The following is a 140,850-nucleotide window of genomic DNA, read 5'->3' as shown; positions in this document are numbered from 1 at the left end:
TCCTCCTTCACGAGTCCTGGAACAAGACCACATACCTTTGACCATCTTATCTATAGGGTATTTTCTCATTCATAGTTATAGGGAAAGAGAGTTGACAGAACCTCTGAGCCATCGTTCAAGCTGCTCCCTCTTCTTGGCATGCTCTTCTCTGCTCAACTCCTGCCAAACGACTCATCCTTCAAGATCCAGTTTAGGTTTATGAAGTTGGAGAGGCCTCTCTGGGGAGACTGACTCTGAATTACTTGTTACCTCCTTCATTTGTAATTGAAGTCATGACTTGGCCTTAAAGGAAAAAACCCGAGTGCCCAAAGAACAACCTATGGGGGCCCTGACCCAGCCTGGGTGGTCAGAGAAGGCCTCCTGAGGAGCTGACATTTGACGTGAGCCCTGAAGGAAAGTGTTTCAGGGAAGAGCCTCCCCGGCTCCAGGAACAGGAAGCGCAAGGGCCCTGAGGCAGCAAGGCTTTCAGCGCCGGCGTATCTGGAGAAGTGATCTGGATAGTGATGGTTTGGGAGCCACAGCTTGTGCAGGGACTTTTGAAAGAAATGGGGTGTGGAACGTCGAGGGAAGAAGACTGGGGGAGGGCGCAGGGGTCCGGATGAGGGAGCCCTGTCCCCGCACCGCAGTCTGCACGGTCTCAAAGCCAACACCCGGCAGAAAGCCTAGCTCCTTTCCGCAGCTCACACCCTCCATCCCTGAGCGGCCCTGGGGTCCAGTAGGGGGCGCACCCACACTATCTGGGTGAATGTGGTTTACAAAGACCAATGGGGAGGAAGTGACCGGGGACCGCTCAGCCGGGCGGGAGTGAGTAGAAAGAAGAGAAGAGGGACCAGGCCTTTCTCTCAGGGAGGCGAGGGCACAACAGGCCTGCTGTGTACGGGTCTTGGTCCTATTCATTGGCACCCTCTGGACCCTTTTCAATCTCCTCATTCTCCATTCCAGGGGAGATTCTCATCCATGGATGGGCTTCAATGCGGGCAGAACCTGGTCCGTGTAGACACCCATCTTTGAATCCTTGCTGGCAGGAGGGGCCCCTAACAGATCGCTGTTCCTCATCCTGGGATGAGCCCCTACCCAGGGGTCCTCTTAAAGTTCGTCTCTCCCACTCACTGTTCTCCCCCCAGCAAGTCCCTGAGCATGGAGGCTGGGAAAGGAGGGCATGTCATGTCCTGGGCCCTACAAGGGCGTGGCCTGCCTGCCTGTCCCCACAGCTGGTGTGGCAAAGGGACTCTCTGCACACATCCCCAACCCATGCCCCACAACCTCACCCCACACGGAGTAGGAAGCCCCTGTCTTTAAAGGACAAGGGCTTGGCCTGGCACGGTGGCTCATGCCTGTAATCCCAGCACTTTGGGAGGCCAAGGTGGGGGAATCACCTGAGGTCAGGAGTTCGAGACCAGCCTGGCCAACACGGTGAAACCCCGTCTCTTTTAAAAATACAAAAATTAGCCGGGTGTGGTAGTGCACGACTGTAATCCCAGCTACTTGGGAGGCTGAGGCAGGAGAACTGCTTGAACCCAGGAGGCAGAGGTTGTAGTGAGACAAGATTGTGCTACTGCCCTCCGGGTTGGGGGACGGAGTGAGACTCTGTCTCAAAAAATAATAATGATAATAATAAAGGATAAGGGCTTGCTCCAGGAGTGGCCCAGTTTCTTTCTTTCTTTCTTTCTTTTTTTTCTGAGACGGAGTTTCGCTCTGTCACCCAGGCTGGAGTGCAATGGCGCAATCTCGGCTCACTGCAAGCTCCGCCTCTCAGGTTCGCCATTCTCCTGCCTCAGCCTCCCAAGTAGCTGGGACTACAGGCACCCAGGAGTGGCCCAGTTTCTACTGAGTTGCTCATGCTTAGGAGGAAAGTGCAGCTGCCTATTTTTGTCTTATGTTTTGGGGTCCCTAAAGGAGACCCCAAATAAAGATATATTTTCTGGTTGATACGGTTTGGCTGTGTCCCCACCCAAATCTTATCTTGAATTGTAGCTCCCATAATTCCCACGTGTTGTAGGAGGGCCCCGGTTGGAGATTATTGAATCATGGGGGTGGTTCTCCCCGTACTGTTCTCGTGGTAGTGAATATGTCTCCTGAGAGCTGATGGTTTTATAAGGGGAAACCCCTTTCACTTGGTTCTTATTCTCTCTCTTGCCTGTTGCCATGTAAAACGTGCCTTTCACCTTCTGCCATGATTGTGAGGTCTCCCCAGCCACGTGGAACTGTGAGTTCATTAAACCTCTTTTTCTTTATACATTATCCAGTTTTGGGTATGTCTTTATCAGCAGCGTGAAAATGGACTAATACACTGTTGAACCTTCCGTGCTCTCCCTTATTGGTAGTTAGGGTCACAGAATCTAGAGTCAAATCTTGCCACTCTCTTGCTTTCTGAGGGAACATGTGCAAGAGATTTCACCTCTCAGAACCTTGGTTTCTTCATCTATGCGATGAGCAGCACACCTACCTTGCAAGGTGGCTGCGAGGTGGCAGACGTGTCACAGTGCCCAGCTCATGGGCACACGGTGGGCACTTGTATGAGACTCTGTTGTTCCCCCTCTCATAGCTTCCCAATTCAGGCAATCACTTGGGATGTCTTTTCCCTGGGACTTGTCATAGCCTGGGACTCTCCCCAGCATCCTCCTCTGCAGGTTCCAGAACAAGACCACATACTTTTGACATTTTAAAGATTCCATCATTAATATCTATGGGGAAATAGGGTGGGCAGTGCCTTAAGCCATTGTTCAAGCTGTTCCCTCTTCTTACCATGCCCTTCCCTACTCAACTCCTGCGGAACTAGTCATCCTTCAGGATCCAGCTGCAATTGCACCTCCTCTCTGGGGCTTTTCCTGCTGCCCCCTCCCCAGGCAGATAGAATCCTCCTCCTCTTTCTCTCCTGTCTCCTCCTTGTAGCCATGACCTATGAGGGGAGGGGCACTGAAGAGACAACTCCTGGCTCAAGTTGGTCTGAAGTGCACAGACGGTAACCACAGGGGGTGCACTTTTGTCTTCTGCTTCCCTGTGGCCTCCTCCAGAGGCCGGACTTTACTCCCTCCAGGGACCCCTGGGAGGGAATAGGATCCACAGACTCTCAAGGCTGGAGTTCATACCTTTAGACTCCCATGAGCCATTTTAACAATAAATCTGCAAGTGATTGATGATACCCAGGGCAGGCCACACTGCAGAGAGTTCCAGAAGAAATTGTCAGTGACCCCCCCCAACCCCCGTTCTCCCTCCATTACCAGCTCTGCCCTACTCCTCTGTGCCTGAACTCTGAGAAGGGGAGGGACTAACTTAGAAGCTTTGAGTCTGGGGGATGTTTGAAGCAGGGGGGCTGGGCCCTGGGGCTAGGAACAAGTGGATGGGACAGGAAGACATGGCTTAGTCAAGCAGGTAACCAAAATCCTAAGGTTCATAATTATCGTAATATCATCATCACCACCAACAACCATAATAGTAGCTAACCCTTGTGCTAAGCACCCCACATGCTTGATCTCCTGTAACCTTCAAAACAACCCTGCAAAAGAGGTGCTGTGAGGTCACCCCCACTTTGCAGATGAGAAAAATGAGGCTCAGAGGGAAGTTAGGTAATGTCCAAGACCATGCAGTCGTGCAGCCAGTCCACGGGTCCCCATGTGCTTTTTTATGAGGCAGAGTTTCACTTTTATTCCCCAGGCTGGAGTGCAATGGCACAATCTCGGCTCACTGTAACCTCCACCTCCCGTTTTCAAGCAATTCTCTTGCCTCAGCCTCCCAAGTAGCTGGGATTACAAGCATACGCCACTATGCCCAGCTAATTTTTTGTACTTAGTAGAGACGGTTTTTCACCATGTTGGTCCAGCTGTTCTTGAACTCCTGACCTCAGGTGATTCATCCACCTTGGCCTCCCAAAATGCTGGGATTATAGGTGTGAGCCACTGTGCCTGGCCCCATGTGCTTTAACAATGAACACTTTTTTCATGACCGGGCGTGGTGGCTCACGCCTGTAATCCCAGCACTTTGGGAGGCCGAGGTGGGCAGATCACCTGAGGTCAGGAGTTTGAGACCAGCCTGACCAACATAGAGAAACTCTGTCTCTACTAAAAATGCAAAATCATTCGGGCCTGGTGGCGCATGCCTGTAATTGCAGCTAATCGGGAGGCTGAGGCAGGAGAATCACTTGAACCTAGGTGGCGGAGGTTGTGGTGAGCTGAGATCATGCCGCTGCACTCCAGCCTGGGCTTGAAATTCCATCTCAAAAAAAAAACCCAAAAAACAAGAAAACACGTTTTTCAAATAAAATTAAAATTATAGGTAATCCCAATATATAAAACAGAAAAGAGCAAGATGTTATTAATGCACATGTCTTTTTGGTTAAATTTTATAAACTTATTTATTCTAAAGTCAGTCATGGAGAATAATGAGGCTGAGCGCTTTTTTGTTTTTATTTGAAGTTGGAGGTCACAGAGGTTACTTCAATGTTACTGCCACTTCAAGCATCCATTTGATGCCTGTGTTTTGTATAAATGGCTGGTATCAAGCAAATCCTCATTCTCACAGAAAAGCATCTACTAAGGTTATTTGTGAACAGTTTGCTTGCTATTTGAGGATATTCTCTATTTTTTCTGATTCAGAAATTTAAAAGAAGTTGTCTAAGTCTGTTTTGTATTGCTATAACAAAACATCACAGACTAGATAATTTATAAAGAAAAGAGGCTGGGCATGGTGGCTCACACCTGTAGTCCTAGCACTTCGGGAGGCAGAAGCCAAAGGATGTCTTGAAGCCAGGAGTTCGAGACCAGCTTAGGTAACATAGATGCAGCCTATTAAAAAAAGAAAAAGAAAAATAACCAGGCATAGTAGCACATGCTGTAATCCCAGCTACTCTGGAGGCTGAGGTGGAAGGATCACTCAAGCCCAGGCGTTCGAGGCTGCAGTGAGCCCCGTGATTGCACCACTGCACTCCAGCCTGGATGACAGAGCAAGACCCCATATCTTAAAAAAAAAAGAAAAGAAAAGAAGCAGCAGCAGCTTAACAGCTATCATTATCAAAGGAGATAGCCTCAGTCTCATGTGAAGCTTCCATATATCATGTGAGTGAGTCTCATTGGCAAGAACTACATCTCTTCCAGACCCTAGCAGCAAGGGAGTCCAGAAAGGGTAGTTGATAGTCATTTAGCCTCTGCAATAGAGGTCAGACCATAGGAGGGGTCAGAATGAAGGTCAGGTGCCAATGGACAGTATCTAGCCCATTAGTGCTAGAAACATACCTTAAAATGTAATGGCCAACACTTGCTTGGTGTTTAATTAAGCATATGTAATATATACTTGCTTGTATAGTTTTGAAAAACAGATTTTTTTTTTTTTTTTTTTTTTTGAGACGGAAGTTGCTCTGTCACCCAGGCTGGAATACAGTGGTGCAATTTCGGCTTACTGCAACCTCTGCCTCTCAGGTTCAAGCAATTCTCCTGTCTCAGCCTCCCGAGTAGCTGGGATTACAGGCGCACACCACCACACCCAGCTAATTTTGTATTTTTAGTAGAGACGGGGTTTCACCATGTTGGCCAGGCTGGTCGTGACCTCCTTACCTCAAATGATCTACCTGCCTCAGCCTCCCAAAGTGCTGGGATTATAGGCGTGAGTCACTGCGCCCGGCCAGAAGCAGAAATTTGAGGTCCTGGATTCCAGACAAAAAAAGAGAGAGTGCTTCTCAATAGCATATTTAAAATAAGATAAGAGGCACCAGGCTTGCTCCAGGATATAAGGCCCTTGCTGTGGCTGTCCCTTCTGCTGGGAGCACCCTTCCCTAGATATCTGCTCGGCTCACCCCCTCACCTGCTTCAAGTGTTTTCTTCTCAATGAGGCCCACACTGACTACTTGACTGAATACCGTGATCTGCTCCTCTCCCACAGCATTATCTGTCCCCCAACCCTGCCTACTTATCCCTTTTTTCCATGGAACTTATCACCTCCTTACACACTCTATAACGTACGTATTTATTATGTTCATTTTTATGACCTTTCTCCCCTGTTAGAAAGTAAGCTTGGCTGGGTGCAGTAGCTCACGCCTGTAATCCCAGCACTTTGGGAGGCCGAGGCAGGTGGATCACTCGAGGTCAGGAGTTCAAGACCAGCCTGGCCAACATGCTGAAACCCCATCTCTACAAAAATACAAAAATTAGCCAGGTGTAGTGGCATGTGCCTGTAATCCCAGTTACTTGGGAGGCTGAGGCAGGAGAATAGCTTGAACCCAGGAGGTGGAGGCTGCAGTGAGCTAAGATCTCGATACTACACTCCAGGCTAGGTGACAGAGTGAGACTCCTTCTCAAAAATTAAAAAAAAAAAAAAAAAGATGGTAAGCTTGATGGCAGGAATGTTTGCCTGCTTTGATCACCGATGCATCCTAAAAGCATACAACAGTGTTTGGCACAGAGTAGTTACTCAATAAATATGTGTTGAATTGTTGAATGTATACACAGAAAAGGCAGTAGAAATTTGATTCCAAGGTCTTTGGAAAAGTAACTGAACCATGCCCCATTAAATAAGCATTGGCTTTCCAGTTTGCTAATATCCTTACATGATACCTATGGATATATGTTGTTCTTCAGCACACTTTTATTTATTTATTTACTTATTTTTTGAGACAAAGTCTCACTCTGTCACCCAGGCTGGAGTGCAGTGACACAATCAAGGCTCACTGCAGCCTCGGCCTCTCAGGTTCAAGTGATCCTCCTGCCTCAGCCTCCTGAGTAGCTGGGACTTCAGGTGCACACCACCACACCAGCTAGTTTTTAAATTTTTTGTAGAGACAGGGTCTCCCTGTGTTGCCCAGGCCAGTCTTGAACTCTTGCACTCAAGTGATTCTCCTGCCTTGGCCTCCCAGAGTGCTAGGATTATAGGCACGAGCCACCATGCCTGAACAGCACAATTTTTTAAAGAGGTAAAAATGTGAGTTAGGAATGATACACTTCCAGTTCTTGACAATATCACAACCAGCAAGGTTGCTGCCTCCCTCCCTCTCTCCCTCCCTCCTCAGCCCTTTCCCTGGGAGGACCACAGAAAACCTATTTGGTAGTAGAGTGGCAGTGGCCAGAGGAAGTGAGAATATGCTAAGGTGCTGTCTTGTTGAGAAGGAAATTATGTATGTCGATAAACTTCAGAAATTGACAGGGGAAATTAACATAAATACAAACAATAATTATGGCTAACCATTAAAGAAAGAAAAAGAAAAGGAATAATTTTCAAATGAGTAGAAGGAAAAGTGTCAATGTAATAAAAGGCAGAAAAAGAGGGGGTGAGGGAGAAACAAAAATAAAATATAGTGATTGGTCAGGGTTCCACTGCAGACAACAGTGTCCACCCAGCTGGCCTAACCAGAATGGGTTGACGAGGGTGGTCGGGTTGGTTTCAGACACGTTGGAAGGGTTGAGAGGCCAACTCTAGGCTGAACTTCCAGGAATAACCCCTGAATCTCACTGTAAAATGAGCCTAGCTGGAGAGCTTCTGCCACTGCTGCTGACTCAAGACCCTCGCTACCCATGTTGCAGTACAGGAGGCTCCAAGTCACGAAGCTGCTGACACCTGCTTAGCACCCGGAAGCCAGGAGTTGATCTGGAACTAGGGCCTCTGCTGCAGCCGCCTCAGAAGAACCGAAATGCTTCCACCACGATGCAACCAGAAGAGCTGTGTGGCCACTTCCTCTCAGTGCCTTCCCTTTCTGGTTTGTTTGCATTTTCCTGGCAGAAGCCAGGTGACATGTGGAAATCCCAGCTGCATGAGAGTCTGGAAATGTCCTCTCTAACCATCCAGGCTCTAAAGTTCAAGAAGTCATGATGGAAAGAAAGAGGTTTGGAGAGGGGCTGAGTGGGGTCATCTTCGGACCTTGCCACAGTCCATTCACTCTTGGTTACTCAACTTCCATTTCCAACCTGCATTCCCTTCTTAAACTTCCATGAGACAACCACAACATGTTACCACCCACAGTAATGCAAACGCACCTCAATCAAACAAGAAACACTCGTATTCTTTGCTCAGACAGGGACATCCAAAGCCCCAGCAGTTACTGCTTCCATCTCCCACTGCCGGGAACTTGGGTGATGTTCACTTCTTCTCTGGTTTAGTCACAATCCCATCTTGTTATCCTATAATCTATACATTAAATTGTAAACTTTACTACCAACAAATCACATTATTCAAAATGGTAGAGGAAGAAAGGGAATAATTATAACCGTCAATAAATATATGCATGACAGGCCAGGCATGATGACTCATGCCTATAATCCCAGCAATTTGGGAGGCCGAGGCAGGTGGACCACTTGAGGCCAGGAGTTCAAGACCAGCCTGGCCAACATGGCGAAACCTCATCTCTACTAAAAATGCAAAAATTACGCGGGCGTGGTGGCAAATCCCTGTAATCCCAGCTACTCAGGAGGCTGAGGCACAAGAATCACTTGAATGAGGGAGGCAGAGGTTGCAGTGGGCCAAGATCACACCAGTGCACTACAGGCTGGGCAACAAAGCAAGACTCTGTCTCAAAAAATAAAAAAATTTTAAAAAATAAGTACATGCAATATAATATCACAAATATTTTAACTATTCTGATAGCTATTTCAATACAATTGTTTTGCCTTATAATTATGTGCATTTAAAACTGTTATTTTGGCCGGGTGCGGTGGCTCATGCCTGTAATCCTAGTACCTTGGGAGGTGAGGCAGGCAGATCACAAGGTCAGGAGTTCGAGAACAGCTTGATCAATATGGTGAAACACTGTCTCTACTAAAAATACAAAAATTAGCCGGGCACGGTGTCAGGCGCCTGTAATCTCAGCTACTTGGGAGGCTGAGGCAGGAGAATCACTTGAACTCAGGAGGCAGAGGTTGCAGTGAGCCGAGATTACACCATTGCACTCCAGCCTGGGCAAAAGAGTGAGACTCCGTCTTAAAAAAAAAAAAAAAAAAAAAAAAAAAAAGACGGCCGCCGCCCCCGAGCCGCCTCTGGGCCTGCAGCAGCTGTCGGTGCTGCACCCCAAACCAGGCGCGGTCCCGCTGCACTCGCCCTGGACCTTCTGGCTCGACAGATCCCTCCCTGGTGCCACAGCAGCTGAGTGCGCATGAAATCTGAAGAAAATCTACACAGTACAGACAGTACAGATATTCTGGAGTGTATACAATAATATCCCTCCTGTGACTAGCCTGCCTTTGAGATGCAGTTATCATTTAATGAGAGGAGAGAGGCGACCACTTTGGAAAGAGGAGAGTAACGCAAAGGGCTGCGTATGGAAGATGAAAGTCCCCAAGGACAGCACGTCCACAGTTTGGAAAGAGTTGCCGTTAGCAACCATCGAGAAACAGTTCACAGACTGTGCTGCAGCAGATGACGAAGTAATAGGAGTTAGTGTCAGTGTTCGGGACCGAGAAGACGTCGTCCAAGTCTGGAATGTAAATGCCTCTTTAGTGGGTGAAGCGACTGTTTTAGAAAAGATCTATGAACTTCTGCCCCACATAACTTTTTTTTTTTTTTTTTTTTTTTTTTTTTTTTTTTTTGAGATGGAATCTCGCTCTGTCGCCCAGGCTGGAGTGCAGTGGCCGGATCTCAGCTCACTGCAAGCTCCGCCTCCCGGGTTTACGCCATTCTCCTGCCTCAGCCTCCCAAGTAGTTGGGACTACAGGCGCCCGCCACCTCGCCCGGCTAGTTTTTGTATTTTTTAGTAGAGACAGGGTTTCATCGTGTTAGCCAGGATGGTCTTGATCTCCTGACCTCGTGATCCGCCCGTCTCGGCCTCCGAAAGTGCTGGGCCCACATAACTTTTAAAGCAGTATTTTATAAACCCCATGAAGAGCATCATGCTTTTGAAGGTGGACGTGGAAAACACTAATTGCACTCTGTAAAGAATTCTTTGTCCTTTGCTGATGGGTTTTGGAATCGGTCTTACAAGGAGGGGGAGTGAAGAGAAGACTTGCAGAAGCCGATGCTGGTCAATTTAGAGTGGGTTTCTGTCCTTGCAGATGGGCAATTAGGACTCAAAGTGGCAGGTGGGGTTGGGGGAGATTGTGTAGGTTTCTACTGTCACATTACTTGCTTTTTTAAAAACAAAAAAATAAAAAATAAAAACCTTTTTTTTTTTTGGCTTTCTAAATTCTCTGTTCTTTTCACTCTGAATTTTTTTTGTGTGTGCCCTTTAAAATTCCTTATTCAGCCTAATTATTGTTTTCTACACTCCCCTTTCATTGAGGCATGAGAAATCGGTTTCCCTTTAAGTAGTTCTGCTGTACCTAGTTAATGAGAAAATGCATAATCGTGACAATACTGCTTTTGAATACCACACTGTACAAGGAGGAATACTAGCTTGGAGAAACCTGTCTTCTGATTATTTGTTGTGACATATTCCTATATACTGTGAGCTGGGCATTGTTTTTTTCTGTCCCAGGGAAAAGAAAAACCATACTTAATCTGATTTTACACTGATTGCACTCAAATCTTTAATTTTCCTTTTTAAAACTTTTTTTTAGCGATAAAAGGAAAATAATAGTTGGATAAAAGGGAAATAATAGTTGGATTGCCTAACATGAAAACTATAATCACAATTTAGTATCAGGATATTAATCAAGCTCTAAGTCTTTGGACCCTTTGTAAAAACATTTCTAATCAGAATTTTAATTTGGCCTTTTCAACCAAAGGCTTAGAGTAGTAGCAAGGGATTTCTCCCAATAGGAAACCTGATGTTTATGATTTAAAGAGAAGGTGATATTTTAATTGTTTGGATTAAGCTCCTTGCAAAGTTCGGGTGTGTTTATCCACTCAGGGCTTTCCCAGTCAACGCTAACACATTTTGTTAAATGATCGCTTTCCCTGCTCACGTTGTGTGTCATTTCTCATCATCAGTAGTCCTCCAGCCTGGGCAGCTGTCCCCACCCTTTTTCATGTAGGTGCAGGAAGTTACGTCTCATTTCCAGGATGCATGTGAACATTTACAAAGTTGAACTTTGAGTGCATTCTGCTCATATTAGTTATTGGGATTGTTGATATACATTGTATTATGCTACCAAAGAAATAATTGGTTTTATTAGAAGGAAATGGTCATCCTCTGGACCATGGAGACTTGCTCAGAATACGCCGATTTCCCTCTCCTGACTTTGCCAAGCCTTTTGCTGCTTTTGCCTGATAAAGGGCAAGGCCATTCGGAGACACTTCCCCTAGTTGGCTTGTTTTTGGAGTCACGGGAGCTAGTGTCTGCTCACACATTTTTCAAAAGGGCGGTGCGCTCAGAACTTCACTGTACCTGGGATTTTTAATTCCTCTTGCAGTGTTGACCAGCAGAGAGACTCAAGGCTACTTTAAGCCTTCACTATGTGCTTGTAGATAAAAATCTCCATTCAAACATTTTAAAGGACTTTGAACATTATCTGTTTATAGACGTCATGCCCTTCACTTGGTTAGTAACCACCTCAGCCAGAATACTTATCGTCATAGGTTTTTTAAAATGCTTTTTTTTCCCCCTAAACTTGAGTTTCCTTAGTGATTTCAAAATGAAGTATGAGAATATCAGATCCCATTAGCAAAATCCTGGGACTTGTTTCTCCAAACATTGTGCTAACGTTCAACTTGTTTTAAAATTATGACTCAAGAATTTTAAAAAATTATTCTGGACACGAATTAAAACTCTTTTTTATAATATAAATATTTTTCTGATAGATTAGAAAAAAGGATATCATTGACTTCACTATAATTGTCATATATATGTCCATAAATAAATGGATTTTGAAGTATTTTTATTTTTTGAACTTTATTTAAAGCATGTGTGATGACATGTTCAACTTTTGCATGTATGTAGCCTTTGAAGTAAAAATAAAATAAATAGGAATGTTAAAAAAATAAAATAAAAGACAAAAACAAACAAAAAAACTGTTATTTTGGCTAGGCGCGATGGCTCACACCTGTAATTCCAACACTTTGGGAGGCCAAGGCTGGTGGATCACCTGAGGTCAGGAGTTTGAGACCAGCCTGGCCAACATAGTGAAACCCTGTCTCTACTAAAAATGCAAAAATTACCCGGGCGTGGTGGCATGTGCCTATAATTCCAGCTACTCAGTAGGCTGAGGCAGGAGAATCACCTGAACCCAGGAGGTGGAGGTTACGGTGAGCAGAGATCATGCCTCTGCACTCCAGCCTGGGTGACAGAGTGAGACTCCATCTCAAAAAAGTGAAATAAAATAAAATAAAACCATTATTTTAAAAATAGACTCATAGAGTCAGGTGCTGTGGCTCACTCCTCCCAAAGTGCTGTAATTCCAGCACTTTGAGAGGCCAAGGTGGGCAGATCACAAGATCAGGAGGTCGAGACCAGCCTGGCCAACGTGGTGAAATCCCGGTCTCTACTAAAAATACAAAAATTGGCCAGGCATGGTGTCACGCGCCTGTGGTCCCAGCTATTCAGAAGGCTGAGGCAGGAGAATCACATGAACCAGGCAGGCAGAGGTTGCAGTGAGCCAAGATCATGCCACTGCACTCCATCCAACCTGAGCAACAGAGCAAAAGTCTGTCTCAAAAAAAACCAAAAACAAACAAAAAAACGGGACTCTTAGGCCTCACCAGGTTGCCAACACAGTCTATAGCAAAATATAGGTTAAGAACTCTTAAAGGGATTCCTAAACTATTAACATTAACATCAGAAAGAAAAGGATATAAGATTTTAGTAAAAAGCATGAGAAATAGAGAGGGACATTATATACAAATAAAAGAGACAATCAAGAAGATATAATGTTAACAAATACATATATATATATATGTACCTAACAATATAGCTTCAAAAGATATAAAGCAACAACTGATAGGAATACATGGAAAATATATATAAATGAACAGTTGTAGTTGCAGATTTTAACAAACCTCTTCCAGAAACTGATAGATCAGTTAGATGGAAATAAGGGAGATAATCGTTTTTTGAAGAGCATGGTTAATAAGTTCTAAGGCCTCAAGGGATCCTCCCACCTCCCACCTCAGCCTCCCAAAAAGCTGAGATTACGGGTGTGAGTCATTGCACCCAGCCAATAGTTTAGCTTTTTTTTCTTAAACGAAAACACCAGACTCAGATGGTTTTACAGAAATATACCAAAATGTCAAGGAATGAACTATTCCAGCAAACTCCTCCAGAGGCAAGATAAGATCGTTTTCAAAGGAAATTGAAAAATCGATTCCAAAATTTATATAGAAGAGCAAAAGCCCAACGGGGAGATAAATCTCCAGAAATTAAGACTTATTGTTAAACTGTAATAATAAAGATAGGTATGGTATACGTGTAGGAATGAACAAATTCACCAGTGGAACAGAATGGAGAGTCCAAAATCATTCTCACTCAAATAGAATTTCAAATAGAAATTTGAAACTTAACACAGCTGGCATTGTAGATCTCTGGGGAAAGGAGGGAGTATTCAATTAATAGTGCTGAGATAATTGGATATCCATATGGAAAAAATTAAATTGGATCCCTGCCTTATACCAGAATTAATAAAAATTAATTCCAGATGAATGAAAGACTTAAAAGTGAAAAGTAAAACTTTAAAACTTTTGATAACGGTGGCTCATGCCTCTAATCCCAGCACTTTGGGAGGCCGAGGTGGGTGGATCACCTGAAGTCAGGAGTTTGACACCAGCTTGGCCAATACGGCAAAACCCTGTCTCTACCAAAAATGCAAAAAATCAGCCGGGCATGGTGGCACGTGCCTGTAGTCCCAGCTACTTGGGAGGCTGAGGCAGGAGAATCACCTGAGCCGGAGAGGCAGAGGTTGCAGTGAATTGAGACTGCACCACAGCACTCCAGCCTGGACAACAGAGTAAGTGAGACTTTGTCTCAAAAATAATAATAATAATAGTAATAAATAAATAAAACTTTTCAAAATATATCTTCATTCAGATCTTCTTATGGATACAGGTAAGAGTGTCTCTATTGACCTAGGGCTGGAATCACTGAATCTCAAGGTAAGTGCATACCTAATTTTACTGAGCCCTGCTAAGTTACTCTCCAGAAGGTTGCGCCAGTTGAAAATCCCAGCAGCAGTGCAGGAGGACTCAAGTCTCTCCTCGTCTTTGCCAACCCTTATCATTATCCAACTTTTTTTTTTTTTTTTTTGCCATTCTGATGAGTGTAAAGTGACATCTCACTGTCTTAATTTCATCTCTGTGAATACTTTAAAATGTTGTACAAATACTTCCCTTTCTGTAAATTGCCCATCCATATCTTTTGCCCATCTCCCTATAGAGTTCCTTGTCTTTTTCTTGTTGGTTTGTCATGCGTCCCTTACATAGTCACTATATTAATTACTCACAATCATTTCAGCCATCGAAAAGAGTTTTTGTTTTTTTGTTTTGTTTTGTTTTGTTTGACGGAGTCTCAACTCTGTCACCCAGGTTAGAGTGCGGTGGCTCAGTCATGGCTCACTGCAACCTCAACCTCCCTGGGCTCAAACCATCCTCTCATCTCAGCTTCCTGAGTAGCTGGGACTACTACTCAGTAGAGGTGGGGTTTCGGCATGTTGCCCAGGCTGGTCTGGAACTCCTGGCCTCTAGTGATCCTCCCACCTCGGACTCCCAAAGTGCTGGGATTACAGGTGTAAGCCCCTGAGTCCAGCCGAAAAGATCTTTGTTTCCTGTTTTTTTCAACTTTCTACTGACTTTGTCCATGAAGTCCTTCATCGAATAAAACTCCTTAATTTTTATGTAGCCAAGTTTGAAGCCTTGAAAGTTTGTGGAGAAGTTTTTTCCATCACCATTTCTTCTGTAAAATATCTGTTCAAGTCTTTTGCTTACTTTTCTATTGGGATGTTTGTCTTTTTCTTACTGGTTTTAAGAATTCTTGATATATTGCCAGGGGCGGTAGCTCATGCCTGTAATCCCAGCACTTTGGGAGGCCGAGGTGGGTGGATCATGAGGTCAGGAGATCAAGACCACCCTGGCTAACATGGTGAAACCCCGTCTCTACTAAAAATACAAAAAAATTAGCTGGGCATGGTGGTGGGCACCTGTAGTCCCAGCTACTTGGGAGGCTGAGGCAGGAGACTGGTGAGAATCCAGAAGGTGGAGCTTTCAGGAAGCGGAGATCACGCCACTGCATTCCAGCCTGGGCGACAGAGCAAGACTCTGTCTCAAAAAAAAAAAAAAAAAAAAAAAAAAAAAGGATTTATTGATATATTATGGATCATAATCCTTCCAGGGAGTGTTAACTCCCTGGTATTTCTGGCCTACCCTATGCATGGGCTGAGCAGACTCATATGCCCAGGGAATGTTTAAGGTAAGAAGCAATGGGTATGTTTAGGAACTATCCATTAAAGCTGGAGGTGACATCTGGGATGGCTAAGGGGGTGTGGGTGAGGCTCTGACAGTATTTGCTATACCCACATTGTCCAATATGAACAGCCACCCATCATTTAACATTCCTTTTGGGCTGGGTGCAATGGCTCACAACTGTAATCCCAGCACTTTGGGAGGCTGAGGCGGGGGGCGGATCACAAGGTTAGGAGATTGAGACCATCCTGGTAACATGGTGAAACCTCGCCTCTGCTAAAAAAAAATACAAAAAATTAGCAAGGCGTGGTGGCACCCACCTGTAATCCCAGCTGTTTGGGAGGCTGAGGCAGGAGAATTGCTTGAACCCAGGAGGCGGTGGTTGCAGTGAGCCAAGATCGTGCCACTGCACTCTAGCCTGGGTGACAGAGCAAGACTCCATCTCAAAAAAAAATAAAAATAAATAAAATAAAAAAGACTCCTTTTATCCTCTTGTTACCTGGGAAGCTTTCCCTAACCTACCTACCCCACCGCTCCTTCCAAACAATAGTTTTTCTGTATTGCTCTGAGACCCAGTACCTAATCTTGTTTTATAGTGTTTTATACCTGTCTGTTGGCTTATCTGTCTCCTTCACTACTGTGAGATCCTCAAGACAGGCACCAAGTCTCATCCACCTCTGATTCTCTAGTACTGAACACAGGGCCTGGCACACAGTATTTGCTATAACATGTGTTAACACTTTTTGAGCACTTACCACATGCCATTCGCCATGCTAAAATCTTTATGCATATTATCTCATTTGATTTTTACAAACATCCTAGGAAGTAATATGTTCCTCTAGATGTCACAGGATTGACAGAAACAAAACTCAAACAAGTTTAAGATAGAAGTGAATTGCATTGGCTCAATTAAAGGAAAATCTAGAAGCATGCCTTCAGGCATGGCTGGATCCAGACACTCAGCAAGCAATTGGGGTTCTTTTCCTCCATCTCTCAGGTCTGTTTCTCTCCATCAGGCTTCATTCTGCAAGCAAGCTCTCTCTACCAAGAGGGGGAAGCTAGCTGCCAGCAACCGTTGTATCTTCCTAGCTTAGCAGCCACAATGGGAAAAACCAACATTCCCAATGACTCAGCAGAAAAGCGAGGTCTCTGATTGGTGCATCCTGTATCAACTGCTTGTACCTGCTCATGGAGTGCAAGCACAATGATTGGCAGCCCACCAAGAGGTCTCACCTAAAAGAATCAAAATAAAACGAAAGAGATGGGAAGCCTTCCTGAGCAGGATAAAACCATGATCCACCAGAGATGGGTCCTTGTGTTGTCCCATTGTATAAATGAGGAAAGAGGCACAGATCACTTGCCTGGGGATACCACTGGTGACATTTAAATGGATGGGTCTGATGCCAAGTCCTGCACCCCTTCTCCATCCATTATACTGGCTCCTCCCATGGATTCTGGGATGGATGAGAGCCCAGGATTCAGAAGACAGACAAACTCAGGTTTAAGATCTATTATTATTATTATTATTATTATTATTATTATTATATTAGGATCTTGCTCTGTCACCCACGAATGAATGGCAACATCATAGTTCACTGTAGCCTCAAACTCCTGGGTTCAAGCCACCCTCCCACCTCAGCCTCATGAGTAGCTGAGACTAAAGGCATGTGCCACTATACCTGGCTAATTTTTTTTTTTTGTAGAGATGGGGTCTTAGTATGTTGCACAGGGTGGTCTCAAACTCTGGCCTCAAGTGATCCTCCTCCAGCCTCAGCCTCCCAAAGCACTGGGATTACAGGAGTGAGCCACCACACCTAGCCTGAGATCCATTTTTGAGACTGTGATCTCTATGAGTTCAAGTGTCCTCATCAATCGAAGATGGGCAATAATAGTATCTTTATCTTGTGGTGAGGATTAAACGAAATCATTCAAATAATGTATTTAGCATAGGGCCTGGCACATAAAAAGAGCTAAATTAATGTTTGCTCCTATTATCAATAACTGCTCATTGAACGAGTAAGTGAATGCATGGTACCTAGACTCTAACATGAAGACTCTGGTGGTTCATCTCACAGTGTGAAGGCCTGGGAGCAGGGTTTAGGGAGGGCTTTGGACCCTTGAAAATCTCCACTACGACTCAAAACACTCTCCATGGATTTTCTATTCTTTGAGCTGGGCAATTAACTTTTCTTCATTTTTCTTTCTTTTTTTTTTTTTTTTTTGAGACAGGGTCTCATAACATAATGTTACTCAAGCTAGGGTACAGTGATGCAATCATAGCTCGCTGCAGCCTCAAACACCTAGGCTCAGGTGATCCTCCTGCCTCTGTTTCCTGAGTAGTTAGGATGACAGGTGCACACCAGCATGCCCAGCGGATTTTTGTTGTTGTTAAGATAGGGTCTTTCTATGTTGTCCAGGCTGGTCTCAAACGCCTGACCTCAAGTGATCCTCCCACCCTGGCATCCCAAAGCACTGGGATTACATGTGTGAGCCACTGCAACCAGCCAACTTTTCTTAATTTTACATAAAGTGAAAAGAAAAGCGTGTTAGAAAGTACTGTTCATATTATTGATCTGTGACTTAGCTCTAAGCAAGTTTCCAAGCCCACTTTCTCCCTCCAACCGGATGACCACCCCAAGCCCCTTCCATTAGGAATTCTAGGCCAGGAGCAGTGGCTCATGCCTGTTATCCCAGGACTTTGGAAGGCTGAAGTGGGCAGATCACATAAGGCCAGGAGTTTGAGCCCAGCCTGGCCAACACAGCAAAACCCCATCTCTAGTAAAACTACAAAAAATTACCTGGGCGTGGTGGCACACACCTGTAATCCCAGCTACTTGGGAGGCTGAGGCACAAGAATTGCTTGAACCCAGGAGGTGGAGGTTGAAGTGAGCTGAGATCGTCCCACTGCACTCCAGCCTAGGCAACAGAGTGAGACTCTGTCTCAATAAAGAAAAAGGAATTCTAGAGCCACCACTGGCACCCACGCTCCATACAGCTGGGTTTGGAATGAGCGCTGTCCTCACGTACGACCACGTGCAGGTAAAGAGCTTTGAAGGTGCCAAGGGCTATAATTAGCTCGGGAGGTCATCTAGGTTCTCCTAGCACTGTGGAGTCAAGGAGTCCTGAAGTCCGGTCCCAGGCCTGGGCAGGGCTGGGTGGGGTAAACTGAGACAGGGCAGGGTACAGAAACGGGACGACTTATTGAGGTCTCTGACAGGTCTGTCAGGCCAGCAGGGCACTACAACTCTTTTCCCAGTTGTAATTATACTTAGCCCCAAAGAGCATTAGAATTATTCCCACGTCGAGTGGGCACACAGTGTCCTGAGACATCCGTGGCCATCTGAGATCCAGGAAACTGCTCTAGATGCCAAAGGTATAGAGACAGGAGAAAAGTGCATGGGTGGAGGGGCCCTCAGCCCCAGCAGGAGGGACTAGGCTGCCTCTCTGAGGGCTGGATGCAGTGGGAGGGGAGGGGATCTGCAGGGAGGGGAGGTGAGGAGGAAAGGAAGCAAACTTTACCCAACTCTTCAGCGGCCCACCTGGGCGAGTGCAGTGTCCACATACGGCTGAGAGCTCCAAGTCTGGGACACAGATATGCCAGCATGCAGGACACGAGATGCTGCCTTGTTTTCTCCTCCTTTCCTTGCCTTTCCCCCTGCCCCTTCCCCATTCCCCATCCAAGCTCTCCTGCTAGGCAGGGGTGTGGAAACAGTTGGATGTCTTTGGCCACTCCAGCTGGAGTTCTGCCCCATGTGATCCTGGCTGTGTCACTCAATGACAATAGCCCAGTTTGTGCAGAGTCATAAAGGGTGTTCACATCATGATGTCACCAGACTCTCCAGCCACACCCATTGTACACGCATTATCTCATTCAATCCTCATGACAACTCTGGAAGTGAAATCATGTTAGTGTGCCCATTTTGCAGATGAGGACACCGAGGCTTAGGGAGATTGTGTGTGACCCTCCCAACGTCATATGGCTAATAAATGGCAGGAATGGAATTCAAATCATGGTTTACTAAACTCCAAAGCTGGAGCTCTTCTATAGTCTCAGGATCTAGAACAGGGATTATTACTATCCCTGCTGTTGACATGAGGAAACTGTGGCTCAGGGAGGTCAAGTGACCTGCCAAAGCTTGTACACATGGAAAGTAGTAGAACCAGGATGCAAACACATTTGTTTACCACCAACACCAATATCTATTTTGCAACAAAACAATGAGGGGGCCCAAGTAAATAATCTCAATGGTTCCCTCCATTCTCCAATGTTTTTTTTTAATTTTTTTAATTTTTTTTTTTTTTTTTTTTTTTTTGAGACAGGATCTGGCTCTCTGTCACCCAGGCTGAAATGCAGTGGTGCAATCTGAGCTCACTGCAGCCTTTGCCTCCTAGGTTCAAGCCATCCTCCCACCTCAGCTTCCCAAGCAGCTAGGACTACAGGCACATGCCACCATGCCCAGTTAATTTTTGTATTTTTTGTAGAGACAGGGTTTTGCCATATTGCCAAGACTGTTCTCAAACTCCTGGGCTCAAGCGATCCTCCTGCCTCCGCCTCCCAAAGTGAGCCACTGCACCCAGAAGCTGAGATACTTTTTAATTCTGGGCTGGGGCAAAGAGAGTCGGAAGGAAAATGGGTGAAAATAAAGAAGCTCTCAGTCGTACTGCAGCTTGTTCATGCCTCCTGTCTCAGGGATGCCACACTGGCTGCCCCAGCCGTGCCCTTTCAGCCTCAGTCCTTCCCTCAGTAGAGGAGAGAAAAAGTGATTTAACAAACTGAGGGCTGTCGGCCCTTGGAGCTTGGACCTCTGAGATCCCACACTGACCCACCCAGTAGCTTCCCCTTCTAGTAGCGTGGCACCACCTTCTGACCCACCCCTCAGTGTGTCCGATAGTGCGAGTGGTTCCCAAGGGAGAGTGTGAAGCACATGTAGGCACCTTCTTACACCACACCTGCTGAGTCCAAACCGTGGGAGGCTCCTCTCCTAGACTCTGCATCCTGAAAGCCGTGTACCTAACAGCCTGCCATCTGGTTGCAGGGACACACCCCCGGGGGAGGAGCTGCAATCGTGTCTGGGGCCCCAGCCCAGGCTGGCCGGAGCTCCTGTTTCCACAGCTCTGCTGCCTGCCTGGGGTACCAACATGGCCCAGAAGCCTCCCGCCGGCACCCTGCAGCCCGAGTGTGTCCAGCAGCTGCTGGTTTGCTCCCAGGAGGCCAAGAAGTCAGCCTACTGCCCCTACAGTCACTTTCCCGTGGGGGCCGCCCTGCTCACCCAGGAGGGGAGAATCTTCAAAGGTAAAGGCGGGCACCCCAGGGTCCCCCAGCCCAGCAGCCTGGGTGGTGGGTCAGAGGAGGATGTACAGGACGAGGCGCAGAGGCACAGGCAGTGGCAAGAGCGCGACTCTGTCCGTTTTTCCCCCAGCCTACGCTGGAATGTTCCTACCCTGCCGACTGCCCCAGACCGCGCTCAAATGTGGCTTAAATCCATGGGCTGTCAATGCTTGGAGGACTGGGATGAGGAAGGAAGTTGGAAAGGAGGCAGGAAGGGGAGGCCATAAATCAAAAACATCAGCAGTCCTGGGGTGCTGGCGGGGAGAGGGTTCGTGCCTTCCCAGTCTCGGATGTGTCTGGCACCTTGGACCTAGGTGTTAATGCTCGTCTTTAGATGAAACTACCGAGGTCCCGAGAGGTGACATGACTTGCCCAAGGTCACGTGGAGCTCTGGTGGTGAAATCCTGGGCAGGAGGTTCCCCAAAGCCCTGCTATCTTCCTTCCACCCGCTGTGCTCTGTGCTGGCCAGGGTGGTGACGTGTTTGTCGGGTGTGGTCCTTGGAGAATCTTGGAGGTGAAAAGCCAGCTGGGGTTTCTCAGTCCGGCAGCGAGCAGCGCCCTGCGGGGCGGGGGCGGGTAAGGGAAACTGAGCCCATCTGAGTCTGCTCTAATCTGTTCCTAAACTTTTTTCTTTGATTTATTGCTTTTGTAGAAAAGTTCATGTGAACAAAAATTCAAACTCGTTTTTGCCAAGCTTAGAGGTGTTCTCCTTCAGGGCAGTGGGGGACATGATGTGGAGGTGCCCCTGGATGTTATTCCTTTTCTGTTGAGGTTCTGTGACTTGCCTGGGTCTTAAACATCTTTGAGCGGGAGAAGCAGGTTTGATTGAGTGCTAACAGCCTGTGAAAGGAAGGTGATTAATGCTATCCATTTAAGCCCTGCAACCCTGAAAGGCAGAGAAGGAAACAGTTCGGAAAGTTTCAGTGCTCAAAATCACAGGGCTGGGACTGGAACCCAGAGTTCCCCTGACTCCAAAAGCTGTTGCTCTGTGGGGAGTGAAGGATCTCTGAGTACCGTGTTGAAATTCAGACCTGTTTGGGTGGCTGAGATGAGTATTAAACATTAACCACCACCACAAACAACAAACATTAACCACCACTGCAAACACCATTGCAACTCGCAACATTAGAGGCTTGAATGTGGAATCAGCCCTTGATTCTCACAAAAACCTCCATATCCTTTCCAAATGGCAAAGAAAGGGCCCTCCTACAATCCCCCTGCACCCGCACTGACCCCTCCTGCCATGGTTATCACTGTCCCCTTACGTATCTGCCTTTCCCTTGGGACTTTGTGCTGCAGAGGGCAGGGGCTGTGTCTTCAATCTTTGTACCATTGACTTTCTCGTGCTGTGACCTAGCACCTGCCTGGCCCAGAACAGGCACTCGATAACTGTTGAGCGACCGACTGGATGAATGAATGAGATGAGTACGTTTGGAGAAGCAGAAGGAAGAGGGATGGCAGGGCAGGTGGTGGCGATGGGGACTCAGCATGTTGGGCCATGGCATTTCCTGGCCTGTGGGGCCAGCGTGGCTGCTTTCCATCCATGCTTTCCAGCTCTGGGACTGGTGTTCTGCTTGGACCAGCAAGAGGTCAGACAGCCTCATCGTGCCTCCAGAGCCAGGGGGCCCCCATGCCAGAATGCTCTGGCCCTTTCTTGTTTTAAAACCCACAATAAAGGAGGCACACTTTCACTCGTAAGTGACACCTGGGAGCTACTTCCAGTGAAGTCCATGCCTTTGTCACCCTCAAACTGATCATTCGACAGATATTTGCTGAAGATCAGCTCTGTGCCAGGTAAGGTGCCAGGTGCTGGGGATATCACAGTGAACAGGGATGACATAGTCCCTGCCCCCACGGCAGTCCCCTCATCTTGCACAGGTGATGACTGAAGGTGGAAGTCTCATCCAATGGTTGTGGAAGGAATGAATGGAGGAGATAAACAGGACTGTGGCCCATGTGCGCTGCAGGGAAAGACCTGGTGTCACCGGAGAAAGGGTTGTGTGAGGGGGACTTAGAGAGTGAAATGGAGGCTTTGGAGTCAGAAGGTCCTGGCTTGGAAGGCTGGTGTTTATCAGCTGTGTGACTCTGGGTGAGACCCTTCACCCTTCTGAGTGTCAGCTCACACATTTTATTTATTTATCTTTTTTTTTTTTGAGTCGGAGTCTTACTCTGTCGCCCAGGCTGGAGTGCAGTGGCGCAATCTCAGCTCACTGCAATCTCCGCCACCCAGGTTCAAGCGATTCTCCTGCCTCAGTCTCATAGTAGCTGGGATTACAGGCACCCGCTACACACTGGCTAATTTTTGTATTTTTAGCAGAGATGGGGTTTCGTCATGTTGGCTAATCTGATCTTGAACTCTGAGGTGATTCACCCGCCTCAGTCTCCCAAAGTGCTGGGATTACAGGCGTGAGCCACCGCGCCCGGCCAGCTCACACATTTTAAGCCAGGGATCATAAAACCCACCTTTCAGTGATGACTGTGAACAGAACCAGATTCAGCTGGTATGCCTGGCATGGCACGGCATGGCAGGCAGCATCCACTCTGATCGGTTGGTGCCTGTGCTGAATATGTTGAATTTCACCCCTGGTTGTGAGGCTTTAAATGAGTAAATGCCTATAAAGCATTCAGCACATTTTCTGCCTCGTAATAAGAGTGTCACAAATGATAGCTGCTTCTGCTACCACTATTAATGCTATCATTATTCTTATTATCTGGAGGCAGATTGTGGAGGACTTTTGGAGGCCAAACAGAGACACTAAGATTTGAAGAGGTAGGAAGTAGGGAGCCAGGGAGTGTTATTAAGAAGAAGAGTAACATAAAAGTGGTGTGTGATGACATTTAGTGTGACAGGTGCTCAGCAAGGGCGGGGACAGAGGAACAGTGTCAGGGGACAGTATCTGCTCTGCTCACTGACCTGTCCTCAGTGTCAGCACATTTCCTGGCCTATCACTGGGACTCTGTAAGGTTTGTCGAACACATGAATGAAAGGCTTTTACTAGGAGTGGGACAGGTAGAATGAAGAGAAAAGAATGATCCGAGAGATGTTGTGTTGGGACACATGGACCGGGCCTGGCATGGACAGTGTTACAAATAAAGGCTGGGTGCGGTGGCTCACACCAGTAATCCCAATCCTTTGGGAGGACAAGGCTGGAGGATCCCTTGAGTCCAGGAGTTTGAGACCAGCCTAGACAACATGGTAAGACTTCGTGTCTACAAAAAGTACAAAAATGAGCTGGATGTGGTGGCATGCACCTGTGGTCCCAGATACTTTGGGAAACTGAGGTGGAGGGATCACTTGAGCCCTAGGAGTTCGAGGCTGCAGTGAGCTGTAATCACACCACTGTATATCAGCTGGGTGACAGAATGAGACCGTGTCTCAAAAAATAAAAAATAAAATACTAAATAAAGTAAAGGCACATGGCTTTAGGATTTCCAGCCAGGTGGCCCAGGTGAATGATGAGGCACTGACTGAGGTGAGGCACTGAAGGCATGGCTGGACTGTGTGCTGGGGATGTACTGGGCAGGGACCAGCAGCAGTATTAGAAGCTACAATGGAGTGAGCTCACTAAGGACTTCATTTAGATGACCTTCCGTAATCTCACAGCCAACTCCTGATGGGGGACAATGAGTTTCACACGCATTAAGCAGAGTACTTCCTATGGTCAATGTCAGAAAGCAACCAGAACCAGAGCGGGCAAGGGTAGCGCTTGTCTCAGGGCAGCTGGACCCAGGAACACAGACATCACCATGTCCTTCTTTATCCTTCTGGGGGCTGGTCTCTTTCTCTTGTCCTGCAGGTAGACTTCTTCTTCTGGGCATCAGGCAACATGAGTGCAAGCAGTCTCTGGTTTCCATTCTTTTGTTTTTGATTTTGTTTTAGAGGCAGGGTCTCTCTCTGCCGCCCAGACTGGAAGTGCAGTGGCACAAGCCTAGCTCACTGCAGTCTCAAACCCCTGAGTTCAAGCGATCCTTCTGTCTTAGCCTCCCAAGTAGCTGGGACTACAGGTAGGTACCACCATGCCCAGCTAATTTTTTTATTTTTATGGAGATGAGGTCTTGCTACGTTGCCCAGGTTGGTCTCGAACTCCTGGCCTCAAATGATCCTCCCACCTTGACCTCCCAAAGTACTGGGATTACAGGCATGAGCCACTGCACCTGGCCTGTTTATCATTCATACAGCCTCAAAACCAGAGAGGACAGAACTCTTCCCCACCAATTCTACATGGAAAAATTCCAAAAAAGAAGTCCAATTGGTCCATCTCCAATTGCAGGCACATCCCTGGGCCAATCACTGTGGTCATGTAGTGTGATTGGCCAGCTAACTCAAAATATCCCCCCCGTGGGGAATGGGTGGGTCTGTTACCACAAGAAGGGGTGGGGAGAGCTGAGCAGACCAAACCAATAACCAATGCACTCACATTTTATCAAAGCCTGAGGATACCTGAGGCTGTTTTATCTGATTCGTGCTCTTTCTGCCACCCCTTGCTGCAGGGTGGGGATAGGGAAGGGAGCAGAGAGATTTGTGCTGAAAAGGAAGGGGGACAAATGGAAGGTGTTTATCAGAATCCCTGGATCTCCTTACTGAAGTAGGAAGTGAAGCCAGGTGCAGAATAGGGGGTGGATGCTGTAAGTTGGGGCTTGGAACAGGGGGCACCTGGACACCCAGAGGAAGCCTGGTGTGGCATCATGGGGTGAAACAGAGCTGATCAGGAGGCAGAAACGGCACAGCTGAGTTTAGACATTGTGAGTTTACAGCTTATGGCAGAACAGGTCTGCCCAGGTCTGTGACTTCCTCCAGCTGAACTCAAGACCAGCACCGGTGAAGGCTTCCCCCTCCAAGGAAGCTGGTGTCCCACCCAGTTCAAAAGCAGGCCTGGCTGCAAAGACAGCCTTGCTATCACGACTTCATAATAATCATCATTTTCTCTCTGTTACTCCCAACCCTGGCCAGGACCTTGTGCCCCTCACAGGTGGGCCACCCAGGATGGTGATTAGGTTTTCATGATGCACCTCAGGCTGGTGACATTCGTGACTGCTTGTGGGGAGAGCCGAGGGAGAGGTACAGAAGGAGGAGCTCACTGGTGAGGAAAGAGCTGCACAAAGAGGACACAAAGAGGAGAGTGGAGATGGTACAGAAGGAGGATTGAGAAAGCAAAGAAAATGGGCCAGGCGCAGTGGCTCACATCTGTAATCCCAGCGCTTTGGGAGGCCGAACTGGGCGGATCACCTGAGGTCAGGAGTTCGAGACCAACCTGGCCAACATGTTGAAACCCCGTCTCTACTAAAAATACAAAAAAATTAGCCAGGCATGGTGGCGGGTACCTGTAATTCCAGCTACTCAGGAGGCTGAAGCAGGAGAATCACTTGAACCTAGGAGGTGGAGGTTGCAGTGAGCCGAGATCATACCACTGCACTCCAGCCTGGGTGACAGAGTGAGACGCCGTCTCAAAAAAAAAAAGAAAAAGAAAAAAAGAAAAGAAAGCAAAGAAAATGGGCCGGGGAAACAGAGTCAACTCTGGGCCTTGCACATGGTGGAGGCTCAGCCAGTGTTCGTGCAGTGCCTGGTGGGTGATGGGCAGGGAAGAGAAGGAGCACCTGTAACCCTACGGGCACTGCGCGAGGTGTCCCTGGGCTCATGGGGAGTAGGCACCTGGTGATGAGACCGCGAGAGGGCCAGAAAGGGTCCCAGGATGGTGCCAACACAAGACTTCTTGGCTGTAGTTTCTGCCAACTCTGCTGGCACAACCCAAGGGATGGGAGGGTTTATCTTCTTCAGCTCATGACCTTGGGACAGTGGTCTCGCTCCCTCTTTCCTCCTCCTTCCCTCTGTGTCTGCCATTTAGGGAAAAAACCACTTTACTGGACCAGCTGGGGTGAATTCTGAGAAAAACACACCACATTTTAGAAGACACTTGAGGATGTCTTGGTTAATCAACCCCTGAATCCAGCTTGCCTTGGCTTAACTCTTAAATCTGAGTCTTCCATTTTCCCTCAAACCAGCCCCTGCTCTTCTGATTCTGTCCCTGGGCTCCCTTCCTCTGCCTGGATGCATTTTCCTAGAAGCATTTCTTGGTGCCTGACACCAGCCCCTCTCTTCAGCAGCTGATGGACCCCAGGCCCCATCCCCCCAACACCACAGCACCTCCGGTCTAGGTAAGAGCAAGCTTCCCTAACCTGGGTCTTCAGCTTACAGCCCAGCTCCACTCACGCCCCGTTTCCTGCTGTTTCCCCCTGCCAAGGAACTTCAGTTAGTCCTCTCCACTGTCACTCAAAAGTGGCTCATTTTGTGACCAGCCTGGGCAACAGGGTGAAACCCCATCTCTACAAAAAATACAGAAATTAGCCGGGTGTGGTGGCACATGCCTAGAGTCCCAGCTACTCTGGAGGCTGAGGCAGAAGGATGGCTTGAGCCCTGGTGGTGGAGGTTGCAGTGAGTTGTGATCATGCCACTGCACTCCAGCCCAGCCCGGTTAACAGAGCAAGACTCTCTCTCCAAAAAAAAAGGCCAGGCATGGTGGCTCATACCTGTAATCTCACTCAGCACTTTGGGAGGCTGAGGCAGGTGGATCACCTGAGGTCAGGAGTTCAAGACCAGCCTGGCTAATATGATGAAACCCCATCTCTATTAAAAATACAAAAATTAGCCAGGCGTGGTGGTGGGCGCCTGTAATCCCAGCTGTTAAGGAGGCTGAGGCAGGAGAATCACTTGAACCTGGGAGGCGGAGGTTGCAGCGAGCCAAGATCACACCATTGCACTCCAGCCTGGGTAATAAGAGTGAAACTCCATCTCAAAAAAAAAAAAAAAGGTGGCTCATTACAAAGGCGAACTTTACTACAGTCCCTCGACTCTATGGATGAGTTCAAACATAATTAATACCAGAAATGGTGCATTTGCAGTGGGAGGAGGTTAGGAACATGGAGAGAGTATCGTATTTTTTCAAGTATATGGACAGAACATTCCTCATGTGATTCTCCTTTTTCTTTTTTTTTTTTTTAGACAGAGTCTCACTCTGTCACCCAGGCTGGAGTGCAGTGGCACGATCTCGGCTCACTGCAACTTCCACCTCCCTGGTTCAAGCGATTCTCCTGCCTCAGCCTCCTGTGTAGCTGGGACTACAGGCGCGTGTCACCACGCCCGACTAAGTTTTGTACTTTTAGTAGAAACGGGGTTTCATCATGTTGGTCAGGCCAATCTCAAACTCCTGACCTCATGATACGCCCGCCTCGGCCTCCCAGAATGCTGGGATTACAGGCGTGAGCCACCCCGCCCGGCCCCTCATGCGATTCTCAAATGTGGTCCCAGACCTGCAGCCTCAGCAGCTCCTGGGAACTGTGAAAATTTCAAATTTTTGAGCTCCAACCCAGCCCAGACCTATTGAATCAGAAACTCCAGGAAAGAGGCTTAGAAGTGTGTTTTAAGAAGCCCTCTACTCAGGAGGCTAAGGCAAGAGGATTGCTTGAGTTTAGGGTTCAAATTCCAGCTGGGCAACATAACAAGACCCTGTCTCTAAAAAATATGTAAATAAATAAATGTAAAAATTTAAAAAGAGAAGCCCTCCAAAACATTCTGATGCCCACTTGCTTGAGTGTGAGAAATACTGCTTTAATCCCTCAGATTAAAGAGAGTGTTGTTCAAGATCCCTCAGAAAAGAGAGCGGGTGTAGTGCTCTCTGGCATTATTGTTTTCTCTGGGTGGCTGGGCCCAAATTGCCTCATTGTAAGCTTCTTTCCTTGTTGATGTTTTGTTTTGTTTTGTTGAGACAGGGTCTCACTCTGTTGCCCAGTCTGGAGTTCAGTGGCACAATCTCAGCTCACTGCAGCCTCGACCTCCCCAGCTCAGGCGATCCTCCCACCTTATCCTCCCAAGTAGCTGGGATCACAGGTGTGCACCACCATGCCTAGCTAATTTTTAAAATTTTTTGTAGAGACAGGGTTTTGACATGTTGCCCAGGCTAGTCTTGAACTCCTAGACTCAAACGATCCACCCACCTCAGCCTCCAAAAGTACTGGGATTACAGGTGTGAGCCACCACACCCAGTCTTGCTAATGCCTTAATAACATCTGACCCCAGCCCTGCCTTAAGCACCAAACCACCTCAAAACATGGCCTTCCTTCCTGCAAGGCCATAGAGAAGAAGAAGAGTCCATCGTATCTCACAGGCCAGGATACATGTTTTGGCCTCCTGCCACCAGCCTCCACTTTTACCTTCTGTAAAATGGTGTTCTAATAGTATTTACCTTACCCCACAGTTAAAAGGGTTAACTGACATTATGCAGGTAAAGTGCTCCACAGAGTGCCTGGTAGGTGAGTACCCAGTAAAAGAAAGCAATTTAGTAATACTGGCACTACGATCGTAGTGTTACTTCGTCCAATCTTATCATCATGGATTTCTAACTTAGCACCATCGCAATCTCTCTCATGTGTGTTTTGAAGTAAGCGAAGGCAATAGCAGAAGCCGAATTGGTTTGCCTGGTCAGATGACGCCAGCTTTCTGGGCTTAGAGAAGCAAAATAAAATTGCGCAGCATTTCAGGATGCAGTACGTGGACAAAGTCTTCCTTCCTTTTTTTTTTTTTTTTAAAGCTAGAAAATTCAAGGAAATTACGTGAATTTGTCAGAGGCTCCAAATACAGTTATTCCTCTGCATCTTAAGCAGCTGGCACTGAAGTGGAAAATTCCACTCTTTCAATAATGGTTAGCCATCTCAGCTCAGACCATGCTGTGGTTTGAAGGTTTGCCTGTCCAAAACGCATAAGCATACTTTGGAGGGCTTCTCTTTTCAAATTTATTTATTTATATACATTTTTCGAGACAGGGTCTTACTATGTTTAATTGCCAATGCCACAGTGTTGGGAGGTGGGGCCTAATAAGAGGTATTTAGATCATGAAGGCTCTGCCCCCGTGAATGGATTAATACCGCTATAAAAAGGGCTTACAGGGTGACTTCTCTCTCTTTCACTCTCCTGCCACATGAGGAATAGTGCTCCTCCCCTCCGGAGGATGCAATGTTCAAGGCGCCATCTTGGAAGCTGAGACTAGCTCCTCACTACACACCAACCTGCCAGCAGCTTGACCTTGGACTCCCAAGCCTTCAGAATCATGACAAATACATTTCTGTCCTTTATAAATTACCCAGTCTGGGATATTACATTACAGCAGCACAAAACAGACTAAAACAGGCTGCTATAACAAAATACCACAGAGTAGTGATTTAAACAGCAGACATTTCTTTCTCACAGTTCTGGAGGCTGGGAAGTCCAAGATTCAGTTCTTGGCGAGGGCCCTCTTTCCGACTTGGCCGTTTTCTCACTATGCCCTGACATGATGAAGCAAGAGAGTTCAAGAGTCTCTTCCTCTTCTTATAATAGCACTAATCCTATCATGGGGGCTGCCCCTCACCACCTCATCTAAACCCGGTTATCTCCCAATTGCCCCGCCTCCTAATAGTATCACATTGAGGGTTAGGGCTTCAACAGAAGAATTTTAGGGAAACACAAACATTTAATCCATAAGGAAAACTGAGAGCCCCCTGGCTTCACTGTTCCAGGCCCAGGACATACCACAAAGCATGCTAGAGACAAAATCTCTGCCCTCAGAAAGTTTGTAATATAATAGGAGGAATTAGATAACGAAGACATTCATTTCAGGAGAGTCTTAAGTGCTATGATGAACATTAAAGCAGGAGAAATGGATAGAGAGGGTTGGAGGCAGTGGTGAAGCCATTTTAGATAGGTGATGGGAGAAAGTGTCTCTGAGAAAGTGACATGTGAGCAGAGCCCTGAGTAGGGTGAATGGTGCGCAAAAGGGAAAGAGAGCTCCAGGCAGTAGGAACAACCAGTGCAAAGACCCTGTGGCAGCAGCATACTTGGTACCCTGGGGGAGCACCTGGAAGGACAGCAGGTCTAGAGAACAAAAGGAGATGAGGGCCAAGAGGTAGCACCAGATCACTTGTGACCTCGGTACCAGATGTATGACCTTGTAGTCATAGAAAGGATTTCAGGCCAGGCACGGTAATCCCAGCACTTTGGGAGACTGTAATCCCAGCACTTTGGGAGACTGAGGCGGGTGGATCACAAGGTCAGGAGTTCAATACCAACCTGACCAATATGGTGAAACCCCATCTCTACCAAAAATACAAAAATTAGCCAGGCATGGTGGCACACTCCTATAGTCCTAGCTACTCGGGAGGCTGAGGCAGGAGAATCACTTGAACCTGGGAGGAGGAGGTTGCAGTGAGCCGAGATTGTGCCATTGCACTCCAGCCTGGGTGACAGAGCAAGACTCCATCTCAAAAATAAAATAAAATAAAAAATAAAATAAAATAAAATAAAAATAAAGGATTCCAAAGTGCCTGAAAGACAAGGACAGGACCACTGTCATACCTTGTCAAGAAGGCGCAGAGGGTCACATAGCCCTACCGTCACCAAAGCCTTTATTTTTATGCAATTGATAACAGCAACAGCTAACAGCTGCTGACTATTTCCTCTGTGCCAGGCTTTGTGTTAAGTGCTTTACATGAGTGATCTCAATTCATTCTCACAAGAGGACTATGAGAGAGGTTCTATCATTAGTATTTTACAAATGAGCCAGTGAGTCTCAAAGAGTTTCAGTCCCTTTCCCCAGCTCTCAGAGCCAGTAGGGCAAAGAGTCCCAGGGCAGAATGAAACCTCATGGAACCTCTTTCTACAGGGCGCTGTTTGAGTAGTGGGGGGCGTGTGAGTGTGCCCCCTGCCACAACCATCTTTCTCTGTCATTAACTGGCCTATTGACATGTTTTACACACAGTAAAGGAAGATTTCTCTCTCTGAGGCCTTTCTGAACTTCCAGTGCAGACACATGTGACTGTCCTGAGAGACTGGGTCTTCTGCAAGTATGGAAATGTGCTTTAATGGCACATCAGCAAAACCCAAGATCCGCGTACATCACTTTTGATGGGAAAAGTGTTAGACTTTAGTCAGGGATGGGGCAGGGAAGCTGGAAGGGCGGGACTGGGAGAGTCACTAGACTTGCAGTGAGGCTGGCAGGGACCGTAATCTGAGAGAGAGGCAGAAACCAAGTGTAGGGATGTCAGTGAAGGTGGGAGTGGTGAGCAGATACAGTAGGTAAGAGTGGTGTTTAAAGAAAGTCATTTTCAGGGGCTGGGCATCATGGTTCACACCTGTAATCTCAGCATTTTGGGAGGCCGAGCTGGGCGGATCACTTGAGGCCAGGAGTTCAAGACCAGCCTGGCCAACATGGTGAAACCCCATCTTCACTAAAAAATTAAAAAATTAGGCGGACATGGTGATACACGCCTGTAATCCCAGCTACTAGGGAGGCTGAGATGAGAATCACTTGAACCCAGGAGGTGGAGATTGCAGTGAGCTGAGATCGTGCCACTACACTCCAGCCTGGGCCACAGATAAATAAATAAATTAATTAAATTAAATAAAAAGAAAAGAAAAAGAAAGTCATTTCAGGTGAGGATCAGGAACCTGGCTGGGGAGACAAGGTGGGGAGCAAGAGACACTCATTCATTTATTCATTCAACTTTCATTGACTCAGCAGACAGACTGAGCAATAAGGGGCCAGTTATCTCAGCTGTAATAACTAACATTTAAATAAACAAAAGCTCTCAGGGTTGCAACTTCCTGATCGTTCCCTGCCCCATATTCCAACTGTATTAACTGATCTCTGTACAGCTTCAAATGATAAAAATACACATGAACTATTTTAGACAAAAGGAGGATGTATTGGTTCCTATAACTAAACCATGGGAAGAGCTGGAGTGTAGTCAGACCTCAGGGCCAACTGGCACCAGGCAGACTCCTTTCTTTCCATCTGTCATCTCTCATCCATTCTTCTGAGTGTCCATTTCAGCCTCCCTCATTGGTCTCTTCCATAATGAATGGAAACATGGCAGCCCACACTCAGTGTCTCAGAGAGAAACTGAAGTTCCCATGCCGAGATGACCTCTGATTGGCCAGTTTGAGTCAGCTGCTCATCTTTAAGCCCATAGCAAGGTCATAGGAGACAAGATGGCAGCTCCTATTGGAACTACATGCTGGGGAATAAAGTAAGGGTCATTCCTCAGGGGAAAAAAAGTAAGAGGTGCTAAGCTGTCAAAACAGTAGATGCTCACTGTAGTCTACCCTTTGGTGCTCAGTATGCACACCTGCTTTCTTCCCCAAAGTAGAACTCCGAACCAGCCCCCACCTAACACCATATAGCCATCCCATGCACCACTGTGACCACATTCACCCTCACCCCGACAAGGGACCTGCAGCTGTGGCACCCAGTGGTGTCTAATGACATCCGTCAACTCTGGACATGAATGCCTGTGATCCTGAGAACAATGAGCTAAATGACTAATCACTCCTAACATGCCAATGTAAATAATGAAGGGACCAGAAAATATGTGAGGAAAAATATACAAGAAGATAATGACCAAATAATTCCCAAATGTGATCAACACAGAACAAAATACTGCATAATCACAATGAAAACTTGGACTTAGAAAAGGAGGCGTAGGCTGGGCACCGTGACTCACACCTATAATCCCAGCACCTTGAGAGGCCAAGGTAGGTGGATCACTTGAGCCCAAGAGTTTGAGACTGGCCTGGGCAACCCCATCTCTACAAAAAATACAAAAAATTAGCCGAGTGTGGTGGTGTACACCTGTGGTTCCAACTACTCGGGAGGTTAGGATGAGAGGGTCAGTGGAGCCCAGGAGTTTGAGGTTACAGTGAGCTATGATCATGCCACTGCACACCAGCCTGGACAACAGAGTAAGATCCTATCAAAAATAAAGGACAGGGGAGAGGAGGGGGGGAAGGGGAGGGGAGGGAAGGGGAGGGAAAGGGAGGCTAAGTTGATGAAATAAATAAGAATACAGTGACTCAAACAAGATGGTGGCTTATTTCCCTCATCTAACAGACCAGGTGTGGGCTGGAGTCCACAGCATAGGAGATGCTTTTCTCTGTCCTGCAAAGTTGTCCTGGAAATCAGATTCCTTCTGACTAGGTGTCCCACCATCCCTAGAGTTGTGTCCTCATCTGCATGTTCAAACTGACACACATCATCACACCCACATCATGGTTTTTTTGTTGTTGTGTTTTGAGATGGAGTCTCATTCTGTCGCCCAGGCTGGAGTGCAGCTGTGGCATGATCTCGGCTCACTGCAGCCTCTGCCTCCCAGGTTCAAGAGATTCTCCTGCCTCAGGCTCCTGAGTAGCTGGGACTACAGGCGCCTGCCACCATGCCAGGCTAATTTTTGTATTTTTAGTAGACAGGGTTTCACCATATTGGCCAGGCTAGTCTCAAACTCCTGACTTTGTGATCCGTCTGCCTCGGCCTCGCAAAGTGCTGGGATTACAGGCCTGAGCCACCGCGCCCAGCCTCATCATGGGTTTTTATAGGCCAGACTTGTGACTTCTTTGGCGATCCAATTCTATCAAAAAGTTAGAAACATCCTGATCTATTTGCTTCCAATTATTTCCATACAGAAATGCCACACCCAAAGATCCCTTCTGGGCATGGTTCTGAAGCCTGCCAACTCTCACATTTTCCTAAGTAGCTCCCATGCCTGGCCCATCCCTGCTGCCCCATCTTAATGCTGGCTATTGTGGTGACTGAAACAACAGGCTGGGTGGGCAGATGACACATCACATCTTTGCCACAGGGCTGATTCCCATTGCCAGGAAGAGAAATTTCAGTGGTAGGTACAACGGCCTGCCTTCCCGGTAATTGCAGGTGGAGCTTTACCAAATAACAGACTAGGAGGAGTCACCGTCTGGCCATCTTCCCTCATCTGTGTTTTCTTCTTTGCATTGCTCAGCCACTAAACCAATGTCACATATTTAGATTTTTTTTGTTCAAGTTGCATCTCACCTTCAGCACAAATGTCTGCATTAGCTATAGGTTACACTACTATAGCAAACAGATTCCAAGATGCAGTGACGCAAACATGATAGAATTCTGTTTTTCTCTCACACAACAATTCCGAGTAGGCCCCAGGCAAACAGGCAACTCTGCCCCATGAGTTGACCAGGTTTCCAAATTCCTTCTCTCTCCTTGCTGCTCCTCCATTCCTATGGCCACAAGGTCAAAAGTGTCCCACTCCATCACCTCCACCTTCCAGCCTGTGGAAGGAGAAAAAGAACGGAAGTAATAGGCAAGCAACCTTCTTACCAAAAGTATGATCCAGAAATTTCCCACATCACTTTGGGCCACATCCCATTGGCCAGAACTGCATCATGTGGCCACACTGTGCTGCAAGGGAGTCTGGGAATTACAGTCCCTAGCTGAGTGGCCATGCTGGAATGGGAGGCACTTGTATTACTTAAAGGAAGAAATAGGAAATGAATACTGGGGAACAATTCCTATTTCTGCCTCAGGGAAAAAGGCAATTTACAAACAGTGGTACAGACCAAATACCACATCTTGCTGGTCAAGGGAAAACCCAGGTTCCATGGTGATTTGTTCGTAGACTCACTTCCCTGAATATGGGGACTTTCTTAGCCAATCTGGTTATGCAAACATCTTGTCTCCTGGGAGCAGCCCTGGCTTATTGTACCCCAGGAACTACCCTGAGAGAGCCAATAGGTAGAACTCCCTTACTGAGAGCTGGGCCATCTTAGAAGCCCACATCCCATTGGAGGCCCAAGGATTGTTTTAAGGCTTGTGCAATCACAGGCAACTTGCACAAAGCTCGGGGTTTTGTTTGTTTGTTTGTTTGTTTGTTTGTTTGTTGATTTCTTTTTAGTTAGTTCTGACAGTTTGTTTTGCAACACAGCTGAAATAGAACCCTGGCTGAACTCTGACAGCCAGTACCTAACCCCCAAAATTTTGTCCAGGCTCAAACTTGGAATCAGGATCTGTCTTAGTCCATTCAGGCTGCTATAACAGAATACCATAGACTGGGTAGCTTGTAAATAACAGAAGTGTATTGCTCACAGTTCTGGAGACCAGAAAGTCCAAGGTCAAGGCACTGGCAGATTCAGTGAGGGCCTGCTTACTCATAGACAGTGACTTCTCGCTATGTCCTCATGCTGCAGACGGGGCAAGGCAGTTCTCTGGTTTTATAAGTGCATGACTCCCATTCCTAGGCTTGGTCCCTTTCATTCTGTTCTCATTATCTAATCGTTCCTCCAAAGGCCCCACTTCCTAATACCATCACCTTGGGGGCTAGGATTTCAACATATGAATTTGATGGGAACACATTCATACCGTGGGGCTCTTAGATGCAGGTATGGGGGCTCTACTTGTTTTTGTAAGCCTCAGCATCTCCCCTAGCCTTGACCTCTGCAGGGGTGATGCGGCTGCCTAATCTGCCTGTTGTGCTGCCCTGCTCCCAAGCTGTGCTTCATCATGGAGGCACTGGGTAAATTAAGACAGTGCCAGGTTCTTGGGAAGGGCCACTACCATGGACCAAAGAGTCTACCGGTGCCCCAAGTCGAATTGCCCTTTCCTTCTCCCCACCTTGTTTGGAGTAACCAGTTCCTTCCTGCTTTGGAATGGGGCAAGCCTCTTACTCAACACACGCAGCAGGAAGTGTTTCTGCCAGACTTACCACTGGACTCTGCTGTCTTCTCAGGGTGTAACATAGAAAATGCCTGCTACCCTCTGGGCATCTGTGCTGAACGGACCGCTATCCAGAAGGCCGTCTCAGAAGGGTACAAGGATTTCAAGGCAATTGCTATCGCCAGGTGAGTGGGAAAGCCCAGGTTGCAACAATATTCATTCATCCCTTTAGCCAACATCTTCCTTACACATATTATTCATTCATTCATTCATCTGTCATTTGTTTATTGTGGATTTTCTATGTGCCAGGTGCTGTATAGGGCCCTGGGATGAGTGCTGAGGATAAGGAGACAAATAAGAAATGGAGTCTGCCCTCAGTGAGCCTGCAAGGCAGGTAAATAAGCAAGGCAACTCTCATACAAGGGCCGGTATGCCCCTGTTCCAGCAACACAAAGTGATACAGACTCCTTTCCTACAAGATACAACAGAAAGGCAGCCTTGAAACACAAAGTGGGGAGGACCTAAAAATCACCTGCTATAGACTCCCTTGCCACCACCCCCGTTTTTATAGCTGATGAAATTGAGGCCCAGGTAAGTTGAGCCACTTTCCTGGGAGTTAGTGCCAGTGCTGGGATAAAACCCAGGTTCCGGAGTCTCACCGCAGGGCTCATTCCACTGTGTCATGCCGTGCTAGGAGATGGAACATTTTCCCTGCTCTCCACAAGCTGATGCTAGGATCCGGAATGAGCCACTCAGCACCGCTCACTCCTTCATTTGGCGACACTCGCCTCAAGGTTCAAGAACCAGGATACAAAATCAGCCAGGTAAACACTAGTTATGGTTCCAACTAATCAGAGTCCAGCCCGAGTTCTGGCTGAACAAGAACCCCAATCAATGCTCCTATATGTCCCAAACATAAATATCCTAGTTGGCATGGCTTCCTCTCCATGGGAGCATGTTGAATTCTTGTTGGCTCTGGCCCTAGACTCAGTGGTTTCAGGATCCAAGCATGTAAATTAGCCCTTTTACTGGACTCCATTATTTAATGACTTAATGGTGAATCTCTCCAGTGTGCACCTTTGCATTGTGTATGACAGTTTTCTTAACAAGTTATTGATGCAAGAAAAATGACATGGGAAAGGTTTATCCCCCCCAGAAGGAGGCTGCATGCTCGTTGGTCTTTAGGAACATCTGGGTGCACAGGTCACATTCTATGAGGGAATTACCTCTTCACTCATAGTGGAATTCATTTCTGTGGCAGAGCTACAGCACCTTTCTGGCTAAAATGCAGAAAAAGAGCTACACCTTTTAGCACCTTTCAGCACCTTTCTGGCTAAAATGCAGAAATGCAGGGGTTTAGTGCAAGGTCAGTGGGGAATGTACAGAAGCAAGCCCACGTGCCTTTTATAAGATCCTCAGCTTTGCCTCAGTCTGGCCCGGAGGTGACCCAGCTTATTCAAGGTTTGTTTCTGAGTAAGTAAAGCCCAAGGTGCACTTAAGGAGAAGGGCCCCAGTATCTGAGAGCCCTCCCTGTGACCGAGGTGTGTCCTGGCTTCCTTAAGGCTTCCAGAGGAATAAGTGACACTGTGCTGAGAACATTTTGTGCAGATAGGCCGAGATCAGGATGTGAATTGCACTTTATGAAAAAAAAAAAAAGGAGGGAAATAACTCAATTTCAAAGCTGATCCAAGAAAATAATGATATTCTAGGGAAAAAGAGGCCAAAGTCAACCAAAGGATAATGATGCTTTGCTCTGTTTAGAATTTTCCAAATGAGAGGCTTTTTCTGTTGGTCATTATCTACTTTCAAACACAACGAAATGTCACTAGCGGTGATTAGCAAATGTCATCATTTACACAAAACCTGCCATTTTTCCAGCCCCCAACTGCCGTACTCTGGGTATTCAGCCTGCATCAGTGTCCCTGAGCCCAAAATACACTCATTATCACACTCATGATTTGTTAAATTGAGAGCGTTTGTGGATTTAGAGGATGAATGAGAAGTACCAACTCCCTCATTAACATCAGATGGGTCTGAGCAGCCTCAGAGAGAACCCCTCTGAGGTCTCTAAGGATGGAGACCGCACTCAGGAAAGGTCCGTGTGTCTTACTGCTCACTGACAGATGAGCTCGCCCCACTGGGTCCCAGCTGTGATGATCAGAGCCAATAGGTTTCCAGCCCATCGAGTCTGATAACCATGGCCTCAGTGTGTGACCAAGGTGAGCACAAACCACAGAAAACTGTAAATAGCCAGCAAAAGGCAGGACAGAGTGAAGGGCAGGGGAGAGGGAGAAAGGGGGAAGCGGTGAAGCGGTGAAGAAACATCCTGAGGCAGCCAGCAAGTGCTCACTCAGTCTTGAGTCTCTCTCTTGGCAGGAACGTTGAGTAAGTCAGAAGCCCAGGCTTCAGCGTCAATGAAACCTGTTTCCAAATCCAGCTGCATTATGGACCTTAGGCAGGCTGCTTAGACGCTGAGCCTGGCTTCTCATCTGTGAAATGGAGGAGACTGGTTTGTTACAGGGTCTCATGAAACAATTTCTATACAGTTCCTGACACAGGGTATGTAATACATTCACACTTATATGGTTGCTTTTTTTTTTTTTTTTTTTTGGTTTTGGTTTTTGGTTTCGTTTTGTTTTTCTTTGAGAACAAGTCTTGCTGTGCCGCCCAGGCTGGAGTGCCGTGGCAAGATTTCGGCTTACTGCAACCTCTGTCTCCCAGGTTCAAGTGGTTCTCATGCTTCAGCCTCCTGAGTAGCTGAGACTACAGGTGCTGCCACCATGTCTGGCTAATTTTTCAGTTTTTAGTAGAGATGGGGTTTCACCATGTTGACCAAGCTGGTCTCGAACTTCTGGCCTCAAGTGATCCGCCCACCTCAGCCTCCCAAAGTGCTGGGATTATAGGTGTGAGTGACCACATTCAGCCTCAAACTATTACATTGTTTTAAAGTTATCGTTATTTATTCTGCAAGCCGCAAAACTACCAAAGGCAGAGTGTGTAGATTTGGGGTTCAAATCCTGATTCTGCCACTTTACTAACTTTGTGTCCTTGGGCAAGCCGTTTCATCTTTCGTGATCTACAGCATGCAGGTGATAAGAGTGCCTGCATACCCCCGCCCCTTACAGGGTTGTTGGGGGATTAACTGAACTAATTCACTTAAGGTCCTTAGCACAGAGGCTGCACACAGAACCACCATGTACGGGTAAGCCATTAATGTTAACAGGCTGTCTCTACATCCTCAGTGCTAGGCTGCCTGGAAACACCATCCTGTGACTTGGCTGTTGAAGCCTACACCAAATCTACCTTCCCAGTGGAATGCGTGCTTACCTTGAAATCCCTGATGCAGATCACCTTGTCCAGGGAACTAGCCATTGGGTAGTGGGCCACAGATGCCACAAGATTCAGAAAGGAAGCCGGACGCGGTGGCTCACGCCTGTAATCCCAGCACTTTGGAAGGCCAAGGTGGGTGGATCATGAGGTCAGGAGATCGAGACCATCCTGCCTAACTCGGCGAAACCTCGTCTCTACTAAAAATACAAAAAAAAAATTAGCCGGGCGTGGTGGCGGGCGCCTGTTGTCCCAGCTACTCGGGAAGCTGAGGCAGGAGAATGACATGAACCTGGGAGGCAGAGGTTGCAGTGAGCCGAGATTACGCCACCGCACTCCAGCCTGGGCGACAGAGAGAGACTCCGTCTCAAAAAAAAGATTCAGAAAGGAAGCGGTGAGCTCAGCAGGGGTCAGATTACACAGGGCCTTACAGGCCATGGAAGGAAGGCTGAATTTCATTGAGAGCAACTCTCCCATGGCCCTAACCCATGGCCCTAACCATGCCTTTGTTACAGCATTTCTGTGAAATTGTATCTACCCCTCCAGAGGGTAAGCTCCAGGGATTGTCTGATTGGTCTTTGTCGCTCCTTTCCCATGCCTGCCTGGCATAGAGAAGGGTTTTGGTCGACATGTGTGGAATGAAGTGAAAAATAACCCCCTAAAAGCTTAAGAGAGGCCCTGGCTGCAACAGCTGTTATCCAGTAATTGCAAGAGTTCACTCAGCGTCCTGGGCAGGAGTCGCCACCCTCTCATGTACCCATGGGTTTTTCTTCTGAAGCTGGAAGTGTGCTCAGAGAGAACCCCATCTTCCCATGGAACGGAACCTTTCATTGACTGGACCCCCACATATAAAAGGTAGTTATGGTGAGAATTAAAGAAAATAGCACCTCGGCTGCTTTATTTTAATCATAGTATCTATCCCTGTCTCCACATGGTTGGTTGGTTAATCAGTTGCCTAGCTCCCCTCACTAGTCTATAAACTCCTGAGCATAGTGAATTTTGTCTGTTTTGTTCACTGCTGCACTCCTAGCACCAACGACAGTGCCCAGCACATAGTAGGTGCTCAGTAAATATTTGTTGGTTGAAATGAGACAATGCATATAAAATGCTTTGCAGAATGCCTGGCACATTCTAGGCACACATTATCTTTTTTTTTTTCTTTTTTTTTTTTTGAGACGGAGTCTTGCTCTGTTGCCCAGACTGGAGTGCAGTGGCATGATCTCGGCTCACCGCAGCCTCTGCCTCCCAGGTTCAAGCAATTCTCTGCCTCAGCCTCCCGAGTAGCTGGGATTACAGTCATCTGCCACCACGCCCGGCTAATTTTTGTATTTTTAGTGGAGATGGGATTTCACCATGTTGGCCAGGCTGGTCTTGAACTCCTGACTTTGTGATCCACCCACCTCGGCCTCCCAAAATGCTGGGATTACAGGCATAGGCACACACTATCTTAATAACAATTGTTGTTAAGATATAATAAGATGAATTATTAAATAGTACATAAAACACACAGCATATAATAAAACTGTATATGATAAAGTACTAAAATTATGACAAAGCTTACATAGTAAGGAAATTAAATATCCAGCACTTAGAACAGGCAGTAACAATATGTATATAACATTCTAAAGTTTACAAAGTCTTCCATACACCTTATCTCATTTTATCTTCTAGCATTCTTACAAAGCAGACTCTTACAAAGCATCCACATTTTACAGCAAATAAATGAGCCTTGGATGAGCTAAAATGACTTAGTCAAAGTCACCCATAGCAAAAGGAAGAGCCAACTAAGAACCAAAATTTAAATCCTGTGTTCTGGAAGGCACAGTGGCTCATGTCTGTAATCCCAGTACTTTGGGAGGCCAAGGTACAAAGATCTCTTGAGCCCAGGAGTTCAAGACCAGCCTGGGCAATATAGTGAGACCCTATTTCTACAACAAATCAAAAAATGATCTGAGTGTGGTGGTGTGTGCCTGCAGTCCCAGCTACTCAGGAGGCTGAGGTAAGAGGATCCTTTGAGGCCAGGAGGCAGAGGCTGCAGTGAGCCATGACTGTGCCACCGCACTGTAGCCTAGACAACAGAACAAGACCCTGTCTCAAATAAATAAATAAATAAATAAATAAATAAATAAATAAAAATCCTATGTTCTTCCAGAGATATCACAAAGCTGTGTGTCCAGAAGAATAAGGAAGATGGTGGCTGCTGACTTCACCTGTGGTGCTCCAGCAGGCTTGGAATTTTCCACCATCAAAGGCACTTGTTTGTTTTGTTTTGTTTTGTTTTATTTTGAGGCAGAGTCTCGCTCTGTCGCCCAGGCTGGAGTGCAGTGGTGCCATCTCGGCTCCCTGCAACCTCCACCTCCCGGGTTCAAGCGATTCTCCTGCCTCAGCCTCCCGAGTAGCTGGGACTACAGGCGTGCACCACCATGCCCAGCTAATTTTTATATTTTTAGTAGCAATGGGGTCTCACCATGTTGGCCAGGATGGTCTAGGTCTCTTGACCTCATGAGCCACCTGCCTCGTCCTCCAAAAGTGCTGGGATTATAGGCGTGAGCCACCACGCCTGGCCAAAGCCACCTGTTTTAGGGACCAATCCTTGTCCTGCTCAGAGCTAGAGGTCTGCCTGTAGGAGCCTAAACTCTCACAGGCAATCCCTGGCTGGTGAGCTTCTCTTCTCCAGGCTTTCTCCAGTGCAAGGAACCCATTTTTCTCTCTGAGTCACACGCACTTTATTCTTTCATGCCTCAGGGCCTTTGTACATACCGTGTTTTTGTTTGTTTGTTTGTTGTTTTTTGAGACAGGGTCTCTGTCAGCCAGGTGGCAGTTCACTGCAGCCTCCGCCTCCCAGGCTCAAGTGATCCTCCCGGCTCAGCCTCCCGAGTAGCTGGGACTACAGGCCTGCACCACCACACCTGGCTAATTTTTTGTATTTTTAGTAGAGATGTGGTTTCCCCATGTTGGCCAGGCTGGTCTCAAACTCCTGACCTCAGTTGATCCACCCACGTCGGCCTCTCAACGTGCTGGGATTACAGGTGTGAGCCACCGCGCCCAGCTGCATTTTGTTTAAAATGATAACTCAGCTGGTTTTTCGCATCACCCACTGGGCTGAACAATCTCCTGAAGACCAGAGACAAATTCTCTTTGACTTTTCTATTCCCTGGGTGTGTGCTGGGATTACAGGTGTAAGCCACCGCACCCAGCTGCATTTTGTTTAAAATGATAACTCAGCTGGTTTTTTACATCACCCACTGGGCTGAACAATCTCCCGAAGACCAGAGACAGATTCTCTTTGACCTTTGTATCCCCTGGGTGTGGGTGACGGTAAGTGCTCACTAAATGTTTATGGACGGCACTAACGAAAGTCCTGCTCGTGGCCCTGCCTTGTGGCAGTGTGGAAAGCCACCATGTGACCGTCTCAGCCTTCAGGACACAGCAGATCTGTGAATCAGGAGCTGCCTGATGGGGTATGACCCAAATCAGGAACCAGGCGGAGACTCAGGACCTAAATCTTAGCAATTGTCCTCAGGCTTTGGGAGAGACTAATTTGAGTTTCATTCTTTGCTTCCTCAGTGACATGCAAGATGATTTTATCTCTCCATGTGGGGCCTGCAGGCAAGTCATGAGAGAGGTAAGCAGCTTCTCTTGCTTTCTGGAATGCAAATCTCTTCCCTGTCGCAGGCTATGGGAGCCACGCCAAGCTGCAGGCGTGGCAGGCGTGGAGACACATCTATTGGCCCGTTTGCTCGGTTGGCTGACTTCTAAGACCTCCCTACACTTGCATGAGTCACTGGAAATTATTCCTTCATTTAACAAATACTTACTGAGCGAGTGTCTGCTCTGTGCCAGGCACTGAGGTAGCTCTGGGGAGGCAGCAGGGAAAAGACGGGTCAGGCCCTGCCCTCACAGAGCTCATAGGCTAATGCAGAAGACAGATGATGAACAAGGAGCAAAATAAATAAACAAACAGTGGCGTTTCTGAGAGTCAAGAGGGCTATAGAGGAAAAAAAAATGCAGAAAAAAAAAGGAGTCCAGTGACAAAGGGGCAAGCAGGGGACACTGCAGACTGGGGTCAGCGAACAACAGCCCTTGGGCCAAATCCAGCCTGCTGCTTATATTTGTAAATAAAGTTTTATTGGTACACAGCCATGGCCATTCATTCACCTATTGTCCATAACCACTTTGCCCTGACAACAGCAGAAGTGAGCCATTATGACAAAGGCCACATGGCCTCTAAACCTAAGATATTTACTGTCTGATCCTTGACAGAAAAAGGTTTGCCAACCCCTGCTTTAGATGTCCAGGAAGGGCCTCTTTTTGAGCATGATGTTTGAGCAGAAATATAAATAATGAGAAAAAAATGAGAGGAACAAAGGTCTAGAAAAGGAGATTCTGAGACAGCATAAGCAGCAAGTTTTGTGCTCAGACTCTTGATGAATTTGAGAAGAGGCAAGAAGGCACCAAGAGGGCCAGGGTCTGGTAAGTGGAAGGAAAGCAATGGGATTGAAGTCAGAAGGGTAGGCAGGGGCCAGATCACATGGGGCCTGGCCATGGGATAAAGGGTACATTTTATTCCAAGAATAAAGGAAATTGAAGTATACACTTTTTTTTTTTTTTTTTTTTTGAGACGGAGTCTCGCTCTGTCGCCCGGCTGGAGTGCAGTGGCCGGATCTCAGCTCACTGCAAGCTCCCCCTCCCGGGTTTATGCCATTCTCCTGCCTCAGCCTCCTGAGTAGCCAGGACTACAGGCACCCGCCACCTCGCCTGGCTAGTTTTTTTGTGTTTTTTATTAGAGATGGGGTTTCACCGTGTTCGCCAGGATGGTCTCGATCTCCTGACCTCGTGATCTGCCTGTCTCGGCCTCCCAAAGTGCTGGGATTACAGGCCTGAGCCACCGCGCCCGGCCTTTTTTTTTTTTTTTTTTTGAGACAGAGTCTGACTCTGTCACCCAGGCTGGAGTGCAGTGGCACAGTCTCGGCTCACTGCAACCTCCGCCTCCTGGGTTCAAGCGATTCTCTTGCCTCAGCCTCCCGAGTAACTGGGACTACAGGCACATGCCACCATGCCCGGCTAATTTTCGTATTTTTAGTAGAGACTGGGTTTCACCATGTTGGCCAGGCTGGTCTCGAACCCCTGACCTTATGATCCGCCCACTTTGGCCTCCCAAAGTGCTGGGATTACAGGTGTGAGCCACCGCGCCCAGCCTGAAGTGTACACTTAAACATGGTTAAAATGGCAAATCTTACATTATATATATTTTATCACATTAAATACATTGGGAAAAAAGAGAATAAAGGTAAGCCAGTGGGTATTTTCAAGAAGAGACTTGAGGAATCTGAAGTAGTTTTTATAAAAGTCCTCTCGATGGAAGGCTGCAATTTCTTCAACTCTAAAAACAAAAGGGTAGGCCAGGTGTGGTGGCTCAGCCTGTAATGCCACCACTTTGGGAGGATGAGACAGGCGGATCACGAGGTCAGGATATCGAGACCATCCTGACAAACACAGTGAAATCCCGTCTCTACTAAAAATACAAAAAAATTAGCTGGGTGTGGTGGCGGGTGCCTGTAGTCCCAGCTGCTCGGGAGGCTGACGCAGGAGAATGGTGTGAACCCAGGAGGCGGAGCTTGCAATGAGCCGAGATCACGCCACTGCACTCCAGCCTGGGCGACAGAGCGAGACTCCATCTCCAAAACAAACAAACAAACAAACCCAAAAGGGGAGGCCAGGTGTGGTGGCTCAGCCTGTAATCCCAGCAGTTAGGGAGGCAGAGGCAGGAGGATTGCTTGAGCCCAGGAGTTCGAGACCTGCCTGGGCAACATAGCAAGACCTTGTTCTCCACAAAAAAAAAAAAAAAAGAATAAAACAAAACAAAAAAATGAAAATGAAGGGATAGTTTAGATCATGGGTTCTTAATCCAGGCTCAAGGGAAGGTTTTCATGTTTATGTGTACATTTGGGGAAAGGGGAATGTTAGTAACTATTGTGGATTATCAAAGAGATCTGTGTCCTCTAGAGTCCCAAAAGATTAGAGAATCCCACAGGCCCTGAGCTCCAGCATAGTACCGTCAGCCCTTGGAAACACAGCATCTTGTGGGCATGGTGGCTCACACCTGTAAGCCCTGCACTTTGGGAGACTGAGGCAGGAGGATCACTTTAGCCCAGGAATTCAAAACCAGCCTGGGCCACATAGTAAAACTCGGTCCCTTCAAACAATTTAAAAATTAGCAAGGCATGGTGGTGCATGCCTGTGGTCCTAGCTGCTCCAGAGGCTGAGGTAAGAGTATCACTAGAGCCTGGAAGGTCAAGGCTGCAGTGAGCCGTGGTCAAGCCACTGTACTCCTGCCTGGGTGACAGAGCGAGATCCTGTCTCAAAAATAAATACATACCTACAGCATCTTGTTTAATCCCCTCCCCAAGACTGAGGGAAGTGCATGTCATTATTCCCATTGCCCAGTGACTACTCTGAGGCTCAGAGGAGTAAAATGACTTACTGAAGGGCCCCCTGCCAGGGGGTGACACATGGGTATCCATGGCCCATCAGGCTGACTCTGAAGCCCATGCTCCTCACGGCTGCCTCTCTGTCTTTGTGATTCTGTAAGTTGGACAAAATTATTTTCAGCCATGGAGGAAACATAATGTTACTTTGGCATGTGAATGCTGCTTGTACCGTGGGAGTTTCTGCTTTTGGAGTTGTGTTTTGGGAGAAAGGGGGTTGTTTTAGCTTTGTTTTTGTGCCGTGGGGTTTCAAAGCATCCGGGGACGCAGACACTTCCATCTTCCTCCTGTTTCCTGCCAGGAGTGCAAATCAGACACATTTCCCAAATCCAAAAACATACCACCGGGAAAGCAGTGAATTTACACTGCGGAATTTATCTCACTTAAGAGGGTCAGAAATAACTGGCCTGCACAGTGAAAATGTCGAAGGTCATATAAGGAAACCACGACAGACAGGGCGCCAAGTCCCTGGCTCCCAAGGCCCCGACGTGATCCAATTGCTCAGTGCTGTTTTCTCCAAACAGATTGGATGTTGGCAAACGACAGAAGGCAAATGAAAAAGCTGAAGGAGGCAGGGGCGAAACTGAAACCAAAATGCAAATAATAAGAGATGAGGCGTTGGGGCTAGGGACCTGGCACGTAAACTCGCCCTCCGCTCAACTTTCGTCCATACCTACCCTCAGGCAGAGCCAGTTAAGCAGAAAAATTTCCTTCCTTAAAACATTAATTCTAAGAAAGCCAGAAGATTGAGTGTGCCTGGCAATAACTTGGTGATTCAGAGAGAAGTGTGGAAGAACAGGAGGCTGCAGACCTAAGTAGTCACTGGTTACCAACGTAATCCATAAGAATGACATCTATTAATTGAGCACCTACTATGTGCGTAGAGACGCTTTACATGAATCATCTCTGCATCTCACAATACCTGGCTAGGAAGAGCTTGGGTCTGTTGACCCCACCTCCAGGGCTCTTGTCATGATGCCACTGCTGATTAACCTCTTGCCTACCACCCTGCATTCGCCCATCCCTAAAACCATTCTACGGACCAAGACACTGAGTGAGCCCCAGAAAGTTATCATTTTCCCAAGGTCACACAGCGAACAAACAGTGCTCCTCATAGCATAGGAGAAAACTCAAGAGACAAATTTTTCTTTGCTGACTTTACCCTGCTAAGCCTCCGTTTCCTCATCAGTAAAATGGGCATCATAATAGCACCTACCTCACAGGGTAGATAATGAAACCATGCATGTGCAGTATCTATGTGGTATGGTGTTGGCTGTGTCCCCACCCAAATCTCATCTTGAATTATAGCTCCCATAATTCCCACGTGTCATGGGAGGGACCTGGTGGGAGGCAATTGAATCATGGGGGCAGGTCTTTCCCATGCTGTTCTCGTGATAGTGAGTAAGTCTCATGAGGGAACGGGAGTTCCCTCACACAAGTCCTCTCTTGCCTGCTGCCAGGTAAGACATCCCTTTGCTCTTCCTTCGTCTTCTGCCATGGTTGTGAGGCTTCCCCAGCCATGTGGAACTGTAAGTCCATTAAACCTCTTTTCTTGTCTTTTTTTTTTTGAGATGAAGTCTTGCTCTGTTGCCCAGGCTGGAGTGCAGTGGCGCCATCTCGGCTCACTATAAGCTCCGCCTCCCGGGTTCAAGCGATTCTCCTGCCTTGGCCTCCTGAGTAGCTGGGACTACAGGCTCCTGCCACTGCGCGCGGCTAGTTTTTTTGTATTTTTAGTAGAGACGGGGTTTCACCATGTGCACCCAGGATGGTCTCGATCTCCTATCCTCGTGATCTGCCCACCTCGGCCTCCCAAAGTGCTGGGAGTACAGGCGTGAGCCACTGCACCCAGGCTTTTTTTTTTTTTTTTTTTTTTGAGACAGAGTCTTGCTCTATGGCCCAGGCTGGAGTGCAGTGGCGTGATCTTGGCACACTGCAACCTCTGCCTCACGTGTTCCAGAGATTCTCCTGCCTCAGCCTTCTGAGCAGCTGGGATTACAGGTGCTCACCACCACGCCTGGCTAATTTTTGTATTTTTAGTAGAGATGGGGTTCACCATGTTGGCCAGGCTGGTCTCAAACTCCTGACCTCAGGAGATCCTCCTGCCTCAGCCTCCCAAAGTGCTGGGAGTACAGGCATGAGCCACCATGCCTGGCCTAAACCTCTTTTCTTTATAAATTACCCAGTCTCGGGTATGTCTTTATTAGCAGCTTGAGAACAGACTAATCCACTGAGTGTATGAGGCAGGCGACTTCTCCCGGTGTGAGGTGTAAAGGGGACACTGTAAGGGAAGCAGGTGTTAGCTGTCATTTGTCATAGCAGAAGGAAGTCTGGTTCCAGGGGTTAGCTGTTGCCTTTTTTTTTTTTTTTTTTTTTTTTTTTTTTGAGACGGAGTCTTGCTCTGTCACCCAGGCTGGAGTGCAGTGGCCGGATCTCAGTTCACTGCAAGCTCCGCCTCCCAGGTTCATGCCATTCTCCTGCCTCAGCCTCCCAAATAGCTGGGACTACAGGCACCCGCCACCACACCCGGCTAATGTTTTTGTATTTTTTAGTAGAGACGGGGTTTCACTGTGTTAGCCAGGATGGTCTCGATCTCCTGACCTTGTGATCCGCCAGCCTCAGCCTCCCAAAGTGCTGGGATTACAGGCGTGAGCCACTGCGCCCAGCCGGCTGTTGCTCTTATGAAGCCCTGGGTGAGTCCTGAATGGTGCCTGTTCACCATGTGCCGTGCACTGTTCAGTTTCACAGCATTCTCTCATTTTCTCCTCCCTACAGCGCTATGATCCAGGAACAATTATGGTCATTCCCATTTTACAGATGAGAAAATCAAGGCAAAGAGAGGAACATTAGCCAGTGAGTGGCAGAGTCAGACTCAAACCCAGTCAGTCTCAGGCCCCTCAGCCACGCTGCGTCTCTCACACCAGCTTTGCCTCTTTTCCAGTTTGGCACCAACTGGCCCGTGTACATGACCAAGCCGGATGGTACGTATGTTGTCATGACGGTCCAGGAGCTGCTGCCCTCCTCCTTTGGGCCTGAGGACCTGCAGAAGACCCAGTGACAGCCAGAGAACGCCCACCGCCTGTGACAGCCACCTGGAGAACTTCATAACGATGTCTCACAGCCCTGGGGACACCTGCCCAGTGGGCCCCAGCCCTACAGAGGCTGGCAAAGATGATATTTCCAAATTACACTCCAGCCCAGCCCAGCACCCCTCCTAGCAACCTACCTTGGGACTTAGAACCCCACCCCGCACCCCCAGCCACCTTTCCTTTCCTTCCTGTGGGTCCTCTTTCAAAGTCCAGCCTAGTCTGGACTGCTTCCCCATCAGCCTCCCCAAGGTTCTGTCCTGTTCCGAGCAACTTTTCTAATTATAAACATCACAGAACATCCTGATTCAAAGCGTGTGTCTTGCTCTGTCTCTATCCCTGCTTGCAACTCTTAGGAGGGACGGTGTGATTTGTCTTTATAGGAAGACCTGGACTCTTTCTGCTAAGAAAGGAAATGGGTACCTTGGAACCGTGGACCTTGTGGTGTGGAGAGCTGAGGTTTTTGGCAACTTGCCCCCGTGTTCTCTAAATGGGAAGCTCCCCTGGGCTGGACCTAACTGCCAATAACTATCCTAGAGTGTGTTTTTGTCTCATTATAGACCTGAGCACTGGGGGATTCCAGAGTATAAAGGATCAGGCACGGTTTGTCTAGACAATGTAACAAAGGTTTCTTTCAGTAGCTACTGTGTGTCAGGTACTTTCCTGTGTATCATTTTAAGTTGAAAGTGCTCCACAGTTCTGTGAGGTGGGTGTGGAGATGCCCCCTTCTCACAGATGAGAGCACTGGGCTTTGGAGAAGTTGAATACCCTGTTCCAGGACAAAGGCAAAGCTCAGAACAGAATCCAGGCCCCTTAACCCCCACTGGTCCAGAAACATTGCATGCTTTTTGCCAGGCACTATGCTGAGGTGTGTGACATACCTGGACCCGTTCGGTCGTCATTTATCAAACTCAAAGGTTGATTATAGTGTTCTCAATTTAGCAATAAGCAACTCGAAGCTCAGAGTGATTGAGTTGCTCACCCAAAGTCACACAGCAGCTAATGTGGCAGAACTGGAATCAGAACTAGGTCTGTCTGGGCCAGGGGCGGTGGCTCACGCCTGTAATCCCAGCACTTTGGGAGGCCGAGGAGGGCAGATCACCTGAGGTCAGGAGTTCGAGACCAGCCTGGCCAACATAATGAAACCCCGTCTCTACTAAAAAATACAAAAATTAGCCGGGCGTGGTGGCAGGTGCCTGTAATCCCCACTACTCAGGAGGCTGAGGCAGGAGAATCATTTGAACCCAGGAGGTAGAGGTTGCAGTGAGCTGAGATTGCACCACTGCCCTCCAGCCTGGGTGACAGAGTGAGACTCCATCTCAAAACAACAACAACAACAACAAACTACGTCTGTCTTATTCCAAACATTTTTTTTCCATTCCCCCATAGCTGATGTCTCAATTTACTGATTATCTTTTATATGTCAAATATGCCAAATAGTGAAGGAAAAAACAGCCTCTGCCCTTGAGGAACTCCCAGCCCGACAGATTGAGAGAGTGAGGTGTACACAGGTCTAATGCACAGGAGTAACACTGTGATCCAGGCAGAGCCAAGTGTCAGGTGGGTGTGTCGGGGAGCCCGCTGCTGTCTGGAGTGTGAGGACAGGGAGGGACTGTTTCTTTCATGGGCTCATTGGTTATCACACACACAACATACACACACGCACATTAGGAAGGTCAGGACTGAATAAGGAAGGAGCCAGGCTGGGTCCTCTGGAGGCGGATGACAGCTCCGGGAGCCCTCCCAGGAGGAGTTGGCCTTGGGGCTGGCTCATTGGGTGGGGTAAGAACACAGCTTAGGTTTCCTGTTCCCAGGGCAAGCAAGTACCTAGGGGCAACCAAGTATCATCACCCGTTCCCTGGAAACCCTTTCCACCCTGATCCAGTGTTGCCACCTGATGAGAAGGGCTTTGCCACAACATACTTAGACTTATCTGCTGGCATCTTGGGAGCATCCCAGCCATTCCAGCATGGCTGTTTGACACACAACTCCATTCTGCCGTTTTTGGGTTTTTTTTGAGACAGAGTCTCACTCTGTCACCCAGGCTGAAGTGTAGTGGTGCGATCTCGGCTCACTGCAACCTCTGCTGCCCGGGTTCAAGTGATTCTCCTGCCTGAGCCTCCCGAGTAGCTGAGATTACAGGCGCCTGCAATTTTTGTAGTTTTAGTAGAGACAGGGTTTTACCAGTCTGGTAAAAGGCTGGTCTTGAACGCCTGACCTCATGATCTACCCGCCTCGGCCTCCCAAAGTGCTAGGATTACAGGCGTGAGCCACCATGCCTGCCCTGACTCTTTAGAAATGGCTTTGGTGGCCGAGAACGTTGGCTCACACCTGTAATCCCAACACTGTGGGAGGCTGAGGTAGGAGGACCTCTTGAGGTCAGGAATTCAAGACCAGCCAAGTAAATATAGTGAGACTCTGTCTCTAAAATAAACGAATAATTAATAAAATAAATAAATTAAATTAATTAAATAATAAAATAACTTAAATAAATTAAATTAGTTTGGCCTTATGGTGCTCGCCTGTGGTCCCAGCTACTCAAGAGGCTGAAGCAGACGGATCTCTTGAGACCAGGAATTCAAGGCCACAGTGAGCAATGATTGCATCACTGCACTCCAGCCTGGGCAACAGAGTGAGATCCTGTCTCTAAAACAACAACAGGTCAGGCGCAGTGGCTCACACCTATAATCCTAGCACTTTGGGGGGCCGAGGCAGGTAGATCACTCCTGACTTGAGGTCAGGAATTCGAGACCAGCCTCTCTAACACAGCAAAACCCTGTCTCTGCTAAAAATACAAAAAATCAGCTGGGCGTGGTGGTGTGTGTCTGTAATCCCAGCTACTCAGGAGGCTGAGGCAGGAAAATCACTTGAACCCGGAGACAGAGGTTGCAGTGAGCCAAGATCGCACCACTGTACGCCAGCCTGGGTGACAGAGTGAGACTCCGTCTCAGAATAAACAAATAGATAAATAAAACAAAAAGAAATGGCTTTGGGGGCCTTCAGCACACTCCTCTGAATGTTCTCAGCAAAGGCGGGTGGAGAAATTTTTAAACAGAGGAAGCTGGAGGAAAATCTGGCCATCAGTTATTAATCTGCTTGTTGGAAATATGAATGATTGACATTTTCTTCTTTGTACACATCTGTTTTTTAATTTCCAAAACATTAAAAAAATTAATAACAACAACATATAAAGAAAGAAAAAAGGGTATAACATAATGGTTAACGATTTGCACTTTGGGGTTGAATAGCCTCCAAACTTTGTGACTTTGGGCAAGTTATTTCATTATTCTGAGACTCAATTTCCTCATCTGCAGAATGGGGATGATAGTATCCAGCGCCTAGGATTGTGGCAAGGATTGACTGAAATAATGCAATTTTAGGCCTGGCGCAGTGGCTCAAGCCTGTAATCCCAGCACTTTGGGAGGCCGAGACGGGCAGATCACTAGGTCAGAAGATCGAGACCATCCTGGCTAACATGGTGAAACCCCTTCTCTACTAAAAAATACAAAAAACTAGCCAGGCGAGGTGACAGGCACCTGTAGTCCCAGCTACTCAGGAGGCTGAGGCAGGAGAATGGCCTGAACCCGGGAGGCGGAGCTTGCAGTGAGCTGAGATCTGGCCACTGCACTCCAGCCTGGGTGACAGAGCCAGACTCTGTCTCAAAAAAAAAAAAAAAAAAAATGCAATTTTAAAGGCCCAGTGTTGGCTAGACATGGTTGCTCATGCCTGTAATCCCAGCACTTTGGGAGGCCAAGGCAGGTGGATGACCTGAGGTCAAGCGTTCAAGACCAGCCTGACCAACATGGCGAAACCCTGTCTCTACTAAAAATACAAAAAATTAGCTGGGCATGGTGGTGGGTGCCTATAATCCCAGCTACTTGGGAGGCTGAGGCAGGAGAATCGCTTGAACCCAGGAGGCAGAAGTTGCAGTGAGCTGAGATTACGTCACTGCACTCCAGCCTGGGCAACAAAAGTGAAGCTCCATCACAAAAAAATAAAATAAAATAAAACAAAGGCCCAGTGTTTGACCCTTGGTAAATTCTCCACAAATCTTGACGGTTAACCCTCATCAAGGGAGACAAATTTTATTTTTCTTTAAGGATGGATTTGATTTTTGCAAACAAGCAGCAGTGTTTTACAGCATTTTTTTTTTTTTTAGATAGTCTCCCTCTGTTGCCCAGCGGGGAGTGCAGTGGCATGATCTCGGCTCACTGCAGCCTCTGCCTCCAGGGTTCAAACGATTCTCCTGCCTCAGCCTCCCGAGTAGCTAGGATTACAAACACCTGCCACCACGCCTGTCTAATTTTTGTATTTTAGTAGAGACAAGGTTTCACCATGTTGGTCAGGCTGGTCTGGAACTCCTGACCTCAAGTGATCCGCCTGCCTCGGCCTGCCAAAGTACTGGGATTACAGGCACGACCCACTGCATCCAGCCTGTATGTTCTTTTCAAAGTTATTATTATTTTCATTATTTATTTATTTATTTTTTGAGATGGAGTCTCTCTCTGTCGCCCAGGCTGGAGTGCAGTGGCACGATACCCGCTCACTGCAAGCTCCGCCGCCTCCCGGGTTCACGCCATTCTCCTGCCTCAGCCTCCCTAGAAGCTGGGACTACAGGCGCCTGCCACCACACCTGGCTAATTTTTTTGTATTTTTAGTAGAGACGGGGTTTCACCGTGTTCGCCAGGATGGTCTCGGTCTCCTGACCGAGGACACATGGTTTACATGAGCAATTAGCAGCAGCTGGCCAGAGTAGGAGAAATATACATGCTTCTGTTAATGTCCACAGGAAACTGGGACTGTGCTTTAGGGTCCTAAAAAACACAGACAGCACTGGACAATAGAACACACGCTTGGCTGGGCGCAGTGGCTCATGCCTGTAATCCTAGCACTTTGGGAGGCCGAGGCAGGCAGATTGCTTGAGCCCACGAGTTCAAGATCAGCCTGAGCAACATAGTGAGACTCCATCTCTTAAAAACAAAACAAATGAACAAACAAAAAGACAGAAAGTGGATAAAAAGGAAACCATGGAAAGGAAATTCATTTGGCAATGATGTGGTGTACATTCTAAAGCATAAATGCAGTAGTTGATTCTGTTGGGGTGAGGGTATGAGTGCTTAATACTTCTGTTTCCTTCCAGCCTTTCTCCACCCTCCCCTCACTCCTGCTTGGAAGGATGAGTGACTCATGATTGGGGAGTTTCAAAGTGTCGCCCAGTCCCTTCCTCTCACCTTCCCCTTGGGCATGAGGCTGCCCACTAAGGGACTGAATCCCCAGTTGTCCCTCAAACAAGGGCTGGGGACCCAGCAGGCCCCATGCTAAGTGCTGAGGGATATGAGATTTAAACATCACAATCCCTGTCCTTACAGAACTCACATTTTAGTGGGAGAGACAAAGAAGGGACATCTAGTACAGTCCAGAGAAGGTCAAAGAAGGCTTCCTGGAGGAAGTGACCTCAAGTATGAATGGGGATTCTTTCAGAGCAGCAAATCAACCCAGAGGAGTCACCATGATGGTTGAGACAACTGGAAGTAATTGAGTGATGCTGGACCATAAAAGGCAGGGTGGGGGACAGTAAGAAGGATGCTGGGACTAAATAGTGAGGAATGTTGTGTGCCAGGTTAAGGAGTCTGGGCTTTATCCCAAGGGCAGTGGGCAAGGGTCCAGAGCTTATGAAGGTTTTATCCACAGTAGGCGACATGGCCATATTTGTAATTTGAACAGTCACTGCAGGACAGCAAATATATTGGATGAAAGAACCACAGATCGCCTGGGTTTCTTAACAGAGCAATCTCTCCCTGATCCACCATCACTATGTTTTCATCCATCTTGCCCAGACAACATACGGATGCTTCCTTCCAGTGAAATCTCACTTTCTGCCCACTGTGGTCTTCTTCTAACCTCCAAAAACTACAGCCCAGGAGTTTCCAGTAGCAGGATTTTGATCTGGCTGCAGCTTTGCTCTGTCAACAGTTTTAGCAAAACCTCCTTCCACCTCTGCATGCAATTTAGAGATAGCACTTCTGAAATGGTCTGTGGATAAAGGATGTTGCTGCTCTGGGAAAATGTGTCTGCCTCCTGCCAGCAGGAGACAAAGAGCACTGAAACCGTGCCAAAAGATGCTGTCCAGAAAGGGAAGGTCAAACAGCCCTCGACATTCTCTTTGTTGAAGTCTTGCCTTCTTCCATTTTTACATTCAAATCAGCTTCCCCAACCCCATGTCCTTTGGCTGGGGGGAAGGTTAAATAATGTTTCTTAAGAATATCATGTACTTTCCTAAAACTCCACAGTCCTTGCCCACCAGGAGGGAAAGGGTACAGTGAAATATAAACCAAAAATAAAATTCTAAACCCCGCAACCATCTGAATGGGCTCCCCCTCTAAACCAAGGGCATTCCAAACTTAACCTGAAAAACTAGTTCAGGCCATGATAGGAAGGGGGATTCAGATACACCTCATTATTCCCTCCTTCCTTTTGAAATTCGGGCCCAGCTGACCAGCATTAACATCAACAGAGACCTTAAGACTGACAGGCTGTAAGTCTGATGAGAAACATTTACAACCTATTATCTCTGAAGCCTGCTACCTGGAGGCTTCATCTGCATGATAAAACCATGGTCTCCACAGCCCCGTATCTAACCAGACATTCTTTCTACTGATGCCATGTCTTTAGACAATAACTCTTTCAACAAATTACCAATCAGAAACTCTCTGAATCCACCTATGACCTGGAAGCCCTCAATTCCAGTTGTCCCACCTTTCTGGACCAAACCAATGTACATCTTACATGTATTGATTGATGTCTTATGTCTCCCTAAAATGTATAAAACCAAGTTGTAGTCTGACCACCTTGGGCACCTATTCTCAGAATCTCCTAAGGGCCATGTCACAGGCCATTGGGTCACTCATATTTGGCTCAGAATAAACCTCTTCAAATATTTTACAGAGTTTGACTCTTTTCATTGACAGAAGATACAAGGATGCCTATGGAACAGAATGTAGACCAAAAAAAAAAAAAATCATGTGGCTGCTCCAACAAGTCCGCCACTCCATTCTCCTCTAATTCTGTGGCTGAGCATATCAAAGCCTACCTGGTAAAGAGTTGATGTTCTGTGAATGAATGAGACTTTTATATAGAATATTAAATCTGCAATATAAACAGATATTCAGCAGAAAACCATATTCCATCATGTACCCCATAAATATATACAAATACTATGTACTCATAAAAATTTTTTAAAAACCAACCAAACATGGCCAGGTGCAGTGGCTCATGCCTATAATCCCAGCACTTTGGGAGGGTGAGGTGGGCAGATCACCTGAGGTTGGGAGTTCAAGACCAGCCTGACCAACATGGAGAAACCCCGTCTCTACTAAAAATACAAAAAATTAGCCGGGTGTGGTGACACATGCCTGTCATCCCAGCTACTCGGGACGTTGAGGCAGGAGAATCGCTTGAACCCATGAGGCGGAGGTTGCGGTGAGCCAAGATCGTGCCATTGCACTCCAGCCTGGGCAAGAGTGAAACTCCATCTCAAAAAAAAAGCAAAAACAAAAAACCAACCAAACAAAAACGATTTATCATTGTATTAGTCCGTTTTCATGCTGCTGATAAAGACATACCTGAGACTAGTAAGAAAAACAGGTTTAATTGGACTTACAGTTCCACATGGCTGGGGAGGCCTCAGAATCATGGCGGGAGGGAAAAGGCACTTCTTACATGGTTGTGGCAAGAGAAAATGAGGAAGATGCAAGAGCGGAAACCCCTGATAAAACCATCAGATCTCATGAGACTTATTCACTACCACAAGAATATTATAGGGGAAACCGCCCCCATGATTCAAATGATCTCCCACTGGGTCCCTCCCACAACATGTGGGAATTATGGGAGTACAATTCAAGACCAGATTTGGGTGGGGACACAGAGCCAAAACATATCAATCATATATCTAATTTAACCTTTTTGGGATACCATTAAAGAGATGAGAGGCCAGGTGCAGTGGCTCATTCCTGTAACCCCAGAGCTGTGGTGGGAGGATCACTTGAGGTCAGGAGTTCGAGACCAGCCTGGGCAACATAGCAAGACCCCATCTCTACAAAACTTTTTTTTTGCGTGTGTGTGTGATGGAGTTTCGCTCTTTTTGCCCAGGTTGGAGTGCAATGGCACGATCTCAGCTCACTGCAACCTCCACCTCCTGGGTTCAAGCAATTCTCCTGCCTTAGCCTCTCAAATAGCTGGGATTATAGGCATGCGCCACCATGCCCGGCTAATTTTTGTATTTTTAGTAGATACGGGGTTTCTCCATGTTGGTCAGGCTGGTCTTGAACTCCCGACCTCAGGTGATCCACCCGCCTCGGCCTCCCAAAGTGCTGGGATTACAGGCGTGAGCTCAGCAAAACATTTTTTAAATTAGCTGGACATGGTGGTGTGAGCTGTAGTCCCAGCTATTCGGAAAGCTGGGGCAGGAAGGTTGCTTGAGCCCATGAATTCAAGACTGCAATGACTCATGATCGTACCACTGCACTCTAGCCTGGGGGACAGAGCAAGACCCTGTCTCATAAATAAATAAATAAATAAACAAATAAATAAATAAATAAATGGGAGATGTTATGGGAGAATCTCAAGACGATTCCTTGAGGCCTGATATCCATGGCACCACCATAAAAAGAATTTTTCCGTCTTACAAGGATAGACAGGGATGAATGGAGTCAGGACCATTGTCCCTGGGAAACGCATGCCTGTGCCCCTGCCACGGTAAGTCTGTATCTCTGACCTGAGAGGTGAGAAGGTGGAATCCCTGCAATCCCTGCTGGAAGTCTCTCTCTTCCAAAATCCACTTACTTGTCCATTCCATACAGATGTCTGCCAAAGAATCAAGCTTCATGCTGTGCTTGATTCAGACCTGTCGGAAGCAACTTAGATTTTTCTGCAGATGCAGAAGTGAGTAAGTCCAGCCTACAATGGAAGGTTAATTAACATTAGTCTGGAGATTTCATTTCCAGCTGATGGATTACGTATCGCAGGTCCAGTGAGTTCATTTGCAGCTCAGGGGAACAAATGCAAAGGCTTAAAACAAATGCACTCTTTAACTCAACACAACCAATACAATGTCTTATAAGCGGTGTGGTCATCATAAGCCTTATACTAAAAGGTTATGTTCCTGGGAGATTAAAGAAAATCCTTGTAGTTGAAACATTAAATATCTCAGAGAACCTCTTGTTTCTTCTCTATAAACATTAAAGAGAGGAGCTATAATGGTAACATTGACCAAAAAAAAAAAAAAGCCAAATTGTGTAAAATATTTAAAGAGGTTTATTCTGAGCCAGTATGAGCGATCATGGCTCAGAGTACAGTCTCAAGAGGTCCTGAGAAAGGATGCCCAAGGTGGCCGGGTTACAGCTTGGTTTTATACATTTTAGAGAGACAGAAGTGACAGGCAAAACCATAAATCAATACATGGAAGGTATACATTGGTTCAGCCTGGAAAGGTGGAACATCTCAAAGCAGTGGATGCTCATAGGTTCTAGGTGGAGTCAAAGATTTTCTGACTGGCAGTTGGTTGAAAGAGTTAAGCTTTGTCTGAAGAATTGAACTCAGTAGAAAGAAATGCTTGAGTTAAGATAACGTGGGTTGCAGAAGCCAAGGTTTTTGTGCTGACTCAGCACAAGAGGACGGCTTCAACTCCCTGTGATTTCATCTCTGACCCAACCAATCAGCGCTCCCCACTTTCTGACCCCCTACTCACCAAATTATCCATAAAAACCACCATCCTTGAGTTTTCAGGGAAACTGATTTGAGTAATAATAAAACTCTGGTTTCCCATACAGCTGGCTCTGCAAGAATTAAACCCATTCTCTATTGCAATTCCCCTGTCTTGATAAATCAGCTCTGTCCAGGCAACAAACAAGGAGAACCCAATGGACGGTTACAATACCAGCGTCAGGTTGGAATTTGGTATCTTATTGCTAGAGAGTCTGTTTTGTCAGTGTTATGTGCACTATTGAATATTAATGCTGGTCAGTTGTGGCTAAACTCCAAAAGGGAGGGGGTATAAGGAGGCGTGTCCAACCTCCCTTCCTGTCATGGCCTGAAATTTAGTTTTAGGTTTTCTCTGGCCCAGAGGGGGTCCATTTAGTCAGTTGGGGAGCTTAGGGCCTTATTTTTGGTTTATAGTAATGAGACACAGCAGATGAGATTTTTTTTATTTTATTTTTAAGACAGAGTCTCACTCTGTCACCCAGACTGGAGCGGAGAATGGAGTGGCACAATCACAGCCCACTGCATCCTCAACCTCCTGGACTCAAGCAATCCTCCTGCCTCAGACTCCCAAGTAGCTGGGACCTCAGGCACATGCCACCATGCCTCGCTAGGGTCTTTTAAATTATTACTATCTGTAATGACGGAATCTCCCTATGTTGCCCAGGCTGGTCTTGAACTCCTGGCCTCAACAATCCTCCCGCCTCAGCCTCCCCAAGTGCTGGAGTGAATCACTGCAAACCTGGCTTCAGACGAGTGGATTTAAACTTTAAATTCCACTCATCTGTGCCCCAACTAAATTTCCATGAGTGAGCCTGTGGTTACTGGAGTGTGAGATTTCTCCAACTTTCTTTCCCTTATCATTCTTCAAATGACAACTTCAGTGGAGCATTTAAAATTATAATTAAAAATTCCCTGAGGTTGATCCAAAAAATTAAAGACAATATTTGATATTCATGCGCCTCTATACAAATGGGAAATTCATCTATGCCTGTCTCCCAAATAAATGTGATTGGATATCACAAGAATCATAAAATTCCGGCTGGGCGCGGTGGCTCAAGCCTGTAATCCCAACACTTTGGGAGGCCGAGACGGGCGGATCACGAGGTCAGGAGATCGAGACCATCCTGGCTAACATGGTGAAACCCCATCTCTACTAAAAAATATAAAAAAAAAAAAAACTAGCCGGGCGAGGTGGCGGTCACCTGTAGTCCCAGCTACTCGGGAGGCTGAGGCAGGAGAATGGCGTGAACCCGGGAGGCGGAGCTTGCAGTGAGCTGAGATCCAGCCACTGCACTCCAGCCCGGGCGACAGAGTGAGACTCCGTCTCAAAAAAAAAAAAAAAAAATCATAAAATTCCTCCCTTAAGGAAGATTATGAGAGAGACCAGAACATAAACACACACACACACACACACACACACACACACACTCTGTGCAAGCTAAAGCAACCCGATCTTGGATGCTAATCCACCCAGTTGATGTGTTTTATTGGTTTTTCGGTTTTGTTCTGAGACAGAGTCTCACTCTGTCGCCCAGGATAGAGTGCAGTGGTGTGATCTTTGCTCACTACAACTTTCACCTCCTGGGTTCAATCGAATCTCGATTGCATTAGCCACCTGAGTAGCTGGGATTAAAGGCATGTGCCACCTCGCCCAGCTAGTTTTTGTATTTTTAGTAGAGATGGTGTTTTGCCACGTTGGCCAGGCTGGTCACAAACTCCTGGTCTCAAGAGATCCACCTGCCTCAGTCTCCCAGAATGCTGGGATTACAGGCCATGAGCCACCACACCCCCCCCAACCAAGTTGACTTCTGAATAACCAGCTTTCAGCAAGGCCTCTAAGATTTCCAGTTTATTATTGTTCCTTGTGTAAAAGCATGTACTTATCATAAATCCTGCCCTTAGGCAGATTCACACAGCATTCTTGCCTTTCCCTGGGGGACTGACTTCAAATGTCCTTCACATTCCTTTCCTATAGCATATAGGCCCTGGGTCTTGGGGGTAATGGCATGGGGATCCACCATCTTGTCTCCCTGCTGCTGAAGCCAGAGACTATGGCTTCTGTTCATAAATTCCTTTCTCCTTAAATATGAAGTCAAAAGTCATGTAGATAGGAGCTGTTGCTGAAGGGGGGATTCTTTATCTGAACAGTTCTGTCCTCTGGGCTTACTTGGCTATGGGGTGGACCCTTGGCCAGGGGACAGGTGAACAACTCTTTCAGCAAACTGTTTCAGTAATGTGTGTGTGTGTGTGTGTGTGTGTGTGTGTGTTTGTTCTGTGGTGAGCAGGCCTATGCCATTAAACAAACGGTGTGGCTTTGGGCAAGCTGCTATCTTGGGACCTAAGCACACTCATTCATAAATTGTGTCCTTTGGGTGAGATTTCTCTTGGGGTCTTCAAAATCCCCGAGACTGAGGACACATACTGCAGCCTAACGGCATCGAGGAGGGCAAGCATTCAAGTTAGGACAACGCGAACTTTAAGTCAGCACTGCTAGGTACCTGCCCAAGACCTCGAATGCTGCCCTTACTATGCTTCGGTTTTCTCATCTATAAAAACGGCATTTTTATCTTTTTGGTGGAGCTGTTAAATAAATTAAAAGACGTAAAGGGTCTGGCACGGTAGTTGGCAATAAATATCAGTTTCCCTTCTCGACTTCTCGATTTTGGCCAGGACCAGTGCTGTTCACATTCAGGACCTGCCTGAACCGGCAAGCCCTCCAAGTGGGTCCAAAGTGCAAAGGGAAAGTCACTGCTAGAGGCGCCAGTGCGAGCACAGCGCCCCCGCGCGCCGAGTCGGGGAACTGCCGCGGGGTCCGGCCCCGCCCACCAGCGCCTGCGCCTGCGCAGAGGCGCCGCCCCGGAGTTTGTTGTGACCGGCGGGGGACGCCGGTGGTGGTGGTAGCGGCGGCGGGGACACCGGGCCGCAGCGCCACCATGGCGGTGCGACAGGCGCTGGGCCGCGGCCTGCAGCTGGGTCGAGAGCTGCTGCTGCGCTTCACCGGCAAGCCGGGCCGGGCCTACGGCTTGGGGCGGCCGGGCCCGGCGGCGGGCTGTGTGCGCGGGGAGCGTCCGGGCTGGGCCGCAGGACCGGGCGCGGAGCCTCGCAGGATCGGTCTCGGGCTCCCCAACCGCCTCCGCTTCTTTCGCCAGTCGGTGGCCGGGCTGGCGGCGCGGTTGCAGCGGCAGTTCCTGGTGCGGGCCTGGGGCTGCGCGGGCCCTTGCGGCCGGGCAGTCTTTCTGGCCTTCGGGCTAGGGCTGAGCCTCATCGAGGAGAAGCAGGCGGAGAGCCGACGGGCGGTCTCGGCCTGTCAGGAGATCCAGGTGAGCGGGCCGGGTCCTAAGCCGGGCGGAGGACGGAGCTAAGCGCGGGGTCGGGTCCTGGGCCGGGCGGGGGCGGGGCATGCGGCCAGGGGCAGGGCTAGGTGTGGAGGCGGGGCCCTGGGCCGGTCGAGGGCCGAGGCTTCGGCCGGAGTAGGGCGGGGAGAGGGGCATTAAAGCTCATCTGTTTCACCATTACTGATCGGCTGCTATAAATAAAACCAGCACCTCCCATTTGTTTTAATGTTTCCCTTCCTCAAATGAAGACATGCTGCCGATTGCAGCTCCAGTCGCAGCACAGCAGAACGCTTTGTGTTAATTTTCTAAAATGCACTGACAAGTAAATCATAATATTCCTATCCCTTTGAGGTAGTTGTCGTCCCTAATTTATGGAGAAGGAAAGTCCTCAGGTGAAGGGACTTGCTCAAAGTCACACAGCTAATAAAAGGCAGTGCCCTTAACCACTGAGTCAGGCTGCCTCCACGGTTTAACCAAAGGATTAGTAGTGACAGAGCTGAAACCGCAGTAAAAACTATGAACGGCGAGAAAAACAGACCTGACATTTTAGTTACCTGTGTAGTTATCCCTGCTGACTGGATACACAAGAGTTCTTGGGCTTTTTAAATGCTTAAAATAGCACAAGACTTCTGTTTTTGCCCAACCAAGGTCTTTGTTAGTGAGGATTCTCCAAACGGAACCAATAGGAGGTGTCTATTTAGAGGCAGATTTATTTTGAGGACCTGGCTCCCTGTGGATATTGGCAAAGTCTAAAAGCCGCAGAGTAGGCGGGCAGGCTGGAGAGCCAGGGAGGAGCCAGGGGTGCAGTTCAGGTCTGAAGCCTGGCCGCTGGCAGAATTCCATCTTCTTCCAGGGAGGTCACTCTTCTTCCTGGGGTGTGGAGCCACTCACTAAGTTAGCACAACCCCTGCATTTTTTAGGTTAGGGCTTAGGTAGTGGAAGAGGGAGTGACTTGCCCAAGGACACAGCTGTTAGGGTCAAGCAGTGGCTCCTGGGTTTCCTGGTTTCCAGCCCGGTTTTTATTGCTCATCACCACTGTCTCATGTTTGAGCTCTGGCCAGTTTGGGGTGACAGGTGACATCTGACCTAGTCCCCAGACCCTGACCTTGTCTTTTGCCACAGCTTAACTGGCAGAAGCTAAGGATGGGAAATGTGACTAATCCTGCTTAAAACTAAAGAGGCTTTTTTAACTGAGGAGATTGATCCTCCTAAACTTACCATTCACACACCCTCTTCACACACCTCACCCTCCTATGCCTGAAAATATTATTAGTTATCAATTTCACATAAAAAAATTTGGGGGTGCCAGGCACAGTGGCTCATGCCTGTAATCCCAGCACTTTGGGAGGCGGAGGTGGGCGGATCACGAGGTCAGGAGTTCCAGACCAGCCGGGCCAACATGGTGGAACCCTGTCTCTACTAAAAATACAAAAATTACCCGGGCGCAGTGGTGGGCGCCTGTAATCCCAGCTACTCGGGAGGCTGAGGCAGGAGAATTCCTTGAACCCGGGACGCAGAGGTTGCAGTGAGCTGAGATCGCACCACTGCACTCCAGCCTGGTGACAGAGCAAGACTCCGTCTGGGGGGGAAAAATTTGTTTTCATTGGCTACTTTTGCTGGAGTTAATTTCACATTTAAAAAATTCTGAAGCCAGGTATGGTGACTCATGCCTGTAATGCTAGCACTTTGGGAGGCCAAGGTGAGAGAATCTCTTGAGTTCAGGAGTTGAAGCCCAGCTGGGACAACATAGTGAGACCTTGTTCCCACAAAATATTAAAAAATTAGCTAGGCATGGTGGCATGTGCCAATAGTCCCAGCTACTTGGGAGGCTGAGGTGGGAGGATTGCTTGAGCCCAGGAGTTTGAGGCTGCAGTGAGCTATAGCTGCACCACTGCACCCCAGCCTGGGCAACTAGCAGGAGTGTGCTAGTAGCAAGCTCTAAAAACTTATATTATAAAAGTATGTGTATAATGTGTATATATAACATATAATATGTGTATATATGTTATATATACTATATGTTACATATAATAGTATATAGTATATGTTATATATAATGTGTATATATATTTTATATATACACACACACACACACAAACACACGTTGATTCTGCTCCATGGAGTTTATAAGGGAAGATGGATTTTTTTTTTTTTTTTTTTTTTTGATACGGAGTCTCACACTGTCACCCAGGCTGGAGTGCAATGGCATTATCTCGGCTCACTGCACCCTCCGCCTCCCGGATTCACTCATTTCTCCTGCCTCAGCCTCCCGAATAGCTGGGATTACAGGTGCACACCATCACACCCGGCTAATTTTTTGTATTTTTAGTAGAGACGGGGTTTCACTATGTTGACTGGTCTTGAACTCCTGACTTCATGATCTGCCTGCCTCGGCCTCCCAAAGTGCTGGGATTACAGGCGTGAGCCACTGCGCCCGGCCTGGACTTTCATTTTTTTTAAAAGTTCAAAGTTATAGTGCAAGGTTAAGTTGCTTACAGATACCAGGTGCTTTAGGAACCCTCTAGAAGGAAAGTTGCTATGAGCTGGGTCATCAGGGCTGGTCACAGAGGAAGGAGGAGCTTGAGTTGGGCTTGATGGCTGAGCAGGGATGAGCCAGACAGAGCGACACCATAGAAACAGGGGCTGGAAGGATGCTGTGAGCAGCTTTCAGAGAGAGGCACCCAAAGGATGAGTGCAGGCAGTGTGCAGACCAGCCTGGCCGCAGCCAGAACACAGATAAGATCCTGGACAGTCTGGTGAACAGCCGAGTGACACATGAAAGCAATGTATTTTGATGTGGCTCAGAGCACGGAAGGCACGGCACTGAGAGTGGGGTAGTCTAGAGATGGTGCCTGGTAGGCTACGACCAAGGGGCATATGCAGAGCTGTGCCTGTCACCCAGGGGTGACTAACCTTGGAAAGGAAGAGCTCAGCAGATCAGACCATTTGAGAGGGAAAGTGGAGCCTGGGTGACTGGAAGAGTGACGTCACCGCTGCCTGAAGCAGGGGAAGAGCCAGATTTTTGTCACATGGCCTCTTTCTCAGTGCAGCACTGCCCCCAGCACCTGCACCTCCATCCATTTCTGTCTGAACTCTTGTACTCTTGTTACCTTTCTGGACAGAGTAGCCCCATCGGAGCCTTAAGAGGCAGAGACAGAAAGACGGGACTGAATCCCTCTGCTCTGGGGATGCGCCTGATCTTACCCACTTGCCTGCCAGACCCTCTGAGATCACTGTGGATCACACACTCCTGCTAGTTGCCCAGGAGCCGTCTGCCAAGGTCTTTGGAGAGCGAGCTGTCTCCATAATCAGACACCTCCAGAGCTCTGCTGGGGAGTGAAGGCAGCAGGGAGAGGCGCACTGGCTATAGGACGCAGGGTTTCTGACCCCTCAGATCATTGAGTATTGTGATCACAGTGAAGCAACAGAGTTTGAGAAAAATCCTTCTGAATAATGAGAAAGAAGATGGCCTGGACCCAGGCTGAGCAGTAGAACCCGGTTGGGTTGTGTTTTTCTGGTTTATTGATCTGGTCGGTGCGGTTTGCGGACCATGCTTCGCTGTACCTCTCTCTGCCTCCCGTTTCCCTTTTCTTGGACCTTCCTAGGCTCCCTGGCTCATGGTGCATTCTTTTTTCCTCACAGGCAATTTTTACCCAGAAAAGCAAGCCAGGGCCTGACCCGTTGGACACAAGACGCTGGCAGGGCTTTCGGCTGGAGGAGTATCTGATAGGGCAGTCCATTGGCAAGGGCTGCAGTGCCGCTGTGTATGAAGCCACCATGCCTACATTGCCCCAGAACCTGGAGGTGACAAAGAGCACCGGGTCGCTTCCAGGGAGAGGCCCAGGTACCAGTGCACCAGGAGAAGAGCAGGAGCAAGCTCTGGGGGCCCCTGCCTTCCCCTTGGCCATCAAGATGATGTGGAACATCTCGGTAAGCACCAGGCCTTTCATCTTTAAAGGAGATGTTCTCAAAATGCCCATCTTAGTGAGCCTGGTGGGGATTTTTTTCTAGGAAGTAGGTAGGAAAAGACAGATTCTTCACAGGAAAGGTGCTTATTGTATAGTCAGGCTGCCTCCCTGTTACACAGAAGTAGACCAGAATGTTTCAAATTGTATTCTGCCCACAGATCACCCAGGGATTAGGTTCAAAGGTAGATTCTGGCCAGGCATGGTGGACCACGCCTGTAATCCCAGCACTTTGGGAGGCCAATCACTTGAGCTCAGGAGTTCGAGACCACCCTGGGCAACATGATGAAACCCCATCTCTATGAAAAATACAAAAATTAGCCAGGTGTGACAGTTTGCACCTGTAGTCTTAGCTACTTGGGTGGCTGGTAGCTGAAGTGGGAGAATCACTTGAGTCCAAGAGGAAGAGACTGCAGTGATCCAAGATTGTGGCACTGCACTCTAACATGGGTAACAGAGTGAGACCCTGTCTCAAAAAAAAAAAAACCCCAAAGGTAGATTCTGATTCAGCAGGTCAGAGGTGGGGCCTGAGATTCTGCCTTCCCAGTAAGCTCCCACATGATACCAATGCCACTGCTCTGTCAACTGCACTTTGAGTAACAAGGGCCTAAACCACTGGTTTCTACCCTGATTGGTCAGTTCACCATCCCCTCCTTCCTGTAACCTGCCTCACTGGAGAGGGGGAACTGGATCTCTTTCCTCTAAGCTCACTCTGCAAGCCCCCCTCCAGCTCAGAGGCTTGCCTGTCAACTCCCTGTTCTCAACTCTTGGAAGGACTCAACAGTTGAGTCCTTTGGGAAATTGAAGAGTATTTTTCCCCCACGAAAACAATTTCTGTCCACTTAATTTATTTACCTTGCCATTGCTAAGTGGGCTTTAAAAATGTATCAAGACCCGATGCTGTCTCCTGCCCATCCTTGGGCCCATCCATTCAAGGCCGAAGTGGGAAGTGGCCACAGCTGTTCATGGTGGGCGCTAGAGGATGCAGTTTCTTGTTCTGATTTGGGGAATGAAGGTTATTAGACTGTTGCACTCCAAGCTGAGTTAATAGCTAACAAGCAGCCAAATCCTTTGCCTGCGAAACATTCAGTCTTAGCATCACAACATGCACTGGTTGGGGCATGACAGCTGTTGCATTCACAGAAGCTACAAGATTGTTCATTCTTACAGGATCTTCTTGATACAGGTTTCATATGTCCTGAGAGCCCTTCCTAATACAATGAGGATAATAAGGTGCTTTCCCCACTCTTTGGGTTTTGTCTGTTCATTGTAGAAGATGGAGGAAGGCTGTTCCATGATTCAGTACAACTTCACCCAGGGTGGAGCATGTCAGGCTCTGGCCTGGCTGGTGAAGGGAGCCTGCAGAATGAGTTACTGATCCAGTGATCATTTTCAAACTGGTGGGGACCAGAGGCACCGATGGCAGGAAGCAGCACCCCATACCCTGATCACCTTGGCATCTCCTCCAGCCCTGGCACCTAGGCTGCAAGAGTTTGAGGAGCGTGAAGCATCCTCTGAGTTGGCGTGGATGGTACCTCTGTCTGACTCCCAGGAGTAGCTTGTCTCAGCCTACCACTTAAGAGAGGTCATCTTATCTCGAAGGTCAGAGCAGCTGTCCTGCTCCAGGTTACAGGCAGGGCTTACAAGGAACTTAGTGTTCTGCTCTGGCCTGTGTAACCCTGGGTTCCTTGTGGGTGTTCCAGGCAGGTTCCTCCAGCGAAGCTATCTTGAACACAATGAGCCAGGAGCTGGTCCCAGCGAGCCGAGTGGCCTTGGCCGGGGAGTATGGAGCAGTCACTTACAGGTCAGTGCCCACTGCCTGCCGGACTGACTGGGGCTTCTTTGAGAGCATCTTCATCCATCACTTGTGTCGTCAGCACCTGGTATAGTGTCTGACATGACAGTAGATAATTAAGGCTTAATGATGGTGATAGATTTTCAGTTAGTGGATAATTTCACTTGGGAAAGATTGCAGGTGATCTGACGCCAAATGATGATGCCCATGTGTAATTCACATTGGAGCAGGGGAGAGAAGGCCACCCAAAAAGGCCCAATTCACAGTGTTGCATGATTGATCGCGGTTCTCTGATTCCTCCTAAGAAATGCACGGGTAGAGCGCCACCTATCGGAATAAACTGAACTCTGTCCCCACCGGAGGGAACACTCGTTTCACTAATAGTTATGTGCACTGATGGTGTTAAGAGATTTTTAAAAAAACAAAAAGTGGTCTGTTGGCCCAGAGCTCTCAGTGTGGCAGCAGAGGGCCCAGGGTGTAAGTGCTAGAATTGAGTATGCTCGGGCTGAGGGAGCCCAGCGGAGGCGTGTGCTGCAGAGGAGGGGCTGCTCAGAAAGACTTCTCAGAGGGAAAGTTTGTGCCACCTTGTGAAGGATGAATTGGTATTACTTGGGCAGAGGAGTAGGGAAGAGGCATTCCCAGCAGAGGGAAGAGCAAGTGAACAGCAGCTACACTTCCAGCTCAGAAAAGCCCATGTGCACAGGTGGTGAGGACTGACACGCAGGCTATGACGGAGGAGGTACTGTGCCCACCTTAATGTTTACAGCCTGGCTCATGCCTGTAATCCCAGCACTTTGGGAGGCCAAGGCAGGCAGATCACTTGAGTCCAGGAGTTCAAGAGCAGCCTGGGCAGCATGGTGAAACCCTGCCTCTACAAAAAATATAAAAAATTTTAGCCAGGCATAGTGGCACATGCCTGTGGTCCCAGCTACTCAGGAGGCTGAGATGGGAGGATCGTTTGAGCCCAGTGAGGTTGAGGCTGCAGTGAACCAAGATCATGCCACTGCACTCCAGCCCGGGCGAGCGAGTGAGATCCTGTCTCAAAAATATATGTATATATATTTGTAGCCCACCAAGAAGAGGTGGGTCGCTGCATTTTTGCTGATTTACTGGAGCACTGGTTTACAGATCTTCGTTCTGTCGGAGGCAGGAAGGCAGAAGTATGAAATTAAGGGAATGGACGTGGAAAACCCTTTCCGTGGTTTGGAGGGGTCCAGTGTGACTGGAGTCCCTGCAGGCTGGTGGAGTCAGCTGCTCAGGTGGCTTCTTCTCCTCCTGAGGCCTTTGTGGAGAAAGTGGACACCTGAAGGTCAGCTGTTTTGGGGCTAATGTGATCCTCAGTGCCTCCTCTTGTGGCGTGAGGGGGAGCCGGCCGACGTGGCGCTGTCCTGCTGCCGGGAACACCGTGATGTCTGCTGCCGAGACCTCCCATCTGACATAGTCCCTGTCCCTCTCCAGGGACTTTGTTCCTTTAGCAGTTCTCACTGTCCAGCCTCACATCACGCGTCTTTTTCTGTTGGTTGTTTTTGCTCCAGCTGTACTGTACACGCTCTTTGTTTGCTGCATACCCCCAGGGCTCAGTAAATACCTGTTGAATGACTGGATGGCTGTGGCAGCAGGTACATTACCTCAACGGCTGGTGCACCTTGGGAAAAGCTTCCCCGAGAGCACCCTGGGTTCATTTCCTCCTAGCCTCTGTTGTCCTGGGGCCGGGAGATTCAAGGCGCTTTGCAACCTGCTCCTCTCAGTGCGTCTCCCACCTTATCTCTCACCCTTCTCATCAGCACCCTACACTCCACCACGCTGGCTTCATAGCTCCTTCCCCGAACATGCCAGGCTCCTCTGTGACCATCTCCTGAGCATACAGCTGGCTACACCTGTGCTGCCCTCCTCCCACATTTCAGGTCTCAGTTCAGACGCCCCCGACCCTGCCATGTATCTCCCCAGTACAGCCATAGCCCTCTGCCCCTGAGCTCCCATGAAACCTGCTGGGGCCCTGACAGCCTGGGGCTGTGATCATGATGCCCAGGGGCTTGAGGGTGGAAACAATGCTCTGGCTCCTTTGCATAGAACAGGGGCCACTCAGATTGACTCAAGAGCAGGAGCAGTGCGTGGGCACACGTGGACTGCAGCCACACAGCCTGGGGACCACACAGCCTGGGGACCACGCAGCGCTGGGAGAGGCTGGCACCCTGCTCTCTCCTTAGCACAGTCTAGGCTTTGCCCCATTCACTTCCCTCCACGATTGTTATGCAGCAAAGGGGGCTCTAGCCTGATGTGCTAGAAGCAATGACACTGGATTTTTGAGAAAAGCCAAGTTTTCTATTGTGAGTCTACTCACATGGAGACAGGAGTCGAATTCAACCCTGTTTCCCTGTGCTAGCTTTAAGGCAGTAATTTTATTAGAGGAGGTTTAAGGGGTGGATTCTAAGATTAGCAGGTGATTGGTGGAAGGAAAGGAGAAGTCTGGACAGTCCTTGGACATGCGCAGTTATCTCTTCATGCCAACTCACAGGTCCCCTGTGCAGATTTGGGAGGAGTGAGTATGAAACGTGCAGTGGCAATTCAGGCTGTGACATCAGCAAACTTGTTCTGTGCAAGCTGTAGTTGGCCTTATTGGTTCCAACCGATTTCAGCCAGTTCTTTTATCTCATAAGCAGAGGGAGTTTCAGCCTTTCAGAAAGTGGTTTCTACAAACTCAAATTTTCTTTTCTTTTTTTTTCCAGAGACAGGGTCTCATTCTGTTGCCCAGGCTGGAGTGCAGTGGCATGATCTTGGCTCACTGCAGCCTCAACCTCCCTGGGTTCAAGTGATCCTCCCACCTCAGCCTCCCAAGTAGCTGGGTCTACAGGCACATGCCACCAAGCCTAGCTAATTTTTGTAGTTTTTGTAGAGACAGGGTTCCTCCATGTTGCCCAGGCTGGCCTCGAACTCCTGGGCTCAAGCAGTCGCCTGCCTCATCCTCCCAAAGTGCTGGGATTACAGGAGTGAGCCGGAGGAATTTCCACCAGTTACTGATTTCTTGAACTTGTGGGGACGTGGCTCCACTGTCCACGTGCTGTTCCTTCCTCGCATCTCCTGTTCCTGCTTCCCTTTGGCCTGCTCACCTCTGGCTCCTCATGGCCCCGGTGAAGTCTCGTGGCTTCCTCTCCACTGCGGACTGGCAGATTCCTTCACTCACACTCCCAAAGAGAGGATCTACTTCCGTCCCTTCCCTTTGTCCAACCATCTGGGTCTCGAGTGTCACTGTAGGTTCATTGCCCTTGGGGTAAGTGACCCCTTGGGTCAGCCAGCTTTGGCTGAAGGGCAGGGCTGGCACACAGCTGGCAGAGCCACTCCATCCAAAGTCTAGCCACTGTGCCTCAGCAGGGCTGTGGTTTGGGGGTGGGAGGGGCACTCCCCACAGGAGAAGGAACAGCCAGGGCAGGCAGATGACACCACCACTACTATTCTGGATCTATTCACTCATTCAACACAGGTTTATTACACCCATATTCCATGCCAGCTATTGTAGTAGACTGGGAATAACGGAGAAAATTCAGGCACAGTCCTTGCTCTTAGGGAGCTCACATGATTACTTATTGATGAACGTCTGTCTCCCCTGATAGACTGCAAATCCGTGAGGACAGGGGCTCTGTCTTGTTCTGTGCCGTAGTTCCACAGCATTCCAGCATGATGTCTGGTCTTAGCATGCAAACAATGCGTATTGGTTGAATGAATAATAGTAGAGCTAATATCAGCTGAGACTTCCTCTGTGCTAGACACAATTCTAAGTGTCTTCCACCCATTGACAACGTTATGCAGAGTGTTAACACTACATTCCCCTTGCACCCTGGAGATTGAGCCCAGAGAAGAACAGAGGGGACACATTCCAAGAGAGACCCCCAGTGGATGCCTGAAGCCACAGATAGTAACAAACCCTATATATACTGTGTTTTTTCTTTTTGTTTTGTTTGTTTGTTTGTTTGTTTGTTTGTTTTTGAGACGGAGTCTCACTCTGTCGCCCAGGCTGGAGTGCAGTGGCGCCATCTCGGCTCACTGCAAGCTCCGCCTCCCAGGTTCACGCCATTCTCCTGCCTCAGCCTCCCAAGTAGCTGGGACTACAGGTGCCTGCCACCAGGCCTGGCTAATTTTTTTTTTTTTTGTATTTTTAGTAGAGACGGGGTTTCACCGTGTTAGCCAGGATGGTCTCGATCTCCTGACCTCGTGATCCGCCCGCCTCAGCCTCCCAAAGTGCTGGGATTACAGGTGTGAGCCACCACACCCAGCCCTTGTGTTTTTTCTTATACACACATACCTATGGTAAAGTTTAATTTATAAATTAGGCACAGTAAAAAATTAAAGATAATAACTAATAAAATAGAATAATTATGACAATATACTGTAATAAAAGTTATGTGCATGTGGCCTCTCTCTCTCTCTTCTCTCTAAATATCTTCTTGTACTCACCTCTTCTCAGACTGTGGATAACTGAAGTTGTAGAAAGCAAAACTGTGGATAAGGTTGGGGCTACTGTAACTCAGCCAAGGACTTACAGTGGTAGACCTGGAACCTAGGCAGTCTGATTCTAGGGTGTCTCCACCTATGTTCTGCCACTTGGGATGGATAGGATGGATGGGTGGACGGATGGATGGATGGACAGATGGATTGAAGGATGGGTAGGGGAGTCATCAGATGTGTTCTCCATTTGAGAACAGTACCTGGCACATAGCAAATCTGTGGTAAACATTTGATAGTAAGTGAACAATGAATGTCAGTGCCAGTGTTGGTGTGGCCTTAGGCTATTGTCTTTCCAGGTGTTGTATCTGATGCTGGCCTCATATGTTTGTCTCACTTGGCTGAATAGAAAATCCAAGAGAGGTCCCAAGCAACTAGCCCCTCACCCCAACATCATCCGGGTTCTCCGCGCTTTCACCTCTTCCGTGCCACTACTACCTGGGGCCCTGGTTGACTACCCTGATGTGCTGCCTCCACGCCTCCACCCTGAAGGCCTGGGCCACGGCCGGACGCTGTTCCTCGTTATGAAGAAGTAAGTGGCAGTGGCGCAGCAGGGCCTTGGAGCTGCTATATCTCCCAAGGGGAGCTGGTCCCTGCCCTCCACGTGCACCTTAACCAGGGGGTTTCGGAGAACAGGGTCATCACCCTTCGGGAGACAAAAGCCATGCAGAGGGAGTATATCTGCCCTGGAGAGCATTTTCCCTGTGGGACAATTTTTCATGGAAACAAACTCTCATCTTCATCCAAAACATACTTGTCACCTAGTCCTTTTGGTCCATTTGACTGTTAACCTTTTCTGTGGCTGGCCTTATCTGTTTTTAACATAAAAACAGTCCTCCTTCCTCACCCTCTGTATCTCCTAACTTTGTTATAGTGGGCATTTTATTTTAAGGAAATAATTATCTGCACCGTTACTTTGAACATAGGGAACCCCAGTCCTTACTTCCTAATTTCAGGATGGTGAGTGGGAGGGAACAGAAAGGATGCTGGGGGATGCTGAGGAAAAATGGGAGTCAAAATGCTCCTGGAAGGGGAAGAGGAACAACCTAACCCAAACAGTGATTAAGGTATTAGGAGCCCAGGCATGGTGACTCACGCCTGTAATCCCAGCACTTTGGGAGGCCAGGGTGGGTAGATAACTTGAGGTCAGGAATTTGAGACCAGCCTGGCCAACATGGCAAAACTGCATCTCTACTAAAAATATAAAAATTAGCCTGGTGTGGTGGCGGGCACCTGTAATCCCAGCTACTCGGGAGGCTGAGGTAGAAGAATTGCTTGAACCTAGAAGGTGAAGGTTGCAGTGAGCCGAGATCATGCCACTGCACTCCAGCCTGGCAACAGAGCGAGACTCCATCTCAAAAAAAAAAAAAAGGTATTGGGAGTTGTCGATGTGTGGTAGCCAGAGGCCCTGTCCCCTCTCCACCAGCTATCCCTGTACCCTGCGCCAGTACCTTCGCGTGAACACACCCAGCCCCCGCCTCGCCACCATGATGATGCTGCAGCTGCTGGAGGGCGTGGACCATCTGGTTCAACAGGGCATCGCGCACAGAGACCTGAAATCCGACAACATCCTTGTGGAGCTGGACCCAGGTAGGAACCTGCTGCACCATCAGAGCTCTCCAGGGGCACTAGAGGGTGGGTCAGGAGCATTTAGGACTGACTCTTCAGGTCCTCTCTGGTTTTGTCTTCTAAGTCATGTCTTCGTTTGGCTCTGTACATGAGAGGTGAGCAATCTCTCCCTCAGAACGGGGGCTTTTGTTCTCTCTTTGCAGAGAGACAGCGCTTCCCAAGTTCCTTTCTGTTGCCCACTTAAAGAACAAGGACCTCAGTGCTGCAAGTTTTCCTAGATAAATAAAGAGACCAGGCACAGTGGCTCACACCTGTAATCCCCACACTTTGGGAGGCTAGGGTGGGAGGACTGCTTGAGGCCAGGAGTTCAAGACCAGCCTGGGAAACAGAGTGAGATCCCTTCTCTACCAAAAAAAAAAAAAAATACATATATATGTGTGTGTGTGTGTGTGTGTTTTAAATTAGCCAGATAAAAAGTTAGCCAGGCATGGTGGCATGCACCTGTAGCCCCAGCTACTTGGGAGGCTGAGGTCAGAGGATCACTTTAGCCTTGGAGTTAAGAGTCTGCAGTGAGGTATGAATGTGCCACTGTACTCCAGCCTGGGCAGCAGAGTGAGATCCTGTCAAAAAAAATAATTTATAAAAAATAATTTTCGGCTGGGTGTGGCAGCTCACACCTGTAATCCCAGCACTTTGAGAGGCCGAGGCAGGTGGATCACCAGGTCAAGAGATTGAGACCATCCTGGCCAACATGGTGAAACCCCATCTCTACTAAAAATACAAAAATTAGCTGGGTGTGGTGGCACATGCCTGTAGTCCCAGCTACTCAGGAGGTTGAGGCTGGAGAATCGCTTGAACCCGGGAGGCGGAGGTTGTAGTGAGCCGAGATTATGCCACTGCACTCCAGCCTGGTGACAGAGAGAGACTCTGTCTCAAAATAAGTAAATAAAACTTTCAAACAATGAAAGCTGTCCAAATGTAAGCCCAATTGCCTTTGGAAATGAGTTGCCCACCACTGGAAGCATTCAAGTAGAAGCTGAATGGCCACTTGCGTGGGAAAATTGTAGAGGAGAGTCATACATCTGACACATTTTTGATCTAGAAGATTTAAAATAATTGACTAGAGGAACTGGCTTAGTGATTGATTGATTGATTGATTGAGATAGAGTCTTGCTTTGTTGCCCAGGCTGGATGGAGTGCAATTGCGCCATCTCAGCTCACTGCAGCTTCCACCTCCCAGGTTCAAGTGATTCTCCTGTCTCAGCCTCCCGAGTAGCTGGAATTACAGGCAAACACCACCATGCCTGGCTAGTTTTTTTTGTATTTTTAGTAGAGACGGGGGTTTCATCATGTTGGCCAGGCTGGTCTTGAACTCCTGACCTCAGGTAATCTATCCGCCTTGGCCCCCCAAAGTGCTGGGATTACAGGCCACCACGCCCGGCAATAACTGATTCTTAATGCTCCTGGTTCTTAGGCTTGGATTTGGGGTTTCAAATTCAAATCAAAGACTCTTGGGGCATAAAGGGCCCTTGGAGATCATCTGAACCAAGCTCTAGCTCCTTTGGTCTTGGGAACAGCTCCAGTTGCAAGAACGTGATTTAAATTGAGCCACGCTCTTACACAGTCCTTTGCCTGGGGATTTTGCAGCCCATACTTCCTGGAGGCATTTCCATGTTCACACAGCAGGCCCTTCTGATCAGCTCTCAGGCCTTGCTGGCCTCCTGGGCCAACACCGAGCCATTAGCCCGTCAGCCATGTCTTGCTGGTGGCTTTAGTAGGGACATAGGAGGGCCTCTCGGAGGGAAGGAGGGGAGGAGAATCGGTCACTTTGCTTGCTCCTTCCCAGACGGCTGCCCCTGGCTGGTGATCGCAGATTTTGGCTGCTGCCTGGCTGATGAGAGCATCGGCCTGCAGTTGCCCTTCAGCAGCTGGTACGTGGATCGGGGCGGAAACGGCTGCCTGATGGCCCCAGAGGTGAGTCCCGAGCGTGTCATGCGCCATCGGCAGCCCTTCCCCCACGCGTCCACAGACTGCAGAAGGAGACTTGATGCCTGTGATCACCCAGCACCTCCATCTTTTCTGACCCATAATTTGGCACAAGTTCTTTCCCGGCACTTCGCTTTCCTCCGACTTTCCCTCGTGTTCCAGGGCAGTGCGAGTCCTGTCACATAAACCAGGCAGTCTAAGCAGACCCCTTCTGAGTCTGAGCCACAGCTCACTCAAGCTCCGGCCTCCCTGGGACAGAGTTCAGATCAGCCCGTGAATCAGGTGACGTGCAGGCCATGAAAAGGTTAGATAGGCGGGCAGCATGGTATCTCACCCACTGCTTCTGAACAGGTGTCCACGGCCCGTCCTGGCCCCAGGGCAGTGATTGACTACAGCAAGGCTGATGCCTGGGCAGTGGGAGCCATCGCCTATGAAATCTTCGGGCTTGTCAATCCCTTCTACAGCCAGGGCAAGGCCCACCTTGAGAGCCGCAGCTACCAAGAGGCTCAGCTACCTGCACTGCCCGAGTCAGTGCCTCCAGACGTGAGACAGCTGGTGAGGGCACTGCTCCAGCGAGAGGCCAGCAAGGTGAGGCTGTCCCCAGCTTCGAGGGGATGGTGTGGGTGGAAACCTCTGTTCTCGTTCCAGAGTGAAAGTCAGGTTTGGGCCAGAGCCACAGTGACAGATCCTCTGTGTTAGGAAGGTAAAGGCTAGTTACAGGAGAACAAAAAACAGATTTTAATGTAGATAGGAGTAGGAGCACTAGCCACATCATAGTCAGAATCCCAGCAGTTCAACTCCTGTGGCTTTTTTAGTTGCTTAAAAAGTTGTTCAGAGGCCAGACATGGTGGCTCACGCCTATAATCCCAGCACTTTGGGAGGCTGAGGTGGGCGGATCACTTGGGACCAGGAGTTCCAGAGCAGCCTGGTCAATGTGGTAAAACCCCATCTGTAATAAAAATACAAAAATTAGCCAGGTGTCGTGGCGCATGCCTGTAATGCCAGCTACTTGGGAGGCTAAAGCAGGAGAATCACTTGAACCCGGGAGACAGAGGTTGCAGTGAGCCAAGATCACACCACTGCACTCCGGCCTAGGTGACAGTGCAAGACTCTGTCTCAAAAAAAAAAAAAAAAAAAGCTATTCAGAGAGAAAAGGATGTATTTTTGAGAAACGTTTAATGGAGATGTAGCTCATGGAAATAGCTGAGAACTGATGAGAGAGAGATGGAAAACATCTCCTGAGAGCAGACCTGGACGTTGTGAAATTAATATAAAGGAATGCATAGGCAGACCCGTCTGAAGCCATAATTGGAGTGGCAGCTGACTCAGGGGCAGGCTTAGTGCAAAGAGCTGAGACATAACTGCATCCCAGCACTGTTTTGCCATTCCGTTAACCGCTCTCTGTACATGGCCTGCTATCTTGGTGCACAGTGAAGGTTAGAATAACAGCTGCAACCAGTTATGAAATGATAGGAGGCAACTTACCTGGTACAAGGGACCAGATAGCTGTGCACAAGAGGCACTGGGCTTTCCACCCAGGGGAAAGGCTATTTCAACAATGCATGCTACCCCATGCGGAGGTGTACACGTGGAAAAGCTTGGAGCACGGGGAGGGGGCAGGCAGTATTTGTCACCTGAGTGAAGGGCATCAGTAGGAGATGGGATAGAGGAAGAACTGGGTTGGGACCAGAGAAAGGAAGACCCACACTAACAAAGCAGGCTTTGGGTTGAGACAGCATTAACAGATGTTCTAACTTTAGCTTCCCTTCCTATTGCAGAGACCATCTGCCCGAGTAGCTGCAAATGTGCTTCATCTAAGCCTCTGGGGTGAACAGATTCTAGCCCTGAAGAATCTGAAGTTAGATAAGATGGTTGGCTGGCTCCTCCAACAATCGGCTGCCACTCTGTTGGCCAACAGGCTCACAGAGAAGTGTTGTGTGGAAACAAAAATGAAGATGCTTTTTCTGGCTAACCTGGAGTGTGAAACGCTCTGCCAGGCAGCCCTCCTTCTCTGCTCATGGAGGGCAGCCCTGTGATGTCCCTGCATGGAGCTGGTAAATTACTAAAAGAACTTGGCATCCTCTGTGTCGTGATGGTCTGTGAATGGTGAGGGTGGGAGTCAGGAGACAAGATGGCGCAGAGAGGGCTGGTTAGCCAGAAAAGGCCTCGGGCTTGGCAAATGGAAGAACTTGAGTCAGAGTTCAGTCTGCAGTCCTGTGCTCACAGACATCTGAAAAGTGAATGGCCAAGCCGGTCTAGTAGATGAAGCTGAACTGAGGAGGGGGAGGCCTGCATCCACATAGAGGCTCCAAGCCATGGCACTGGCTGTCAGTGGCAGAGTTTGGCTGTGACCTTTGCCCCTAACATGAGGAACTCATTTGAAGGAGGCAGCGTAGCATGTCTGCATTTGCCACCTGGACGAAGGCAGCTATCAGCATGGGTCAGCACGGGTCAGCACATTCAGTTACAGGAGTGGGAAACGTCTGCGTGAGGCCTGGGCCTCTGTATTCCCAAGCTGTGTGTTCTGTACCAGCTACTGAATTAATCTCAACGTAGCGAAAATGACTGATGAGCAGTAAGTGTGGGGATTTACCCTTGAGGGCTTCCCTCCTAACTAGCCTCTCTTACAGGAACTGTGAACTATTAAATGCAAATTTACAACTGCAGATGACGTATGTGCCTTGAACTGAATATTTGGCTTTAAGAATGATTCTTTTACACTCTGAAGGTGAGAACATTTTGTGGGCAGGTATCAACACTGGGGAAGAGATCTCACATCTAACTTTATACATGATTTTTAGGAACACAGCTATTGCCTAAATAAAGCAACGTCAACATGCAGTTAAGGTTCTCTTCAACCAAGCTGTTCTAGTTTTCTCTTCCCCAGCACTGTCATTCTAGATTTTCCATTTTCAGTGATTCCCACCCCTCAGTCTACTAGCAACTTTCTTGTATCCTTTGAGGAGATGTTAGGAAGAATCATCATTTCACAGTTAAAGACAGTCCAGTCCTAGGCAGAATTTCATGAAGCCACTTAGGACTTTGTATCCAGTCATCACCAAACAGCAATCCCCACCCACAGCCATTAGCAAAGCAGGACGGAGGCAAGGTGAAATTTGAGGGCGACGTCGCTCTTTATTTTAGAAATGAGAGTGACTGCACATATGAAAAATGCCAATTAGCAATTCGAAGTGGAAAAACTTACATAAAAATTATCCCGACTCCCACCCCTTGGCTCTCAGTGTTACATCTCCCACAGAGGTAAAGTTGTGCCATTCTCCCATGGCTTTCAACAAAACAAACTAAAACCACCAATCCTAATAACCCCCGCCCCGTCTCCACGCTGTGCAGAGTCCCAGGGCTCTGGCCCCTCAGTCAGACTTCTCCTTCTCCTTCATGTGCAAGAAGACGATGCTGAAGATGAAGAGCCCCAGCATCATGGAGAAGGCGCTGGTGTAGTAGGGGTAGGCTGAGGGGATGAAGCGCTCATACTGTGTGTGCTGGAGTGGCCGCACGGATACCTGCAGGACAGACGTAGCAACACCTGGCCACTGCAGAGCCCGCACAGGGCACATGCTAGCTGAAAACGGGCTGTCACCTGTGCTTACCTGAGTGGAAGAGTACAGGTGTGTGTAGCCTAGCCGGTTGTAATCCACTTTAAACTGGAATACACCATACACATCGGGCAACTTGAACTGAACGCTGTATTTGCCACCTGCGGAAGAACCAACACGAATAACCGGGAGGGGTTTCCCAGAGCGTTTCCTGGTTGGGCCTCGGGAGCAAGTGAGGCCTGGGTCATTTCCGGCAGTATCCTTGTGCAGGAACTACACTCACCTTTCTTCTTCAGGAAGGTCCTCACAAAAGGATCGATGCGGACAAACTCCAGCTGAATGTCATCGCCATCAAAGGGGACCCATTTCCCATTTGAGAGCTGCTGGATCACGATGCTGTACTCCTGAGACAAAAGGCCAGGTTAGCCACGGCTGGCCGTGACTGGAGGTGTGCCACCACCCGCAGGCAGAGCTGCACTTAATTCCCACCCGACGAACGTGGCAGGAACGCCCAGGAGTTCAGAAGACCTGCAGATGCCCCGCCACCTGGCCCTGATCAGTAACCACTCTCTCTCCTCAGCAAGGTTAATCCCCCAGCACAGCATCTCTGCCTCTTCTCTGAAGGCTCAAATGCCTTCACACAGTATTCATGGCCCATCAAAGTCTGGACTCAGACCACCCTGCTGACCCGGAATGTGCCAGGCACTTTCAAGCATTCATGCTTCCATATTCGCTTTCTCTCACCTAACAAATTCATCCTCATGACCTAACTGAAATGTCGTTTCTCTTATTAAGTCCAACTTCCTGGGCAGAGTTAATCAGTGAAGCCCCTCCCACTGCTGCCACCCTTAGCAAATACACATACCTCTTCAAAAGAAGTGCTCCTATCAGGACATCAGTTTTCATGCCAGGCTCTGCATCGAACCTGGCATGCTCGGGTGTAAGGATTAACTTCTTCATCTTTATGTATGCCCTTTAGGCCAGCACAGAAGTGTTCAATAAGTGCTTCTGAGCTGAGCCCAGTCAGCTTGGCAAACCCCCGGGGCCCTCCCACCCCAAGCATCTCTTACCACTAGGTCAGTGACAGTGTAGGCATTGGGTGGGGCTGTCTCGCCCACCCGGTGATGGGACACAGGCCCCACACGGAGAACACCCTCCTCCTTGAACACCCAGCGGGAGAGGGCCACAGCTAGCTCATAGTTGCCTGTCTGGGAATACCTGCAGGAGGGAAACAGGAGAAGCCTGGGCACCACAGCCACCTTTTTTCCAGTGGTGCCTGATGGGCAGGACCACTCATGTCCACCATGACAATGCCCTAGCAAAGTTCTGCCTGTAGGCCTTAGGCACCTAGGGACCCATGGTTAAAGGGAACACAGGAAAAAATGAAAAGATATGGGTGGTTGGGTGTTATTGCTCTGGGTGTCGTTTGCACAACGAATACACAATTTTCTAAAAGGAACGGGGAGGTTAGGGATCTCTAGATGTCACGACTACCTTAAAGAATTGGAAGTGCCAATACCAGCAATATAGCAATAAAGCCCTGAAATAATCTGACAGCATCTGAAACACTCAGCCTCTGACACTTTGAGCTAAAAGCCTCCTCCTTCCCCTTCTGAGTCCTCCCCATATACACAGACTGCACCACCTGGATCCCCGGCCCCTAAGCCTCCTGGCAGCTACCTCTGGGAGCCAGGTGCTGCCTTCTGCACTGCTGAGTTGAAGAAGGAGTCGCTGAAGAAGTCGAGGGAGCCGCTGAAGATGACGCGGGCATTGTTCCTGGCCTGGAGCCCAGCAATGAGGAGGGTGTTCTTCCCCACCGCATGTGGATACTGGGAACAAAACAAGGCTGTGACCCAAGCAGTTCCAAGTAAGGGAGAAGCTGCCGCGCCTCCCGAGCAAGAGGACAGCAGGCCAGACCAAAACGACCCTGGCCCTACCTGAAGGGGAAGCCTGAGGCCACACCGCTTCTGCCCATGCCCCGCCCCACCCCACCAACTTGTCACTTCCTCCACCTCAGCCAAATGTGCTGTTCTGCTTCATTCTTATTTCGAAGGCTCAAGGTTGTGAAGCCCTTACCTGAGTGATAGGCTTGTCTGGGAAGAAGGAGTAAGAGGTGGAAGAGCCCGTCAGGATGTCTAACACCAAAGGGTTATCAGGATCAGCCACCATCCTGCAGCAGGACAAGAGCAGCCCAGCACTGGCCCCCGGAACTGAGTCCAAGGACATGGGATCCCCGAGAGCCAGTTCTTCCCAGGAATGAATCCTTTTTTCTTAATTGCCAACCACTTAGCTCTTGTCTTGCTATAACAATGGAGTTTGACTTTTTGTTTTGTTTTGAAGACAGATCTCACTCTGTCACTCAGGCTGGAGTGCAGTGGCATGATCTTGGCTCACTGCAACCTCCGCCTCCCGGGTCCAAGACATTCCCTTGCATCAGCCTCCCAAGTAGCTGGGATTACAGGCGCACACCACCATGCCCAGCTAATTTTTGTATTTTTAGTAGAGACAGGGTTTTACCATGTTAGCCAGGCTAGTCTTGAACTCCTGAACTCAGGGGATCTGAGCCTCAGCCTCCCAAAGTGCTGGGATTACAGCCATGAGCCACCGCGCCCAGCCAACTATTTTTGTGTGTGTGTTAAGAGAGGAGCTCCACTATGTTGCCCAGGCTGGTCTCAAACTCCTGGCCTCAAGTGATCCTCCTGCCTAGGCCTTCCCAAAGTGCTGGGATTACAGGTGTGAGCCACTCTACTTGGCCTTGACTTAATATAATACATTAATCCCATCTATATAGCCCCAAAGAATCACAATTTTGGCTTGATTTCCCAAAAAAATTAAGTGACCCCTTATTCCCCTAGGTTTCTGCTGGTCTCTTCCTGCGCACTCACCCAACACCTCGAAAGAGGATGGGATTTAGAGATGATTTCCCAACGATGGTTGGGGCCTTCAGCAGGTTCTCAGTGTCAGCCACGATTAGCGTATGCTGCAAAGAGCAGATGGAAAGGTGGGTGGTCAGGAAAAGGTTCCCGAAGCCAGGGAGAACCTCCTCACGCCCTCTTGGGTTTTGGCTAGGCAGAGCTTTGCCATATGTCCCTGAAACCTGGAGGGTGACAGGCCTGATTACCTGGCCAAGGTCTGAGATGTCATAGTTGTGATGGTCAATGACAGCCGTTTTCTCCTCATCAAACTCGATCCCGCACTCACTGCCCAGCTCTCGAAGAGGGTCACCTGCAGAGACCCAAGAGACACCTGGCTGAGCCCTTACAGGGGGACCTTGGGCCAAGTGTCCTGGCTTCATTGTGACTCCCTCTCTGCCAGTCAGCCCCAGTGCCCTGCAGCTTCATCCGGTTGTCAGCCCCACATGGACCGCTGGACAGCAGTGTGGTATTCTGCCCCAGGAGTCACAATCTGAACTGATAAAACAGTTCCCTCACTGACTCCCCAGCTAAGGCCTACCCAGTGAATGCTAATTTGACAGCTTCTGTTTGTAATGCTCTCCAACTCCCTGGAGAAGTGGAAAGCACCGGAACCTCCCAGGTCGGACTCACCAATGTCTGAGCTGGCAGCTACCAGCACACTGCCTCCACCGTCAATAAAGGCACTGATGGTCTCCACGTTGATGTTGCCTCCAAAATCTGAAAGCAGGCACCAGACAGTGACCCAGAGATCTCCTCTCCCTGCTCCTCTTGACACTGGCAGGGAGGGGACATGAAGGGCAGAGCAGCCACGATCACTCACAGAGCAGCACCCTCTGGGGGCCACAATGAGGGAGAGGTTACGAGCACCACATCCCAGAACGGAAAGGCCCCATCCTTCCAGCGCGAAGACTCAAAATTATGGCTCGGACTTAGAAACTTCTGGAGGTTTGGAGGAAACAGTCAAACATCCACTAATTGCACTGGTCAAGTAAGCTGTACGTATTTCAAGTCACATAGGAAATATGCATTTGGAAATGCTGTACTGCCCATATTTCATCTCATCACCTGCACCTTTCACACTAGTGACGCTGATCACTGGAGTCAGTTTCCAGAGCCTGTCAATTCCACTCCATCTAAATGGTTTGAGGAAGAGCACTTCTGCATCGCCGGTGATGCCGTCACTTGACACCAGTACTCCCTGGTCTGGCATTAATCCATTTTTTTCTTATTAATCCTACAGATTCTATCCATGACATCCACAACAGAGCCACCCAGTACACTGCTTTTTACAAAGTGATCACCAAAAGGGCTCATTAATTTCCAACATTTTTAACTGTGAGATCCTATCCTTTTTTGGTCAATTAATTGGGTCATGTGACTACTGCTGTAAGCATCTAAAACTAGCACTGGGTGGGGCTATTTGAGGCTCCAGAGTCTCCCCAAAGTGTACTCTGATGTTCAACCTAAGGTAATGAAGGAAGTGCTCAGTAATCCATTTATTCATTAAATGAGTAATTCTGTGAGCCGAGAAGAAAAACAAAGCAGACAGTGTGGGAGGGGAGCTCTTGTGCCAAGGCTGTTTAGGGAAGACCTGCAAGTGGCATCTGAGAAGATGTAAGCATGAGCCAGGCAGTCTGTGGGGTCAGAGGATTCCCAGCATAGTGAACACCAGGTGCAAAGTCCCCAGGGTGGGTGGGCATGGTCACCAGCAAGGGGCCCAGTGTGGCTTAGCTGGAAAGAAAGGAGTGAGCAGCAGGAGGTAAGGCCGGGTGAAGTGAGGGCCCGGGCTGCGCGGGGCTCTGCACCCCACACAAGGGCCCTGTCGTGGGGAGCTGCTGGAGGATTCTGAGGAGGAGCTTGGCAGGATCTCCTTCTTATTTTTGAAGGATGATCCTGGCGGCGGGGTAGAGACTAGGGTACGAGGGTGAGCGTGGCCGTGGTGATGGTTTAGAAGGCCACTGTGAAAATCTAGGCAGTGAAGAGTGCTGAGCTAACCGTGCAGCAGCAACAGAGGGAGGCGAAGCAGGCTTCCACGCCTACTGAGGGCAGCAGGGCCTACTGACGCTTCGACAGGGGCCTCAGAAAAGCTCCAAGGAGTCTGGCTGAGCAACTGGAAGGATGGACGTGCCAATTTCTGAGACTGGACAGAGAAGTGTGTCCATTAGACCCCCAGTAGCAGGTGGAAATAACTTTGTAAAGATCTGAATAGAAGAGCCCTGTTTCTTTAGGGGTAATCTTCAGCAGAAAATAAAAGTGCCTTACCTGACCTTCAGGCATACACAGAAGCTCCTGTACTCTCTACCTCTGCCTCTCATGCTACATTCAAAAAGCCATCTATCCACTCTCCTTCAGAGAGGCCAGGCAGTCTTAGACATCCCAAAAGCAGCCTATTGGCAGTGCAGTGGTTTGCAATCTTGGGCGATTTTGCCCCTGGAGACATTTCTTCGCTGTCACATAACAGGGAAGTGGCTACTGGCATTAATGGGCAGAGGCCCAGGGTGCTGTTAAACACCCTACAGTACACAGGACAGCCTCACTGTAAAAAATTATCCAGTCTGAAACGTCAAGAGTGCACCTGTTGAGGAACTCTTGTAAGGTAGAGAGAACACGGGCTTTGAAATTGAGACCACCTGGGGTTAAAACTAGGCAAATCCCTTCACCCTTCTGAACCCATTTCCCCATCTATAACAGGGATCCAGTTTTTCCCGGGTATAGAGGATGCGCTGAAAATTTCTTCCCTTGTAGCCATGACTGCCAGTGACCTGGGAGCCTTCCAATGCCAGAGAGGGCAAAGAAGCCACTGGAACATGGAGAGGGAAGCCAGGCCAGCACTCACACACCTGAGAGAATGACAGTGACAGTGGTCATGGGACCAGGGCAGGGCCCTGGGAGCAGACACCAAACCCCTACACCCTGAACCCTACCCTGCAGCCTTCTCCCGAGGAACGCCCGAGGATTTCCTGCAGCAGCACCTTCCAAAGTGTGGGACCCACTCCACCCGAGGCAGAAAAGGCAGCAACAGGAATGCGGGAACCGGGCTTTAAATAACCTTGAATCTCAGGGACAGAAAGTTACTCCCCTTCCTTTCAAGCTTTCTCCATCAAAGAGAATGTCTTAGTTTGATACTAGTTGTTAGAACTTCTAATGCTTGCTAATCTCTTTTCAAGAGGGAACCTCAGGATCAAAGCCTTTAGCAGGCAACCAACAGTATCTGGCTAGAACTTACAGATGTTGTTTTTATTCTATTTATAGTTACCTTCTACATACATCAAGTGACGACACTGGATTTCCATTTTGAGTGGTGATTCTGGGCTCACTATTGGTTCCCTTTTAAAATGTTATTTTAGTTTTTTTTTTTTTTTTCTTTTTTGAGGCAGGGTCTTGCTCTGTCGCTTATGCTGGAGTGTAGTTGGCATGATCTCAGCTCACTGCAGCCTTGACCACCGAGGGTCAGCAATCCTCCCACTTCAGCTTCCCCAGTAGCTGGGACTACAGGCACGTGCCCCACGCCCAGCTAATTTTGTTCATTTTTTGTAGAGATGAGGTCTCACTATGTTGCCCAGGCTAGTCTCAAACTCCTGGACTCAAGCGATCCTTCTGCCTCGGCCTCCCAAAATGATGGGATTACAGAGATAATCTATCGTACCTAGCCTTTTTTTTTTCTTTTTAGCAGGTCAATTTGAAGAAAAATACTAGGTAGTTATTAGCACAGGAGATATGTAATATGGTAAAAACCATGAAGGATGTGTGCAAATAACTAAAGTTGGGGAAACACTGTTTTCCACTCTCTGCCGTTTCTCCCACCAACAGTATCCTCTCTCAGCCCACTCCCGACCAGTCTCATTCACTGCTTCTTTCCTTCTGACCTATACAAGCTGACAGTGCTTCCACTTCATCTTACATCCTGACACACGGTTTGGTAACTCATTTCAGGTCTTTTATTTCCTCAAAAACAGACTGAAAGAACTCCTCTAGGGCACACTCCCTATCCTTAAGATCTCCCCCAGTCCACTGTATGGTACCTATTTCAAAGTTGCAAACACAGTAAAAACTTGGCAAACCACCCATTACTACACTGAAGCCTCCATTCACCTGCCCAGTCATCTGAATATTTCAACTTATACCAATTGGGGGTGACATCCGCCTAACTAATCTTGCCTCCAAAAAGCCAATTCCAAAAGCACATGTTGCAAGGGAGTTGGAAGTGACACAGTAAGTAACAGAAGCCTAGGAAAAATACTTGAGGGATTTGGTGGAACCGAACCTCACGTGAACTACAGAGAATAAACAAGCCATGTCCCAGTTATTCGAGAGTCTGAGGGAGGATCCCTTGAGCCTGGGAGGTAGAGGCTGCAGTGAGCCATGATCGCACCACTGCACTCAGCCTAGGGGACAGAGCAAGACCCTGTCTCAAAAAAAAAAAAAAAAAAAAAAAAAAAAAAAGGCACCAATGAAGGACTTCCTAAGCTTCATCAACTGAAGGGAGGAAGGCAGTCCTGTCTTAGACAGGGATAACTTGAGTCTTTTGAGAAAAAGATAAACTGAAGCAAATAAACAAGAGAATGACTAACATGCTCACCAAAAAAGTATGGCAAAAGAGAAACAGCCAAGGAGCTGGGGATGTTCAGCCCGGAGGAGAAACAACTGAATAAGTTATGACTATGTGGAGGATATGCCTCCAAGCAAGATAAGCATTAGATCTATTCTCTAAGGTGCTGGGGAGCTTAAGAACAAAATAAAGCAGGAGACAATATTTGCTTAATATAAGAACTTCTTAACAGAATTGTTCAGTGGTGGAGTGGATTGCCTCGTAAAACAGGAATACTCAAGTATAAATTGGATAAACTGGCCAAGACATTCATTCTGTTAAACGACTCGCCCTCTGCGAGGCTGAGGCTGCTGGACGTATCTATCTATCCAGCCTCAAACGGGAGGAGGGGTAGACTGGATAATTGCTAAGGCTCTTATTCCAGCCTGAGGCTATGAATCTATCTGAATTCTTAAGATCAACTGCCACAATACACAATGCCTCTGTATAGCAATCCATATTAATAACAGGCCATTTCCTCTTTCCACCCAGGCAAACCCAACCCAGGAGATTTCCATCTTTCTATCAGGCCCTTTACAGAGTAAACTCCCTTCTCAGTAGAGCAGCAGGGTCCTGGGTTCCATAATCTGCAGCAACACTTGACTCCACAATCCTTAGCTGTGTCTTTTAGAGAGATCTCCCCTCCTAGGGTCAGGTCAGAAATGAGCCTTTTTCTCATCTCCGTGGTAGCAGCGCCCATCCTATCACCCAGGACATGCCCAAGAACCAGAAGAAACCAATCCTTCAGTCCCGGGTCTCGAATCCCAGTGCTCGGGGCGAGGCGGAACCCTTACCTTCTACCGAGGGGGAGAAAATGATGAGATTGTCATAGAGGAATTCCCCATACTTTATGAGAGACAAGCTGGGGTCATCAGCGGTCTTGAATGTGAGCTCAAAGCCCCGGTCTGGACAAGAAAAAACAGGTAGTTGAGAAAGACGGGACGCGAAGGGAAACCCGTGCTGCAGACATCGCGGACCCGCACCCCAAGCGGCAGGCCAGACCTGGGCGGCCTGCTCCAGGAAAGGGAGTGGGGAGGAGAGTGCTCAATGCCCTCGATGCCATAACAACCCCAGGCCCCCACACGCTCCTCCCTCAGACCCCGCTCTCACCTTTCAGGCTCCGGAAGAAAAGCGAATGAGTCTCCCGCACGTTGAGGTTGTCCAGCAGCACTAAGGTGCGTGGTCCGCTGGCGCAAACCGCGCCAAGCAAGGGCAGCAGCAACCAAAAGAGGGCCCAAGCCCGGGCCGCGGTGCCGGGCTCCATCTTCCTCCTCCTACCAAAGAACCCAGCACCTGGACACCGGAAGTACCCCTTCTACGGTAGCCCAATCGCGGCTCGTGGCCGTGGAGCATCACCCGGAAGTGATCGGCATACGCCGGGGCTAGGCGCCAGAGCCGGAGCTTTGGCGGTAAGGAGCGCAGAGCACAACCGGAAGTGTCCTGGTGGGAGGCGGATTCCTTGAACCCTATTGGTGAGAGTGTATCAAGGCCCCGCCTCCCTAAAGAAAAGGTTCAATCCTAGAGAGACAGCTCTGCAGCCGCGGCCAATCAACGAGGCCGAGCGCCCTTTGCTCCGCCCAGGCCGGCCTCCCGCCCCCTAGTCTGGAGCCCGCTGCCCGCTGGAGCTTGAGGGATTCTGCCTGGGTTTGACCGTCGCGTCCCGGGCAGGTTGTGGAGCCACCTTCTCGCTGGCGGGGTCTTCACTGGGCCTGGGAAGGCTCGGGATCAGGAACTAAGCCCCACCTCCACCATCTCTAGGGAAGAGGGGTTGGAAGAGTAAGATCAGGGCCAGGGCACTTGGATCCAACTTCCTGGGGCTCACGGCTCCAGGGGCCATGGCATGGACGGGCCTGTCCTGCCCAGCTCGGTGGCCCACGCTGGAGACTGTGGATGGGCAGTGGACTGGCCTAGCGATGGTTCTGTTTCCAAGCTGCATCTCTCACTAGCCGTTTCCCGGGCATTGCACTTCTCTCCAGGACAGTTTCCCTGGCTGTAAATAGGGCTAAGGACGAGGTCCAGCTTCGCTGCTTATCTGTGTGCCTTAGGAACAGCCATTTAATTAACTCATCTCTGGGCTCTTGGAAGGAACATGGCAGGTTTTGAAGCACTTAGCGCCAGGCTAGACTGAACATCCATTCAATAATGTGACTCCCACCTCTTCTAGGTTAATACACAGGCCACCCGGTTCACCTCAGACCTGCCTTTGCCCACCAGGGGTCTAAGTAAAAACTACCACAAGCAGCAAGACTTCCACTGTCCTCTTCGTCCCAACCACAATCCTGAGGCCAATGGTGACGGCAATTGTAGAGACAGAAGGTAGCAGTTCCTTTCTGACACTTGTCCACCAACCCAAAAATGGGGCAAAAATCAAAACCTCCCTCCATGCATCTTCTTAACGGACTCTGCTTGCTCTCCATTCCCACTGGCTCCGCCCCAAGTTAAGCTTCTGCAGAGCTCCTGGCTCCTGCACCCTAACTCCTGCCCTTCACCCTCAACACACAGTACCACGTCCACGCACCTCTAATTCAGAACCAACGGTGTTAAACTGTTGTTTAGGAGTCGGCCACAGCACAGGGACACCCCAAGGCTCTTTGCTCTCAGGTCTTCACCTACACTCATCTCAGCAGCCTCATCCCCCCTCAGGTCCTTGCTCAGGGCGTCCATGCAACAGGAATGGCCCAGCCTTTAACACCCTGAGTTCCACACCTCCTGCCTTTTGCTTTGCAGCGCCCTCCGCCAGGAGCCCCCTCCTTACACCCCCATCTTAAACCTCCCGGGATCTTCTCCATCCTTTCTGGGAGCCCCACCCAGCACTGCTTCCTTCAGAAAGGCACTCTTTGTTCCCCATAAAGACCTCATCTCTACCAGGTGCAGTGGCTCACACCTGTAATCCCAGCACTTTGGCAGGCCGAGGCGGGCAGATCACTTGAGGTCAGGAGTTCGTGACCAGCCTGGCCAACATGGTGAAACCCCGTCTCTACTAAAAATACAAAAAAAATTATCCGGGTGTGGTGACGGGCGCCTGCAATCCCAGCTACTCATGAGGCTGAGGCAGGAGAATCGCTTGAACCCAGAAGGCGGAGGTTTCACTGAGCTGAGATGGTGCCACTGCACTCCAGCCTGGATGACAAAGCGAGACTCTGTCTCAAAAAAAGAAAATAATTTTTTTTTTTTTTTTTTTGGAGACAGAGTCTCGCTCTGTCGCCCAGGCTGGAGTGCGGTGGCGCAATCTTGGCTCACTGCAAGCTCCTCCCGGTTTCCTGCCATTCTCCTGCCTCAGCCTCCCAAGTAGCTGGGACTACAGGTGCCACCACCACACCCGGCTAATTGTTTGTATTTTTAGTAGAGACGGGGTTTCACCATGTTGGCCAGGATGGTCTCGATCTCTTGACCTTGTGATCCACAGGCCTCGGCCTCCAAAAGTGCTGGGATTACAGGCATGAGCCACCACGCCCGGCCTAAAAATAATTTTAAAAAGACCTGATGTCACCTGTTCTGACTCAAGACGCACTGCCGCCTGCCACTGGCTGGACATCTCTGTAGCTGTCCAAGCACCCCCACCCCAGCTTCTCAAGAGTGTGAGCTTCTCAAGAGTGTGAGCCCAGGCCTGTGTCTTGTGGGGCCTGCCATGGAAATTGATACAAAATAGGGAGGCGGAGGACTAACACAGAGCACCTGCTATGCCCCAGGAGCTTTACATACTATCTCATTTAATCTTCACATGAACCCTGTGACGTGGGCGTTATCCCCATTTCACAGATGAGGCTCAGAGTGAAATGGGTTCCAGGACTGTGCCAAAGGCCAAGCCTTTTCCCTTAGATTTGGGGCTCCCCACAGGAGAGGCCTGGGATAGAATGGGCAAGGGGAGGTACCCCGCTATGTGGACACAAATAGGTTGGCCTGGATTCATTTCTGGCTGTATCAGGGAACCCAGTCCCAGCACAGCCCCCAGGACTATCAAAAGCTGGGCCCTTTTCTGGCCTCAGTGAGACATGGCCCTATTTTCCACAACAAGGGGTCTGCTTTCTTGGGTCACAGGTCCTTCGAGAATCTAATGAAAATTCAGACGCTCTTCCCAGAAGAATGTACTCACGATTGTAGGGAGCTGCAGAAACCCTGGAGGTCCCAGGCAAAAGAACCCTTCTTCCAGAAAGAGCTTCCCTGGGACAGCCAGGCTACAATGGCAGGGAGGGGCCCCAAGTGACACGGTCAGAGGGCCAGAGAAGGGGAGCTTATCTTAAAAGCAGTTTATTGGGCAGCTTAATGTGGAGTGGCCTTCCCTGGGCCACAGACCAGCCAGGGGTGGGCAGTGCAGGAAGACTTTCTGTGGGACCCCTGTACCACCCCCAGGGCAGGGCAGTTCTCAGGAAGTGGGGCCAGTCAGGCAGAGGCACAGTTCCTTCCCGGCTGATACTGAGCTTCCTCCACGTGGCAGCTGCTGCCCACTCCATCAGGGCTGGTGAAGGCCATGAAGCAGGTCTGAGGCTTTGAAGCAAAGACCAACACTGGTGGGCATGGGTGTGGGCTCCGTGGCAGGTGAGCAGACGGAAACACTGATGTGCTGCGAACAGCTGGAGCAGGCCTCTCTAAGGAGGACTGTTCAGCCTCCAAGGGGCTCCTGCCCAGGGCAGAGGTGGACTCTCTGGGGAACAGGGAAGGGAATGTGTCTTCCCAGGGCTGAGGGAGCCCTCAGGCCCTGGAGCGCTGTGTGGCAGGTGGGAGGAGGCCTGGCTGGGACTGCCCTGGGAGGGCCTGGCAGTCTCTAGATGCCTATAAGGCAGACAGCGGCAGGCAGCTGTGCTCACAGAGGCTCACTGCCAAAGTTGCTTTTACTTTTCTTACGCTTGGCCTTGGTGAAAGGGATGTCAAGGGACTCGAGGCGGAAGGGCCGGGGCTGGGGCATTTCAGGGGCCTGGGTGGGTGGGATGGCAGGGTTGTTGCTGAGTGGGCAGCTGAGGCCTGGTGGCGAGTTGTGATGTGCTGTGGGGAAGAGGGGCAGAGGTGCTGGTAAGCCAAGAGAGCAGGGATGGAGAGAAAATGCCCTAAGTGGGTAGGATGGAGAGCTTGGCCCATCCCGCTCCCGCCACCCCCTGCCCAGCCAGAGGCCCTGGCCCTGCAGCTGGGACCCCAGGCTCTGCAAGGCTGCTCTGGCTGAGGTCTCAGACCCAGCAACTATGTCTGCATCTAAAGAGGCTGGGCTGGGGAGTTGGGGTTTTATTTATTTATTTTTTTTTTTTTTTTTTTTTTTTTTTTTTTTTGAGACGGAGTCTCGCTCTGTAGCCCAGGCTGGAGTGCGGTGGCCGGATCTCAGCTCACTGCAAGCTCCGCCTCCCGGGCTTACGCCATTCTCCTGCCTCAGCCTCCCAAGTAGCTGGGACTACAGGCGCCCGCCACCTTGCCCGGCTAGGTTTTTTTTGTATTTTTTAGTAGAGACGGGGTTTCACCGTATTATCCAGGATGGTCTCGATCTCTTGACCTCGTGATCCGCCCGTCTCGGCCTCCCAAAGTGCTGGGATTACAGGCTTGAGCCACCGAGCCCGGCCTGGAGTTGGGGTTTTAAAGCCTCAGACTGAGGCAGCCTGGGATCTCAAGCCAGTCAAGCCTGGGTTCAAAGCCCAGCTCCACTGCTTCCTATAACCTTAGAGAAGCTGCTTCATCTCTGAGCCTTAGTTTCCTCATCTGCAACATAGGCACAATGCCAGGCACTCAATTAATCCTATTTCCCCACCCACCCCCCACCACCTTATTCCTCAACTCTACCCGTTCTGTCTCTTAAATAACCTCAATATATAGAACTAAAATTTGCTTTTTTTTTTTTTTTTTTTTTTTTTTTTTAAAGACAAAGTCTCACTCTGTCACCCAGGCTGGAGTGCATTGGCACAGTCTCAGCTCACACGGTCTCAGCTCACTGCAACCTCCACCTCTCAGGTTCAAGCAATTCTCATGCCTCAGCCTCCTGAGTAGCGGGAATTACAGGCATACATCACCACACCCAGCTAATTTTTTTTTTTTTTTTTTTTTTTTTTTTTTTTTTTTTTGAGACAGGGTTTCACTCTGTCGTCCAGACTGGAATGCAGTGGTACAATCTCGAATCACCGCAACCCCCACCTCCCAAGCTCAAATGATTCTCCTGCCTCAGCCTCCCAAGTAGCTGGGATTACAGGCACGCGCCACTACCGCCTGGCTAATTTTTGTATTTTTAGTAGAGACGGGGTTTCACCATGTTGGCCAGGCTTGTCTCGAACTCCTGGCCTCAAGTGATCTACCCACCTCAGCCTGCCAACGTGCTGGGATTACAGGCGTGAGCCACCACACCTGGCCAAGATTTGCTCTTTATTGCTATTTTATTGGAAGCTCTGCGGGCTTTGCTTTCAGTTTTAAAAGCAGATAAATGAAGTGATGCTTAATTCTTAAAAGCGTATTTTGCATTTGTGGCCCTTGACAAGTGAAGTCAATTCACATTTGGAGGAAGTCACAATGCTGGCGCGTAACTCGCCAGGAAGCTGGTGTGTAACTAGTGAGACCTGAACCCATGCATCCCCAGCCGGGCCCCTGAGCCATGTGCTGAGTGCCTACGGGGGCCAGGGGAGACAAGGATGGAGCAAAGAGGAGACTCTGTATTGAGCACCAGCCCCCGGGCTGGGCCATTTCCTTACCTCCTCTCACCTAATCCTGAGAAGTTGGTGTTACCCCCCACATTTTGTAGCTAAGGAAACTGAGGCTCCGAGAGGGAAAGGAGTTTTTGAACCCAGGTCTGTCTGACTTCAAAACTATCCCCTTCATGCCTCTCCCAGTTGTGTGGAGACGGTGGGAACAGGGGAGGGACACTCACTGAGGCTCTTCCTGGCGTCAGTGCAGAGGATCTGGCTGGCCCGCTTAGACCGGAAGTAGTTGCTGGCGATGTTTTCACTGTTGCTTCTGCTGAGCATAAGCCTATAGCGGTCCTCCTCCTGCTGAGATGCAGATGCCCGTGGTCACGCCCCCTTGTTTGTGCCCCTGGCACAGGGCTCCGCAGCCTCTGGCATCCTGCGGCAGTCCCCAGCCTCCCCCAAGTTATCACAGGGCTGGAGCAGGCACTGCCCACTCTAGTGTACCCTACACCGTAGGCCCTGGACTCGTGGGTGGGATCCCAGGCAGGAAGTCCGAGTCTCCAGCCAAGCCTGCACCCGGCCTCCCCTTCCTTGAGATGGGAAGTGCCTTATTCTGTCTTACAAAGCTCAAAACAGGGTGTCCTGCCGGCTCCAACAGGGGCCAGGGTGATACACAAACCCCAAATCTATCACGACATGTTCATAGAATAGGCAATGCGATGCTATCCTCAGCTCACAGGTACATTTGTGACCATTAGAACTGGAATCCTAGCGTTTTTATCACCAAGAGCTATTATTTTTCACCACTATTATGGACTTGTTTTCTTCAGTCTAAATCTCCCTTTTCAGGGAATTGTCCTTCTTCCACTTGATGGTCCCAGTGGGGTGAGCATTCATAGAGCCCTATACTACATCTGACTCCCACCCCTTTGCTACACAGCTGGACATGTGACCCAGACTGCACCAATCACAGAACCACATCTTCCTAAACACAGTAATTGGTCCAAGAGTAGGCCCATGACCCAGGCAGAGCCAATCAGAATCTCTCCCTGAGCTGTAGTTTAAGGATGCTTTAAGACAAGGGCCTCCAACCCCCAGGCCATGGACTGGTACCAGTCCGTGGGCTGCACAGCAGGAAGTGAGCGGCAGGTGAGCAAGTGAAGCTTCATCTATATTTACAGCTGCTCCCATCGCTTGAATTATTGCCTGAGCTCCACCTCCTGTCAGATCAGCGGTGGCATTAGATTCTCATAGGAGTGCAAACCCTATTGTGAACTGCGCATGTGAGGGATCTAGGTTGCTCGCTCCTTATGAGAATCTAATGCCTGATGACCCGTCACTGTCTCCCGTCACCCCTAGATGGGACCGTCTAGTTGCAGGAAAATGTGCTCACGGCTCCCACTGATTCTACATTATGGTGAGTTATATAATTATTTCATTATATATTACAATCTAATACTAATAGAAATGAAGTCCACATTAAATGTAATGCACTTGAATCATCCCGAAACTATCCAACCCCCACCCTGTCCTGATCTGTGGAAAAATTGTCTTCTACGAATCTGGTCTCTGGTGCCAAAAAGACTGGGGACAGTTGCTTTAACAGACCAGGCCTCTCTCCCTTTTGGATCACCAATGGCCAGCAGCTATCCTTCCAGCCATGTGGAGAAAGCCTGCAGCCAGCATACCAACGGAAGCAGGAACAAGAGGTGAAGACGCAGGCCAGGAGCGGTGGCTCACGCTGTGATCCCAACACTTTGGGAGGCCAAGGCGGGCAGATCATCTGAGGTCGGGAGTTCAAGACCAGCCTGACCAACATGGAGAAACCCTGTCTCTACTAAAAATACAAAAAAATTAGCTGGACGTTGTGGTGCATGCCTGTAATCCCAACTACTCTGGAGGCTGAGGCAGGAGAATCGCTTGAACCTGGAGGCAGAGGTTGCGGTGAGCTGAGATCACACCACTGCACTCCAGCCTGGGCAACAAGAGTGAAACTCTGTCTCAAAAGAAAAAAAAAAAAAAAGGTGAAGACAGACACAGATCCTGACTGTTTCAGCCCCTAGATCCAGCCATGCCTGAAACTGGTCCACTTACATGAACTAAAAAATTCCCTATTTTTCTTACGGTTGTTTTGCCTTGGTATCTGTCACTTGGAACTGAAAGCATTCTGACATAACCTCTGTGGTCCCAGATTAAGAATGTCTTTTTTCCTGGCAGCAAATTTCCTTTTTATGAAACTGCCAATCAAGCTCTAGACCACCATGAGTGGCCCCTTGCAGCCTGAGTTGCTCAGCCAGAGAGGTTTGGTTGGAATTCATTAGCGATCTTATCATAACTGTAAAGGTATATTCTATGTGGGTTTTCTGAAATATTTGTAATGGCTTAAGGCAGAATCTGGCCTGCAGACTATTTTTGTAAATAAAGTTTTATTGGAACACCATTCATTTGTGTATTACCTGTGGCTGTTTTTGTGCTACAGTGGCAGAGTTGAGTGGTTGTGACAGAGACCACATGGTTCACAAAGCCCAAGATATTTATGATCGGGTCCTTTACAGAAAAAGTTTGTTGACCGCTTATCAACAAACTTTTTGACCCCTGTCAAACCCCTGTCAAAAAGTTTGTTGACAACTCTTTGAGTTTTTCTGTTAACTTAGCTGGTAGTTACTGTCCCCAGCAGCTGCCAGAGGCCCAGACACAAGGACACCAACAGGGGGTCCAGCTGCCTGGGTCCCTCTCTGGTGGCCCTGCCTAGCCTGAGGATCTATAAATAATAACAACTTTCATATCATTGTTCATGGAGTTGTGTCGTGGAAGCTGTGCCTGCTGACCAGGCCACCCCCAGGGACCGGTGGACTCCCCGCTGGTGCCCTTCTGTCTGGGCCTCTGGTGGCTGCTGGGAACAGTAGCTCCCAGCTAAGTTAACAAACTTGAAGAGTTTCATTGAAAACACCCTGCTTGGCCAGGCACGGTGGCTCACGCCTATAATCCCAGCACTTTGGGAGGCCGAGGTGGGTGGATCACGAGGTCAGGAGATTGAGACCATCCTGGCTAACACAGTGAAACCCCATCTCTACTAAAAATACAAAAAATTAGCCGGGCGTGGTGGCGGGCACCTGTAGTCCCAGCTACTTGGGAGGCTGAGGCAGGAGAATGGTGTGAACCCGGGAGGCAGAGCTTGCGTGAGCCGAGATCGCGCCACTGCACTCCAGCCTGGGTGACAGAGTGAGACTCTGTCTCAAAATACTAATAGTAAAATAATAATAATAATAATAATAATAAAGAGGCCAGGCATGGTGGCTCACATCTGTAATCCCAGAACTCTGGGAGGCCGAGGCGGGCGGATCACAAGGTCAAGAGATCAAGACTATCCTGGCCAACATGGTGAAACCCTGTCTCTACTAAAAATACAAAAATTAGTTGGGCATGGTGGCACGTGCCTGTCATCCCAGCTGAGGCTGAGGCAGGAGAAACGCTTGAACTTGGGAGGCAGAGGTTGCAGTGAGCCGAGATCGCACCACTGCACTCCAGCCTGGTGACAAAGTGAGACTCCATCTCAAAAAAAAAAAAACCACCCATGCTTTAAGAACATGCATTTCTGTTGCACTGCAAAATATAGGAGATAGGTCTTGCCACTGAGCTTAGAAAAAGAAAAAAAAAAAGACAGAATACGAGAGAGGTGAAAATAAAGTGACTTAGGAATCCCAATTACTGCTTCATGAACCCTCTGAGGACCCTTTTGGTCTGAGGATTACCGGCAGGAAACCAGAATGTGCTGCTTGTCCTCTGAGTTTGAGGCTGAAGCCTCTGTCCTTCACCGGCAAGATGGGCCACCAGGAACCATCTACTTTCCCTTGGTATTTATGACCGCGAGTGCCTTTGAATGAGGGCCAGAGGGGGTTGAGGGTCTAGGTGCCAATGGAGGGACATGAAAAGGATCCAGCCTTGGCCCCTTCTTTAATCCTTAGGCAGGAGGAAAGTAGAAGACCAGCTCTCTGCAGTAACGCTGACCCACAGCACTGGGGGCAAAGCCCTCCCAGCCCCCGACACCCCACTCCTTCTCCCCACCGGGAGGGAGCCCTCACCATGTTCGGCTCGCCGTTGTCTGCTGCAGAGGTTTTGCGGGCTGGTTTGTTCTGTGGCCCAGTTGAAACTGCTATGAGAAAACAAAAGCTGAAGTCACTGCTGCCTGGTGCAAGGCCCAGAGGAGGGCACAGGTGGAGGTGGGGGTCAGGCCTGGCTCAGGCTTAAACAGGGGAGGACACTTCCCAGCCCAAGCCAAGGGATAATTTTAAGAAACAGACAGCAGGAGGGGCTCAGACACCAGAGAAGACCCTCATCTGCTTCCAGGCAAGATAGCAGCCAAGGGGCTTCCAGGCAAGATAGCAGGCGAGGGTGGGGACAGACAGGAAGGCTGCTGCATCCAAGAGCATGTGGGAAAGGGAGCGGGCTGGGGTCTCAGCAGGGATGGTGTCAATGCCGTCTATAAATATCAGAGATGTCGGACCTGGATGAACACTCTGAGCAAGAGGGAGGACTCCTGGAGGGCACTGTGGGCTCCCCAAATGCGCAGAGTCAGGTCCCTGGCTGGAGAAAGAGCCACAGCATGCCTGGCTTTACTCTGAGACTCATCAGAGGTGAGGAGGCCTTCAAGGTCATCTCATCCAACCCCTTCTTTGTAAAGAAGCCCAGAGAGGGACAGTGATCTTCGGAAGGTCACACGTGAGGTCAGCAGCAAGAGCGGAAGCTGAACCAGGCCTGAAACTCTGAACTGTGGGTTTCGATCCATGGTCCTCCCACTCACTGCTGTGACTGTGACTTTAGACCATCTGAGATTGTGTGCTCCTATGTGAAAGGGGTAGAAGACCTGTTCTTCTTAGGGCTGTTGTAAGGATGAACCAGTGGCAATGCTGATTAGGATAACATGTAGCAAGCACTCACTATGTGCCAGGCACTGCTCTAAGCGTTTTATGTGTATTAACACATTTCTGGGTTTTTTTGGAGGGGGGTTTGTTTGTTTTGAGACAGGGTCTCACGTTGTCACTCAGGCTGGAATGCAGTGGCACAATCTTGGCTCACTGCAGCCTTGAATTCCCGGGCTCAAGCAATCCTCTCGCCTCAGCCCCCCAAGTAGGCGGGACTACAGGTACATGCTGCCACACCTGGCTAATTTTTGTATTTTTTTTTAGAGACAGGGTTTCACCACGTGGGCCAGGCTGATCTCGAACTCCTGGACTCAAGGGATCTGCCAGCCTCAGCCTCCCAAAGTGCTGGGATTACAGGCGTGAGCCACCATACTTGGCCTGTTAACACAGTTCAAGCCTTACAGCAAGTTTAAGAAAGGTGCTGTTATTCATCCCCATTTCACAGATGAGGACATCAAGTCCCAAAAAGGGCACACAGGCAATGGTGCTGCCAGAATTCCAACCCACATCTGTCTGCCTCCAGAACACACCACTTTCTCAGAGTGCTGATGCATCAGATACCTAGGCCTACGTGTCTGCTACACCCACAGCCTGCAAGGACAGGCCCACGCTCCCTGCCAGTCTGCAGGATGGTGAACCGTGAAGGAGGGAGGGGAGGGCAAGGGCCAGCCAAGCTCCTGACCTACTGGGAGGCTGGTTTTTGTGATGACAGGCTGTGGGATCTTCCAGAAGCCATTATCTTCATCCCAGCAGGACTCACGCCGAATCTTCTCCAGGTTGCTGTAGTTACAGTCCCTGCGAATCAGGGGCTGCACCTGCTCCAGGAGTTGCTGCAAGAGCATGGAGTCACGCTCCTGCCGGCGGATGGTGGCCAAGTAATCGATCTTCTCCAGCTGAAACTCAGACTGCAGATCTTTGATCTCCACCTCTGCTGCCCGAAGCTGAAAGCAAAGGATGACAAGCAGTGAGCAGGGAAAGATACCTCCCGTTCCATCTAACCACCCTGTCCACTCACTGTCCGGCCAGCAGCCACACATCGTCTGTTCACTGGCCTGATCAGCCATCCATTCTCATCCCCACCATCCATCCAGCCATCCTTCCCTCTATCCATCCATCCACCTTCTCTCACACCCACCAATCCTTCCGTCTATCCAACCACCCTGCTGCCTCTCCACCTGGCATTTAAATGAGCACCTAATGTGTACCCCCAGCCCTGCAAAATGCAGGGGAAAAGTTGATCAGCAACTCCAACAGCCAGCCCTCAGTCACTATCCCTCAGTGTACATTTCATTCAAGGGCCTTTTAGAAGGGCCCACATCCAACACCACAGTTCTAAAGGATCTCAGAGAACGGCACAAGTGACATCTCTAAGGAGGACAACAAGCACAAACTCTCCAATTGACAATCCTCACTCTCCCACTGCTACAGCCCTGTGTTACGGTGTGACAAAAACTGGACCTAAGAGTAAGACCCACCTTGATTTGATCAAGGGTTCCAGATTCTTTTGGTCTCCTGCTCAAGTCTGCCAGACTGGTCCCCCTGGTCCCTCCTAAGCACAGGTGACTGCCAGCCCCAGCCATAACCACCCTCTCCCGGAGCCCCAAGACTCCCTGGTACACAGTCTGTTTCCTCAAAGAGCAGGTACAGTTTTATTAGTAAAGAGGGATGTTTGAGGTTGGGCACGGTGGCTCACACCTGTAATCCCAGCACTTTGGAAGGCTGAGGCGGGTGGATCATTTGAGGTCAGGAGTTTCAAACCAGCCTAGCCAACATGGTGAAATGCCATCTCCACTAAAAATACAAAAAAATTAGCCAGGTGTAGTGGTGGGCACCCGTAATCCCAGCTGTTTGGGAGGCTGAGGTAGGAGGCTGAGGTGGGTGGATCACCTGAGATCAGGAGTTCAAGACCAGTCTGGCCAACATGGTGAAACCTCATCTCTACTAAAAAATAGAAAAATTAGCCGGGCATGGGTGGTGCACACCTGTAGTCCCAGCTACTCGGGAGGCTGAGGTGGGAGAATCTCTTGAACCCAGGAGGCGGAGATTGCAGTGAGCTGAGATTGGGCCACTGCACTCCAGCTTGGGCAACAGAGCGAGATTCCATCTCAAAAACAAAAAAGAATGAGGAGTATCTTTCCATACTGCTGTGGCCTTCAGGATATTATACGTTGTTACGTGAGGAAAGCTAGGTAGAAGAAAGCATGCACCAGAGCTACTTTTATCTAAGAAAGAGTTGCAGTGAGCTATGATTGTGCCACTGCACTCCATTCTGGGCAACACAGCGAGACCCTATCTCAAAATAAAATGAAAAATAAAAATAAAAGCAACAGAGGAAGGCAGAGAGGCAGGCAGGAGCGATGTGGTAGAAAAGATGTTTCTGAAAGATGAGGCAGGAGTGGAGTCAGAGAGATTCCATGCGTGAGAGGGACTGCTCCCCACCCTGGCTGTCTTTGCAGGGGTCCAGGAGCCCAGGAGTGCAGGCAGTGTCTAGAAGCCTGAGTGCTTGTGTGTTTGTATTGGTCCGTTTTCACAAAGCTCATAAAGACATACCCAACACTGGGTAATTTATAAAGAAAAAGAAGTTTAATGCACTCACAGTTCCACATGCCTGGGGCAGCCTCAAAATCACGGTGGAAGGTGAAAGGCACGTCTTACATGGTGGCAGGCAAAAGGAAAATCAGAACCAAGTGAAAGGGGTTTCCCCTTTTAAAACCATCAGATCTCATGAGACTCATTCACTACCACAAAAGCATGAATCATAATTGAATCATGGGAAACGGACTCCATGATTCAATTATCTCCCACTGGGTCCCTCCCACAACACGTGAGAATTATGGGAGCTATAAATCAAGATGAGGTTTGGGTGGGGACACAGCCAAACAATGTCAGTGTGTACACATACATACATATTTCCTTATAAAACAAACAAACAAACAAACAAAAAACAGCTCTCTAGGTGCCTTAGGATGAAAAGATCCATCTAAGTCTGAATCTCTCCCATAAGACCTCCAAAGAAACATACAGAAGAACCAGGAGAGAAAAATAAAACCACCCTTAACCAGCCTACAGCCTGACCTGAAGACAGAGAACACTGGAAGCTTTGAATTACATGGAAGTACAGAGATAAACCCTCAAGTCCAGCAGACAGCCCCTGAGCCACCCCATGGGGAGGTAAGCAGAGAGCACCCAGGACAGCATGGGGCGAGGAGGAATGAGGTGATGGAAGGCAGGGTGCAGTCCCTCCACAAGGAGGAAGAAAATCCTAAAAACAGATCTGAAACCTGAAAATGAGAAACTGATGGAAGAGACCAGTATGTGCGCAGGATCAGAGGAGTTAGTCTCCAGAAGGTGCTGCGTTTAGAAGTGGGAAGCACCCTTGATATGGAAACTGAAAGTCCTGCAGAAACAAGAGAAAACCACAAAAGACAAAAACCACCAAAAAAAAAGCTTTCCTTTCACCCCAAGATTTTTGCCCCCTATTTTTGTGCCTGTGAATATGGTATCTTCCTTGGCAAAAAAAAAAGACTTTGCAGCCGGGTCCGGTGGCTGATGCCTGTAATCCCGGCAATTTGGGAGGCTGAGGCGGGCAGATCATTTGAGCTTAGGAGTTCGAGACCAGCCTGGGCAACATGGCAAAACCCCTTCTCTACAAAACAATTAGCTGGGTGCAGTGACACGCGCCTGTGGTCCCAGCTACTTGGGAGACTGAGGCAAGAGAATCGTTTGAGCCTGAGACAGCCAGGGTAACATAGCAAGACCCCCAGGAGTTTGAGACCAGCCTAGGTAACATAGCAAGACCCCTTCTCTACAAAAAATAATAATAATAAAAAAATTAACCAGGCATGGTGGTGCGTACCTGTAGTCCCAGCTACTCAGGAGGCTGAGGCAGGAGGATTTCTTGAGCCCAGGAGGTCAAGGCTGCAGTGAGATATGATTGTGCCACTGCACTCCAGCCTGGGCAACACAGCGAGACCCTATCTCAAAATAAAATGAAAAATAAAAATAAAAGCAATAGAGGAAGGCAAAGAGGCAGGCAGGAGCGATGTGGTAGAAAAGATGTTTCTGAAAGATGAGGCAGGAGTGGAGTCAGAGAGATTCCATGCGTGAGAGGGACTGCTCCCCACCCTGGCTGTCTTTGCAGGGGTCCAGGAGCCCTGGAGTGCAGGCAGTGTCTAGAAGCCAAGAGTGGCCAACAGTCAGCAAAAAGATGAAGACTTCAGTGCCGTAAACCACCTCATCGAACTAAATTCTGCCAACACCTGAAATGAGCGCGGACAAGGATTCTTCCCCTAGAACCTCCTGAAGGAAGTCCAGCCCCACTAACACCTTGATTTCAGCCTCGTGGAATTCTAAGCAGAGAAGCCAGCCCCACTGTACCCAGACTTTGACCTACAGAACTGTGAGATGGTATGTTTGTGTATATTAAGTAAATAAATGTATAGTAATTTGTTAACACAGTAATAGGAAACAAATCAGAGATTTGTTTAATTTGTTTGATTGATGAATTTGAGACAGGGTTCCATGCTGCTGACCAGGCTGGAGTGCAATGTCACGATCTCCACTCACTGCAACCTCCACCTCCCAGGCTCAAGCAATTCGCCCACCTCAGCCTCCCAAAGTGCTAGGATTACAGGCATGAGCCACCGTGCTCGGCCTAGAGTTCTATTTAAAACCACACTTCACTACACAAAGAGAAGAGTGTGCTATTGAATGAAGAAACCTAAGACGCCACCCCAACCTTCATCTCTGCCTTCAGCTGTTATTGATAGTCCAGAAAAACAAGACATCACAGAGTAAACAGAAAAGAAGGGAAGAACAGATGTGTCTAACCAAAGCTACTAGAAGAAACAGAAAATAAAAATCAAAACATTTCAGTGAAGAAAATTCTCCCTGAAAGCACAAGCTCACAGAACCTAGCCAGCAGATTAAAAATGTAACACAAGGCCGGATGCAGTGGCTCACACCTACCCCAGCAGTTTGGGAGGCTGAAGCGGGAGGGTTGTTTGAGCCCAAGGGTTCAAGGTTATAGTGAGCTATGCTCGTGCCACTGCACTTCAGCCTGGGTGACAGAGTGAGACTCTTAAAACTAAAAACTAAAAAATAACCCCAATTAGAATACATGTGAATAAAATGTTCTTAAACAGGCAGTCACAGGTATGAACATTTCTAATCCAAAATCGAAAAACTTAGAAAGGGGCAAAAAAATCAAGAAGATATGAAATAGGACATTAATGAAAAGAAAGGAAAAAATATTAGAAATGTAGACCTAATTCAAGATACCTACGTGAGAATGAATTCAACTGGAAATATAACAAGGAGCATTAAGAAAAGACATAAAAATAGCCAAGAAGGGCCAGGCACGGTGGCTCACACCTGTAATCCCAGCACTTTGGGAGGCCGAGGCGGACAGATCACGAGGTCAGGAGATAGAAACCACCCTGGCTAACATGGTGAAACCCCGTCTCTACTAAAAATACAAAAAATTAGCCAGGCATGGTGGCGGGTGCCTGTAGTGCCAGCTACTCAGGAGGCTGAGGCAGGAGAATGGCATGAACTCAGGAGGCGGAGCTTGCAGTGAACCGAGATCACGCCACTGCACTCCAGCCTGGGCGACGGAGTGAGACTCTGTCTCAAAAAAAAAAAAAAAAAAAAGCCAAGAAAATAAAAAACTAAGGAGGTTAAAAAGGCAAAAAGGTTTTGTTTTGTTGTTTTGTTTTTGAGACGGAGTGTCACTCTGTCACCCAGGCTGGAGTGCTGTGGCGTGATGTCAGCTCACTGCAATCTCTACCTCCCAGAGTCGAGTGATTCTCCTGCCTCAGCCTCCTGAGTAGCTGGGATTACAGCTACCAGGCCGGACTAATTTTTGTATTTTTTTTTAGTAGAGACAGCATTTCACCATGTTGGCCAGGTTGGTCTTGAACTCCTGACCTCTGGTGATCCGCCCGTCTCAGCCTCCCAAAGTGCTGGGATTACAGGTGAGAGCCACCGCGCCCAGCCCAAAGAGGCAAAAATTTTTATGCTCGGCAAGATCCTTTGGCTGCCAGGACGGTGGTGGGGGCGGGGAGGGGTGGGGAGGACCCTGAAGGTGGCCAAGGAGCCATCATGAGGATCAGGAAACCCAGACAGCACAGAGAAAGCTCCAAAGGCAGCGCATGTAACCCTCACCGCGGGCAGAATCGCACTCCCTGACTCCGGCCTCACTCCCTTTCTCCAGCTGCATCTGCCCACTCTCTGCTCCTAGAACATGCTGACCTCTCTCCTGCTTCAGGCTCCATCCCAGTGCTCCTCCCCACGCCACCCAGGGCTGGTTCTCTCTCTCTCAGTTCTCCCAGAAGTCTCTACCTCCAGGAGAACGTCCCTGTCCCTGACCTGTGTTAGCCCAGGTCCTTCTGAGGTTCCCAGTCTGGGTGCTTGTTTCATGAGCATGCTTTGTGGAAAGCACTTTATAGAAATGAATCAAGTTGTGCATTTGTAATGTGTGCACTTAATCATCTACAAAAATGAAAACATAAAAACGGAGTTGTCTCGCTCTGGTATTCTCTTCACAGTACTGACCACTCCTCGATATTCTCTTGCTTATTTCTCTGCTGTGTTATTTCTTACACACACACACCCACACGCGCACACACACAACACATACACACATGCATGTACACACACACAACATATCCGCATGCATGCACACACACAACACACACACTGGGAGACAAGCTCCACAGTGACAGGGACACATCTGTCCCCGTGACTGCTCTGCCTGCCAGCATCAGAACAGGGTGTGCCACACTGCAGGCACTTAATAAGTGCTTTCCAGCCTGGGCAATATGGTGAGACCCTGCCTGTCCAAAAAATTTCATAAAGTAGCCAGGTGTGGTGGTGCACACCTGTAGTCTCAGCTACTCGGGAGACTGAGACAGGGAAGATGGCTCGATTCTGGGAGGTGGAGGCTGCAGTGAGCTGACTGTACCACTGCACTCCAGCCTGGGTGACACAGAGAGACCCTGTCTCTGAAAATAAATAATAAATGCATGCATGCCTGCTGTGTAAAGAGTAAAGGGCTGCCTGGCTTCCCACAAGGTGTAGGGATGCCTGGATGGGGGTCTCACCCATCTCTGGACAGCTGGGCATGGGGGGCTGCACCTGGGCCTCACCTTCCTCTGCATCTTCTCCAGCAGCTTGTTCTTGGCCCGAACTTCCTCCTGGATGGAGTCATAGACATTGAGCAGCACCCAGTCCCCGCTGTCCTCATCCGAGTTCTGCAGGGCAGCCACCAGCTGCTTCCTGCGCTCGTCTGCGTAGCGCTTACGCCGCTTGTGCTTCTCCTTCAGGTCCTTGTTCTTGGCCTGCTCTCCACCCACCACCTGCTGCTCCAACAGCTGCAGACTGCCAGCGCAGAGGAAAAAGCAAACAAGAAAATATCTGCTCATCACCGAGCACGTGCCATCCGGCAGGCTCCAGGCTATGCGTGAGCCCACCAAATCCTTCCAACGACCCCACTTCACAGGGAGGGAAACCGAGGCTCGGCGACAGGACTATGCTTGCTCAGGGTCACAACCAGGACTCCTGCCCAACTCCGTGCCTGTGCACTCGACCACAGTGGTGGGTCAGGGCGGGAATCTTCCTGTGGGCTCAGCTAACCCACCCCTGACCCGCGGACTTCCCACGCTGGTGCTCCCTGCAGCTGAGCAGGTGCGTTCTGTGTCTGAGGCCACTGGCATGATGAGAAGAACCCTGGGTTGTGAAAAATGTTCAATGCACTCAATGCACAATATTTAATCAGGGAGGGACACGCACAATACATTGTGCTATTATATCTAAATTATATATATCCTATTATATCCACAATACATTAAGACTATTATATCCAAAATGCTCAAAAATGGTTAGAGTTTTGTCCTTTAAACGTACAAATTTTAGGCCGGGTGCAGTGGCTCACGCCTATAATCCCAACACTTGGGGAGGCTGAGGCAGATAGACTGCTTGAGCCCGGGGGCTTGAGACCAGCCTGGGCAACATGGAGAGACTCTATCTCTACCAAAAAATAAAATAAAATAAAATAAATTTTTAAAAATCAATAAAAATGCAACAATGCCAAAAAAAAAAAAAAGATACAAATTTTAAATAACTATAGAGAAAAGTTTACGGGAATTGCCACCTCCCACTGTCTAATGAAGCAACACAAACATTTTTCAAACCCTGCCTCTTTCCAAAGGGAGTGAGTAGCCCAGAGGCTTGATAAGGATTCACAAAAGGAGGAGAGGATCATGCTCAGGAAAAAAATGGAACTTTGCAACCCGAGCAGCCAGGCTCTAACCACTTCAGGCTCCATGGCAGCCGGTGCAAAAGGGAACCACGTCCATGTCACTGCTCTGTTTAAAATCCTGCTTCGAGGCTGGGTGCGGTGGCTCACGCCTGTAATCCCAGCACTTTGGGAGGCCTAGGCAGGCGAATTACTTGAGGTCAGGAGTTTGAGACCAGCCTAGCCAACATGGTTAAACCCCATTTCTACTAACGATATAAAAATTAGCCAGGCGTGGTGGTGCACACCTGTAATCCCAGCTACTTGGGAGACTGAGGCATGAGAATGGCTTGAACCCAGGAGGCAGAGGTTGCAGTGAGCTGAGATCACGCCACTGCACTCCAGTCAGCCTGGGCGACAGAGCAAGGCTCCGTCTCAAAAAAAAAAAAAAAGAAAGAAAAAGAAAAAACAAATCCTGCTGTGGGTCGAGCCAAGCACCCAAGGAGGGTACACAGGGTCCTCCCTCCGGCCCCCCTGCACCCCTCCCCGGTTCACTCCAGCTTTCACTCATTGCTTGCACGTCTCCAAACGCCCAGGCCAGGTCCCACCTTTGCAAGTGCTGTGCCCTTTCTCTAGGATGCCACCCCTGCAGCAAACCTTATTCAGGTGCCTCCCCTTCTGTGAAGCGCACCCCCCCTCAGCCTTCCCTCCACAGCACACTGTGAAAATAGCCAGGACACGTGCCAAGTGTTTACTGCGTGCCCAGTGCGGGGCTGCCACGTTGCAGGCAATGCCTCGTTTTGACCCTCACCACAAGCTTCTCACACTGAGACTATTGATATCGCCCATTCTGAAGATAGGCAGCGAAGGCACAGAGAGGTTTCAAGTTGGCCCAAGGTGGCAGAGCTAGTGGAGGAGGCAGGCTGGGAACCGCTAGAGAACAGGACCCTCTTGGCTTTGCCTGTCCCCCGCCCTGGCCTGTGGGCCCTTGGGACTGGGGCAGCAGCTTGCTCATCCTTGCGTCCTGTGCCCAGCACTCAGGAGTCATTCAGTTAGTGTTTGAACTGTGGCCTCTGGGACTGGCTCTCCCCCATTGAACACCTGGATGACTGTGGCATGGAGGTTGGGCTGACATCATTAACACAAGTGAGAACCGAGGCTCAGAAAAGTTAAGCAACCTAACAAAGCCACACGGCACGTGAGGAAAGGCCAGCTCCCCAGGCGGTCTCAGAGTGCCTGGGGATGGCTTGTCCTGTGGGTGAGTGGGTATCACATCAGGGAGGGCACTGGAGGCCAGGGGGCTGGGGGCTTGACTGGGATGGGAGAAAAGCCTGTGATACTCTGCCCTGGGATTCCTGAAACCTGAAGGCCAGCAGGCCTGACAAGGGATGCTGGTGGCAGCCTGTGTAGCTTCCAGAGCAGAGCCCTGCCCGCCCAGTCCCCACCATGCCTGGAGACGAATCAGGGTCACCCTGCCATGTTAGAAGGGAGAGCTGGGAGGAAGCTATGGCACCCCCGCCTCCATCCTGGAACGCAGCCCCTTCCCACCCCACCGTGGGGTCCCGCCGGCCCCATGCTCTGCTGCTTACCGGGCCAGCACCTGCTGCTGGTCCACGACGGGCAGCGGGTCATCGGTCAGCACCGCCACCTCCATGCCCACATTCTCCCTCCTCACACTGGCTGTGGCTGGCAGGGACTGAGGCTGAGCCACCACGGACACTGGGGCCTCAGTCTCCAACCACACGCCAGGCTCTGCCGTCGGCACCACCTCCAAGGCCACTTCGGAGGCCAGATCTACCTCCTGAGTGTGAAGAGAAACCCAGGTGGAGGTGGGAAGGCCACCCCCTCCCCCACGCCCGATGTCTCCCAGGCGGCTCAGTCCCCGACCGGGCCATTCCGCCTGCTGCAGCCCCGACAGATCACCTCCAGCTCAGGGACACCAGTGACACAAAAACACGCCCTGTTGAGTTCTTACTGCCGCTATTCCCACTGACACCCCCACGCTGTGAGGAAAGCTCCCAGCTTCCTCTCTCACCTCCCACAATCCAGTCTCCACAGGCAGCCAGGGCCATCTTAAAATAGAAACCGATCACATCCCGTTCCCGATGAGGCCCGCGTGACTTCCCGTCACGTTAGCAGCAAAGTCCACTTTCCTCTCTGCCGGCTCTTTACCTCCACGGCCTCCCCCACCACCCGGGCCTCCTTTTCCATTGCTGAGAAAGTCAAGGTCTTTCTAGCCATAGGACCTTGGCACTTGCTGTCCCCTCTGCTTGCTGCTTCCCCCCATCCCTCCTTCATGCCTGGGTCCCATCTCAGAGTCACTTCCTAGCCAGGGCTGCCCCGGCCGCTCCATCTACGCCCCGCTGAGAGTCTGCTGCAGGCCCTGTGCCCAGCCCACCCTTGAGTCTAGATTGTCTTCTTCTCTATAAATGTGGGGAGATTTAAAGCCTCCTCTCGCTCTCCTGGGGTGTTCAAACTGGGTTCCCTGATGGTGTCTTAGGGGCTACCAGCCCCGACCTGCAGCCCTTGTCCTTTACATACACTGGGCCTCAACTGCTTTACACAAAGTGCACCAAGGCTGAGGAAGGTTTGAGAGCCACCATCTAGAACAACAGGCCTCTTTCACTCCGTAAGAAGATGATGGCTCCTCCCACTGCATACTGCCTGGTCACGGGCCATGGGCCACAAGCCCGGGGAAGGCGGGGGTTGTTGTTCTCAGCTCATGGATGAGGAAACTGAGGCGCAGGGAGGGAGAAGACAAGCTGGAGTTTCCCAGGAAGTTGAAGAGAACCCCGTCCCCAACACGGAGGCCCAGGGAGGTACTCACAGGCCTGGGCGGGAAGTCATCAGCCGCCTCAGCTTCAGGTCTGGCATCCCCGGGCTCCAGCAGGTCTGTCAGCACGGGGGCCTGGGAGGAGAGAGGGGATGGGGGAGGAAGAAGCCTGATTTGGGCCAGAACCATCCTCTGCTCCCTTACCTCTGGCCTCACTCCAACTCCCCAAGGCCTCCCACCACCCCCTACCCTCCCCTGCCTGTCCCTCCTGAGAGAAGGAGCACAAAGTGGGGGAAGAGATGAGGGAGAGAACAGGGAAGAGAGGAAATGGGACAAGGGCTGCGGGTCAGGGCGTGTGGTGGGCTCCTGCTGTGTACCAGGAGTGTTGCCTGTATCCACTCCTCTGAAGCATCCTCGTTTTACAGATGAGGAAACCGAGCCCAGAAAGGTCACACACCAAGGAAGTGGTAGACCTGAGATCTCTCTCTCTAAATACACACACACAGACACACACACACAAACACACACACACACAGGAAAGGAAAGGAAAGCAGAGAACAAAAAGGAAGAAAATAGGACTCTTTTTTTCTTTGAGATGGAGTCTCACTCTGTCACCCAGGCTGGAGCACAGTGGTGCAATCTTGACTCACTGCAATCTCCGTCTCCCAGGTTCAAATGATCCTCCTGCCTCAGCCTCCTGAGTAGCTGGGATTACAGGTGCACGCCACCACACCTGGCTAATTTTTATAGTTTTAGTAGAAATGGGGTTTCACCATGTTGGCCAGGCTGGTCTTGAACTCCTGGCCTCAGGTGATCCACCCACCTTGGTCTCCCAAAGTTCTGGGATTACAGGAGTGAGCCAATGTGCCTGGCCAAGAGGAACATTTTTTTAAAACAAGAGGGTTGTTGAAAAGGGAGAAGATGTTGGTCAGGGGGCCAGACGGAGGAAGAGCAGTGTCCCAGAAGCCTCACGGTCACTGAAAGGTGGCTGGATTCCCACAGACCCCCCACCCAGCTCACTACGGAGCTCACGAGCCGGTGAGGGTTGCCCAAGGCTCCGTCAGGCCTGGACACTCACTGTAACCATGGCAACTGGGCAAACGCCCCGTACAGCTGTCACTCCATCTGCAGAACAGGTGCTCACCTGGCATAACCTTGCACCTGGACCCCAACTTTCTTATTGAATGACAGAGCATGAGACAGACCTTCTCCTTTCCCAACCCCTGGACACCAGGGCCCCTGAACCAGCCACCAGTGCCAGAGCCACAGCGGACACAGTGGAGCCACGGCCTGAGCAGCAGAGGCCGTGTGTGTGAACAGCGTGTGGACAGTGAGCTCCAGACCCTGGGCAAGCTCTGCCTGCTCAGTGTTCGCATGGCACCAGGCATGACAGCAGCTACCTGCACGGGGACCTTGGGGATGTCTGCCTGGGATGCGTCTGTCCTGGCCACGGTGGAGGAGAGTCTGGCCAGCTTGGCTTCCACCTCGGCAAACGGGTCCGGCAGGCCTAGTAACCCCTGCAGGGGCACCTCCTGCGGCTCCTCTTCCGGGAGGTAGTTCTGTTCCCCCAGCTGGTGCCCAGCGGCCTCCTGCCCGACACACTCATCCAGGAAGTATCTGCTCCTGGACTCCACAGTGGGCATGGAGACCTCCACGTTGGAGGGCTCCTCGGGCCCAGGGAAAGCCTCAGACACAGAGGTTTCTTCGAGTGAGGATGACTCACTGGAGCCCAGAGAAATCCCAGACTTGGAGGGTTCCACATTGGGCAGCTCCGCGAACCTGGAGGAAACCTCAGTCTTGGAGACGTCATCACTGGGCAGAGTGTCAGTCGTGGAGAAGACCTCGGGTTTCACCACTGTCTCATACTGGAAAGCAGGTGGGTACTCAGAGCTGGTGGCAAACTTGGCCCTGGACATGACCTCAGCCTTGTAGAGGACTTCCGCCTGCAAGACAGCCTCTGCAAAATGGAGAAATTCCTTCAGGTTTTTTTGTTTGTTTGTTTGGTTTGTTTTGTTTTTGAGAGGGAGTCTCGCTCTGTCGCCCAGGCTGGAGTGCAGTGGCCGGATCTCAGCTCACTGCAAGCTCCGCCTCCCGGGTTCAGGCCATTCTCCTGCCTCAGCCTCCCGAGTAGCTGGGACTACAGGTGCCCGCCACCTCGCCCGGCTAGGGTTTTTTTTTGTATTTTTTAGTAGAGACGGGGTTTCACCGTGTTAGCCAGGATGGTCTCGCTCTCCTGAACTCGTGATCCGCCTGTCTCGGCCTCCCAAAGTGCTGGGATTACAGGCTTGAGCCACCGCGCCCGGCCGTCCTTCAGTTTTTAAAGGGTCAGAATGAGAGATCCTTCCGCAGAAGGTGGCCCCAAGCCCAGTGTTTCTTTTCCTTTTTTTTTTTTTTTTGAGACGGAGTCTCGCTCTGTCACCCAGGCTGGAGTGCAGTGGGGCAATCTCGGCTCACTGCAAGCTCTGCCTTCCAGGTTCACGCCATTCTCCTGCCTCAGCCTCCCCAGTAGCTGGGACTACAGGCACCCGCCACCACGCCTGGCTAATTTTTTTGTAGTTTTAGTAGAGATGGGGTTTCACCGTGTAAGCCAGGATGGTCCAATCTCCTGACCTCGTGATCCTCCCGCCTCAGCCTCCCAAAGTGCTGGGATTACAGGTGTGAGCCACCACACTCGGCCCAAGCCCACTGTTTCTAAAAGACCAGCTTGAGAGTCAGAGCCTCCTAGGCCCTCCAGAGGCTAGCTACAGCCTGCCTGCCTTCCCGTCTCTGCTCTTATCAGAACCCAAACCTACTGCCTTCCACCTCTTCCAGGAAGCCTTCCCTGACCAACACTGTGATTTCTCCATTTTCTGACCTCCACGGCCACTAAGTGCTGGGCTCTCACGGCACGCCCTGCCTTGGGACCACTCTTCACACACTGGCAGGCTTCCTGGGGTCTTGTTGCCTTCCAAGGCTGAGAGTTTGGCAGATTTCATGCCCAGGTGCCCTAGGAGCCCCCACTGGAGTGCCTGGCCCAGGGCTCTTGTCCACTGGATATGCTAGATCCGCGAGAGCTAAATGAATGCTGTGGATGAATGTCAGAGCCAGACAAAGAGCAGCTGGAGGCCTCATATTCAATCTGGACTGCAGGGAACACTCCAAAGGGCAGAACATGCTAGAATCGGCTCCCTCCTCTTCCCCTGGGTCTCCTCCAGGAGCGCGTCTCCCTTGCAGTGGAGACAGGGCTGCATTCACATGGACCCCTTAGTGCTCCGGCTCAGGGGGTTCCCGGCGCCTCTCATACCTCCCACCCATTTCTTCATCGCTGTGTCCCAGACCCCTGTCAGCGGGTCTTGATATTTCCCTTTGCTGAAATATGGGATCCACTCCTCAGCTAAATGGCCTGGATCTCTCTCTGACTTGGTTTCCACGTGGTTAGGGGAAGATTCAGGGAGTCCTACCTCGCTGGACTGGGGAAAGAGAGGCTCAGTAAGAAGGTACAGGTAAAGCAGGTAAATTACCCGACACGTGGTAATGTGCAACAAATGGTACCGACGGTGCGATCAGTATCATCATCATTCCAGGCCTGGATTCTACACTATTCATGAGTGCTAGGAAGTCTGAACCTCCAGGCAGCATGCGTGTTTGACTGACACTGGTACAGCGGAACATCCTAGGGTGGCAAAAAGAAGACAAAAACTAAAGGCCAAGTGCAGTGGCTCACGCCTGTAATCCCACTTTGGGAGGCCAAGGCAGGTGGACTGCTTGGGCCCAGGAGTTCGAGACCAGCCTGGCCAACATGACGAAACCCCATCTCTACTGAAAACACAAAAATTAGCTGGGTGTGGTAGTGCGCACCTGTAATTCCAGCTACTCAGGAGACTGAGGCATGAGAATTGCTTAAACTCGGGATGCAGAGGTTGCAGTGAGCCAAGATCATGCCACTGCACTCCAGCCGGGGCGATAGAGCAAGACTCCATCTCAAAACAATTTTTTTTTTTTTTTAAAAAGACAAAAACTTCCAGATAGGTAAAAATTTGTGGCTACGGATTAAATCTTATTACGGGATGTGTTTGCTTTGGTAACAGAGAGGCTCAAAAGTAAGAGGGGAAAATGGAAAACACAGAAATTCGGGGCAGGGGCTTGCCTTTACAGAAAGGGTAGTACTTCACAGCTCACAGTCAGCCTCGAGCTGGAGCCCAGCCCACGGCTAAGCCATCCCAGTGCAGTGCTGTGGGTGAGAACACTGGCTTTGGGGCCAGACTGCCTAGGTTCAAATCTTGGCTCTCCTTTACCAGCTGTGTGACCATGGGCAACTTACTTACCCTCTCTGTGCCTCAGTTTCCTCATCTATATAGTGAGCATAACTGTGGTACCTACCTTACCGGACCATTGTGAGGATAAAACAGACCTGAGCCTGGGGTGTAGAAAATGCTCTGTGATGCAGTTACTGCAGTGAGGCAGAAAGGAGGCCATCTTCCCTCAAGACAGCCTGGGGAGGCAAGGGGTGCCCACCTGTCTCCTTCCGCAGGTTCTCCTCCAGTGTAGACAGCCTGACATCATATGAGTTGCGCATGGCAGTGATGTCTTCCTCCAGCCTGGCCCGAGACTCCTGCTCAGCCTTATAGTCAGCTTTCAGCCGGGCCAGGCGCTCTTCATACTCCTGGTGGGGAGGGGGGACCAGAGGGCAGGCAGCATTTTATCATCATTTTGAAACCCAGCTTTAGGTATTCCTTTGTTGTTATTCAAACAATACAGAACATATAAGCCAAGAGAATCCAATTGTACAACACTGTGATAATTACTTGCTAGTGAAGACCTTTCTAAACTGTTCTCAATGCTTTTTTGTTTTGTTTTGTTTTTGAGACAGGGTCTCACTCTGTCCCCCAGGCTGGAGTGCAATGGCATAATCATGGCTCATTCCAGCCTCAAACTCCCAGGCTCAAGTGATCCTCCTGCCTCAGCCTCCCAAATAGCTGGGACTATGGGCATGCCACCATCAGCTAATTTTAAAAAAAAATTTTGTGGGGCAGGTGCAGTGGCTCACGCCTGTAACCCCAACACTTTGGGAAACCAAGGCAGATCGCTTGAGGCCAGGGTTCAAGACCAGCCTGGCCAACATGGCGAAACCCCGTCTCTACTAAAAGTACAAAAATTAGCCAAGCATGGTGGCGTGCCTGTAATCTCAGTTACTGGGGAAGCAGAGGCATGAGACTGCTTGAACCCGGGAAGTGGGGGTCGCAGTGAGCCAAGATCATGCCACTGCTCTCCAGCCTGGGTGATAGAGTGAGACTCTGTCTCAAAAATAAAAATAAATAAAAAATTTCTAGAGTAGGGGTCTCACTATGTTGCCCAGCTTGTTCTCAAACTCCTGGACTCAAGTGATCTTCCCACCCCGGCCTCCCAAAGTGTTGGGATTACAGGCATGAGCCACCACACCCAGCCTCTCAGTGCTTCTTTTTGTTTGTTTGTTTGTTTTTTGAGATGGAGTTTCACTCTTGTTGCCCAGGTTGGAGTGCAATGGCACAATCTTGGCTCACTGCACCCTCCACCCCCCAGGTTCAGGCGATTCTCCTGCCTCAGCCTCCCAAGTAGCTGGGATTACAGGTGTCCACCACCAAGTCCGGTTAATTTTTTTTTTTTTTAGTAGAGACGGGGTTTCACTATGTTGGCCAGGTTGGTCTTGAACTCCTGACCTCAGGTGATCTGCCAGCCTCAGCCTCCCAATGTGCTGGGAATACAGGCATGAGCCACTATGCCCAGGCTGCTCAGTGCATTTTTAACAGATTAATAATATGTACGTTTGTTTGCAATCTATTTTATCCACACAGCAATATATCAAGAACACCTTTCCATGTTGGCAAATACCTTTCTGCCCAATGGTCCTCAATCCATCAATGACAAAATATATTTTTATTCACCCACTTCTCTCCATCTTTGCTATCACTGCCAGCTCTTATCCAAACAGCCACCTGGTCCTCACCTCTGTTCTCACTCTGGCCCCAACCTCTCTCTCCCCTGCTTAGGATCTGCTAATGGAATCCCATGTTCATGGATGAAATCTAAGCTCCTCAACTTGATCTGAGTCCCAAGTGATTTGGCCCTGCCTACCCCTCAACGGCTATGATGCACATTTGGGGCCTCCTAGACAAACCCACTTCCTCCCTGCCCCAAGGCCTGTGCCCTGCTCCCTGGCAAGCACCTTCCCAGGCCGCAGCTTAGTAACACCCCTCAGAGAGGCCTTCCCCGACTATACTCTCAGAAGCCCTCCTGCACAGCTCTCTGTCCCTTCCTCTATTGTTTGTTGTTTTTTTTTTCCTGAGACAGAGTCTCACTCTGTCACCTGGGCTGGAGTGCAGTGGCTCAATTTCAGCTCACTGCAACCTCTGCCTCCCAGGCTCAAGTGATTCTCCTGCCTCTGCCTCCCAAGTAGCCTGTTACATGCGCACCCCACCATGCCTGGCTAATTTTCATATTTTTGGTAGAGATGGGGTTTTCAATCATTTCACTACCCCAGGATGAGGACTCCTGGGAGACAGCCAAGGGCAGGACACACTTGCCTGGGGAAGGGTGTGAAGGGGTGTGAACAGGTATGAATGGGTGTGACTGGGTGAATGGTGTGTGGATGGGTGTGAATGGGTGTGTGGTGTGTGAATGGGTGTGAACAGGTGTGAACAGTTGTGAATGGGTGTGACTGGGTGAATGGTGTGTGGATGGGTGTGAATGGGTGTGTGGTGTGTGAATGGGTGTGAACAGTGTGTGAGCTGTCTCAGCAGCGCCCCCTTCCTCACAGCCCTCCACAGCTGCTGTCTTCTGACACCAGGGCAAGGGCCGCCAGTTGCTTCTTTTCCTTCCTTGTGTCTCTTCTGTCTCTCCAGCTTCCTAGTAATCACAGGAGCTGCTACTTCTGCCTGACCCATTGCTTCCTTCTTATTTGATTACAGTTTATTGTTGGTCTCCTTTACCAGAAGGCACCCTCCAGAGAGCAAGGACCATCCTGTCCTTTTTTGTTGTTGTTGTGAGACGGAGTCTCACTCTGTGGCCCAGGCTGGAGTGCAGTGGTGTGATCTCAGCTCACTGTAACCTCCACCTCCCAGGTTCAAGCGATTCTCCTGCCTCAGCCTCCTGAGCAGCTGGGACTACAGGTGTACACCACCACACCCAGCTAATTTTTTATATTTTTGGTAGAGACAGGGTTTCACCATCTTGGCCAGGCTGGAAGGACCATCCTGTCTTGTAACCTCGGAGCCTGCCAGAAGAGGGATTCAAGAAACCCCTGTGGAGCCAGTAAATGGCAGAACTGCAGGTTATGGGCATGCAACATATTCAGGCCTCTGACACACATGTCCCAAGAGAAGGGCAGGGCATTTATGAATTAAAGATAGTCTGGGACCCTTTGTCTTCTGGAGCCACTGCTGACAGACGCGCCTGCCACTGTAGTAAGCCAGAGAGAGGGGACAAGGACAGGGATGGGGTGGGCAAGCACCACGTCATACTCCCACATCTCCAAATCCCTTTGGCAAATACAAACTGGTATGGATAGCACTGATTTAGGCTCTTAGGGAGGGAGAGAAGGGGACAGAGAATAATTCAGATGTAATCGTGCATTCTTCAGTACATTTTTAGATACACTTGAACCTCAAAGCAATACCCACAGTGTTACTGAGGCCTAGGGAGGTTCCATGACCAGGCAGCTCTTCAGAGCGCTGCAGCCCTCTCCTCCACTGCCCCCTGCTCTTGCTGCCCTCCTCACCAGTTGGCATCCCAGGACCCATGGCTCGAGTCAGTAAACATCCCTGACTCCCTCACCCAGCCCCTCTATTGTTTTCTCCCAGCACAGCCCTGACCCTGGTTAAACCCAGGCCTCACCTTAGCAATACACAGATGGAAACATATACATACGCACGCACACACATGCACATGCAGGCACACATGTACCCGCAGGCACACATGCGCACACACACACGCACCCCACAGGCACACATGCGCACACACACATTCACACACATACACATGCAGGCACACATGCACACATACATGCACACGCATGCACGCATACATGCACACACGCACACACGCACACAACATATGCATGTGCACAGCATCACCAATCTCCTTTTTTTTTTTTAATTTTTAATTTTTTTTTGAGTCAGAGTCTCACTCTGTCGCCCAGGCTGGAGTGCAGTGGCGCCATCTCAGCTCACTGCAACCTCCGCCTCCCGGGTTCAACCAATTCTCCTGCCTCAGCCACCCAAGTAACTGGGATCACAGGCACATGCCATCACGCCCAGCTAATTTTTGTATTTTTAGTAGAGACGGGGTTTCGCCATGTTGGCCCGGCTGGTCTTGAACTCCTGACCTCAAGCAATCAGCCCCCTTCGGCATACCAAAGTGCTGGGATTACAGCCATGAGCCACTGCGCCCAACCCCATTCTCACTTTTAAACATGGGACCTGAATCTCAGGCAGGTGGGCTTCTACATGGCTGAGCCCACAGCCCCAGTCCCACCCTTTCGCTCCGTCTTCCCAACCCTCCTCTCCTCCCACATTCCTTGCCTGGTGAGTCACAGAGAACAGGGAGGCACAGGACTCCCTCACCTTCCCGTCCACCTGCAGGTCTACCCGGAAGCTCCACCTCCTCTCAACCCACGCCGCACAGCTCCAGGACCTTGTGCTTGCAATCCGCCCCCTCCTTCCTGTACCTCGACTTCTCCCTCTGTGCTGGATAATTCCCGACAGTCTACAAAACATGCTGTCTTACTTCCATCATTTAAAGCATGAAAAACCCTTCCTTGGCCCCACATCTCCCTCTGGCTAGAGTGTCCAGCACTCAGCAAGCGCTCACAATATGCCCGTTAAGGTCTGAATGGCGGAGCTGACCCCCAACTCTTGCTCGATACATGATACACAGCCCGCCAAGGAGAAGACGGCCCTTCATTTCATCGTCTTACATCCCTAAGCAGCAGCAGGAAAGGCACTATGATGCCTGTTCTGTAGATGAGACAGAGGCTCAGAGAGCTCAAACAACCTGCCCAAGGTCACAGAGCCTATAACGATGGACCTGCAGAAAGTGAAAGGTGGACGGAGCCTAGGAATCTTCTGGTCCAAACCCCTGGTTCAGACTGAGAACCGAAACCCGGCTCCCGGCCCGTGCCCTCTTCCCTACACAGAGGGGGCTCCTCCCTTTTCCTGAATGGTTCTGGAATGGAAAGGGAAACATGGTCCCAGGAGCATAGCAGGAGCTCAATAAATATGAGAGTTGAGAAAAAGAACAAATGGGAGAGAGGAAGGAAGCAGGGATAGCAGAGGGGCGGGGGGCACACACATCTTCAACGCTTCCTCCAAGCATGGCTCACAGAAGAAACCTCAGGGTTTCTTGGAATCCTGGTGGCGGTGGCGTCAGGCAGCAGCACTCTGACGCAGTGTCCACTGGGACGCCCCACGAGGAGGAGGCAGGCGACCCCATCCCCAGGGCAGAAGGCACCCCCATCCGTGGCTCTCCGGCGGCTCGCCAGGAACGGCGTCGCTTCTCCCTGGTGACCACCAGGGGGAGGCAGTGCCCTACTTACGGGAGAGCGGGGCCGCCGGCCCCATCGGGCTTCCCGGGAAGGAAGCCTCCGTCCCCGTCCTGCACAGCCCGCCCCACCCCTCCATCTGTGACCAAAGCCCCCCCGGCTGCGACTCCATGTGTGACTCCCAGCCTCCGAGCCCCCCTGTGCGACTCCATGCCCACTCCGAACTCCAGCAGGCTGGCTTCTCTGGTTTCTGTGGGCTTATCTGAGCTCAGCCATCCCTCAGCGCCCCTCCTTGCTAAAGCCTCCCCGGGAGCCTCCCCAGGGCTACAGGAAGGGACCTGACACCCGGGCTGGAAACGGCAGTGGAGGGAGAAAGGCAGTGCCCGCCGCAGAGCTCCCAGAGCCGGCAGAGGCGGACGGCGTCCGCTGGGGGCACCATCGAGCCTCTCCCCAAACAGCACAGGCTCCGCCCGTCACGTACAGCACCCAAGGCCTGGATTTCTCCCAGGCCTCTGGCCCACAGGACTGAGACTCCCAAAGTCCTCCTATCTGCCCCAGAGGCTGGGCCCCAGGTCCTCACAGCCCAACAGGGGCTTCCGAGGCCTGAAGGCGGACCCTAATGGGAGGTCGTAGTTGAGTGGCAGGGGTCCAGCAGCGGACACGTCCTGCCTGGCATCGGGTTCCAAATCAGGAAAAGCCAGGGATCTAAAGGGACAATCAGGCCCGGCGCAGTGGCTCATGCCTGTAAACCCAACACTTCGGGAGGCTGAGGTGGGAGGATCGCTTGAGCCCAGGAGTTCAAGACCAGCCTGGGTGGGTCTTGAAACATAGAGACCCCATCTCTGCAAAAAAATTTAAGAATTAGCCAAGCGTAAAGACATGCACCTGTGGTCCAGGCCACTTGGGAAGCTGAGGTGGGAGAAGCATCTGAGCCAGGGAGTTTGAGGCTGCATGAGTTGAGATCGCACCACTGCACTCCAGCCTGGGTGACAACAAGATGCTGTCTCAAAAATAAGTAAGTAAATAAACAAATGAATAAAGGGACTGCCACATGTCAAACTCCACCGCACACTCAGGTCTCAGGATGCAGCATTTAGGCGGGATTCTCTGGAAACCAACAGAGCCTGGAGTCAGGGATGGAGCCAAAGGCAGGAGTCAGGAGGCCCCACCACGCCTGGCTGTGGAAGTCCTGCTCTGGGGATCAGCTCTGCCTTCAGAAATCAGGGGCATCATCTCCCCCGCTGCTTCCCAGGGATGTTGGGAGGCACTCACATGAGAGGACCCAGGTGCCCCAAGTGACAGCTTTTTCCAGGAGGCCAACACCACACTCACCTGCTGGTCAAACGGGCTGCCTGGCTCTAAGACCCCGGCTTGCTGACGGCTGCTGTGGGACAGACTCCTCCCCACCCTGACTGCCTCGCCTCTGCACAGGCCATTTCCACAGCCAGGCATGCCTTTTCTGCTTCCATCAATGCACAGCTACCCCTTCCTTCAAAACCGAGGGGGAGAACACGCCCCTGGAGACGCCCCTGCACCCCTCTATTCTCACTATGCAGGCCCTGAGGCAGTACTGACAGCAGTCTGGAGTCAAGAACTCAAGTTCAAATCCTGGCTCAGACTCTTTGCTGTGTGACCTTGGGCAAGTCCTGGCATCTCTTTGAGCCTCAAGTTTCTCAGGACCAACCCCAAGGTGAAGGTACGGTGATATCACATTGGACCCAGCGGCAGCTCTGCCCTTCTTGCTGGGCCACACCTGCCTGCCCCTTCTCCATGTTCCCACCCACTTGGATCTCACCTCCCGGATCAGCTGCTTCTCGGCCTCCATGTCATGCTGGATCACAGGTGGGGGCAACAGCTTCTCCTCCAGCTGCACAGGGTCTGGGGGCACCTGCCTGGACAGCAAGGCTGGAGGAAAAACAGAAATTAGCAGCCAGGACAAGGGGCAGATGGTGTGCAGGAATTAAACAGAAATCTGTAAAAAGACGATCTCATGGTCATTCAAAAAGACTTTAAAGTATTGAGCTTATTTCAAACACATCTCCATGTAAAAGGCTGTTCGTCACCCAACAAATATTTATGGAGCACCTCGATGTTCTAGACGCTGACGATGTGGCACTGAACAAAGACAAAACTCCACACCCACACTGAGTTTTCCACTGGGAAAAAGAGGGGAAAGGCAGATGGACAAGGTGAAATGCCTCGTGGTGGTGTTCAAGGCCCTCTCCACTAGAGCCCTGCCTGACCACCTCCCATCAAAATAAATAAGCAAAATGGGTAACACGTTACAAGGTGATGTGTACTGAGAAGAAAAAGCAAGTAGGGAGGGTGCTGGGGAGTTAGAAGGGTTGCAATTTATTTACTTATATATTTATTGAGACAGGGTCTTGCTCTGCCACCCAAGCCCGAGTGCAGTGGTGGGATTATAACTCACTGAAGCCTCAAATTCCTGGGCTCAAATGATCCTCCCACCTAAGCCTCCCGAGTAGCTGGGACTACAGGCACACACCACCATGCCCAGCTAATCTTATTTTATTTTTTTGTAAAGATGGGGTCTCACCATGCTGTCCAGACTGGTCTCAAACTCCTGAGATCAAGCAATCTTCTCGTCTCGGCCTCCCAAATTTCTGGGATTAAAGTGTGAGCTGCCTTGCCTGGCCCAAGTTGCCATTTAAATAGTGTGTTAGGCCGGGCACAGTGTCTCATGTCTGTAACCCCAGCACTTTGGGAGGCTGAGGCGGCAGATCACTTGAGGTCAGGAGTTCAAGACAAGCCCAGCCAACATAGTAAAACCCTGTCTCTACCAAAAATACAAAAATTAGCCGGGCATGGTGGCGGGAGCCTGTAATCCCAGCTACTCAGGAGGCTGAGACAGGAGAATTGCTTGAACCGGGTGGGCGGAGGTTGCAGGGAGCTGAGATGGCGCTATTGCACTCCAGCCTGTGCGAAAGAGCGAGACTCTGTCTACAAAAATAAATAAATAAATAAATAAATAAATAAGTAGCTTATTTATTGAAGGTCTTTTAGTCAAGGCATGAAGGAAGCAGCGAGGAGAGGCAGGCACAGGAGGAGCTTGCTAGACGGCGGGAGCGGTGAGTGCGAGGGTCCTGAGGCAGTTGTGAGCCTGCACTGTTCCTGGCCCAGCCAGGAGGCCAGTGTGGCTGGAGGGGAGGGAGTGATGGGCAGGACAGGCAGAGGAGTCCAAGAGGGATAATGCCAGATTGTGAGAGCTGTGGAGGGCCGGGTGAGGGCTTTGGCTGTGACTCTGGACTGAACGGGGCAGGTGTGCACAGGGCAGTCACGGGCCTTGCATTTGAACAGGCTCTCCCTGGCTGCCACGTAGAGAGTGCACTGAGGGGAACCAGAGCAGGCGCTAGGAGACCCGTGGGGGGCGCTGCAGAAACTCAGGCTGGAGGGCAGCAGTGAACAGGCTGTAGCTACTGTTTTCTTTTTCTTTCCTTTCCTTTTTTTTTTTTTTTTGAGACGGGGTCTTTGCTCTGTCGCCTAGGCTAGATGCAGTGGTATAATTTTGGCTCACTGCAACCTCCCTCTCCCAGGTTCAAGTGATACTCCTGCCTCAGACTCCTGAGTAGCTGGGACTACAGGTGCACACCACCACGTCCGGCTAATATTTTCTGTTTTAGTAGAGACGAGGCTTCACCATGTTGGCCAGGCTGGTCTCAAACTCCTGACCTCAAGTGATCTGCCCACCTCGGCCTCCCAAAGTACTAGGATTATAGGCATGAGCCACTGCACCCTGCCAGGCTGTAGCCAGTTTTGAAGGTGGAGGTGTCAGGAGCTGCTGACCAACTGGATGTGGATTTGAGAGAAAGTGAGAAGCCAGGGGTGACCCCAAGGTGCCTGGTTTGAACACCTGAGTTGCCGCCATCAGCTGTGGGGGGAAGCATGCCTAGCAGATTTGGGGGCCCATAGAGTTGACAGTGGGACATGTTGGGTTTGAAATGCTTATTACACAGCTGCAGATTCAAGTCCGGAATTCAGAGGACGTGGATAGTACGTTTTACTTGTTTTCCACATTGCATGATGTTCTGTTATCTTGAAGGACTTGCTGGGCAGGATTAGACTGCCCTTCAGGGCTAGATAATTCCTAGAAACCGTAAACCACGAGTCAGTGAGTCCATCTTTGGTATATAAACCAGCCGAGCCTGAGTCCACACCCCAAGCCACCTGCTGTATATAACTCTCACACCAGGCCAAGATTCCCCCTGCCCTGAACAGACCCAGGGCCAGGCACAGACAATAAGGAACAGCCCCTTGACCCAAAAACCTACCAGAATTATTCAAATCAGCTGGTCCCAACCCGCCTCCCAGGCTCTGCCATGCTTTTCCCACAGGAAGCCCAGTAAAGGCTGTGGCCCAGGCCCCACTCCCTTCTCCCTCCAGACCAATGCTGGTGCTTCCCCGTGGCCTGTGGGCATGCCCGACCCCAGGTTTCCAGGAGCACTGTGAGTCACAGTGAACTTCCCTTTCAGTGGCGCTGACCTCTCTGTGCTGTCACCCAGTCACCTTTATAAATTAAGACACGAGGCCAGGCAAGGTGGCTCACGCCTGTAATCTCAGCACTTTGGGAGGCCGAGGTGGGCGAATCACGAGGTCCTGATCAAGACCATCCTGGCTAACACAGTGAAACCCCATCTCTATTAAAAATACAAAAAATTAGCTGGGCATGGTGGCATGTGCCTGTAGTACCAGCTACTTGGGAGGCTGAGGCAGGAGAATCACCTGAATCAAGGAGGCAGAGGTTGCAGTGAGCCGAGATCGTGCCACTGCACTACAGCCTGGGCAATAGAGCAAGACTCCGTCTCAAGAAAAAAAGACACGACCACAAATTGCATGGCCAGGCTGTGGGGTGCATGTGGGGAAGTCGGGAGCGCAGAGGTGGTGATAACACCAGGGACCCAGGCGAAGCCACCTTAGCAGCGAGTGCAGAGAGGACAGCACAGGTCCAGCCCAGGACAGCCCAAGGTTAGGAGGCCAGGGAGCAGGAAGGACTCGCCCCTGGGAACTGAGGAGAGGTGGGTGGGGAGGCAGGAGGGGACCGAGGGCAGAGGGCATGTAGGGAGCAAAGGTCTCATGAAGGGAGGGGGTCTGCTGAGCCAACTGGTGCTGAGGCGGCAAGGTGAGGCCTGCCCCAGGACAGTCACTGCGCTCCACAACAGGAGGCCATAGATGACAAGGACAGCATCAGTGGGCCAGGACAGGGCCTGTCTGGGTAGGGGCAAGAGAGAGTGGAGGGAGAGAAACTGGAACTGGTAAAAGTAGACGGATGTTTCAAGTTTTGTTGAAAGGGAAAACGAGGGATATGCTAGAGGGAGAACCAGGGCTAGGGGGGAAATGTCTAAAGTGAGTCCTGGGTGGGGCAAACACAGGGAGCTTTGGGTCAGGCACCCCTGGTCTCAAGGCCCAGCTCCAAAGTGAAGGCAGCACACATTGTCTCTGGAGCCCACTGTGCCAGGCCTCGTGCTGAGCCCACACATACATGATCTCAGGTAATTTTCCCAGTTGCCTCACAGCACACACAAGGCGGGTATCACTATGATGTCCCTTTTACAGATGAAGAGACTGAGGTTCTCAGTGGCTGAGTTGCTTGTCTGCGGAGCTGGGAGGTGAGCCGGTGATAACTGCTCAGCCCTCAGCTATCCACCCAGCACCACCCCAGTCACTCTGCTGGCTCCTTGCTCCTCATCCAGGGAGAGGGGGTGCTAACAGCCTCTACCCTGGGGGCTGCCTCCGTCACCACTGGAAGGCTGCACAGGTGTCAGCTGCTGGGTGCGGGGGCCGCAGGCCCAGCCTCCCCCACTCCCTCCTGGTACCCTCACCATTCTTGTCTTCCCCCTTACCAATCTTGCGGGTGAGTATGGTTGGGGTGAGGAGTAGGGAAAGAGGAGGAAGGCAGATGGCTGAGGTGGAATGCCTTGCAATGGTGTTCAAGGCCCTCTCCACCCCAGTCCTGCCTGACCACTTCCCATCACCCAAGGCAGCCAGCAGAGGGCTTTGTAGTTCCCCAAACGCACCTTAGAGTTTTGCGCATCTCTGCACACACTGGACACTCTTATCCTAACAGGGAAATTTCTCCTCTTCCAAGACTTTGCTCAATGATTGCCTCCTCCGGGAAGCCTTCCCTCACCGACATTATCCCACCACAGACAGACCTGGCTGACCACGCACTCCTTTCTGCCCTGTACAGCTGTCTGCCCTAGAGTGTGTCTCGTTGCATGTGATGGTCTGCTGGAGTGTCCTTCTTCCTCAGGAGATTAGGTACCCCACAAGGCACAGCCTGCCTCTGATTCATCTCTGTGTATCCAGTACCCAGCACGGGTCCACACACAGAGGAGCAGCTCAGGGAATCTTGAATGGATGGATGGGCAGGTGAGTGGAAAAATAGATAAAAGAATGGATGATAGGATGGAGTGAATGAATGGGTGGATATATGGATGATAGGGTGGATGGGGTGGGTAATTAGAATGGGTGAATGGATGGGTAGATAAAATGAATGGAAGATGGGTAGGTGGGTAAATAGAAGGAAGGATGGAGATGGATGGATGAATGGATGAGTGGGTGGATGGATGGATAGATGGATGGGAGATGGAAGGATGGAAGGAAGAAAGGAAGAAAGGATCTCTGGATGAATAGATCAGTGGATGAAAGGAAGACTGATGAATGGATGGATGCATGGACAAATGGATGGAAGGAAGGATCAATGGATGAATGGATGCATGGATGGATGACAGATGAATGGATGGAAGAAAGGAAGGAAGGGTCAGTGAATGCATTGATGGATGAATGGATGGGTGGGTGGGTGGCTGTGTAGATGGATGGATGGAAGGAAGAAATGGATTGATGGAATGGAGGGAGGGATGGGTAGATGGAAGGATGGAAGGATCAATGGATGGATGGATGGATGGTAGATGTATAGGTGGGTGAGTGGATGGGTGGATGGGTGACTGTGCAGATGGATAAATAATGGGGTGGGTAGGAAGGTGGGTAGGTGGACGAAAAGGTGGGTGGATGAATGGGTAAATGGGAGGATGGGCAGATGGGTGGATGAGTGGGTAGGTGAACGGGTGTGTGTAGAATGAACGGATGGAGAGGAAGGTGGGTGGGAGGGGGATGAATGGACAGATAGACACAAGCTTTTTTGTGTTCCCTTCCCCAAGAGCTTCTGAGATAAAAAAATCTTAAGACTCCTTCAGTTCCAAAGCCCCTTTAGGCCAATGCTCCAGGTGTGGATTTCCACCTGCCAGGTGACAGGCAAAGGCCGGGGCGCACAAGCTGCTATAACGAGGTGCCCGTGAAGAGCAGATGTGGCTGTGGGGAGCGAGTTGCCAGACGCTGAGCAGCGAACACGCATTGCGACAATGCCACGGACAGCAGCAGACGGGGGGGTGGGAGTGGGGTAGGGATAATGGATGAGCAGATCAGAGGCAGGGAGTGGGTGACAGCCTGCATCAGACGGGACAGGTCAGACGGACTGCCCTCCTCCCAGGGCACTGACAAGCAGATACCATCTGGGCCATCTCCAACCAGGGCCCTGCGCTCACATGGGGCTGAGGGGCGGGAGGATGCCGCTCCCACCGTCTTTTAGATGGGAAGTTGGAGGCGAGAAAACAGAGGGGAGGAAGTTTTCTCCTGGGGACCCGGCCCTCCCGCCACTACCCCAACGTGGTCCCACCTGACAGGCTGCTGGGACTCATCTGCTGCGTCAGGATGGCCTTGAGCTTCTTGATCTCCTCCTGGTACTCGCGAAGCAGCGCATCCTTGGGGTCCTCGTTGATGCGCGGCTTGTTCCTGATGTTCTTGGCCCGGTTGGCGTAGCGCAGCGTGCTGAGTGTCTCATCGTAGTTGTTGTCCGCAGGCGACAGGCAGGCCACCATCAGCGTCTTGGTGTTGCCGCCCAGTGAATCCTGCAGCAGCCGCGTCAGCTTCGAGTCACGGTAGGGGATGTGCTTACAGCGCCCGTCCACCAGCGCTGAGATGACGTTGCCCAGCGCCGACAGCGACAGGTTGATCTTGGTGGCCTCCTTGAGCCGCTCGCCCGTGGCCCCGGTCTTGGACTGCCGCTCGCTGCCCGCCAGGTCCACCAGGTTCAGCTTGCCTGCCCGGAGGTGGTCCTTGCCCCGCTCATCTGCAGACAGACCAGGCAGAGGGATGAGGGCCTTGGGTGAGCCCTATGTATCGAGGGCAATCAGTGCCAGGCACTGGGTGCTCAATGCCTGCCCACCAAGGGTTTCCCCTCAGCTGCACAGGAGCCCCAGGAAGCAGGTGCTATGATTGGGCTCATCTTACAGATGGGTAAACTGAGGCTTAGAGAGGGCATGGAACTTGCCCAAGGTCACACAGCTGCTAAACACTATAGCCACCATCAGAACCCAGGGCGCTGTCTCCAGGAGCAGGGGCTGGAGTTGGAGACCATTCTGAGTGCAACAGGGCCTCTGGCTGCCACAGCAGCTCCCGAAGGCTTCCTACAAGGTCACAGGTGGAGAAGGGCAGGGGTGTGGCTGCATCGCCAGGGAGTTATATCATTCAACACAGAAAACATCTGCTTTGGAGACTCCCAGACCCGGTTCCCAACCCAGTCCTGTCATCTCCTTGCTGTGTGGCAGTAGCAGAGCCACCTATCTCCCAGATTCTCAATTCCCCACATCAACAAAATGAGACCCCATTAGGGTTTGTGAGACAAAGCAGCAGATGTTAGAAGCCACATTTGCTCTTTTCCACTTGCCAGCATAATCAGCTCGCAAAGCCGCTGCCTCTGTGCCAACGTGCAGAGCTGTGCAGAGCTCCGCAGATATGCTTTGAAGACAAAATGGAATGGAGTCTACAGCTCCCCATGTCTCTGGCTGAATCACCACCTCACTTAAAGACAGACCCTAGGCCATGCCTCTTCCTACACATGAGATAATGTCTGCCGGGGTTTGTGAGGAAGTCTCTGGAATCTGTCACCAGATGTGCTCTTGCACCCAAACCTTGATGTGATTCTGAGCAAGTCAGATGCGATTCTGCAGGTGCTGCCTTCACCACCTGTATATAAACTGTGACCTGAAATACTGACAGAGCCGCTCTGGGCTGTAGGCCCCAGTCTATTATCCTCAGTAGGATGTCTCTTTTTTTTTTTTTTTGAGACGGAGTCTCGCTCTGTCACCCAGGCTGGAGTGCAGTGGCCGGATCTCAGCTCACTGCAAGCTCCGCCTCCCGGGTTTACCCCATTCTCCTGCCTCAGCCTCCCGAGTAGCTGGGACTACAGGTGCCTGCCACCTCGCCCGGCTAGTTTTTTTTGTAGTTTTTAGTAGAGACGGGGTTTCACTGTGTTTGCCAGGATGGTCTCGATCTCCTGACCTCGTGATCCGCCCGTCTCAGCCTCCCAAAGTGCTGGGATTACAGGCTTGAGCCACTGCGCCTGGCCTTTTTTTTTTTTTTTTTTTTGCCTTTGGGACAGGATCTCACTCTGTTGCCCAGACTGGAGTGCAGTGGTGCAATCCTAGCTCAATACAGCCTCGAACTCCCAGGCTCAAGCAATCCTCCTGCTTCAGTCTCCCGAGTACCTGGGACTGAAGGCGTACATCACCACACCTGGCTAATTTCTTTCTTTCTAGAGATTGGGTGTCCCTGTGTTGCCCAGGCTGGTCTGAAACTGCTGGCCTCAAGTGATCCTCCTGCCTTGGCCTCTCAAAGTGCTGGGATTACAGGCATGAGCCACTGTGCCCAGCCTTGTTGATTTTTCTTCAGTTGACAGGTTGGTGGTCTGGAGAAGTAAACAGCGCATTCGTAGCCAGCTGGTTCTTTAGGCTATTAAAAAACAACAACAGGCTGGGTGTGGTGGCTCACGCCTGTAATCTCAGCACTTTGGGAGGCCAAGGCGGGTGGATCACCTGAGGTCAGGAGTTCAAGACCAACCTGGCCAACATGGTGAAACCTTGTATCTACTAAAAATACAAAAATTAGCCAGGCATGGTGGCACATGCCTGTAATCCCAGGTACTCAGGAGGCTGAGGCACAAGAATTGCTTGAACCTGGGAGGTGAAGGTTGCAGTGAGCCAAGATTGTGACACTGCACTTCAGCCTGGGCGACAGAGCAAGACTCTGTCTCAAAAACAACAACAACAGGCCAGGGGCAGCAGCTCACACCTGTAATCCCAGAACTTTGGGAGATGGGCGGATTGCTTGATCCCAGGAGTTCGAGACCAGCCTGGGCAACATGGTGAAACCCCTTCTTTACCAAAAAAAAAAAAAAAACTAGCCGGGGCGCGGCGCGGTGGCTCACACCTGTAATCCCAGCACTTTGGGAGGCCGAGGCGGGTGGATCATGAGGTCAGAAGATCGAGACCATCCTGGCTAACACAGTGAAACCCTGTCTCTACTAAAAATACAAAAAATTAGCCGGGTGTGGTGGCGGGCGCCTGTAGTCCCAGCTACTCGGGAGGCTGACGCAGGAGAATGGTGTGAACCTGGGAGGCGGAGTTTGCAGTGAGCCAAGATTGCACCATTGCACTCCAGCCTGGGCAACAGAGCGAGACTCTGTCTCAAAAAAAAAAAAAAATTAGCCACGTGTGGTGGTGCATGCCTGTGGTCTCAGCTATTTCAGAGGCTATCACCTGAGCCTAGGAGGTTAAGGTTGCAGTGAGCTGTGATCATGCCACTGCATTCTAGCCTGGGCAACAAAATAAAACCCTGTCTCAGAAAAAAAAAAAAAGAAAACAAAACAAAAAAAACCACACCAAAAACAGCTGGGTGTGTAGTGTCGTGTGCCTGTGGTCCCAGCTACTCAGGAGGCTGAGATGGGAGGAATGCTTGAGCCCAGAAGTTCAAGGCTACAGTGAGCTATGATTGCACCACTGCACTCCAGCCTGCGTGGCAGAGTGAGACCCTGTCTCTAAAAAAAGGACAGGAAGGAACCTGGTGCTGCCCCTTTGGGAAGTTCTTTGCAGAACGGAACAGGAGCCTTAACCACGTGTGTTATCTTTGCTCCAGGAACTCCCTTCCAGGGAACCGAGTCTGAGGAAATGACTCTCAGAGGAGAAAAAGCTTTGTGCACACAGATGTCCATCATGGCATGACTTCCAGCACTGGGAAACTGGAAACCACTGATCAAGGACTGGTTGGAAAAGGGCATGAGCCAGGCCACCACATATGGTCATGAAGACACGGTGACAGTAACATGCAGAAATGCTTAGTGATGGCAAGGGAGATGAAACCAGGGGAAACCATGGCATAAGATTTCAGTTGTGTTTAAAACATTCATAGGAAAAAAAAGGATCAAAAGAAAATATGGGCTGGGTGCAGTGGCTCATGCCTGTAATCCCAGCAGTTTGGGAGGCTGAGGTGGATTGCTTGAGTCCAGGAGCTCGAGACCAGCCTGGGCAACATGGCGAGATCCTGTTGCTACAAAACATAAAAATTAGCTGGGTGTGCTGGTGCGTGCCTGTAGTTCCAAGCTACTTGGGAGGCTAAGGTGGGAGGATTGGTTGAGCCTGGGAGACCAAGGTTGCAGTGATCTGAGATTACACCACTGCACTCCAGCCTGGGCAACAGAGCTGTCTCAAAAAACAAACAAACAAACAAAACCAATGTGTATATATGTGTGTGTATATATATTGTATATTTATATATAAATAAACATGATACAAAGAATTATATTATAAATATAAATAATTATTATATAATGCTTAAATGTTAGTGTTTAGGTGTCAGAACTATGAGTAACTGTTCCCTACCGTTCCCTACTTTCTTACCATCATCACTGAGCTCACATTATTTTATAAGGTGAATGTGCAACCAGCCTGCCTCATCCTTCAAACCTTCCTGCAAAGACCAAGAGGTGCCCCCCAAACCCGCTCCCCCCTCCTCCCTCCTGATCTGTTCTCAGTTGCCCTGGTCTCTGCGCCTCCCCAAGCTGCAGCATTGAGGCTGTGACCACGCTGGTCCCAGCCTTCCCCATATCAGCACCCCCAGGACGCTGGGACTCATGGCCTCATACCCAAGCAAGCACTGGGGCTTGGCCCAAGGCCAGGTCACCACACCGGCTGGGCAATATGTCTGGGAGGTTCCATCTACCCAGGCCTTGACCCTGGGTAGTGCAGTGGTGCGATCTCAGATCACTGCAACCTCGGTCTCCCAGGCTCAACCAGTCCTCTCACCTCAGCCTCCCAAGTAGCTGGGACTATAGGCATGCACCATCACACCCAGCTAATTCCTGACCCTGATCCCTGGGTCAGGGATCTCTCCAGAATTATGTTCCCAGTTGGGCTGAGGCCACCTCCTGCCCCACTGCTCTTTGGAGTTCTAGTCATGATGGACCACAACTTGGAGGCAGCTGCAGTATTCATGGGAAAACCCAGACATCAAGGAGACCGGGGTTCAAATCCCAGCTCCACCAGTTAGCGGCAGTAAGAACTTGAACAAGCAAATCACTTTCCCTCTCAGAGTCTCTGTTTCCTCATCTATAACATGAGGATTCTAGTGCCTGTCTCTAAATGGAATGAAAGGTATAAAGAGTTTGGCACTGTAGATGGCCAATAGGGGCCCCCAAATAAACATGGGTTTCTTTCCTTCCTCTTCGCTTTCTCAGCAGCTCTTCCAGAAAAAAACAATAATGAGATGACTGAGGAGTAGAGAATGTTAGAGAGAGAGAGGAGAATCCACAGGGTTGGAGTGACACACTCCAGAGGAAGACCCCGGGATAGAAGCCGGGCTCTGTCGCTAGTTCCTAGTTGTGTGACCTTGATTTCTTCATCTGTAAAATGGGGACGATTCAGTATCCACCTCATGGGAGTGCTGTAGGAGTAAGTGAGACAATGCACACACATTACCTGGCATATTGGCTAAGTGCAGTGGCTCACACCTGCAATCCTAGCACGTTGGGAGGCCAAGGCGGGAGGATTGCTTGAGCTCAGGAGTTCAAGACCAACCTGGGCAACATAGCAAGATCCTATCTCTACAAAAAATTAGCCAGGCGTGGTGGTTTACCTGTAGTTCCAGCTGCTCAGGAGGCTGAGGTGGGAGGATCACCCGAGCCTGGGAGGCAGAGGTTGCAGTGAGCCGAGATCACCACTGCACTCCAGCCTGAGTGACAGAGTAAGACCTTGTCTCAAAAAACAAGAAAATAAATAAAATTGTCTGGCACACAGTAAGTGCTCAATGTTGGCTCCCAGCGTTACTGTCGTTGCTGCTGTTTATCCTGGGAACACGGTCCCAGCATCCCAAGGATCCTCTTGGGTTTCCTCCAGGCTGTTAGAGCATCTCTTCCCACTTTCCAGGGGCTCTTGCGACCCCGAGAGGTGGCACGCCTTGGCTAGTGGGAGTGGAAGTGTGGCTGGGTCATCTGTCCCCCCGCCCCCACCGCAGCAGCTCGCATACCCACAGCAGACATCTCGATGCTGATGGTGAAGATGGAGTGGGAGCGTGAGGAATCCTTGTTCATCAGCGTGTAGCCGACTGAGCGGTTCTTCCAGCCGGTCTCCATGATGTGCTCACACTGGGCCACGCTGTGCACCGTGTGCATGGACAGCCCCTTCACGTACACGCCCTTCTCTGGGTGCTCCTTCAGCTGAGGGAGGAGAAACGGGTCAGGGGTAGAACCTCCAGCCTCCAAGGGTTAGGACCAGGGATGGTCAAGGAACCAGAGAGAAGGGTCTCATGCGGACCGCCCTCGCCCTCCTGCAGTGCAGGCTGGCACCTCACACGCCTGTCATAGGGAGGGTTGCATTCCAGGCTCAGCCAGCCTCAGACCTACCCCTGCCTCCTACTTGCTGGGGGACCTTCAGCCAGTGACAACCTAAGCCTCAGTTTCCACATCTGTAAAATGGGCATGAGACAGCTATCTCACAGGGATATGGGGAGGAATCCGTAAAATAAGGCACATACAATGCTTAGCATGGTGCCAGCACCTAAGTGCCCCATAGATGCCAGCCACTGTCTGTGCTGTTGTTTTTTTTTGTTTGTTTGTTTGTTTTGTTTTTGTTTTTGTTTTTTTTTTTTTGTTTGTTTGTTTGTTTTTTTTTTTGAGATGGAGTCTCGCTCTGTCGCCCAGGCTGGAGTGCAATGGCGCAATCTCGGCTCACTGCAAGCTCCGCCTCCCGGGTTCACGCCATTCTCCTACCTCAGCCTCCCGAGTAGCTGGGACTACAGGCGCCCGCCACTGCGCCCGGCTAATTTTTTCTATTTTTAGTAGAGACGGGGTTTCACCATGGTCTCGATCTCCTGACCTTGTGATCCGCCCGCCTCGGCCTCCCAAAGTGCTGGGATTACAGGCATGAGCCACCGCGCCCGGCCGTGCTGTTGTTGTTAGTGCTATGATTGCAAAGGTGGTTTTCCATCAGGGAGCTTCAGATCCCAGGAGCTGTGCCTGTTGCCACCCATGAGCCCCGAGTGCTGTCTCCTTTCGCGCTGTTGCTAGGGCTCCATATCCCCTCCGCCGTGGCTCTAGAACAACAGGAATATTCCCAAACCCTCAGATCACAGGTGAGGCCACTAGCTGCCCAGAACCCCACAGGCTCACAGCCCGGAGGCCCCCAGCCCTCAGGGCGATGGCAGCAGTAAGTTAATTTATCTGCTGGCTCCCTGCTGGTTTTCCAGGCAGCAAAGTCATTTTGTTGCAGACACAGAGCTGTGAAATGCAGTATTTTCCAAGTGTGAGAGGAAATAAAACCACTCTGGCACAAGAGCAGAATGAATGAGGACAAAAGGCATTAGTCTGCCAAGTGGTCCTGTGGGTCAGAGCCACAGGAGGCTCAGCGGCTTTGCTCCCAGCAGCTTTAGGGGGGTCCCAGGTGGGCTCAGGCCCCTGCTGTGGGAGGGGGTCAGGGGTGGTCCTATCTGCTGAAGCGTGGAAAAACAGCCAAGCCCCACCAAGGGACTGGGCTTCATGGAATAGATGAGTAACTGACACCCAGAAAGGAGGTGAAGGTCACAGCTGTTAGTGGGGTCACAGCCGATGGAAGGCTCCGGGGGGCAGGGCACAGACACAGGCCGGAGCATCCTGCAGTGGCTGAAGCTTGAGATGACAGAAGGCAGGTCTTGGCCCAGGTGGCAGCTGTGAGGAGGGAGCTCAGAGGACGCAGCTGCGTGTGGCCGGAGGGCACCCCGTTCTGTGACTTGCTGGTTGGGGAGGTTAATTTGCCTCTCTAGGTCTCAATTTTCTCTTCTGTAAAATGGGGATGATAACTCCTATTTCTACAAGATTATTATGAGGATTAGGAAGAGAACAGATCTAAAAAAAAGTTCTGTGGGTACTCAGCAGGGGTCAGTTACAAAAAGGATGAGGTCGCCATCTCGGGCCTGAGCAACCTGAGGAGACAACCCCTCACCCAAGAGGTCTCCTGCCACGAGATTTTCCAGCCCAGGAAGGCTCCCTGCTCCCAAACTTATGATGGCCTCAGGGGTCCTCCCCCCACTGCACCCCCAACCTCACTCCACCCCCGACGCCTGGGGAGGCGCTGAGTGACAGCCCCCAGCTGCGCACCAGGCTCCTTGGTAACTGCTCATCTCTGCTGCGGAGGCCAGAGCTGGGTCACCATGGCAACCAGCTGGGATGCGGCAAGGATGAGAGAGGGGAGCATGGCAGGAACGTGTCCATCGCTGCCACGGGGAGGGGAGCCCTTGACACTTTGCCGGGACATGGGTGGGGAGAACTCGCTGGAGAGGCCCCCTCAGACCTCACCATATCAGGCAGTACAGGGCTGGGTTCTGGGATGGTAGTTTACAGTGGCTAGGGGGAGGGCACAGAACTCTACTTCCCCAAACCTCTTGCTGGCCTTAAGTGATGTAATAACCTCTGATTATAACTACGATTGGGCCTCTGTTAAACAGGGGTTAACAGTGTGTGCTGTGGAGTTCCCGGATTCAAATCCCATCGCCACTCTTTATCGACTGTGCGTCCTTGGGCTGGTCTTACTTAGGCACATGGAGCCTCAGTTTCCTCATCTGTTGTTATAAGGGATTAGAACGGTGCCTCCTCCTGGACTTCCAGGAGGTTTACATGAAAGCCATCTGCACATCCTCCTCGAGGGAGTGTGTCTAAAGCCTGGTGGCCCCTGGAGTGTGTTTCAGAGAGCGCATCTGTCACTGCAGCCCCCAAGGCAGCTGGTTCAATAGGCCTGAGGTCCATGGCTCAGCTGCAACAAGTGTGCGTAGCTGCCAGCCTTTGGCCCCTCTAAGCCCGGGTAACTGAGGCCTTTCTAGGGTCCAGGGTAGTGAGGAGGGGGAGGAGGGCTCCCTGCTGCTCCAGTGCAGGTTAGCAGAAGGTTTGCAGGGGGCCAGAGTGCCCTAACCCCACAGGCTGGCCTTCTGGGACTGACATGTGGGAACAACACCCTGTGTTGCCTCCTGTCTTTGATTCCCTGTCTGGGGGCTGAGCTATGATTAAGCTGCACTAGGAGAGAGAACGCGGTAGAAAAACTCTAGGTGGGAGGCTGGAGGCTCCCGCATAAAAAACACCAAGTGGCTGGGTGCATGTGGTGATACATGCCTGCAGTCCCAGCTACTGGGGGCGCTGAGGTAGAAGGCTCAAGGCCAGGAGTTCGAGGCCAGCCTGGGCAACGCAGCGAGACTCTGTCTCAAAATGGTCTCGCTGCGTTGCCCAGGCTGGAGTGCAGTGGCACAATCTCAGCTCACTGCAACCCCTACCTCCTGGGTTCAAGTGATTCTCCTGCCTCAGCCTCCCCAGTAGCTGGAACTACGGACGTGCACCACCACGCCCGGCTAGTTTTTGTATTTTTAGTAGAGATGAGTTTTCACCATGTTGTCCAGGCTGGTCTCGAACTCCTGACCTCAAATGATCCGCCCACCTCGGCCTCCCAAAGTGTTAGGATTATGGGCAAGAGATACCACGCCCTGCCTAAAAAATTTTTTTATTTAAAAAAAAAAAAAAGTCCTGACTTCAGTGTCCCAGTGTCGGCACCCTCAGGACACTTTCCCATATTTCTGAGGGAGCAGCACCAATGCCAACCTCCCCCCTATCAGCCCCACCTGCCCACACTGGGTCTGTGCCCACCTCCAGCTTCTGCTTGGTGTCAGTCCCCAGGAGGTCCCGCACATCTTCATTGTAGATCTCCAGGTAGGAGGCCCGGACCAGGAACTTGGTGTTCTCTGCACACTGCAGGGAGTACACAGAAAGAACCCAGACATCAGAGCTCCAAGGCCACCTGCTGCCAGGCTTGGCCCTGGGCCCTGGGCCCTGGGCCCTCTGCCACCAGGACATCATGGGAGGAGAAGGAACGTCGGGGCAAGAGGAGTCTCCAACCCAACCCACCCTGCCAGCCCTCCTGGCAAGCTCTCTCCTCGTCTCCAGCTTGGTGGGTGCCCAGGCCTCTTTGAGTTGTATTATCTTCATATTGTTGTCTAATGCTCTGTCTACAGTCCTCATGGGAAAGGAAACAGGCCTCCCCATTATTCAGGGTAAAAAAAAACACAAACAAACAAACAAAAAAACAGGGCCGGGCGCTGCTCACGCCTGTAATCCCAGTGCTTTCGGAGGCCTACGTGGGTGGATCACCTGAGGTCAGGAGTTCAAGACCAGCCTGACCAACATGACGAAACCTCATCTCTATTAAAAATACAAAAATTAGCCAGGCGTGGTAGCAGACACCTGTAATCCCAGCTACTTAGGAGGCTGAGGCAGGAGAATTGCTTGAACCAGGGAGGCAGAGGCTGCAGTGAGCCAAGATTGTTCCATTGCACTCCAGCCTGAGCGAAAGAGCAAGACTCCGTCTCAAAAACAAAAACAAAAACCAAAACCCTGGCTGGGCGTGGTGGCTCACGCCTGTAATCCCAACACTTTGGGAGGCCAAGGCCGGCGAATCACTTGAGGCCGGGAGTTCAAGACCCAACCTGGCCAACACGGCGAAACCCCATCTCTACTAAAAGTACAAAAATTAGCCGGATGTGGTGATGGGCGCCTGTAATCTCAGCTACTTGGGAGGCTAAGGCAGGAGAATTGCTTGAATCTGGGAGGCAGAGGTTACAGTGAGCCAAGATCATGCCATTATACTCCAGCCTGGGTGACAGAGCAAGACTCTGTCTCAAAAAACAACAACAATCCAACAAAAATCTGAGGCCACAGGGAAGGCCTGGGCCAAACACTGGCTCTGGGCTGGTCCCTGGCAGCTCTCCGAGGCCCTACATATTGCTCTGGCTACCATGATGAGTCCTGGGAGCGGCACAGTGGGTTCTGCAGCTGACCAGGGTCGTCCCCATCCGCCATTCCCCATGCACTGCCACAAATGGTCGCCAGGTAATTCTCACCTGCAGCCTGGATGCTGGGATGAATTCAGAGTCCAGTCTCAGCCTGGCCCATAAAGGCTCAGTCTCAACCTCCCTATCTCAAAAATGGGGTTATCAGCTACCTCCTGGGTCAGGCTGGTCAGGCTGGAGATTCAGTGAGATAAGGATGCCAAGGGCTTCACATACGACTTGGTCCATAACAATTGCTCAATAAGAGGGAAGCTGTGATTGTTACAACCACTTCCTGGCCCAGTGCACAGGGTCAGCAGATCCACAGGAAATGCTCCACTAAGGGTTAGAAGCCAAAAATGACACGAGAAAAGCACGGACAGAATTTTCTGTTTTAAGTTTTTTTCCCACCACCTTTTCAGAACCTGGAGCCTTCCCTGCTCACCTGCACGGGGTCAGGCCAGACTCTGAACACTTCCCGTGTCCCTGCCACCTGTCAGAAGTGCTCTGGGGCCCAGCTACAGCTCTGGCCCTGCCCCTTCCCTCCACGAGGCCCGTACCTGGACGCTCTCGAACACGTGCTCGAAGGCCCTGGGGATGATGCCTCTCTGGGAGGGTGGATCCGGCAGGCCCTGCATGGTGAAGGACTTCCCACTGCCTGTCTGGCCGTAGGCAAAGATGGTGCCATTGTAGCCCTCAGTGACGCCCTGAGTGGGAGGAGGCCAGGACCCCGTGATCAGCGGACCAGGCACAGCAGGGCTCGGGACAGGGCTCCCTAACTCATAGACTCAGGGCCCTTCCCGGTCCCCCCACCCAACAATGGCACTGGAGTGTGGAGATAAACAAGGCCCAGCTCTGTCCTCAAGGAGCTGACTGTCTGGTGGGGTAGAAGCTGTCCCTGTGTGTGGGTGGGGAAGAGCCTGCGCTGTGGGCTCACATCCATCTCCACCTTTACTGTGTGCCCTTGGGCTGGCCTTACTGAGGCACATTGATAAGATGGTAAGAATAACACCTTAGGCCAGGCGGGGTGGCTCACGCTTGTAATCCTAGCACTTTGGAAGGCTGAGGCAGGCAGATTACCTGAGGTCAGGAGTTTGAGACCAGCCTGGGCAACACGGTGAAACCCTGTCTCTACTAAAAATATGAAAAATTAGCTGGGTGTGGTGGTGAGCTCCTGCAGTCCCAGCTACTCAGGAGGCTGAGGCAGGATAATTTATTGAACCAGGGAGATTGCAGTGAGCCGAGATCGTGCCACTGCACTCCAGCCCGGGGGACAGAGTGAGACTCCATCCAAACAAATAAAAAAAGAGCGGCCGGGCGCCGTGGCTCACACCTGTAATTCCAACACTTTGGGAGGCCGAGGCGGGCGGATCACCAGGTCAGGAGATAGAGACCATCCTGGCTAACACGGTGAAACCCCATCTTTACTAAAAAATACAAAAAATTAGCCAGGCGTGGTGGCGGGTGCCTGTAGTTCCAGCTACTCTGGAGGCTGAGGCAGGAGATGGCGTAAACCCAGGAGGCGGAGTTTGCAGTAAGCCAAGATCGCGCCACTGCACTCCAGCCTGGGCGACAGAGTGAGATTCCATCTCAAAAAAAAAAAAAGGATCAACATCTTAAAGAGTAAGAATAGCACCTGCGAGGCTCCTGCAGCGTGCATATGGGGATTCTTTCGTGCATTGGCACAGGAAGCACCGCCATACACAGGTGATCGCCCAATGTCCGCTTGCAATGGAGGGAGCTGGACACGTACAGGTGATTCTCATGGCGGGCTATGGAGCAGGAGCACAGCGACAAGAGTCCAGGCAGCCAGCAGGAATGGGGAGTACAAAGAAGTGAAAACAGAATAGTGCAGGAAGAACAAAGCACAGCTTTCCAGGCGGCAAAGACAGGGAGAACTGGGCAGGTGACAGGAAGAGGAAGGCATTCCAGGCTGAGAGGACAGCTTGAATAAAGCCACACAGGTGAGGTGTGAAGAGCAGGAGGTACTGGGGGAGGGGTGGAAGATGAGGCCTAGAAGGAAGAGAGGAGGCAAACCCGGTGCCGTTCCCAAAGTCATCCTTCGTTCATCGCTGTTTCTATTCATTCGACAGGGACTATGCTCAGCCTAGGGACAAAGTGGTGAACCAGGTAGACATAGATCCTGTCCTTGCAGAGCTCATGAGCTTGCAAATTCTAGACCTTAATGTGGGCTTGGGGTGGATCCTGTGTGGGCAGATCATCCCAGAGAACTGCTCTGAGGCCCCAAGGGCCCACATGGCATCTATGCCCGGTTCCACTGCAAAGACCCATGCTGTAACCAAAACAGGGCTGGGTGTGCCCCGACTTGCCAGTGAGGGAAGATGAAAAGTCACCATTTTGCCAGATCCGGTGACTAATGCCTGTGATCCCAGCACTTGGCGGGCGGATCACTTGAGGTCAGGAGTTTGAGAACAGCCTGGCCAACATGGTTAAACCCCATCTCTACTAAAAACACAAAAATCAGACGGGCGTGGTGGCAAGTACCTGTAATCCCAGCTACTTGGGGGGAGGCTGAGGAACGAGAATCGCTTGAACCCAGGAGGCGGAGGCGCTGGGGACAGTGCAGACCTGGAGGCGACACTAGAGGCAGGCTCTGGTTGTGTCCCGCCTGGACAAAAGCCTCTGGACCTACCTGTTCCCGTCTGCCTGCGCCCCTCGAGGGCCTTTCCGCCTGGCTGGGGGGCAGCGCCGCCACCTGGGTACCCCCGGGTCGGCCCCATGCCCTGCGGCCTGGAGGGCGGCCTGTCCCGCGCCCTCACCTCCACCAGCGGGTAGGCGATCTCGTTGTAGATCTGCTCGGTGACGTGGTCCACGTGGTAGGCGCCGTCGAAGGTGAACTGCTTGGGCGGCTCGTCTGCGGCGCCCGGGTTCTGGATGCAGCACTGGCCGCGAGCGCAGTCCACAGTCACCACGGGCTGGCAGCGCAGCTCCCGCTCCCGTTGGTTCATGGGGCGGCAGCGCACGACAACCTTCACCGCTTCGGAAGCCATGGCGCCGCGCCCAGGACCACCGGGACCAGAGCCGACCCCCGCCCCGCCGGGGACCCCCGGCAGCCCGGGCCAAGGGGTGGGGCCAGCGCCAGCCACGGGGGGCGGGGCCTTGCGGCGGGGGCGGGGCCGCGGCGGGGGGCGGGGACTCCTTGTGGGGCGCCCCGAGGGGAGCGGGGAGTCACAAGACCCGAGCCGGGGCCGCCGCCTCCTCCCGCGCCCAGGCTCGCCCGTTTCTGAGGCCCGGCCCGAGCGGGGACGTGGGGGATCCGCGCTGCAGGCGCCGCCGCAGAACCTCAGCCCGGAGCCTCCCCAGCCGCCCGCCGGCACGCTCGCCACCTCGGCGTTCGCGGTTGCTGGGCAACGCCCGTGGCGTCACAGGAGGGGCCCCGGGAACGCCTGGCCTGGCCCGCCAGCTTCGCCAGAGTAATCCCTGGGCAGCCCCGCGCGGCCACTTGCGGGAAGCACCAGTCCTGGCTGGGCTCCTTTCGCGTCTGCTGTCTTCTCGAATCCGCACAGCCCCAGTTCAGAGATGTTGCGCAGCTTGCCGAGGCTGCGGTTAAGACTGGGGCTCCCGGCCTAGATAGATCCCAGGCCTTAGGCACGGGCCAGGGACCTAACTGAGAACAGCGGCAAGGACCTGTTGCCCCTTATCCACGTCCTCGAACTGGCTCAGGGGAAGGCTGCCCACAATCCACAGCCCCTGGACAGCTTCCTTTCA

The 140,850-nt window shown here is 50.2% G+C and overlaps 4 protein-coding genes and 1 pseudogene across 13 annotated transcripts; 3 read left to right on the top strand and 2 right to left on the bottom strand.

Annotated features, from left to right (window-relative positions):
• The first annotated feature begins 8,924 nt into the window (after window positions 1-8,924).
• On the top strand, window positions 8,925-9,464 carry LOC103225452 (eukaryotic translation initiation factor 4E type 3 pseudogene; annotated as a pseudogene).
• A 10,831-nt stretch (window positions 9,465-20,295) lies between these two features.
• Window positions 20,296-49,268, top strand: CDA (cytidine deaminase). The gene is made up of 4 exons (XM_007980208.3): window positions 20,296-20,527; window positions 36,137-36,248; window positions 42,958-43,015; window positions 48,817-49,268. Exons 1-4 carry the CDS (start codon window positions 20,374-20,376, stop codon window positions 48,931-48,933), a joined length of 441 nt encoding a protein of 146 aa, XP_007978399.1. The 5' UTR covers window positions 20,296-20,373; the 3' UTR covers window positions 48,934-49,268.
• A 12,295-nt stretch (window positions 49,269-61,563) lies between these two features.
• PINK1 (PTEN induced kinase 1) lies at window positions 61,564-78,533 on the top strand. The gene is made up of 8 exons (XM_007980206.3): window positions 61,564-62,040; window positions 65,698-65,985; window positions 67,724-67,824; window positions 72,662-72,844; window positions 73,739-73,902; window positions 75,728-75,855; window positions 76,219-76,455; window positions 77,646-78,533. The coding sequence occupies exons 1-8, from the start codon at window positions 61,654-61,656 to the stop codon at window positions 77,901-77,903; spliced, it is 1,746 nt and encodes a 581-aa protein (XP_007978397.3). The 5' UTR covers window positions 61,564-61,653; the 3' UTR covers window positions 77,904-78,533.
• A 444-nt stretch (window positions 78,534-78,977) lies between these two features.
• DDOST (dolichyl-diphosphooligosaccharide--protein glycosyltransferase non-catalytic subunit) lies at window positions 78,978-88,322 on the bottom strand. Its single transcript, XM_007980205.3, has 11 exons — window positions 88,035-88,322; window positions 87,719-87,829; window positions 82,967-83,053; window positions 82,543-82,646; window positions 82,307-82,401; window positions 81,498-81,591; window positions 81,102-81,250; window positions 80,492-80,639; window positions 79,705-79,825; window positions 79,476-79,582; window positions 78,978-79,388 (listed from the first exon to the last, which is right to left on the bottom strand). Exons 1-11 carry the CDS (start codon window positions 88,186-88,188, stop codon window positions 79,239-79,241), a joined length of 1,320 nt encoding a protein of 439 aa, XP_007978396.2. The 5' UTR covers window positions 88,189-88,322; the 3' UTR covers window positions 78,978-79,238.
• Window positions 88,323-91,156: 2,834 nt separating this feature from the next.
• KIF17 (kinesin family member 17) lies at window positions 91,157-140,433 on the bottom strand. Of its 10 annotated transcripts, none has more exons than XM_007980197.3 (15): window positions 139,902-140,433; window positions 137,682-137,828; window positions 135,944-136,045; window positions 132,310-132,499; window positions 126,629-127,081; window positions 120,734-120,843; window positions 113,940-114,087; window positions 110,846-111,402; window positions 109,500-109,580; window positions 108,262-108,473; window positions 105,585-105,816; window positions 99,119-99,377; window positions 97,597-97,667; window positions 93,757-93,874; window positions 91,157-91,904 (listed from the first exon to the last, which is right to left on the bottom strand). In XM_007980197.3, the coding sequence occupies exons 1-15, from the start codon at window positions 140,130-140,132 to the stop codon at window positions 91,726-91,728; spliced, it is 3,090 nt and encodes a 1,029-aa protein (XP_007978388.3). In that variant the 5' UTR covers window positions 140,133-140,433; the 3' UTR covers window positions 91,157-91,725. The 10 variants fall into 10 exon arrangements, with proteins under 10 accessions (XP_007978388.3, XP_007978389.3, XP_007978381.3 ...); XM_007980198.3 differs by having other exon boundaries at window positions 97,597-97,664; XM_007980190.3 differs by having other exon boundaries at window positions 93,757-93,877; window positions 99,123-99,377; window positions 139,902-140,202.
• Between the last annotated feature and the right edge of the window lie 417 nt (window positions 140,434-140,850).

Source organism: Chlorocebus sabaeus, chromosome 20 (assembly GCF_047675955.1).
Source record: "Chlorocebus sabaeus isolate Y175 chromosome 20, mChlSab1.0.hap1, whole genome shotgun sequence".
NCBI lineage: Eukaryota > Metazoa > Chordata > Mammalia > Primates > Cercopithecidae > Chlorocebus > Chlorocebus sabaeus.
This window is presented reverse-complemented; position numbering and strand designations above follow the sequence as displayed.

What these genes read in the sequence shown, in the direction of transcription:
- CDA (XM_007980208.3), top strand. Translation starts at nt 20,374, where the DNA reads ATGGCCCAGAAGCCTCCCGCCGGCACCCTGCAGCCCGAGTGTGTCCAG. An exon ending in GGAGGGGAGAATCTTCAAAG is followed by an intron (nt 20,528 to 36,136) that starts GTAAAGGCGGGC and finishes CTGTCTTCTCAG; the next exon opens with GGTGTAACATAGAAAATGCC. An exon ending in AAGGCAATTGCTATCGCCAG is followed by an intron (nt 36,249 to 42,957) that starts GTGAGTGGGAAA and finishes TTGCTTCCTCAG; the next exon opens with TGACATGCAAGATGATTTTA.
- KIF17 (XM_007980190.3), bottom strand. Translation starts at nt 140,132, where the DNA reads ATGGCTTCCGAAGCGGTGAAGGTTGTCGTGCGCTGCCGCCCCATGAAC. An exon ending in GAGTCCCAGCAGCCTGTCAG is followed by an intron (nt 120,844 to 126,628) that starts GTGGGACCACGT and finishes TTTTTCCTCCAG; the next exon opens with CCTTGCTGTCCAGGCAGGTG. An exon ending in TGACGCCAGGAAGAGCCTCA is followed by an intron (nt 91,905 to 93,756) that starts GTGAGTGTCCCT and finishes TCTTCCCCACAG; the next exon opens with CACATCACAACTCGCCACCA.
- PINK1 (XM_007980206.3), top strand. Translation starts at nt 61,654, where the DNA reads ATGGCGGTGCGACAGGCGCTGGGCCGCGGCCTGCAGCTGGGTCGAGAG. An exon ending in GCTGCCTGATGGCCCCAGAG is followed by an intron (nt 75,856 to 76,218) that starts GTGAGTCCCGAG and finishes GCTTCTGAACAG; the next exon opens with GTGTCCACGGCCCGTCCTGG. An exon ending in TCCAGCGAGAGGCCAGCAAG is followed by an intron (nt 76,456 to 77,645) that starts GTGAGGCTGTCC and finishes TTCCTATTGCAG; the next exon opens with AGACCATCTGCCCGAGTAGC.
- DDOST (XM_007980205.3), bottom strand. Translation starts at nt 88,188, where the DNA reads ATGGAGCCCGGCACCGCGGCCCGGGCTTGGGCCCTCTTTTGGTTGCTG. An exon ending in ATCCTCTTTCGAGGTGTTGG is followed by an intron (nt 81,592 to 82,306) that starts GTGAGTGCGCAG and finishes GTCCTGCTGCAG; the next exon opens with GATGGTGGCTGATCCTGATA. An exon ending in ACACTGTCACTGACCTAGTG is followed by an intron (nt 79,826 to 80,491) that starts GTAAGAGATGCT and finishes CTTTTGTCTCAG; the next exon opens with GAGTACAGCATCGTGATCCA.